Source organism: Poecilia formosa, unplaced genomic scaffold (assembly GCF_000485575.1).
Source record: "Poecilia formosa unplaced genomic scaffold, Poecilia_formosa-5.1.2 Scaffold162, whole genome shotgun sequence".
In the NCBI taxonomy this organism is placed as follows: domain Eukaryota; kingdom Metazoa; phylum Chordata; class Actinopteri; order Cyprinodontiformes; family Poeciliidae; genus Poecilia; species Poecilia formosa.
In genome coordinates, this window is record NW_006800101.1 from 1 (window position 1) to 119,285 (window position 119,285).

The 119,285-nt window shown below is 41.3% G+C and overlaps 8 protein-coding genes, 2 long non-coding RNA genes and 1 pseudogene across 12 annotated transcripts; 6 read left to right on the top strand and 5 right to left on the bottom strand.

The window, feature by feature from the left end:
- The first annotated feature begins 775 nt into the window (after positions 1 to 775).
- On the top strand, positions 776 to 8,835 carry LOC107837641 (uncharacterized). Its single transcript, XR_001663683.1, has 5 exons — positions 776 to 1,100; positions 1,170 to 1,261; positions 1,399 to 1,496; positions 1,590 to 1,709; positions 8,734 to 8,835. It is a non-coding gene; the product is annotated as an uncharacterized LOC107837641 (long non-coding RNA).
- LOC107837643 (uncharacterized) lies at positions 5,178 to 8,833 on the bottom strand. Its single transcript, XR_001663684.1, has 2 exons — positions 8,762 to 8,833; positions 5,178 to 5,433 (listed from the first exon to the last, which is right to left on the bottom strand). It is a non-coding gene; the product is annotated as an uncharacterized LOC107837643 (long non-coding RNA).
- Positions 8,836 to 11,592: 2,757 nt separating the features above from the next.
- Positions 11,593 to 22,233, top strand: epoa (erythropoietin a). Of its 2 annotated transcripts, none has more exons than XM_007564582.2 (5): positions 11,593 to 11,693; positions 17,748 to 17,878; positions 18,017 to 18,103; positions 18,344 to 18,508; positions 20,274 to 22,233. In XM_007564582.2, the coding sequence occupies exons 1-5, from the start codon at positions 11,615 to 11,617 to the stop codon at positions 20,424 to 20,426; spliced, it is 615 nt and encodes a 204-aa protein (XP_007564644.2). In that variant the 5' UTR covers positions 11,593 to 11,614; the 3' UTR covers positions 20,427 to 22,233. The 2 variants fall into 2 exon arrangements, with proteins under 2 accessions (XP_007564644.2, XP_007564643.1); XM_007564581.2 differs by lacking the exon at positions 11,593 to 11,693 and adding an exon at positions 11,833 to 12,111.
- pop7 (POP7 homolog, ribonuclease P/MRP subunit) lies at positions 21,834 to 24,139 on the bottom strand. Its single transcript, XM_016677732.1, has 2 exons — positions 24,046 to 24,139; positions 21,834 to 22,860 (listed from the first exon to the last, which is right to left on the bottom strand). Exon 2 carries the CDS (start codon positions 22,821 to 22,823, stop codon positions 22,368 to 22,370), a length of 456 nt encoding a protein of 151 aa, XP_016533218.1. The 5' UTR covers positions 22,824 to 22,860; positions 24,046 to 24,139; the 3' UTR covers positions 21,834 to 22,367.
- On the top strand, positions 24,125 to 25,077 carry ufsp1 (UFM1-specific peptidase 1). The gene has a single exon (XM_007564584.2). It carries the CDS (start codon positions 24,227 to 24,229, stop codon positions 24,950 to 24,952), a length of 726 nt encoding a protein of 241 aa, XP_007564646.1. The 5' UTR covers positions 24,125 to 24,226; the 3' UTR covers positions 24,953 to 25,077.
- A 49-nt stretch (positions 25,078 to 25,126) lies between these two features.
- Positions 25,127 to 27,751, bottom strand: LOC103146589 (endonuclease domain-containing 1 protein-like). Its single transcript, XM_007564583.2, has 2 exons — positions 26,389 to 27,751; positions 25,127 to 26,129 (listed from the first exon to the last, which is right to left on the bottom strand). Exons 1-2 carry the CDS (start codon positions 26,710 to 26,712, stop codon positions 25,548 to 25,550), a joined length of 906 nt encoding a protein of 301 aa, XP_007564645.1. The 5' UTR covers positions 26,713 to 27,751; the 3' UTR covers positions 25,127 to 25,547.
- A 559-nt stretch (positions 27,752 to 28,310) lies between these two features.
- LOC107837640 (endonuclease domain-containing 1 protein-like) lies at positions 28,311 to 30,497 on the bottom strand. The gene is made up of 2 exons (XM_016677729.1): positions 29,767 to 30,497; positions 28,311 to 29,669 (listed from the first exon to the last, which is right to left on the bottom strand). Exons 1-2 carry the CDS (start codon positions 30,061 to 30,063, stop codon positions 29,079 to 29,081), a joined length of 888 nt encoding a protein of 295 aa, XP_016533215.1. The 5' UTR covers positions 30,064 to 30,497; the 3' UTR covers positions 28,311 to 29,078.
- Positions 30,498 to 30,759: 262 nt separating this feature from the next.
- LOC103146594 (endonuclease domain-containing 1 protein-like) lies at positions 30,760 to 32,568 on the bottom strand. Its single transcript, XM_016677731.1, has 2 exons — positions 32,126 to 32,568; positions 30,760 to 31,651 (listed from the first exon to the last, which is right to left on the bottom strand). The coding sequence occupies exons 1-2, from the start codon at positions 32,456 to 32,458 to the stop codon at positions 31,019 to 31,021; spliced, it is 966 nt and encodes a 321-aa protein (XP_016533217.1). The 5' UTR covers positions 32,459 to 32,568; the 3' UTR covers positions 30,760 to 31,018.
- A 1,806-nt stretch (positions 32,569 to 34,374) lies between these two features.
- On the top strand, positions 34,375 to 38,628 carry LOC103146595 (perforin-1-like; annotated as a pseudogene).
- gigyf1a (GRB10 interacting GYF protein 1a) lies at positions 38,538 to 65,849 on the top strand. Of its 2 annotated transcripts, none has more exons than XM_016677730.1 (25): positions 38,538 to 38,758; positions 45,378 to 46,061; positions 46,147 to 46,210; positions 48,539 to 48,668; positions 48,791 to 48,886; positions 49,064 to 49,181; positions 51,839 to 51,947; positions 52,213 to 52,412; positions 53,345 to 53,574; positions 54,801 to 54,921; positions 55,018 to 55,218; positions 55,558 to 55,730; positions 56,483 to 56,651; positions 56,731 to 56,954; positions 58,358 to 58,458; positions 58,569 to 58,669; positions 58,750 to 58,823; positions 58,956 to 59,096; positions 59,914 to 60,117; positions 60,204 to 60,424; positions 60,512 to 60,669; positions 61,589 to 61,752; positions 62,112 to 62,156; positions 62,448 to 62,592; positions 64,090 to 65,849. In XM_016677730.1, the coding sequence occupies exons 3-25, from the start codon at positions 46,176 to 46,178 to the stop codon at positions 64,155 to 64,157; spliced, it is 3,228 nt and encodes a 1,075-aa protein (XP_016533216.1). In that variant the 5' UTR covers positions 38,538 to 38,758; positions 45,378 to 46,061; positions 46,147 to 46,175; the 3' UTR covers positions 64,158 to 65,849. The 2 variants fall into 2 exon arrangements, with proteins under 2 accessions (XP_016533216.1, XP_007564652.1); XM_007564590.2 differs by having other exon boundaries at positions 38,539 to 38,758; positions 58,959 to 59,096.
- Positions 65,850 to 72,007: 6,158 nt separating this feature from the next.
- On the top strand, positions 72,008 to 86,983 carry wrap53 (WD repeat containing, antisense to TP53). Its single transcript, XM_007564587.2, has 11 exons — positions 72,008 to 72,230; positions 73,625 to 74,020; positions 74,115 to 74,283; positions 75,169 to 75,264; positions 75,525 to 75,633; positions 77,769 to 77,857; positions 80,839 to 81,062; positions 82,667 to 82,878; positions 83,744 to 83,847; positions 83,925 to 84,068; positions 85,516 to 86,983. Exons 2-11 carry the CDS (start codon positions 73,771 to 73,773, stop codon positions 85,778 to 85,780), a joined length of 1,662 nt encoding a protein of 553 aa, XP_007564649.1. The 5' UTR covers positions 72,008 to 72,230; positions 73,625 to 73,770; the 3' UTR covers positions 85,781 to 86,983.
- Positions 86,984 to 119,285: the final 32,302 nt, after the last annotated feature.

The window sequence follows — 119,285 nt, forward strand, 5'->3', positions numbered from 1 at the left end:
TCCAATGACTTCTACTATTAATGCTTTTGGCCTTCTACGTTTCTCCCTTTCCATTACGACAGGTACAGTTATTCTATTGAATTTAAACTCCATATGTTGTATATACACTGTGACACTGGTATCTATGACTGTTGCCTCTTCACAACCTGAACCTGAGGCTGAAATATAATGTCTTTGTTCTGACAGAAAGCTGCACATCTCATCGCAGTTCCTCAGTTTACCAGCAGGGGGAAGCAGGTTTTTGGAGGCAAGTGTAGATGCGCTACTGCATCCTTCCCTCACTCTTCATGTTGACTCCTGTGTTGCTTTCTCTCTTGGCCGAGATACAAGTTTATCTCCAACCATGGGTCAGTTTGCATGGATAGAAGCAGCATTACAATATAATGGCTTAATAACTCAGTGCTAAATTTTAAAATCTAAACTTGCCAGCTATGACCCACTGAGGGACAATGAAGGTTATTTCTACTCTATAAATGTTAAATGATGTTCATTTATGTAACATATTGCATTTGAATTGTGTGGTTTTCATTTCGCAATGAAAACTAGGGACACAGGCTTAATCTTTATGTTCTAACCTTCATAGAGTTAACCAATTAGTTAACTATTAGTTAACTACCATATATTAACCTTATAACCATATATTAATGCGGATGGATAATTCCATATGTATACCCAATTATTTTTTTATGAAATTCTTTTGAGTTTAAACTTATTTTTGGGTTTAATGTTCCATGAAATAGATTAAATCATTAAAAGTCCAAACTTTGACATTCATTCTAAAGAGAGTATTTGTACTTTTTGCTAGAACTATATAAACCAAATACATTTTAACACCTTTGATCTATATGTAGGATAAAGTTACTGGGTAGCTGCTAGTTACACAGTACTACAAAGAAAGTATTTTCCAACAAACAATTTATAAATTTTAGAGAAAGCCTTGATCATTCTTGATGTAAGCTGTTTCTCTAACGTGAGCTGCTCTGTTTCAGATGCATGATGGACAGTTTACTGCTCTTCCTCCAGATTCCCGCCTCGGGATCAAGATAAGACTTTGTTTCAGCTTCAAAATGTTTACTTTCAACCAAACATCTCCAGAGGAGGTAGATAAACATTTGCTGTTGTAATTATAATGTGAACATATATAGTAAATGTATGTCTTTTTTCTCTAGTTGTTCATAAGCTGCCATCTTGGAGCCACTTTGAAACAAAAGTCTCCAAGCTGTCATAATAAAGCCTGTTTCTTCCACAAACCCACATCCAGGTCACTGCACTGTGAAATTTATAATTTCTAGTTTAGTCTAACTTCCTTATTCTTTCTCAGCTCAGCTTAAAATCTACCAGTGAATATTTATTTTGTTGAAATATACTTTTGGAGATTTTTTTTTTCCTGTTATTCAGATGGTGGTCCATAGAGGGAGACAGCGCTCTGTGTGAATGCTGCAACACTGACTGCTCAGGACTGACTGGAGTGAAGAACCACGGCCGTCCAGAGACAGGTTACTGAACACTTCATAAAATAATACACCAGAAACTTTGTGATTAATGGTTAGAGCAGCTCCATTTCAACCAGGTGGTTCTGTTTATTTCAGATGAGACGTTTGAGGCCCACAGGACAGCTGGACCTCTTCACGTTGTGCATCAATCCTACTGGACCAGAGAGCCATCAGTCAGTTAAAAAGACTCTACTCCAGGTCCAGAGTTTGGTTTTGGTAAGACTTCATCGTTTCTGCTGAAGATTTTAAGAGGACAGATTTTGTCTGTAGCTAAAAGACTAAATCACCTACAACATATAAAGTCTCTACCAGTGGGATCGGTTTTCACCTCTCAAAGCCTGTGAAGCTAAAACGTCTCACTAAGAGATGAGCTGATAAACTGAACCTGAAACTAAAAATATCAACTGGTATGAACTATTGAATTACTCAGTAAGAATTTTGAATAATCTTGTAAAATAAAATAATTAGTTCAATGAGGTTGAATAATTTATTCTTTCTGATTTTGTTCAGTTAACCGTTTATGTGGTCATTTCATTTTAACATAGTGGGAGATAATATCGATTAAATGTCCACTGTATAATCAAATTAACTTCTTCAAGCCTTTTCTGAAAGTAGATGTTCACTGGCAAATTCAAAATGGACCGTTTCTATGGCAACAGTGGTCTTCTCTGCTTTCAGATCGTTAACAAGCGCAGGTTGATCACTCACCTTCCACATGGTTTTCTAAGTGAAGCTGTGTGTGGAGCAAGTATCTCCATTTCCAAATCATAACCTACCTAAAATAATGGCCCAAGTCATGTTTTACCAAAAGATGACTTGGGCAAAAAACAAAAACAAAAAAATCACTTTTGGCCATTATTTAGAAAGGTGATGAAATCATGTCATCTTCTCACTGACTTTCTGGATCTGCCTCATCCTCTCCTTGGTGTATTTTAAAAACTCGTTGGTCTTTCTCATGGTTGTGGAAAAGTTGGAAATGGTTCCCATAACAGCAGGAATATATATAATACCTGACAAGATAATCAAATGCATTAATTTAGTAATATGCAAAACGCTTTCAAACTTGAGGTAGTATATTTTTCTGGATTCATGATAAAATTTTTTCCTCTTTCCACATTAAGAAAGTAAATTTATTAAAGACTTACTACTATTGTTGAAAGACCATTGCAGATAAATTATAATTATTTGGTTAAACATTATTTTTACAATGATAAGCTTCACATTTTATACTTTTGTTCACAAATCCAACTTCATTCATACATTTGTGAAGTTTCAACCAACTTGATAATGAATTTAGTGGTGATGAACTGTTACTTGGTGCAAGACATCAATAGACAGAGCAGCTAATTATATTAACTAAAGAAAAGGTCATTAGTAACTCGCCCATGAAGAACTGAAAACAAACATTCAAGATATCCAAAAAGAAGGGAAATAAACTACAATGGATCCTGAAAAATGTGTAGTTTACTAGAAAAAACTGGTTGTGTGGTGAAGTGTGGGCTTTCTGTCATCTTTGTTCAAACACACCAGAGACCAGATGGGAAACTTATTGGCTTTATGTTGCATTACTTATGCTTTTCGTTACTAATATGCTTTAAGCAAGCACTTCTACCAGTGTAGTTGAGAAGTAATTTAAGAAATTGAAAGGCCTTCATGTTTGCTTCTTCCATTTTTTCTACAAATTACAGAGGTGCTATAAATCAATATGGTTCTTGAATTTCTGTATGATGTTATAGTTCTGAGATTTTAGTCTCTTTCATGATTTCAGATTGATTACTAGCAGTTTCTCCTGGCAGTGATCAGGGTTTGGTGAACCACAGAATCTGATTAATCACAGTTTATGTATGATTAAACAAGAGGAACAACTACTTTTTAATTTATTCAAGTTTGTTTGGATAGTTTTTCTTTCTCTCAAACAAAATCTGAAGTTACAAAAAGTTCAAAAAATTACTTTTACAGCACTTCATCCATCTGTCTGCTGAACAACTTTATAAAAACAACAAGAACGATCAGAAAAGAAAACAGAGAGAAAAAAAACATTAACATTTGAAATGACAGCAAGCATTTCAAATGTTTGCACCTTGGCAGACCCAGCAGTGAAACTCTTGGAGTTTTCTGATGACTCTAGTTTTATTGGCCTGATCCACGTCAATAAAGATAAGTCTTCCTCCTTTACTGTTAGCAATGCCAGACACGGGGAGTAAGTTTGAAGAGTTGGTGCAACAAAAAAGAAAGTCAGATTTTCCAAACCATGCAGGGAGTCTGATGAGGGCCTGCAAGTCATGGTTGCAACAGTGCAAAGATTATGAAGTGGAATCTACAAGTGACAAGGGGTTCACGAGATAACGGGTGTAAGGTTGGAGGGAGCAGGCAGGGAGAATACCACAGATAGCTGCATGGCAATGAGGGGAACGTCAGAACTGGAGGAAAGGCTGGGCTGCAGGGTTACTTGTGATTTGCAGATCAAGTCAAATTTGCATTAAGATCAAATCTAAAGTTATGATGTTATAGGTTTATTTGTTATGGAAAATTTGTACATCTATTCTCATACACATTTAAAATACATTCTTGATGCTTGATCAAGAATCTATGTTGCATGTAAATGCAACATGCAGAAATCAAAGGTCAGCCTATCACCTTATGTATGTAGCCATGATCAGCTATCTTCTTGGATGTCAACAAGCGAAGATAAAACGCCAAAAATTTGAAGTTTTTTGAAAATAGTCCCTTTCCACTCCATAATGTCATATCCTTTCTGGCTGGAGCATTGGCAAAGATTATTATACATCAAACTTAGAAAAGTAAAAACCTGCAGATTGAGTCTTTTAGTTGCGACATTACTGCATCACATGTTGGCTCTTGGTTAATTATTTTAACGGGTTGAGTTAAATATACGAGAATCTTGGAAGAAAAGCCTGCAAGAGACTGCCGTCAAAAAATGCTGGGTTGGATGTTCAAGTTTCTGCAGGAAAATGATACTAAACATCCACTCACAGCTGCAATGGAGTAAAAACAATAAAAAAATAAAAGCAATGACTCATTGAAAGTCTAAATCCAATCTAAATCTCTCAAAAGAGCTGTTGAGACACTCCCTTCCCAAACTGGGAAAAAAAAAGGCAACAAATTTGTCCTTCAGCTGTAATTGCAGTGGAAGATGGTTCTAGAAAGTATTGACTCAGGAGGGCTGAAGGTGCTAAAGCACTTTGAAAAGTAAATGACGGCAGACTTTTAGTGCTCCTTAACCCTCAAGCGGTTACAATGAAATCAGTCATTTCTATTGACACACAGACAGAAGCAAAGCTGCCATTTTGCTCCATCAGCCCTTATGACAAAGAACACAGGTCTACAGCTGCAACAAGATTTGTACATGCCTACAAAATGACAAATTATATATTTTTAACTAGGGATGTGCATTCAAATACATGAACAAAGGCCTGATATTAACGCATTGTAGTATTGGATTGGTGTGGTGAAAGAATATTAACTTTAATAAATAAATTCATGTGGCTAGAGTCTTTCATGAAGTGCCTCACAGCAAGTTCTCTTTCTAAAAGCTTATTCTCTCACTGGATGTTTTATGTCACCGTGTTGTTGTAGCCACGATCCGCTATCTTCCAGAAGCCGTTGTTTTGTCTTTTCTGGACTGTAGATGGAGATTATAAGATGCTTTTGCAAACCAGTTTCCAACCACATTGTTTTATTGTTTACTGGCCACAAGAGTCTGTAGTGGAGATCCCCTACCTGCTCTGTGACGTCACAATTAATGATATAATTGTTGCCAGTGGGGACTCTCGCAATCAGAAACAATAACTTCTAACGTCTTCAGTAGCTTCTGTCTTGGCTCCTGCATCGGCTCCTCGTGGGTCCCCCTATTCTTTCATCGGCTTCCTGTCTTGAGTCGCGCCAGAGGAGGAGATCTATCTGGCTGCAAGCCCAAAACCTGGATGAGAGACCAAAACACAAATGTATTTACTTTCACTGCCTCCAGTTTGTGATATATCTTCCCCTTGAATATGATCTTTTCCACAACTTTTGATCTTTAATTCCCAAAGAGCATGAGGACCTATCTCAGATTCCTGCTTCCTATATTGCTTTCAGAGGATCCCAGATTGACCAACCTTCCCTCATTGCCGACCAGGAGTCAGTGTGACTGGACACCCCTGCCCCCGCAGCCCCCACATCCCTCACCTCCCACCCTGAACCTCTGCTCTGGTCGTGAAGCATGGCTGAAAGCACGTACCTTGTCTCCCTCTCTCTCTCTCATGTTGGCTCAGACATAAGCAAACAGTCCTTTGAGCAAACACTGCAACAAAGCTGTCAACACTCTCCTCATTTTCTCACAAGTGACAAAGCTGCCTTGGACTGATCAGACAGCTACAGATACTTTTAATAAATGTACACTTTTTATATGCATTTAATTAATTTCTGTGTCTGTGCTTCAGTGACTCCATCAATATCTGTGTTGCACAGACACGTGCATCCGATCACCTATACGTCCCTATATGGATACATTTGCTTGCTGGTTTTGAGGTTTTCCGAGTATTTCTGTGAGTAAAGTCGAGTCTTGATATGCAAACATTTACTTCTGCTACTATTGCTGCAAAGCTCTTCGGAAGACCCCCTGTCCTGTGGCACACTCTGGAGACTTCCAGGAAATTTCGATATATTTCCGTTTTTCTGGCTCCGCACTGACTGTCGGGTCAAAGTGAGGTCACGTGATCTTTGATGTGCAGAATATACTTAAAGCGTAACTTTATTTTCTACATCAGCACTGATGTAATGGACATCCATAATTTGGTATTTGTTGCTTAATAATGATTAAAGGAAATATTAGAATTAAAAAAAGAAATCTAATAGTTATGCAGAAAAGCAAGTCTTTCTTGGATTTTGTAAAACTGTGCCAATGAGAAAAAAAGTATTTATTTTGTGTCTTCTATTGTAGATACTTTGGTTTAAATTACATGTCATGTTAATGTAGCTTTTAATTAGCCTTGAAGCAAAGGTGTATCTCAATACATGTATAATATTATGCAAGGGTTGATCTATTTCTATTTACGTCACTTAAAAAAAATTATAATTTTAAGACGGGGAAAAAGAGTTTTATTAACATTTATGCTCTGGCTATGTTAAAACCGACTAATTGTGAAGACTCATTGGCTCCCTCCACAATGGCTGTGCACCATAAGAGATCATTGCTAAAGATTTGATCTGAATCTTTGCATGTTTATGGAAAGTTGAGAGGAAGGAAAAAGTGTGGAAGGAAATGGTGCGCAATCAACAAGGATAATAGGAGTTACAGTTTTTAACCGTTAGCAAACATCCTCGCTAAAAAGTGTTGGGGGAATCCAAATCATCTATTCATGTAGTAAGTGAAAAAACGAAATTTTGTAAAAATGCTAATATATTTGTCCAACCTCTGATCTATATGTAACCTAAAAGGCATCATCTTCTTCATACTCAGCAATGGGTGATTACATGTTTGTGATTGTGCTACAGCTGCAAAAAGTTGCACAAACAGACTCCACTCACACTTTGTTGTTTGCCTTTTCTGTTTTCTTGTTGTACTTACCACTTACTTCAGCTGGAGATTTTAAGTGCATGTAACTTCATGGCACTCATAGGTCAGGAGTAAAGACAGTTTTCAGCCATTCTGTGTTTCTGTGTGGATGAAAATATTTGTTGTAAATAGTAAATGTATCTGTACCATGCTTCATCAAGTCCAGAGGACTCCAAAGCATTTCACATTACATTCATTTACCTACCATGACTACTGCCTTCTGACACAACTCTGCTTGATTCTCATCTCCCTCCAGTGATCTGGCTGGGTTTTCTCCCATTAACTTTGATTCTGCTGGTAGATTTTTTTTTTATCAGGCCAGCTGGCAAACAGGAGAAGTTGTGAATGATGACATTGATTTTCTGTGCTGTTTTAGAGTTGTAGTCTGCCTGTAGTTGTAGCAATGGAAGCAGAGGAAGTGACCAAAGGCATTCAGTTTGCAGTGGTCACACTTCCAAATATTGAATTAACATTAACAGCCATCTTGTTGGGATGGAAGTTGTAGGTGAGCTTCATAGAACTGGCACATTATGTAGATCAGGGGTGTCCAAAGTCGGTCCTGGAGGGCCGGCATCCTGCATGTTTTAGTTCTCTTCCTGGTTTAATGCACCTGGATGAAATGATGGCTCATTAGAAGGCCTAAGAGGAACATTGATATGCTGAAAAGGATGTTAATACCACCAGGGAGAGAACTAAAACATGCAGGATGCCGGCCCTCGAGGACTGACTTTGGACACCCCTGATGTAGATCATGGGTAAACAATAGCCATGGGGCAAAATTTAAAAGTTCAGCAGAGTCCACGCACCCAGCAAGCATTTTTTTCTCAATTGCTACATTGTAACTGTAGCTGCCCTGCAATAGTCTGTCACTTGGCAGCTCCAAGAAAGATGGGTAAAGTGCTTTACTCAAGAATACGACAATGGAGAAGGACAAAGCTTGAACTGGCAACCCAGCGATTACAGGACAAACTTCTTCACAAGGAGCTCTGACCTCCATTTGTTGTACAGTTTTACATCCATATTTATCTCAACATTAAATGCGAGATTTTAATTACAAACAATAATGTTTTGTGATCTGGTTACACATTTTCCTAAACTGTTTTCAAATTTCCCTATTTAGCTTGGGAGTTCATCATATTGTTTTGTTATTTTTGCTAATTTACTAACTAGACTGAAGACAATTTAGTTTTCAGTTTAAAACTATAACTGCATTAAAATGTTATCCAAAACTACATGTTTTATGTTTTCTATCTAGTCTTTATGAATAATCGCCTCGGAAGAGCTTCTGATTCATCAGTTGGTTTTTACGTTTTACAGATTTGAAGTTTCCATTAATCAATGTCTGGTGTGGTCTTGAAGTTATCCCACCCACTTAGTTTATTTTACCATAAACAAGATAATAATTCACAAATTTATAATCTTGGTTGGTAATTAGAGGAAAAAAAACCTTTAAATCTGAGGTGGCCTCATTTTCTGACCCCCTGGGTTTGTCTTTCCTTTAATTTTTCTCTGTCACAAGACTTTCTTTAGAAAGTTTTGGAAAGATGTTCGACCACCAGCAGATTCAAAGGATGATGCCGCCTGTTTTGATAATGCTGGTATAAACAGTGAGAACACAAAGAATAACGCTTTTTACTTTGGTTATGATCCGGTTTTCCGCTGCGTCATCAATTTCTTCTACAGAATAAACCACCCAGTATAAAATACTCACCAGTGCGGAGATTGTGGTCCTTGATGAAGATGTTCTGTGTCGGGTTTCTGGACCCAGGCTGCTTGCTGCATGTCTTCCCCTACTCTCTCTGGCCTACTTCCTGTTCAGCTACTGATGAAGAAAGTGCCAAAAGAATAAGAACATAAAGTAAACCTAAAATATGCATTCATAAATTATGGGCTTATTTATTTGCAGGGCTTATTACCTGAGTCTAGCAGTGGAGAAGATTAGGTAATTCGACATTTTTAAATTCATGAAATACTTTTGGTCGACTCAGTTTGGTTTAAGCTTCTTGACATCTCCTCCCCACTTACTGTCAATCCATCAAGTGGAAATTAGAGATACAAGATATATCTACATTAGCAAAGTTAGACATTTTTTAACAAATTGTGTCGGTATGATTATAAAACCAGGCTTATATTAATAATCATTACTTTTTTTGTTGCCACTTGTATTTCAGGAGCGTAGAGGCTTTGTCATGCGAGTGATGCACCGCAGGATTAAGGTGTATTTAACTGAAGCATCAGCATTTTCAGCTCTCATCCCAAGCCAAACCTGTCAGGTTATGTGTCATTATGGGTTGTTTTAAATATCAGAACATTGTAAATAAAATCTAGTGGCCTCAGTGAAAACCAACTCTCATTTTTCTGGCAAAGTTTTTAGCAACTTAATGACCAAAATCAATTCAGAAATTGTTCACCGGACACAAAATCATCCTTCAGTGATCAGACATAAATCTTTGAAGACCAGGGCTGGGGACCACTGACCTAGAGGGAATGAGAGTTTTACCAATGCAAAAAGATGAATTTAATTTAAAATTTATTAAATAGCGCCACCCAGTATCTATGAAGGGTCCTGGATAGAAAGAAAATATGCAAAATGTGAAACTACTGCAATAAATAAACAGTGCTGGTTTCTTTCTGTTTTGGTTTATAGATCACAAATGAGTTATTGATCCACAGGAATATACATTTTAACAAGAATATGATGAAAAAGTTTCCTCAGATGGTCATTTGGCAATGAAGCAATTCTGCTGTAGTTTTTTTCTTATCACCTAATAAAACTTTGTTTGCCGCAATAAACAATAAAATAAACAAATGTTACTAAATAAATTACTGGCATAGAGTCTGAATGCATTGTACTTTGGTAAATAAGATTGTTTTAGCATTCTTGGCAATATGCATACTTTGCATGCTGATGTTGCGATGACCATAAATCTTAAATATATTCTTGCAACACTGTTAGCCTGTGTGGTGTAAATATTATTGTGCTTAAAGCAGCAAATTTCTAGGATCTTTACCATTCATGTGATTATTATTTTGACTCCTCTGTCAGAAATCATGTTATTGGCACCTGTTCACAGCCATTTAATGCTGAAGTTATCGTTTCTTTCTTTTGGTTTATAGTCCCAGTGCGGCTAACTTTAACATTAAGAGGTTTAGAAATACATCTGTAGTGAATTGGTCTAAAAAGAAATTACTTCTAGTTTCACTTTTATGTGTTTTTTTTCTGCTACTGAAAAAACTTTTTACTAGTTCTTTTCTCTAGCCATCATTTAGGACTAAACCAGCTTATATCAATTTGCACTGATTGGTTTGACTTTCTGTCAAAAATCAGTTTTTTTTAATAGCTATTTTGCTTCTTTCTTCCCTGTGTCATCCCACTGTTTTTACACTCAGCTGTATTTATGGCAAATTCTGTTTGTATTTCCTTTCATGTGTGGATTACTTGAGTCCGGTGTGGATTTCATGTCAGCAGTCCTATTAGAAATCAATTTCCTGAGGAAAAACATTAATAGAAGTCATTCGCATTGCTCATCACAGAGGAATATTTTGTGTGGCGACTGTTTTGCTGCAGGACTGGATGAACTTGAACATGTGACTCACATCTCGGATTCTTGGAATCACCAGCTTGTTTTGAGAAAAAATGTAATGACTTAAGTACTTAACTTTAAACTTGATAACCATCTGGCTTTTCAGGAAGATGACAATCCTGAGTAAATGTCAGAGAGTCCAAATGGAAAGGAGCGGAGGACAAGAGCAAACTGGAGAACCTGAATCTGACAATGAAGAACATGAATAAAAAGGACGTGTTTGGAAACAAGAATCATCACAATGGAATCAGAAAGGTAGGCTTTGGTTAAAGCTTTATTTGTGCAGTATTTAATATTTGAAAGGTCAGCATCAAACCTCAGACCAAATGTGACTTTGTACTAGTCAATAAATCACACGAGAAGAGATTTTAAATAATTTCCTCTAATATGTCAAAGTTCTGAATGAAAATCTCCATATTTTATTCATTTCCCCCTTTTTATTGTCTTAAATTGTCTTTTAAACGTCTTTGATCGTGCAACCCTTTTGATGTGTGAAGCAGATATTCTGGCCAGCAAATGCGATTTTGATCTCAATGGGGTTTTAACTCGATTAAATAAAGGAAGTCAAATTAAACTGAATCAAATTAATGTTTATGTAAAACATGTTTATATTCTGAGAAATCAGTTTAGTTACAAACATATAATTTCTGAAATATTAAATATTGTGATTTGCTATTTGTGGAAACATTTCCAACAATAATAGATTGAATGGCAGGTTTTTCTGTTGCTTTCTTTTTGTGGTTTTAATGACCTTAATATTAATTAACAGCGGTCCCCCCACTCTATTTATAAAGCAATAACAGACAGCAGTTTGCCTCAAGGGAGGAGTAGCTCATCTTGTCATCATGGAAACAATGACATCTTATTTTCAAAGTCATTAATATATATAAAAAAAAAAAAAAATCAAACGGCATCAGTTTTTAGAAACACCTACCGGATAAGTGCACATGAGATCCACAAAAGAGCTTGGTTTCCAATTAATGGCCAATAGACGGACCTTTTGGTCAAACCACGCGGAGCCTGTGAGGGGCTATGCGGACACCGCTATGGAGTTTCCCAGTGAGTTATGGGCATGTCTTAATCACTTTTTCCCCTCTGTAGCTACACTGGCTTTGGTTGTTGGTCTTTTTCCTTGCTTTACGCACTGAGGGGGCTGCATTATGGGTTGATGTTTAATCTCTGTGTGTGGTACGTCAAAAAAAAAAAAAAAAAAGGCGCGTGCTCGCGTTATCACCGTCTCGTCTCCTCAGGGGAGGTAAATAAAAAGGTTTTCCCAAAGCTCCCCAGTGATGAAGTCTGCTAGGGGAATGCTCTGTGCAGCAGGACGGAGCTGCGTGACGCTGCTGGTCGCGTCTTGGACCTTTTGGACATTTGACCGGTGCCCCAGTCGCTGCCTGCGGTGCACACGTCCAATGATCTCACAATGTGTTTGAAAGATGCCGCTGCTTGTCGCGAATGTTGCGGAAAACTTGTAGAGGTAAGAGCGAAATGCGTCCAGCCGCGCAGATGGCCATGTGGGCATGACCTGTCTGCACCGCAGCTCTGCAAGTTCAGGTTATTTGATCGCGTTTTATTAGCCTGTGGCGCATGAATGAAATGTGTAGACAGTAGTAACTGCTTCTACTAACACGACGTCGTTTCTAGATTTTCGTGTAATTTTTCATTCATATTTTCTCGACTAGATAACTTTATATAGTTGAATGAAAAACCTGTTTTTCTGAAAAGTTTATTTAAGTATTGTTTGATAAACTTGGTGCTTAATGGGAGCAAATGCCTCGGCAATAAACTTTTTTGCGTTATGCCTTTTTTTTCTAAAACTGTTTTAGTCTGAGGCAATCAGAAAACATTGCACATTGACTAATTAGAGGGACAAATTATTGTTTTAGTTGACGCATAACTCTTACTGTTGTCGTGGTGTCTTCTGTTGTAACAGAGGAAAGTCTTGCATTGTATGAAAAAAGCTTATAACTTGTGGGGAATGTTGGTAAAATGTGAGAATGACAATGCAAAGTGAGCAGAATGAGCTTTCTGTGATGATAAAGATTTTGGTGTTCAATATTGCTGAATAATCCTTTGTCATTTCTGAAGAAGCATTGCTAGTAGTGTTAATGATGTGCAGTGACATGAAGCTAAGTTTTTCTATAGGAATTATGTATATGCATTGTGTAATTTGGCTTAATCTTCTTTATATAAGACGTTTGACTGCTAATTAGAAAACTACATCCTTTTGGGTATTTGACTATTGCAGTAAGGCATTATGCAATCAATCAATGACTCAGACAATGTCTGTGCATCTTGGCACAGACCCTGTTAAAATAATCTCATTCTGTAGTGTAATCTTAGAATTAAATTAAATATTTGACAACAGGATCACATGATCCACAATGTGGTGTTAATCTTTGTCCAGCGTATTTGCGACATCTGCACACGCTGCTCGTTGAATGGTGCACAGATAAACTGCAGAGGTTGGTTTTGGGGCTCTTGGAAAGAACTTCCTAAACAAAGTAAGTTCCTGATCAGTTACACTGAGGTATGGCATCGTCTAGTGATAAAAATAGGATTTTTATCATTTTTTGAGAGATGAACTGTTGCATTTGCAAAATGGAGTCAAGGAATGGATCATTCTGACCACTGCGTTGCTTCAATACTGCTATCAGAAAGAAACTTTGCATACAGTGCATGAAAGTGACTTTGCCTTCATGTGCTTTGTGTGATGAAACCTCACCTTCTTGATCCAAGCAGTAAGGTTGGTTATCTGACTGATGCATTGATAAATGCTCATTAACCTCTTGTTTGTAGCTCAATGAGACATCAGAAAGATATCTCTTTAAGCTACAGGCAGGAGGATGGAAGGAAGATGCAAAAGGATTATAAAGATAATAGATAACATCATCATTATGTTGAGTAAAAGGAATGAGAATGAGAGACAAGAGCTGGGGAACATGAGGAGACATTGACCACCCAGTAGGATCTTCTTCATCTATGACTTGCAAGGATGCTGTGAAAACTTTGGTCATGCTTCCATGCTTTAATCCTCCCAGCACTAATTGCATCAAGATGATTCATCTTAAGAAAAATCTATTTGAAGACACTGATGTAAGCATTGTTGAAGCTCTGGACGAAATCGTTGCGACGTGCAAGTTTTAATTCCGACTTCAGCTGAAGATGTTTTATTTTCAGCTACTTGAAGTTCCCGCAGACAGCCCCGCCTCCTGGAGAGACGTTGAGTATTGATGACCACTGTGTTAATCAGTTTCATTCCCGAGGGAAGTCACCTTAAAAGTCTGCTTCTCAAGCATGACCCAGCAGACAGAGAAAGAGGGCCACTCAATGCTAAAGCTGATTGTGCAGGTTTCAGCACATACTTCTGTCAGCAGTCGGGGCAAGAGGTTATCAGAAGCCGACTGTCGTAAAGGATTCCAGCAGAGCAGGAAATTCTAAACCTACCATGTTAAAGACCTTCTATTCCACAAAAGACATGCATTGTAGTTATTGGCTTATGTGCCCTTTGCCTCTTTTAACTGCTTCTCCACCCGTCCTTTAGGCTGGATCATGCTTAACAGGCATAAGTTAAAATAGCACATATCGGAAATGTAGTTGCACGTGTCCACATCCGTCTTTTCCAACACATGTGCAACATACCTTCAGGGAAGCTTTCCACCATCCAAAGTGCCACTACTTGAAGACTCATTGTGCTTATCTGAAAAAGGAACACTGTTTTCAGGCAGCTGATATTGGCACACTAAGCTGTTGGCTTGTAGTCTGGCCACCGTCCTGCAAATTCCACCACCTTGGCGAGAAAGTCTCGACAAAGTGTATGTGTGAATGCATCGATGCATTTGCACGTAGGCAGTGGTGTTGGTGGAAAGGTCACCGATAACCCTCGAGCTGAGTCACGCAACTTAGCACAGTCAGGACACGTGGGAAAGAGGCCATTCATTAGCCTGCAAAGACAATGCTTTGCACGTAGAAGTGGCAATAATTTCATTCTTGGATATTTAGTTAGCTAGAGAGAGAAAGATTTCTTTATTACAATTTATAGAACACCTTGGGAGCTATTTTTTTGGTTCCATGGTTGTCAAAATTAAAAACAGGACTGGTATGGAAGACTGTGTAATGTAGCTACATAACACAGACATAGGTCACTGAAATCTGCTTCATTCTGGAGCTTTGAAGTGATTTACTATCTCCAGTTGGTGACAGATGTTAAAGGAGACACACCTTCTAAAATGATTCACTTTTATCTCGACAGTCCACAAATTATTTTTTACAAACGTCTTGGGATCAATACAATGTTTTGGGATGTTTTTGGCAAATGTGGTTTTCACCTGGGAAAACTATTTGTTCCTAATCACCTTCTAGTTGTTTAATTTTGGTGCTTTAAATGTTGTAGTGAACTTCTTTGAATCACTGAAGCACTCTTGCAGTCATTTTGGTCGACCAGCCACTACTGCGAAGCTTCACCGCTGATATTGGCGCTCACTGTGACGTGATTGCCCCAGAAACGGTTTTGTAATCTTTTCCAGACTGATAGACGTCAATGATTTTGTTTTCCATCTGTTCAGGAATTTTTTTAGTTTGTTGCTTTATTTGTTCTTTTAGACTAATTCATAATTTCAGACAAGTTCTCTGTTTAGTGATTTCTTCATTCTACAAAGCTGGCAGTAACCAGGATGTGGTGAATCACAGTTAATTCATAATTTGACAAGAAGACGATTACCTTTACACATAAAGTCAGGCTGGTTTAGGCAATGAAAACCTAGTTTGAAAGCTGCGTAGTCAGGTTAAAATATTAAAATGTTCTTGATGGTGTGATTGGAAATGATGATTTGATTATCTGAAACACTTAGGTGCAACAAAAAAAAGCAAAAACAGGAGAAATCTGAGTAGGCAAGCAGTTTTTCATAGCCCAATGTATAACACATATTTAACTTTAAAGTTTAGTTGTTTCCTGTCAGATGCTCAACAGTCTGGGAACTTCTTTTTTTTTTTCACTTGTTACGGCTTGGAAAAATAATCAGTTCTTTTTATCATGCTTTTTGCGTCACACGTCCTTGCTCCTGTGACTAGGTTCATTCAGGATGTTGCACAGGGGACCAAGGCTGTGAGCCCACAGGACAAATTAAAATCTTTATCATAAATTCATCAAAATGTGGTCAGACATGAGTGGATGTTGCAATTTACTTTTATCTTTAGTTAGTTTGAAGGAGCATGTCAGTCTGACTAATGAGTCTGGAGCGAAATGAGACCTAAACAAGGCTCTTCCTCCAGTGTCTTTGTATTTATGTTTCTGTTCATAATCTAAGGCATCACATGTTTTCTTGAAAAGGAATTGCCATATCATGCTGAGTCATTCCTTCATGCTGACTTTACAGGTTGCCGCCTTAGAAATTCCCTTCTGGTATGCAGTATTTTCATTTCTGGGGGAAATTCTGACACCTACAAAAATCCTTTTGCTTCTGTTTGCGAAAGCCTGCTCCTTCAGCAGCTCTACCAGTATTGGTAAAAGTAGATATATCACTTTTATATAAGTCTAAGTGATGTGTGTAGCAGTTATGTGTAGTCATTTCTGACTTTGAGCACTCAGCAGTCACAGTGATCTCTGTTTTGGGGGATTCTCATTGGGGAGTCAAGCTAGCAGCTAATCAAAGCAGGGTAACGGCATAAAATAATTTCTTTGAATTAGATTAGGGCAGGAAATATTATCTAGAGAGGTGGACAACTTGACACAGGGCAATGCAAACACTTAGCTTTGCAGGGTAAGTGATCAGTTATAAAGTAGTGACATCTGCAAGTATCTCTTGCAAAAGTTGCAAGTCATAAACAAAGACTCATGGAAAACTTAATGGGTCAACTTTGTCATAATTTGATACATATAGATTCCAGCTATTGGTTTACAAGTTGCATAATTTGTAAAGTACAGGCACCAGAGGCTAAACATGTTAGCCTCATGAGCTAGCATCTGTGCCAGCTATGTTTTACCAGATAGCTGGCACAGATTTTATGGGATTCTTTAATGGCTATCAGTTACCATAACTAATAACGTAATCAATTTGTCACTTTCCCTTTCTACTTGGTCACTTTCACTTTCAAGCTCAGGCCTTTGGCGCGTGACAGCTTCAGACAATACCTTAGCTGTTCCTTGGACTGTCTTCTGATGGACAGAAGTCTTAAAAACTTTCCTCAAATACTTTATTTCCTTTGAATCCCAGGGAATTTTCAAAGTTTACTGGGATCCGTCTTTTTCATGTTATCTCTTGTGATGACATCTACATCTTCTGGTTTCTTGTCAATTTGTTGACTCTGTCAATTGCAATGATGTTTTGTTGATTTCCCATACCGTATTTTCTCTTACATAATGTCCATAGGTCTTTGTCTCTCAGGCTAGATAGGCCTCCAGCTTATGTTGTAGGACTTTACTGTAACTTGCTTGGCTATAAAGTTTTAAAGTGGACATTTTGTCTGCATTTTGCACTTTGAGTTTACATGCTGGATTGTCACTTGGACATCTTTCCACACCCTACATCCTGGGTCCTTTCTGATGTGAATTGGACTTTTGTTAAGTGTCTGTTCTTGTGCTGCGTTAATTAGTGCCTATATAACAACGATCTCAAACTGCATTCCTGGAGGACTAGAATCCTGCAACTTTTAGATGTATTTGCTTCAACACACCTGGCTCTGGTATGAGCTCATCAGCAGAGCTCTGTAGAGCTTGACTGTATGCTAATGAGGCAGTTTCACTTTGTAATTCAAGAGACACAGACAGGACTCTCGCCGTCAAGGGATGTAGTTTGGGACCACTGCCCTATAGCGCCTATTTGTCCAAACCTTTCTTGCTTTGTGTGATTTCTTGATGTGAGCCATCTTTTCCACTTCCACAATGATTTTCTGCTGTTCCTTTTCTTACATAAGGTTTCTGATGCATGAGGCATTCTCTTTCGCCCATTTGGCCACTGAACTTTAATGTGCAAGACATGGAGCAGAGAGAAAATGTTTTATGAATATGTCTCTTTCACAGCACATGCCGTTCAGAGGGGACCTAAGTCATCTTTGATGTTTGCATGCGATCGTTAGTTTTGAAAGCTTCATGGCTGCTTGCCTGTTTGTATGCAGGACTGTTCGCCTTGCTGCTATTAGTGTTGGAGTGGACCCGTCCAGGCCTACCGTCCCCACTAAGGCCAATCTGTGACCTGAGGGTCCTGAACCATTTCATTCAGGAAGCACGAGACGCAGAAGTCACTATGGTGAGAGAAAAATGTATGAATGCAGTAAGACGCAAACTCAGTGAAAGAGAATTGGTGCACAGCTACTGGCATAAACTCGGTTTGGATACGGTTAAGTAAGATGGCTCTAAAAAAGATGTTTATTTTCTCATTTCTTAGAAATCATGCAGAGAAGGATGTGGTCTAACAGAGGCTGCCTTTGTTCCCCAAACTACAGTCAACTTTGAGGACTGGGAAAAGAAAAATGTAAGTAGCCATTGAGATTCGATAAAGAAAAATCTGTCATAAAAGTAGTGTTTATTATGCATACCGTAATTCTTCCTAGAGGTCATTTTATTGCTTGAGTGTCTTTTTTCCTTTCGGTTGGGAAGACCCGCGACTCCAGTTAATTACTTACGGAAGAGCTGATTACTTCCTACATCCTACGATCTTTATCTCCTGCTATAGACAACTCTAACTCCTTGGCTCCGTTTGTTTTTCGGGAAGGCAATGGAGCAAGCTCAGGAAGTGCAAACCGGATTGTGGCTTTTACAACAGGCCCTCGGCTTACTACGGACTTCGATGACGAACTCAGAACTCAACAGCCACATAGACAGCGTCATCAGAAACCTACAGAGCATCACCGCTGTACTACGAAGCCTCAACTTTCAAGTGAGTCATTATGCGATAGAAACTTAAACAGGAATGTATGCTGCATTTCGTAATTTCATTTCTTTAAACTGACAGAATAAAAATATGGGCTGCAGAGTGGTGCAGTTGGTACCTTCGCTTCACAGCCCAACTGCAGTCTTTCTTTTGAGGAGTTTGCATCTTTAACGGATAACTTCCAAATTGTTAAAACTTTTCCAGTTGGTAAACACATCAATAGATTAATCATTCTTAGAGTTAGCAATGTTCTTTTCATATTACATCCAAAGGGGTATCCTTAAATTTAAAAAATAGTGACTTTTGCCATCTATTCAGAGTGAGTCTGTAGTGGCCCTTGCTGGGCTGACCTAATAATTATCAGTGGAAAGACATTAAAAAGCATCACAGCCTCAATTCCCCTGCAACTGCCTTGTAAAATAACACCTTTTGAAAGAAAAAACAGCTAAAGCTCCTGTTTAAGAACTGAGATAGTCTTGCTTACTTTTTGCTTGAAGGGGGGAAAATAACCCCTTAACATGCATAATGGAGTTGAGATAGAAAGGGAATACTTTTATTAAAGAAAACAGAGCAAGATTCAGTAGTAAAGTTTTTCTCTGGTGGATCTTTGTCACTCGAGATTTGAGGAGTTAGGAAATGCAGAGGTCCCAGCAAAGCACTTCTGTTGATTTGAGAATTTGAACTTTGACTGGACCATTGCAACACCTTGATTCTTTTCATTTTTAGCCATTCTGTTGTAGATTTCCTGCCATGTTTGAGATCATTGTCCTGTTGACACAGTTTGGTCCAAGCTTTGGCTGTCGGACAGATGGGCTCATATTTGATGTTAAAATACTTTAGTACATGATCGAGCTGTTTGTTGACTCACTGCCTGCAAGGTGTGCAAGTCATGTAGCTGGAAAGTGAGTCAAAGTCATCCACCTCCAGTAACATGCACTGTTTGGTTTTCACCAAATCTGATGCCGTACATCATGTCCAAACATTTGTACTTTGACGTAATTTTTCCAAATGAACAGAGTAGAAGTCTGCTACTAACTGACAGAGAGTGGTACAGCTCTTATATAGGCTTCAGTATATCAGCCCTTAAGGTTCTTAACATTTAACATTGATCATGAGAAAGGTCCTAGAGTCAGACTCTGAGAAAAAGTTTGCACCTCACATTTTTGTCCTTGACAGTTATCTGGGATGCCAGTTCCTTTCAGAGACAAACGTAGAGTTTCTGTATTTTATACAGGGGAACAAAAGTTAGTCTAAACCGTTGGGGAAGTTGTTAGTGCTGTTGCCTTTCATCAAAAAGGTCCTGGGTTTGAATCCTGGCCAGGCGTCTCTGCATGGAGATTGCATGTTCTCCCCATGCATGCATGGGTTTTCTCCACTAACATAGTTTCAGAGTGTGTGTTAGGTCAGTTGGTCTTTCTGTGTCGTGGTTAAGGGTGTGTGTGTGTGTGTGTGTGTGTGTGTGTGTGTGTGTGCATGCATGGAGGTTTGTCCTGACTGTCTCTGTGCCACAGGTCCTTTTAAAATCTTTTTCTTGTAGAACCCAGTATGCATGCTTAGTAAATTTGTGTCAAAAGCCAAATAAGGTAACGGATAACTTGAAGGATGTCATGAGACAACATTTTAAACTGTGAGCCTTTTAAGAACATGACGTATTAAGCGCTGGCAGCAAGTTTTTAGATTACTGCAGAAACAATGCAGCCTTTGAAAATGACTCTAATGCCTGAGCTGTCTGTATTTGGGTCGCATCATGTTTCTTTGTATTCGTTTCCAGGAATATACCCCACCTGCCAGTACTGTGGGACTGGAGGGAACATGGCAGGTGTCCACAGCAGCAGAACTGCTTCAGGTTCACCTAAACTTCCTGCGAGGCAAAGTACGCCTTCTTCTTTTGGACGCTCAGGCTTGTCGGCAAGAGGCCAGCTGATCAGGAGGCAGGCTCACTCCAAGACAAAAGTACTTTGTGTTTCCAAAGGCAAGTGGAGGAACTTGACTGTGTTACCCTGCGCGATGGCAGCTGGATGCAGCATGGGACGGGTCCTCGACTGGAGGGGAAGGACTGTCCCAGCAAGGCTTTGGACGGACTGGAGACGACTGCGCCATGGAATGTAAATGTGTCTCGTGGACGTGTTGAAGCAAACCTTTCCCAAAAAGACGCCTTTGGAAAGCACTGCTCCAATCGCTGTTCTACAGGCACGCTCTTGCACTTTTTTAGTGGATGTTAATGTTGTGTGAGTTGAGACGGAACTTTTCGGTTCATCCTGGAAAAATAGAGTGAAACACCCTGGAAATATTGATAGGACTGTTAGGTTGCAAAGAAGCGACACTGGGACTTCACCAACATGCCTTCAACTGTTATTTAACTATGCCTCAGAGATATATTAGTCTTGTCTGTTGGAACTGGTCAGTAAATATTTTTATTGTGTAGAAACTATTTATACAGATTTTCTATTTTTAGGCTACTGTCTTTATGTAACAGGTCCTTACAGGTTTAAACAAGCACGTTATCATGCTCACTTTTTGTACACTGGAAATTTTGCACACGTGCAAAGACTTACTCTTGATTTGCCATATAAAGCTGCTCTTCCTTTTTTTTTTTCTTAAAGTTTGCATCTGAACGTCTGTGTTACACTGCAGGGTTTTCTCTCACAGGCCTGTTGGAGGTATGCAAAGCTGATAGTTGCGGAGTGAGAGCCAGAGGTCACTGCGGTGGGTTACATGGGAACTGTGGACCGTTATCTGTGTTTCAGTTTCTGTCTAACCCCAACACTCATCCTGGCTCCATGCGCTGATAGCCAGACTGCCTGGAAAATTTTACAATTAACATCCTGTAGAGCCGTATTTGCAAACATGTTTCCAGAAACTGACGCTAACACTTGTTTTTTCCCCTTTCTCTGTCGTATGTCCTCAAACATGCAATCTTCTGACCCTGGGAATTGTAGGTTTCTCTCTTAAAGGGACGCTCAGCTGTTTCACAATAATTAAGTATTCTTCCTTGTTTATTTTCCTGTATTTTTATATGTTGCTGCGCAAATGGAAGATGTTTTTAAGGATGCATGTCTATTTTCTTTCCTGTTTTTTTGTATTGTTTTGTCCCATCGCTGCAAAATCCACAGTTTAAATGCAAAATATTGTTCTTGGATAAAGAGAGGGCAGATGAAAATACGACAACAGGAAGTCTGTTCATTTATCTGTTAGTAGGAGGCCTGCTGTTAAAATCTAAACACCTTACACTGAACACACCGACTTCAAGTCGCTTCTGCACTGAATCGGTCATGTTACATATATCCTGTATTTATTTTTTTCTGCCAATGATGTAGAAACAGAATTTGAAGAAGTTTCAAGCAACTTTTATTTTATTAAACCAAACACAGAATCTTAAGTGGATCAGTTTTGATCAAGGAAACAACAGACATCTGTTTTAAAGGAGAAGCAACAAATAAATTCAGTTCAAGTCCCGCTGACCTTTCGCTGAACTCTGTAATGTAAACAATGATCATATTGCCAATTAGATTAAATGAAGTTTAACTGCTGAAAGACTCACTGGAGCTGAACACCGACATCTAGTGGACATTGACAGTAACAGCACTCACTTTAACAATTGGAAAATTGATTTTCTGATTTTTTTTTGAAGATTTTCTGATTTTTTTTTTTCGTGGACAATGAAATACACCAGTAGTTGTACATGTTTACATGCGTTTCCTCCTCATCAAGCAAATATAATACATTAAACACATAAAAAAAGGAGGATTTTAATATGATTCACTTGTAAACACACACATGCCCTCCTGCTCTTCAAACCATGAGTCCAAACGAAAAAATGTCCAACAAAGACCACAAGAGAAGTACAACAGGAAGTACCTTCAGGTCACTGGGGATCAGGGTAGAAAACTTTGATATGAATGGCTGAGTTATTGCGTGTACGTGTCATGGGCTCCCCCGCCTCGTCGGGATCTTCGGGCTCCAGGTCGTCGATGAGCTCCACTGTGGAGGTGTTGGCCGCCAGCTGCAGCGCGCCCTGACTGCTGGCCTGCAGCTGCAGGGCGATGTTGATGGCTCTGTTGATGGCGAGGCCCAACCCGTGGACGCAGATCTCCCTGTGACCACCACCGTCCAGCAGCTTCTGACAGCGCGCCAGCTGGGCCCGGAAGTCGGTCTTCATGTTAACGTAGACGTCGTTCCGCCTCTTGGGAAGTTTCCGGGGCAGACGCTTCCTCAGGGTGTACTCCACTGGATCCATCTCTACGGCTTGGGAGCTGGACTCCGTGTGGGACGGGTTGCTCTGGGGGACGGAGGACATCCCAGGGTTGCGTGGTTCAGTCATGTTTCTGAACGAACAGTGACGATCCAGAAGAAGAAGGCTAATGGAAAGAACATGTGGCAAACATATTAAAACAACCAGTTATAGGTGAACAAGTAAATGTACAATACAAATGTTTCATTTATTTAATCTCAGAAGTTAAAGAAATTAGATTAAAAATACTTCTTTGAAAAGTGGGTATCATTTAAAATACAAAAATAAACCTCCATTAGGGAAACTGGTGACAGTTGCAAAACTGTAGTAGCTGCTACAATTTCACATACATCTGTTATAAAGACACAAAACTGTGGCTAGTATTTAAGATTTTGATCAAATTTGGAGGCAACTATTTTAAGATAAAGTATAAAATTAAAGCAACTGAAAGACCAGCAATCCTTTCATTGTCCTTACACATAAAAATATAACAGAAAAAAACTGAAAAACGCCAGGCCAGGAGAGATTTTCTTTTTAAATGATGATCAAACTCTTTCCTGACAGGAAAATGTATCACTTTTAATCCAACAAGATAGGAGGGAAGTCTAATCTTTCCATAACTATTGATGATAAAAAAAAAGTGAATACTGAATATAAAACACAAAAACGTCATTAATCAGATTTAAATGATCCAATTTTCCTCTAGATCAGGATGTCAAACACTAAAAAATATCTGTTTTTGTTTTCCAACTTTTTATTAAATGTATTAAACTATGAAAGGGGAACAGATGAGAGGAATAAACACAGTTAAATATCAGCTGGGAGATTAATTTGAACAGATTATCTCAAGCAACTGAAATATTTGGTTCCACCCACGTAACTTTGGAAAATAAAACGCAAACGTTGTCCTTGATGAGAGGAATAAATACAGCTAAAGACTTGCTGGTAACTTAATTTGTTCCCGTGTTGTGGAGGTGGAACAGATAATTTCAAATAGCTAGAATAATTTGACCGGATGGAAATAGTGCGTACACACTTTACCGGTGCGAGAAGCGAAGCGTCAAACGCGCTACGTTTTGCTTGTTTTTCACCTGTCTGATAGTTGCATGTTCACTTAATGGAGGTCTTATATGATGTCGTTAACTGTATAATTTCTGTTCAGAAAGAAACCAGCGTCCAACTGAAAATACAAAATGTCTCAATCGAGATGAAGTAACGGCTCAAATTAAATTAAACCACATTGACTCACTACCTAAGCGTTGCAGTTTCTTGTTTCGTACCGATAAACTGTGAATAGGAAGAGCATAATTACCTTCAGAGAACAGAATCAAGATAAAACGTTGCTTTACGTGGCCGCCATCATAGTTTTCCTGTACACAACAGGAAGTGTTCCATCCTAACCCGGAAGTAAAACAGGTTGGACCGGTGAGTGTTTTTTTCCCCCTGGTTTTTCCGTCTATTTTATATATATATTAGACTCAGAGACAATATAAATGGCGTCTGACGAAAATATAGACTGGGGTACCTGTGAAAAAGAGAAGATTTGTCAGAAGGTCGAGACTTTATTAAAGAATGTACACTCTGGGCTCCCTGATCCACTGACGGACGCTGCGAAATGCTGCCTGGTTAAAGGAGACTATCTGTACTTCCATTACGGCTGTGATGGACAGGATGACAGAGGCTGGGGCTGTGGATACCGAACCATTCAAACCATGGCTTCGTGGATTTACCTGAACAGGTCCACAGTTCAAAACCAGACCAGAATTGCTCCAAGCCTCCCACAGATCCAGCAAGCCTTGGTGACAATGGGGGACAAGCCAGGCTCCTTCTCAGGCTCCAGGGAGTGGATAGGGACATTTGAAGCCTCCCTGGTGCTGGACTACTTCTGCGATGTTCCCTGTAAGGTGGTGCATGTTAGAGGTGGAGGAGCAGAGCTGGAGCAGGTTGCAGTGGAGGAGCTCCACCAACATTTTGAAAAGCACGGTTCTCCTATCATGATGGGAGGAGACAGGGACAATTCCTCTAAGGGTATATTAGGAGTTTGTACTGGGGACAAAGGGAGCTATTTGCTTGTTGTTGATCCTCACTACTATGGGAGACAACTGGAGAAGACAGAGCTGCAGAAGAGAGGGTGGGTGGCTTGGAAACGAGTCTCATCTCTGGATCAGTCCTCGTTTTATAACCTCTGTTTGCCTCAGACTGCTGCGAAGGGAATATAAGACCTCAAGTGCAAATAAACTGATATTGTTCCAATGGGCAGAATGTTGTAACATGAGTGCCATCTAGTGGTTGAAGTGTGAAAGTGTCTGATAAGTTTGTACCAATAAATTCCTCACACACCCAATTCAGACAATTATTTAAGAAGACAATTATTTAAGAAGTTAATTTCCTTTTTCAAAATCAAAACTGTCTGTATTACGTGAATTAATTTACATTATACATTGTAATCATAGGCCAAATAATAATCTCCAGCATTTTGGGTAGACATTGGATCTTTATTAGAATTGAAATATATATTGTTGAAGTAAAAGTATGACAATTCATTGTTTTTATGCTGTTCTCAAATACAAATACTTGTCTTTGACCATATTATACTTTTCCATATTTCTATCATTTATTTGATCAAACAATTGGGATAAACAGAATATATACTACTAAGTAAAACAATGGGGCAAAACATCAAATTAAAATGTATCCAAAATGGGACAGAGTTTCTCAAACCATTAAATTCCAAGCATGTCAATCGCTGACTTATTCTTAAAATTAACTCCTAAATTAATAACGCACTTAAAAGCTACTATTACATCAATTTCCCTAGTTGTCTGGCACACAGTCGTTATAGAATATCTGGAAGTTCTTGTCCACATCCATCCTCCCTTTGAGGAACTTCTCCAGGTTCTTCAGGGGAACCTCCACCATCTGGTTGTTGACGCGGTCGTTCAGCCCGTATGCCCCAAACACGGGGAACTTGTAGCGCACAAAGTACGGCGCATTCTGGTCGAACTCCGTGCAGCAGTAAGCCGACCACATGTACTCCGGCACGGCCACCCGGTCCATGTTGTTGCGGCGGATCGTGTGTCCGGACGTGGTGACCCCGGTGATGACGTAGGCCTTTCCTCTGCAGTAGTTGTTGAGTCGTTTGCGGACGATGTCCTGGTGTTCGGACCATGGACCCAGGTTGAACTCCCTTATCTGAGGAACCACGTTTGTCAAGCTGTAGGTGGAGGCTTTGTCCAGAGGGTCCGCTTGGTGCTCGTCGGGGTTTAGTTGACCGCGTTCGTACTGAACAACGTCGGCGTAATCTTCGAGGACGGCCTGGGTGTCCTCGAAGTTCATGTGCATGCTTGTAGACTGGGGGAAAGGCTCCATGTTGCTGCTGCTCTTCTCTGATGCCAACTGTTGATACAAGAAAAATTAAACCACAAACTCAGAAAGATAGATTTGTATATGTGGCATTAGTGACACTATCTCATTGAGACTTATCCTGTACTCAGCAAGGTAGCTTATCTCAAGTTGACCTAAGTAATAGTTCTTCATGTCCATTAAGTGTCTACAAAATGCAAACGATACCCTGCTAAAGGATCTACATGGACATTTAAACTAAAAGCTATCTCAACCAAAACAGCGTTTTGTTGTAGAATGAAGTGAAACTCACCTGAGGCTCAAACATCCAGGGGAAGTCCACCTTCTTCTCCCCGTCTGACTTCTTGAACGTGTACGCAGAGAAGATGGGGATGTGCCTGCGGGGGTCATACACTGTGGCGTAGCGAGGTTTATCCTCGTACCTCTGGCAGATCTTCTTAAAGGCGTTGCTGAGATAACCTCTAGGTGGGGTTCCCATGTACAGGGAGTCCTTGCAGCGCTCTGCATGGTTGAAGTCACTTACTACTCCTGCTTGGACTCCCTGCAGCGCCACGGAGGTCAGCACCATCACAACAGCTGACAGGGAAACGGCACGGTTTGCAGATGTCGCTCTCATCTCTGCAGCTTGTTTTTCTCTGTTCCTGTAGATCTTTGTGAACCTCCTTGTGAATAAGGCTGCGAGTCGTCTACGTCTAAAAGGCACAGCCTCGGTTTCAGCTCTATCAAACTCAACATTTCCCTTCCTGGCTCATCTGTGCTTCCAACTGATCTCCCATTGTAAGGTCTTTCCATATATTCAAATTGCCACAAGTGTAGCTGTATTAGTTTAAAGGCAGTGAATGTTATCTGACACTGAGAGCATTTTATCGTGCCCCTTTTCCACATTGCTGACATGACATAGTAGCATTCATGGAGGTGTAATAATAATGGGTTCAGCCCAGCAATTTGCATTTGAGTTAAATGTCACTATAAACTTAAATAGAATTAAAGTGTGATCGATTTTTACGTGAGCAATGGAAAAACATCATCAGAGAAAATTAATACAAACTGAAAGAAATGCAACCTGTGCACAAAAATATGTATCCTTTTGAATAGTTTTTATAGATGAAGACCTGTTTAAAAGAAGAAACGCTGTAAAATCATTGCTCAAAATTGATCTTTCTTGTTACATCACATGGTTAGCAAGACTTCACCTAAATGGACAGACTTCTTCTCTCATTTTATGCTGGAAATGAACAGCTGGAAATTCTGAGAATACTTTTACAAATTATAGGTTTAATATACTTCTGACTTTCCTGTGCAGCAGCTTGATGACTTTCACTCTCTGATCTCTATTAACTCATTTTAAGACCTTTACTCAAATTCTATATACCACTCAATAAAAAGGTTAAACTAAAACCAACAGTCAGATAAAAACAACAACAAAACTAAGTAACAATGTTGATCTAAGGATTCCCGTGTTTAGAGTAGGTATCTTTTTTAAGGTTAAGCGTATTGAATTTCCAACATTTCAGAGGTTTAATCTCATGTCTATAGTTGTAATCTTTTTGATAAGACCTTATTATGTGATATTTCTAGTCTTACAACATGACCATTGTGATGTGTAGAAGATTCATTCATCTGTATTGATGATGAATTAATGATCTAAATGGAATAACAGGAACTTTATTTGGAACCATATTCATATTTGTAAATAAAATAAAAAATTTTCTAAGTTCTGAAAAAGCCATGTTTACAACTAGGTTTGAGTTGAATTTAATTTTAAAATAATGTTGAAAAACTTTAACATTCATGAGAGATTTAATTAGCACTGAGAAAACAAAATGTTTCTCAGCTTCAAGCTGTTTTTCTATTTTATTTAATTTTTTTGTTTGGTGTCTATATGCCTCATTGTAGAGTTGTATACTGCTCTGAGTTCAATGGGGCGACTTTGAACTATTGTCTGCAGTTGAAAACATTATTTGCTGATCCAATACGTCAGTTTTACCAGCATGAATGAGATGAGATCAATAAATCAGAACTCCTTGAGCTTTCACAGCCAAACTGTTGACTTTTGCTCTTGAAAGGTAGAAAACGTTTACTGGCTTTTATCAAACTGGTTTTCAAAAGTGCTTTTGAAAAGCTGCTGTTGTAATGGAAAAGTGTTATTCCAATACAAGCTACAGACATCTATTCACACAAATGTTAGCACATCAGTTCTCTTAATGGGAACATGGTGTTCAGGGTCCGATCTGAAATTACTTCTTCATCCTGTAGAGAGAGCTGACAGTGTTTTATTAACTTCATGTTTGAAAAGAAAGCCTCCAAAGACAGTTTGATTGAATTGTTTATTACAATATAATGTACCGATGCAGTTACAAAGCGGTCGTTAATCAGATAAAATCACGCTAAAACTCTGTTCAGAGTTCTGAACATGTCAAGAAATAACCTTTGAAAACAGGTAGACGTTCAAACAGGTGAAACAGATGATTTAGCAACGTTTTCTTTGTAGGTCAGAGAAGTTTGCTCTTCTTTTATGACCCATGCTTAAATATCTCCTTTTACTATCCTTCTCTGGCTGGTGTCCTTTTGCTGATTAATGAGCTGTGGAAGTGCAAAAGTAGAAAAGCCAACCTCATACTTCACTTTTATGCTCTGTTTTTATTAAGTGGGAATGTTGGGGAACTTTATTTGTATGAGTGGTGGTTTGATCTAGTCCATGAACGTAACTCCTAATATGTCTTGTCAGTCATTTTCTTTCTTGGTTTTTTCTTGAGGAACTTTAATTAGAAAAAGAAAGTTCTGCAACCACTTTCACATATTATGCCAACAATTAATATGTGTGTTTAGAACAAACACAAATATATATAGTTCATGATTCAATTCTGTTTATTTGCTTATATTTTAGTCTGGTAAGCTGTACACTATGTGTTTTGGAAACAGTGGAGCTTTATTTATTCTTCAAATTTACAATCTATCTACCTCATTTCAAAAATACTTTTCCTAATCACTTCTCATGGATGGTTGGGGTTTGCAGTCTCCTACAAAAATCTGAAAGTTCTGGTTCACAAACGACTTTCTGAGAAACTCCCTGAGCTTCGGGACGGAGGTCTCTACCACCTCGTTGTTCTCGTCCCCGTTGAGGGCGTAGTGAGCAAAAGACGGGAACTTGTATCGCTCCGTGTAAGGCGTGTTGTGGTCATAGTCCACGCAGCAGTAAGCCGACCACAGGTAGTCGGGGACTGCGATGCGGTTCATGTTTTCCCTGCGGATCATCGTCCCTGACTTGGTGATCCCGGTCACTACGTAGGCTGTCCCGCGGCAGTAGTTGTTAAGCCGTTTGCGGACGATATGCTGCTGTTTGGTCCAGATCCTGTCGTTGAAGTCGGGCACCATGGGGACGACGTTGGTGAGGGTGTAAGTGGAGGCCTTGTCATCGGGTTCGTTCTGATGCTCGTCCGGGTTCAGCGTCCCTCGCTCGTATTGTATGGCGTTGGTGTAGTCGTCCAGAATCGCTTGGGTGTCTTCAAAGTTCATGTGCATGTAGTTGCGTGGAAACGGCTGCATCTCACCTGTGTCAAAAGAAGTGGACAACTGTGCAACAAAAGTAAGCAAACGAGACAGTAAGCTTAAAATTAATACATGCCAACTGGCATGGTGCTTCTTGATTCAGGGTTTTAGTTTTCCTTACCTGTGGCTCATACATCCAGGGAACATCCACACACTTCTCCCCGTCCGAGCGCTTGAAGGTGTAGGCGGAGTAGATCGGAATGTGATCCTCAGTGCTGTACAGAGTCACGTAGCGCGGCTTCTTGTTGTAAAACTGACAGATGTACTTGACGGAGGGGAGGTCCAGGGCTTTCGGTGGGGTTCCCATGTAGAGGAACTCCCTGCACTCTGGAGACAGCTCTTTCTCCACTCGCCCTCTCACCGCTGAAGATGTGAGGCTGGCGATCAGGAAACCCATCTGTAGCCAAAACGCCATCATCCAAATGTGATCTGAAGTCTCTAATCCAAGTCCAGAAGCCGCTGAATGTTCAGTGTCTCAGTCAATAACCGAATGTGTCTCAGTGTGTCCGGTGGTGTTCAGTGGAAAAACTAACACAGGGTTTCACACCTGTCTTCTGTGTAATCTGGAGACAGTATGCAAAGCAATGCTGTTCTTGCGGTGCTGCAGTTCCACCCACTAGAGTCAAACATTCAACAGCCAGTGGGAAAAGGTTCACGATCAGGTTTATCTTCTACTGGTGGGAAAAGACGATAGAAAGACCTTCAGTCTATCTAGAGATGCAGTAAAGCTTTCTTTTAAAGAAACAAACTTAATCAGCAGCTTGAAATTTCAAGCAATAGGCTGCAGTTACACGCAATCTGGTAATATATATAAAAAAAGGATTTTTTGGAGAAAACATGGGTAGAAAATAATTGTCTAATTGATAAAGTCCTAGCTCAACATAACTCACCAAAGAATAAAGAAGTAGGATATAATCTTCCATTTTAAGAAGTGCCCTAATGTCAGTTGTATGTTACATCAGCAGGAATTAACAGTAATGTTGCATCTAAAGCATTGGGATCAGGCTGTAACCACATCATAGGACCTGGTGAATTTTATGTGAAAAGTGGAAAAACAATTGTTTCAGTTTTGTTAAACTGCAGGGAATGACAATAAAAGTTGCAGAATCCATCCTTTTAACATTGATTTTATTGTTTATTCTTTTCCCTATTGTTTTTTTTTTTGTAAAGGGTCATTACATACAAAGCTCAAGACATCAACAGACAGTACTTTATGCAGACACAATCTAAATATAGCCTCTAAAGTTGGGAAAGAATTTAATTTTTAAACAGTCTTCTCTTTCTAGCATCGATAAAAACATCACTTTAATCAAAGTTCGTTAGCCTTATATTTTAACACTGTTCTGGTTCAAGTATATTTGAAACATTCCCAGTTATTTGGGTTGCAGGTCAACCCTCTGCAGGTCTCTTCGCTTCTTTTCGATGGTGTTTTCTGACACACAGCCCTTGTAGAAAATACTCATGTCATTTTCAAAGTCTGTTTGGCTCTTCAGGAAAGTCTCCAGTTTCTTTAATGGCACCTCCACCACACTGTTGCCCGTCTGTTCATTCAGGGCGTAGCCGCCATAGCTGGGGAACATGAATCTCACCTCATACGGTGAGTTACGGTCAAACTTTGGGCAGCAGTATCCCATCCACACGTGCTTTGGTATTGAAAGACGGTCCCTGTTGTCGCGCTTGACGGTGGCCGCTGAAAAAGTTACTCCAGTCACGATGTAAGATTTACCATGGCAGAAGTTGTTCAGGCGTCGGCGGACCGTGCCCAGGTAAGAACTCCAGGAGGTTTCCAGGAAGTCAGTGATCAGAGGAACGACGTTGGTGAGGGTGTAGGTGGAGGACTTGTCGTCTGGATCTGCTTGGTGCTGGTCGGGGTTCAGCGTGCCTCGTCTGTACTCTACAGCATCTATGTAGTCCTCCAAAACGGTCTGGCTCTCCTCGATGAGAGGAGAAACGTCTTCCGTCAGAGGGAGCACCTTCATGTTGCTGCTCTCTGATTCAGTCACCAGCTGCAAGTTAGAGAGAGAAAACATAATTAAAACATAACATTTTCCTCAATTTTAACACAGTTTTTTTTTTTTTGGAGTGGATAAATACTATGCTACTGTTTCTTAATGCAACATAAACACCATACTTGTCGATTTTCAGTCACAATCAGGGTCTTTTCCCCAACTTTAGAAAGCTCTAAATTTTATCTAAAATAATTTATTATCTCTTATTTTCAAGAATCAGATTTAATTTTGATCAATTAGTTACTGACATTGGTCAAATAGGTAATCATTGAGGTACAGGAACTGTGTAGGTCAAGATTACATGTGTCATCATAGCTACTATTTTATTCATTTGACCTTATGCAATCAAAACTTTGAATAACCTTTACAACAATTTACACCAATAACAAAATCATGATGGTGGGAGAAGTCATTATTCTATGATTTCATCAAACTTTTCAAATGAATCCCACTTTCTTCTGCCTTCTCTACCTGAGGCTCGTACATCCACGGCGTGTCTGCCCTCCTCTTCCCATCGGACTTCTTAAAAATGTAAGCTGAATACAGAGGGAGTCGCCGGCTGCTGTCGTACAATGTGGCGTAGCGCAGTTTGTCGGCGAACTTCTGGCAGATCTTCTTCGGGCTGGTCCCTCGGATCCCTGCTGGAGGCGTTTGCATGTAGAAAAAATGGCTGCAGTCCCTGAAGCTGTTGGACACGGCAGAGCTCACCATGGACACAGAGCAGGACAGGATGTAGGCACAAAACAAACGCATCCTCACGGCGGGGCACAAACTGAAGCAGACAGGGCTGGGAATGTCTTCCATTAATAAATTCCAGCATGACCGCCGCTCAGTTTAATGCTTTTTCCTGCGTTTAAGTGCTGCTCTCAGTCTAGAGGAATGTAATGGAAGTTAGACGCAGACAGAGTATGCAAATCACCAGAGTTTGAGAGCGGGTTTATTGGCTGGTTGGAACTTATCTGATCCAACAATTACAATGCAGCCAAGCATCACTGAGCTCACTGTAAGGGGATAAAACGGTGCACTAATCCTTTATGCAACTTTATATTTTAAACTTAACATTCATTGTAGACGTATTTTTTGCTGTTTTTTGGTGATTGATTAGCTATTCAGTTCAACCACCTGCCTTCAGAAGTCTCCTCTGAGCAGAAACTGTTAGGAAACATTTGTAATTATTTTATTTTTTAATTATTTTTTTACAGGGTTGTTTTAACTTATTTTTAGGTCTTTCTCATTTTGTTATTTGCATCATGTGACGGCTGTTTTGTTGGCAGCACTTTGGTCTTGTGGAATGAATCTGCTGTGCTTTGCTAAGAAGTTGACCAAAAACCCGAGCCGATCACACCTTCAGCCTGCAACATTTAAAATCTAACCAGACGGTTTCTGTGTGATTCCTGAGCTCCATACTGTTCTCCCCCGTGGCTTTCCTCTGACAGTCAAACTGTGATCAAACGTCTCCTCTGCTGAATGTTTTCTCTCTGTTCACATCAAGTCTCACACTAAAAGACTTCCTCTTCCTCTCTATCAGGCTGAGGAATCGTTTACCGTGATAAGAAGTTCTGCAAAAGCCTGAGCTGATCGCACCTTCAGCATGAAGCGATTAAAACCTAACCAGACAGTTCCTGTGTTGTGATGCCTGAGCTCCGTGATGTTCTCCTCATTTGGCTTCTTCTTACAGAGAAACTGATAGCAGAGTTCCTCTGCTTAAGATGCTGGTTTATGTGTCCAACCAGATACTGAAAAACAGACTCTTTAAGCAAAACGTGTGGTGTGTGTATAGTTGGCACATGAGGGAAAGATAAAAACACAGAAATAATACCATATTAGGAGAATATTATAATTTCTCTGCCCTCTTTGATGCCCATCAGAGGGACTTTATGTGCAGCTATAAACATTTGTCTTCCAGTTGAAGCTCAGAGTAAAGACAGTCATGTCAGGGTAAGCTACTGAATCAAACAAATTCTGCAAAACAAATGTTTTTAATTCAATTTTTACAACTTATGCTGTGAACATTTAGATATTTTTATATCAGTTCTTGGTTGAACTTGCTGTAACTTGATTAATTTAGCTTTTGAAATATTAAATATTTTTTGTTGTTTGTTTGTTTCTCAAAGACTACATGTTTGTATTAAGCCAAAGTTACATGTGGATTTATTCTCACTGCCTGTAATGTAAATCTTGACAAAAAAGACAGAAAAAACAGATTATGTGATAAAATTAACTTCATTAAGCAATTTAAAATTAAGTATGCCTGACTGGTGAAAGGGGAATCATCACATTTTTTCTATGTGAAAGAAAACCAGACAGCTGTATTATTTTTCTTCCACCAACAGTTAATTTTTTTCTTTATTTTTTTTGCATGTAGGATATTTTTTGTAACGGATTGTTCACATATTTCAGCGTCCTTCTGTTTTACCAAAGCACCTTCTTTTATCAAGGCAAATTCTTCTTTGGACATGCAATACGTTTTGATTTTCTGCTTTGCTATGTTAACATATTGCATGTTGAATTTATTGTCAACCAGCTAAAAAAAAAAAAGAAAAGAAAACACTACAACATGATTCAGTATCATCTGGACAAAAAGTGTGACCTTCAGGACTTTTGACCTGATTTGGCCCGTAGCTCAAAACATTTGGACATCATTGGCATACCAGAGAGTTTAATGTCAAAAATGTCTAACATTTGGTAAATTTTCACAAAAACAAAATGTACACATATTTTTGGAGATGAAAAATGACCAAAATAAGCACCAAAACTGCCATAAGATTCAACAAAAAAAATAAATAAAAAAGGATAATAATAAGGCAAGACTGAATCCTATCTTTAATTCGACTTGATAAATCTGCATAATTCTCACATTAGTTCAAATATTTAATCTAATCTTCTGCTTCCTTTATCTCCAGCCTCTCAGTCTCAGCTGCTTGCTGCCTGCCTCCCACTCAGCTGATCACCCCAGTCCAAGCTGACCAGTGCAAAGCTGCACAAACAGCCCCTGTGACCATGCTAGCAGGACATGGCTTCGATGTGGCCACCCTGCAGAGTAAGACGGCGTATGTCATCGACGTGAACACCTGGCAGAGGTCAAACAGCTCCTGCACTCTGTGCAAAATCACCCTCATGAGGGGGGAATCTGCAGAGGCTCCCAGCAGCTGTGGAAATCTGGAGTTGTCACGTTATCTGAAAGCCTCCATGAATCCAGCAGTGCCTTCATCCTGGAAGACCTTGCTGATGTGGCGCCCAGCTGGAAGCAGGGCTCAGACCTGAACGACGTCACGCTGAGAACGGGAGGGACGCAGTCTGAAGCTGCCATCAGAGGTCAGTCCAACCAGGATAAGTTCAGGTTTATTAAGCAAGAACTATGGAGATCCTAATACAGGCGAGAAACGAAAATCCACAAAACCTAAAAAAAAAACCTCAGTAAATATAATACGCTTTAGTACTGAGTAGTAACTGGAATGTCTTATCTGACTTTGACACTATATATATATTGTTACCTTGGTTTGTGAAATTAAAGTCAAACTAGATTAAATCAATTGTGTAACTTACTCAACTGGTGATTTTACCTGATAATACATTTCTTTTGACTTTTAAATCTGTTTTTCATCCAATGAATTGTTTCGGGTCTACATCTGTTCGATATTTTCTATTGAAACGCTTACAGACCTAAAGATACTCCAAACAACAACAGGCTAAAGTTTTTTAAATGACTCATTCAAAACATGGTTGCATGGCTTGCTCAATGTCCAACTGAAGAAAAATAAATAATCACTGATTTAGGGTGTTGAGGTTTGTCAGGGACCCAAGGCGAATTTAAACTAAACTAAACTGCTGTGAAAAACAAGCAGCAGATTTGAAAATTGCTTGAAATATCTTTTAATGTAGGTTTAAAGTATGTATAAATGCCTTTTCAACTTTAAGTTGTACTGCAACAGGGTTAAACTTTAGGGTTACAATAATCCAAAACTAAATGTTCTATGTTCAGCTGTTTTTTGCACAATATATCTTGAGTTTACATGGTTTAAGAAAGATTTAAAATTTATTCACAGTGTAAAACTAGCCAACATCTTAACATAACATACATTATATAGCACATTTAATGATTTATCTAATAAACTGTTTTCCTTGCACTTCAGTTTCAATGTGAGAAAAAACCCTCCACTCAACCCAAAGTCTGTCCGGTCGGTTATGAGCCTAACATCCCTGTGAGATGAGCTACATGAGGTTTCTGGCTTCATTTGGCACACACATGCACAAAGTTGTTCTGGGAGGCAAAGTGGCAAGCATCAGTTCTGTGCAAATCTGCAAAGCAACATTAGAGGGTTTTACTGAAATGGAGGAGAGAAACTGTCTGAACGTCGAGGCGGCTGCCCTGAAATAAAAGCCCAAGCGACTTACTGCCACACGGCTGCCAAAAAGAACCCAAACCTGAAAAGTTTCAGAAGGACGTTCAACCAGAGAGTCACTCAAGAGGTGGGGGGCAGCACAGGTAATAAAACTGACCCTCTCTTCTCTTTCACCGGCTTTGAAAAGTGGAAGAAAGGCTTGAAACTGAAACCAGGTATTATCAACTACAGCCTGGTACTTCTCTACCAACTGGTCACTGATCCGGCAAAGAAAACTGGACTAAAAGAGGCGAGCGAGCACTACATCAGACAAAACACTGTGAAGAAACTCTACTCTAACACCCAGATCCCACTATCTGTGTGCATGTCGCCCCAGCAGTCGCATCACTGCAGCGAAGCCCGGCCCACCTCACCGTCACGGTCAAGTCTGCCAGCGGCCTGCGGGGAGACGTGTTCACAAAAACTGACACCTTTGTGAAAGTTTTCCTGGGAAACCAGATGTCCCAGACCTCGGTCGTCTCCAATGACGACAGCCCACAGTGGAACGAGGAGTTCCACTCGGGAACAGTGGAGCTGATGCAGAAAGTTTGAGGTTTGGGACGATCACTGGTCGGACCGACAGAACGACCTCCTGGGGTCCTGCGGCACCACAATCCAGGCGGGGTCCGTTACGTCCGTGTGCGAGATGAATCATGGTAACTTTTACTTCTCCTTTGCAGCTGGGTGCACCCCAGGGCTGAGAGGAACAGCATGTTCTGAGCACAGTCACCTGTAAGGAATGAATGGAAGTGATTCTTCATGAACCACAGAGGAAGAGAGATCCAGTCAACAAGTCAATTAAAATACGGCATAAAGACGTAAAAGTGTTTTTAACTGGGAATAAAACTCTGTGTCTACAGGGGTAGTTGAACATTTTAGACATGTGTTTATGCTAGAAGGTAATAATCAGTAGGTAAACCTTGGTGACCTTATTTAGCAGTAGTCAAGATTAGTCGGGCAAAGAGAATAAAGATAATTTAATACTTTAAAACAATGTTAAAAACATCATGGCGATTGAGGCAAACTCTACTGAGTGGTCACCAGAAGTCAATAGTAGTTCGCACAGAAAAAGGAGATTAGAAGCTGTGTGCCACCAGTGATCTTAACATATGAAAGATGTACTATAAAGCAAGAACATCAAAGTGTTTCTGATCAGAGTTACAGCCTAGATGAAGAGTAAAACTGTGCAGAAATCAGTAAAATGGAGCTTTTGATTTGATTTTCATGTTGACATTTCCAGCAGATGAGATAAATAACATGCAAGACCAGAATGGCTGAATGACTTTAGACCCAAACTGATTTGTTGAAACATTTATGACATTTTCTCTTTTTCTCTTTGCATTGTCCAGGAAAATGTGCATCGTGTTGTAAGCAATTTAAACACAGGGCTGAAAGAGCTTTAACTAGAAACTTCTTCAAGACTAAAATGTTTCAGTTTTTTAAGGAATGAATGACATGATTAGCATTTTTTTCTTTATAAAGTTGTCCTCTTAAGTTGTTATGCATGTATCAAACTGTTCTGTTCAGCTTCATTTAAATAAATTGCTCTAATAAAACTTTGTCAGAGGAGTTCTGTGAGTTTGTCTCAGTAAACAGTTTCAAGGTTGTCCCTGAATCTCTGATTCATACTGAATCATAGACAAACATGTTCTGTACCATTTTAAACCATTTCCGGATGTTAGTTTTCTTGTATTTAGGTAAATTTAGAATGGAACAGACATAACCTCAAGTTGAAGCATGTAGATTTGCACATTATTAAAAATATAAAAAACTGAAAATAAAACAAATATTCTGTAAAGATGATTTACAATACAAGAAAAATAATGGGGAGTTACTGAAAACGGGATGCTTAAATCCAAAGAAATTACAAAATGTGCATGTGTCGACCTAATTCTTCTGTGTGTGCAAACAACAGGAATCTGCAAATGCAAATTCCTGAAGAAGACTTACATATGGGGTCCCGACCACAACTTTGGGAATTACTCGAGTAATTTATTGGGACGCACCTGCGTGTCGATGGTTTACGATCTATTTATGTTCCTCTTAAACGTTTAATGGCGCCCTCTAGTGTTCACTCTACACACATGGAGTCACTCTAACTTACAATGGTACTAATTGCCAAAATATTCCTACAAGTATCCCTGTAAGTCATTATTATGATATAATAATTTAGCCTTATCTTTAAGGGAACATCTTTGTTTTCCTCTGGTGCTGAAACACGTTTCTACCTCGCGAACCGGACGTTCATCGCCTTGTTTTCATGTGCAACCCGCACAAACTGGACTCTCTGTAAGCTTTACTGGCTAATTAATCGAATCCCGTTAGAAAATAAAAAAAAGAAAGCCGTTTAGAGACGTCCACAGCAGTTAGTGGCCAGGCTGGTAAACAGGGGTGTGTTTGCGCTGCGCCGACATTGGCTCTCCGCTTGTCAATGTGCAGTCACGTGGTGTCACAAGGACGGCCATGTTTTCTGAAACACAAACAACAAGAGAAAAGCAGCAGCAGCAGCAGCGACTCGGAGCCAGCAGACACACACACTGAGCGACCGTTGGAGGAGAGGGAAAGGAAAAAACCCAACAACAGATTAATAAATAAAAACACGGAGCACGATTTTTTTTCTCAGAGTACTATTCTATCGAATGAATACGTTTACAGTGTTTAAAAAGACCAATGCATACGATATATTGGCCGTAGAAGCGCCGTGCAGAGCAGCAGTCTGAAGGTAAGCAGCCGCTTGTTCGTTCCTCTTTGCTGCTAACAGGAGCTAACCCCTCTGCTCTGTGCCTCTGCCATGAGGCCTGCATTTTCACTACGCCGTTTTTAAAGCTTTTAAATTGTAGCATGGCTTATTTTTGGTTCGCAATGCATTACTGCAAAAATTAACAGCGACATGCCAGCGGAAGGTGGTGTTTCGGCAGCTCGGCGGAGCAGGCCCGGGAGTCAGATTCCCAACAGTCCGCCCCCTCCGCCATCATATCTGGTGTCATTTGAACCGACACGCCAAGGCCTTTACGATCCTCCGCATACCTTAGCTAGTTTAGGTAGCCAGTTGAATCTGGTGTGCAGCCGAAATTGGATATTTTCTGACATTTAGTGCTCGAAACCATTAATTTTACTTTCGCTTTGTTTGAATCCACCGTAATTAGCTTATTATAGGTTGAATGTAAACGTTAACTTAGCTCGGTAGCTAATGTCAACATGAGTTATTTCAACGCTAGCCGTCGTTGGGACGCGTTTTACGGCACTGTTTTGTTTTTAAGTCGTTTTCATTGAATAATATTTGTTGCTAAGATTTATACAGTCAGTTATCAGAGTATATAGTAGACATTCAAATCATATTCTACCAGTAACGCCTCTGGCTCAGTGACCTTGCTTTAGCTTTATTATTTAAAAAAACTTTATCGTTGTAGATACGAGCTAACCTCACTGTAGTCACAAATATAATTTTTTATACCTTTTTGCTTAGTTTTATATGGTAATAAAAGAAATGACAATGTTTAAAAATAGTGTTACTAAGGCCTCGTATGATAATGAAGTTATTCAACATTTAAATGAACGGTACCACTTAAAAGAGCAATGGTAGCTGCTTCATTTAAATGGCACAGAAACAAAGTTAAAACAAAGTTTAACACTTTTTTTTATATCAATGCAATCTGTTCAATTTGTGAACAATTTTTGGAACTGTTTTTGATTGGCAGTGGCTTTTTTTGTACATAAAAGTAAGTTTTGTGAGTTTCTAATTGAAAACACAACAAGAATGTCCCTCAGGTTGGAGATCTCCAATGCCTCTTTTCCAAGCGGTTCAGTTCACTGTTATTTTATCATCCAGTGTATTCAGGAGAGACCGCCAGATGGACTGTCAATGGGCAGGTGGGATTAAACCCACCTAATGTTGCATCATGCTAGTGTGATGACAAATGTGATGCTCTTGTGTGTGTCGCAGGCAATGGACTGCAGTGTGGTACCAGTATCTCCAGCCTAACCCTACCGTTGTCCTATTGTCCTATGAAGGAATGGTGGGGTATGGCTCAGATTTATAGCGAAAACTGAAAAAATTGTGTTCTGAATTGCACCGACCCATATTGTTCCGCCTGGTGGTAACTGTTAAACGCTTGAAATGGCCAAAATATATAGCGTAAATACATATTGTGAACAAAATTCAAGTGTTTATTTCATTAAGTTTTCCTGTGTTTTCCTAAATTCTCCTGTTTTGTTTAGTGATGTTTGGCTCTGCTGCTTTTGATTGGCTTCTGCGGTATTTTCAAGGAATACTCTGAATGAAAAAGACCTGTCTGTGATTTACTGTTGGTGTCCTTCATCTACACAAACTCTGTCAAGTTGCAGCGCAGACACAAACGTGTGCCGGAACACGTTTTGAGCTATCGTATGTGAAACGTAAACGCACTCGCCACACACTATTCTTTGTTCACAAAGATAGATACACAAACCTCTGAAAGTGTGTCTGTAACTCGGCTTTGTAGTTGTGCTTTTAGAGGTTTGCGTTGGTCGCGGGTGAGCTGAGCAAAGCAGTGAGACTATGGAAATGCTCTTAACCCGTCTTTGCTGTCACCGTTACTGGTGCATCAAAAAACTATTTAAAGTAAATAAACAATGGTTAACCTTGCAGGGGGGACAGGTGAAGCCTGGCGAGCCGCCATGTTTATAATACTCTTGGGGGAAACCCTGGTAGTTGGCACTGCAACAACAAGCAAATCCCACCGGTTTTTCAACCTGCAACTTGGACCCAGCATAAATCCCACCCGTTACCTCTGAGTTTAGAGTCAACTATTACACACTGTTTCAAATTTCCATGCATTTAGTGAAAGGTGATTTTGTGCTTTTACGTTTTGTTTTGTTTTTTTGTTTAGCGTCCGACTTCCTCGGGTCCAGAACGTTTTGTTCCGCTGTTGACAAGTTACTTTTTTCTGCAGTTTATCTTTATTGTGCTGTTATGGAATTTGGTTATGTCTTAAAGTTGCTCAACAATATTTAAAATTTGAAGAGTGGTGATGATAGGCCATCATATTTTTATTGAGCCAACTAGTACAACTGGGTATTTAAATGCTACGGTCAAAGGTGAGATTTTATCTCTATTTTTATGATCATTTATGTCCTAAATTCATCCAAAATACCTACTAGCAGTGGAGAGCAACAACATTAAGAAAAAACAGCTAATAGTTTCATACATTCTTTTTTAAATACTTAATGGGGACAAATGAAAGCAGAGATTGTTTGAATTGGAAAGGAGCAAACTGATCCAGAGCTAAGAGGTTTTTTAATCAGACACTTGGGAATAAAGTTATGCGATTCTTTCAGCCAGCTAAGATATCCTTATATTGATACAGTTCAGGCTGTTGAATTGCAAAATTAATAATAATTAAAAAAAAAACATTGCCAACCTTGCATCATTTTTTAATCTTTTCTTTCGGATCAGGTCAACGATGCGACTGAAGTCAGGTAGTCTCACATGCAGCAGCACAATGTGGTCAGCAGAATGGACTTATTTGGAATGAGAAGTAAAACATCGAGGGAATTCTCCACAAAATCAATATCTGGTGGTTCTGAGGTTGATATTAACTTCCAGACATGCTGCCAGATTTTAGAAGTCGCTTTCTTCAAGCAGTGGAACAGGAAGAAGTCTGGATTTTTCAATAAAACAATGATTTTTATCCACGACGACATTCCATCACATGCATCAAAGTACAAAGTAGTCTTTGCATTAAAGATGAGAAACTTAAAACATGTCCCTCTTCCACGCCTGATCTGAACTCGATTGAAAACTTGTGGGCAGATTTTTTTTTTTTTTAGATGGGAAAGTGTGTTTTTCATCTAGTTGCGTAATACTTCTTCACATTAATAGTTGCTTAATAATTGTGCGTATTCTCCTTAGACACAAAGCCTCACTTTTACTTTCCAAAACTTTCGTGCCTGAGGTTTATTAATATGTACGATTAACCGAGAGCACTGTAGTTGGGGATTAATAAAAAATAATCCTCAAAAGTAAGACTTGTCTAATAATTATGCACACAGTGAGTGATAGATATGCACAGATTAGAATTATACTAGATAATGGCCTATTTCATGTCTTTGTGGTCTGAGCCGCCGATTTAGGTTTGGACTGATTTCCATCTTCGTTTTAAGGTTTAAGTTTAAAACCCACATGTTTTAAACTTTGAGATCTAGTAAACATTCACTAGAAAATAAAAAAAAAACTACACTGCAGGTTTGAATCACAAGATTCCCTAATTTGTGCCAAATCAAATGTGAGAGTCTGATATTTGTCGCCTGTATTTGACCTGCTAATGATCAGTCAGGGCAGATCAAGGGAGCATTGATCTGTTTTGATCACTGACAGTTTTATTGATGTATTAAAGTACCTGGTTGGTCAGCTTCTCAAGAAAATAAAAGTGCATTTTGCTGCATTGGTTTGATTTTGAAAATTGGTTTTCACCGTCTTTAAGCTCCAGCCTGTTTTTAATGAAGCCATACATCTTGCCCATTGGTGGCATTACTAGTCACAGTAGAAACATACATTTTCTCTGGCACTTATTGATCCAGTCTTTGTTTATAGTTATTGCTTTAGGCAAAACTTTTATTTGCTCTCTGGAAACTTCTACTTGTACTTTTCTTGGGGGTATGTGGCACAAACACACATCCCATAACTTCCCCTTTCAGCCACTTTCCAAGTTAATGTTTTTTTGAGTTCAGACATCTGCTGTAATGTAATCTGTGGCCGTCCGTATCAACATTTTCCATCAAACACAGACTCAGATGTGTTTAGGTTCACCAAATTAGTTCTTTATGACTTACAAGGTTTGCTTAACCCACTTCTGCAATCATATTTTTCTGAACTTCCTGAAATAAGTGTTACCCAACTATTCCTACAAGGCGCCTCACATTGCACAAGACAAAAACAGCAGTAGATGGGGGGGGGGGGGAGAAAAGGCACAGAATACTACCAGCATTAGTCACAGCAGCTTTTTACCTGATTCTTCTGTTTTGGCTTTATTTTACATCTCTTCAGAAGGGAAACTTTAAATGTTTCTGGCTTTATGTAAGTTGACGCCACGTTATTGTTTAGTTGTGAGCAGCGCTAATAGTTGTAAAACTGATTTTTTTTATTTTTATTGATTATTGATGGAATGATGGTGCTGTTTTCTCAGGGTTGCAGAAGGTCAGCTTTCAGTTACTAACCCAGATAACACATGTGGGTTGTTCATAATTTTTTTTTTTAGTGTTACTTAAATATGGGTTGCTGTGCACTACCACCCAAACCCCAAACTGCTGTCACAAGGTGTGTATTTTGTATTTAAAACACTAGATTTTGGATTTAAAGATGGTGATCCACCAATCGGGGGTGAAGAAGCTACTTCTGTTTCCTTCATGAGCTGAAGTGATGAGCAGCAGGTCAAATCTGCAGTGAAAAAAAAAAAAACCCACCATGAAATGAATCAAAACTGATGAAAAGCCTCAGTGTTCTCTCTTTGCGTTTGATGCATAAATCGGGAAAATCTTGCAATTTCTTATCCGTTTGGTACAAAACCACCAGCTCTATCAAGAGACGTGGTGCCCAATTTATTTAATTTTGTTATGGTTTTATGTTGGTTATGTTTAAGTGAATCAAAAATGTTTTTTTTGCACCAACGAATTGAGATGTCGCAGCTTTTAGAAAAAGTCTGAATCACAAAAAACCTTAAAGAAAAACTGTAAATCAGTAAAATCTCAATCAGTACTTTTTTTTTAATAATTTCCTGACTATTTTTCTCCTCATTTACCACCATTTTGTCTCTATTTCATATCATTAAACGCTTGCATTCTAATTTAGAACATTTTAAAAGTGTTTAACTCTGACATACAAGCACGTTTCATATTAGTTTCCTGATCACAGCGTGGCTCTGTCGATACTTAACATATGAATGATTCATAGTTGAAATAACCAAAATTGCAACAGAACGAAATGCAGAAGAGGCAAAATCACAAACTATTCATTCGCTGTTGCAGACCTGGAGAGCTCCTGCTGCATCCTCGGTGCAGAAAGGAGCGTTGGCACAGATCCTTCCTTCACTGCTCCCAACAAACTCTTAAGTGTTCACATCACTGATCGTATTTGCAGTCTTTAAGTTTCTGTTGCTGCTTTCTGTGCACGGATATGTATATCTTACTTGGTTGTTTAATTTGGTCTTCATTGATCGTCAGATTTTATTTTCTGGTATTAAAGACGACAGACACACCAATTCAAGTGAATCCAAAAAAGTTTTTTTTATTTATTTTTTTTTTGTTTTGTCATAAGTTCAATGTTTTCCCTACTTCCATCGTCTCTTTGTACCATAAGAGTTGCTGACCACTCCTTCAGGAAATGGCACACATTTTTCTGAGCTTTGTAAGCAAAGAAAGGTTATCCGGAATCACTGTTATTGAATTGTAGATCAGATAGCACATTTTTAAAGTGGCACCATCAAATAAGGAAGTGTGTTGGTGTGTGTGATGCAGTAAATCCGTCATCCTGACCACAATCACTGGGTTTTAGTGTTTCAATTTAAAAACAAACAAAAAAAGGTGCTAATAAAGTCCTACCTACGTTGGAAAGTTGGGCGCTGAAGCGTTAAAAAGCCGCAAGCGCAGGCATCGCACCCGGCAACGGAAACTACCGAGACGCGTCCGCGCTTCCTTTCTTACAAGCCAGTAAAATTGGTGGACTGAAAAGTCAACCTGGAGTCCAGCTGAAAGTCCAAATATGTGTTTTGTTTGTTTCTCTGCTAAGCTACCGCCGTCATCCCGAGTGTAAACTGGATTCAAGATGAAGGAAAGTAGAAGAACCAAATGGCTTAAACATGAGGATGTGATGCTCGGACCCAGTGGCATGACTTGTTGACAATAAGTTGCCTGGATGTTGTTTTTGTTTCCATGACATTTCTCAGGAATTATCCCCCCCAGCCAGCTGCCTGGCTTAAGCAGCAGCTGGCTCACGGCGCTACCGAAATAGGCCGTCTGCATTTCGGGATGGAAAATCTCCCTTTGAACGTGAGAAAACGCGGCGCTTTGACCGAGCGGTTGACAAATGCGGTTTTTAATTTGTTCTGTGGAGAAATGCCACGGTGCCTTCCTCTCTGCTCAGCTCGCCGTCGCTGATGGATCGCGCTACGTCGGCGCTTCTGAGCGTCCCGGCCGCGCCGGTAATGATAGCATGTCGAGGCCTTTTTGCCTAGGAAGAAACTAAAAATAGCAGTTTTCGTCTCATCTGGTGTAAATACGTCCAAGTGTGCGTTTTATGTCCTGGGATTTCTTTTTAAATTTCTCCGATCCCGTCTCTGAATCTCTTGCTTTTTTTTTTTTCTTTCCAGGCGTGCAAAGGGAGGAGGACAGGAAATTAAGGAGCTACCTCGAAGGTCTCCGTCAGTCCACATTTCAGCTGGAGCGAGAGGAGAGGAGGCGCAGAGGAGGAGAGAAGGCCGACGAGGAGCGCGAGTCGTGCCTGCTTTTGGCAGCTGTTCCAGCAGCCGCTTGTGTTGTTTTTCGGCTGTTTGTTTTTTTCTTTCCTCTTTTTTTTTTTTTTTCTCCACCTTGCATTTCCTTTTCTTTGTTTTTTTGATGAACCGGTTCATATTTTTAACATTAATGTGAGATACAACTGCTGTAAAAACGTAAGAACGGGAACATTATTATATCTTCAAGAGTTTTATTTTTGTTCCATTGTCGATTTCCGAGGTTCTTTTTGTTTTTTTTAATTTGTTTTTTTTTATTATTTTTTTTATGTTTTACAACTGTTTTCAGCTGTGAGTAGCAGGAGCTTCCATTCTCCAAACAATCCTCAAAAGCCCTTCCTTCCTTAGTTAGGACCTGATAACCTGGTATTCCTCAAGCACCTGAAACTGGCAGCTATTATCTTGGTCTTTGTGTGTTTGGGGAGTTGTTCTGTGACCACAGCTTAAGCACCACTCAGCCTTCTAGCCACCTAAGCCTAACTAAATCCAGCCAGCTCTAGCCTGGTCCAGCCCAGTCCAGCCTGCTCCGATTATTTGGACAGGGTAAGGAAACTGAAACGACTCTCATCATTTTACTGTTTTTATTTGTTGTAGATATGTTAAAATGTATATTTTTTTTCCTCCTCAGATACTCAGTTCTGTGTGGACGTGAGGAATATGACTGCTGAGACTCTAAACTTCGGCCCAGAATGGTAACTACTGGTTCTTACACGAACGTGCTCCAGTTCTGTGTACAGCCATCCATGTTCTCACATCGTTATTGTACGTTTGTCCTTTTTTTCTTCTTCTTTTTTTTTAGCTTTTGAAGTGAAATATTTTTGCTTGACACCAACAGAACATCCAGAGAGCGAGTTTACTTCAAGACTTGATTTTTAAAAAATGTTTTTACTCAATTTATCAACATTTCAAAGCACAACAGCTTAAACTTCTTGACTGGAAAGGTTGAGGCAGAAGCATTAGGTTTATATTCATGCACACATGAACGTGCACTAAGCTACCCCTCATAAACATTTAAATATGTAAAAAATAGCATTTTGTTATGAAAATCACTAAGCCAAAACATTGAAAAAGGAAAAACATTTCCTTAAAATAACTTTAGCTATTTATGATATGTAAAGTAATGTAAAAAAAAACTTCCTTCATTTTCTTCTTCTTTTGTCTATCCTGGCTTCATCCATCCATACTGCTCTTTTTTTCCTGCATCCCTCTCTCTTGTCCTTCCTTCCTCATCCTGTGTCCTTTCTTGCATTCTCCTTCCCTTCCTCCCTTGTTTCCTCCTTCCACCCTTTCATCATTTCTTCCTTTCCTCCCCTCTCTTACTCCTCCTATCTTGTTTTTTTTCCTGACTCCATATTTACATGAACATAGTTGTTTTTACCCTCTTTAATGAATGAAAAACCCAGAATGGTCCCTGAATTAACTTGAAACTGACAAAATAAATAGAAATTTATTGAAAATGAATCAATGAAAATCAGACATTGGCTTTGAAACGTAGTTCAACAGAATCATTTTAGACGACAAACTAAAATGTGTAGAAACCTTTTTCTGCAGCAGTAAACGGGTCAGTTTTTAGTTAAAGTGTTGCGTGTTTAAGTTAAAACGGAGGTAGGTCTTTGTGCCGCTGCTCTTCCAGCCCCTCTGGCTGGGTGTGCAGCCGTTCTGAGTGGGCCGGTTGGGGCTTGGGTGGGGGTTATCCCTCCGTCTCCGTCGCTCTGGGACGTCTGTGTGCGTTCCTGACTCTCCGCCAGCCTCGCAGGATATTCCCCTCCTCGCACATCTGCAGCAGCTCTCCTCGTTTTAATCCGGCGTCGGAGCCGGATCAGCGCGCGGCGCTCGCCGCTAACAGCTGCCCGACCCGAATGTTTACAAGGCTTTTTATGCCCGTCGGCTTTCCAGAACTATTCGCATCGTTTGAGGCTGTGCTGCCTGGCAGCGGGCCGGGCGACATGTCGGTCACTGCGGCTGAACTCAAAGTGAAAACGATCCGCCTGCCAGGATTGAAGGTCTGCCGGAGCAACTATTACGCAGAAGATGATGTTTAGATTAAAATGTGTGGAAAGCGTTCCAGTCGTTTCCCTTTCATTAGAGTAAACACAAGTGGAGAGCCTGAAGTCACCTGGACGGGTTTGGAACCGCTCCAGGATTCCCATGCAGCCTGGAAAAGTCTGGAATTTAGTTTACTTCCAAGTAGAAGAGTAGAGTAAGATATCGGTACCTTCTGGCTCTTCTTTTCTTTTCTTTATATTTTCTATTCTTTCTGTTTGTGCATTTCATTTCCTTTCTTCTTTCCTTCCATCTCCTTCTGCCTTCCTTCCATCCTTTCTTTCCTTTCATTTTTGTTTTCTCCCTTCTTTCTTTCCTTCTTTCACTTCTCTTTCTTCCTTCTTTGATCCTTTCTCTACTGTTTTCCCTTTCTAGATTTCCTTCCTTCCATCTGTCTCTTCCCTCCACCTTTTTGTGTCAGTCCTTCATTTTGTCCTTCCTCCTCCTTTCTCCTGCTGCCCTTCGTCCTTCCTTTTCTTCCTCCTCTCGTTGCCTCCTCCCCTCGTTCCTCGTAATAAACCTGAACAGCTGCAGATAAATCTGGATTTTCCCAGTAATGTGTAGGAATGCCGCCTCTCCCCTCATGATGCCGGTCGCCTCCGTCCAGCCTCTCCTGAAGCTCTCTTTACCTTTTCCATTCCTCTCCACCTCTGAGCCGCATCTGGTTCTGATATGAGCCTGCTAATCAATGCCAGCCTCTGTGCCGGCTGTGAATGGAGCCATTGTTGAGCCCTTGGAAAGCGGCCCACTTGTAATGGCTTATTAAAATGAAATCTTCGGCTCGGAAAGCCGCTATGTCATCGGAGCGGAGCCGAGCCTGTCGCTAGAACCCGACAAATTAGCGCAGGATGGATGGATGGGATAATAAAGGCTAAAATAAACGATAGAGGAATACAACTTGTTTTATAGCTTTGTCTCACATTTTCATGAGAAACATGATCGGGTGTGTGTGTGTGTGTGTGTTTGTCTTCCTCCAGGCTTCGTGCACTGTCCAGTGGGGGGAGTGTGACGTCTCCCCCTCCTTCCCCCGCCATGCCAAAGTACAAGCTGGCCGAGTATCGCTACGGCCGAGAGGAGATGTTAGCACTTTATATCAAAGACAACAAGGTCAGGACGTTGCACATCAGCTCTGCGTTTCCTTTGAAAAACTGTACAAGAAACCCAGAGACCTACAAACGGCTCCGCAGCGTAGAAAGGCCGTTTCTATTTCTGTTTTTGTGTCTCTGCAGGTCCCAGAGGACATGCAGGATAAGGAGTTTGCTGCTATTTTGCAAGATGAGCCCATGCAGCCCCTGGCACTGGTGCCTCTCACCGAGGAGGAGCAGGTCTGCCTCCTCACACACACATCTACACACACACACACACACACACACACTCTCTCTCACTGATAATCTAATGTTGGCACGTTCCAAACCTTGTTTTATCCACTAGAGCCACTAATCTAAAGAGAGAGCTCACATTTCTGACATTCTTCTGCCTTCCTCCTTCCGCTCTGTCTGCAGAGGAACTTCTCCATGTCTGTGAACAGCGCGGCGGTGCTGAGGCTCATGGGAAAGGGAGCGGGAGGGCCGGCACCCGCGGGAGTCGTCCGTGGACGAGGGGCCGCTCGAGGTGGGCGAGGTGAGGTCACACCTAAAGCCCGACTCTTCAAGCCGAGACCTTTTAGGCCTCGCAGCTTTCCGTACTTTACCCAAACTGGGTCTGAACTTGCTGACGTCCAGAAGGTTTCCAGGTTTTGTCACATTGAAAGGGGCTGGACTTTGGGTGGGGGTTATCCCCACTGGCAGTTTTCATGATGCACCGACATGAAAAGTAGGAGTAGCAAATGTTTTCCAGTTCGACAAACCAGGTTCAGAAGTGACTTAATTAGTTAAACTGATTCGCTCTGAGTGTAATTTAATCTCTGCATAAACGCAGCTGTTTGGTGAAGGCCGTAGAGGCCCGTTAGGTCAGTAGTGATGAAGGAACTCAGTGAGGACACCAAACTCATGGTGGGAAGCTGGTCAGAACTGATAAGAAAATTGATTCAACTAAATAAATGTGGAAGAAAACCGGCATCCATATTTTATGAAAAAGCTTATTTTTTCTGTATTTTAAAATCTAAAAGCAGATTCTTTAAAAATAACACATTTCCTGAAGTAGAACTTTATATAAAAATACTTAAAAAAATAAAAGTATTTTATTTTAACTTGTATTTTATTTACAAGTTAAGACAAGTTACAAGTCTTAACTTGTAACTTTAAACAAGTCTTATCTATGGCTCTTGTGACTGTAAAGGTTCTGTCACATCTCAATAAAATATGTTGTTTATAGTTGGAAGATAACTGAAAAAATGAAGGGCTGTTTATGCTTTTTATATTTGTCCATTTTTTTTTCCTCTTAAATCTTCCAGCAGTCACTTCTTTTCTCACAATGATCCAGTTTTTGCTGAAAGTGTTTTTTTTTTTTATTTCTACAGTGTTTCATCGTCTACAACTAAATCCAGTGCACATAAAACCTGATCTGTACTATAAAGCTTTCTGCATACAGTATAAAAATACTAATCACATGCAAGAGTTAAGAAATATCCACACAGCAAGTTAGATATATTTATAAAATTGTTAAATTAGCTTATTAAAGGCATCGTTTCGTAGTGCATGTTGGTTTTAAGTATAAATAATTGTCTTAAATTGGTTCTAACGTTACCGCGCTGAAACGCACAGAAGCCCTGCACCAGATTAGGAATAAAAACGGAGCAGCTTAGCTCCAGAGCACTCAGGATAAATCAGCCAAAGCTTCCAACATCAACAGTGTGAAACGCCTGGCTGAAACTACAATGGCTATTATTTGAGAAAAGTAAACCAGTTATTTAAGGCAGCTCCTCAAGTGTTTGTTTCCTCTTTCATCCGCCATCTTGAAGCTGCACGCTTCCTCTCTGCGTGTGTAAATAAACGTCCTTTGGTCCCGCCACACCTGCCTGAAACCCCTGAGCTCCAGGAAATCACCTTCTCCTCCATGCAGCGTAAACACTCGGCCTCCGCTCCAGCGGCGTGTGAGACGAGCTGCCGGTTAAACCGCAAACAGCCTTCTCAAAGCCAAAACTAACGTCAAATGTTTGGTTTGGCTCAGTTTGAGAGTTTATTTCATACCAAAAGGATTAAAATCTGTTGAGGGGGGCAGAGGAAAGAGCAACAATGTGTGGTAACTGCTTTCAGAGCGCCAATTATTTACGCTAACCAGACGAACCGAACTGAGTTTGTTTTAACCGATCCGAGGATTTGAAATAACAACGTCTCACTGTTTATATAAGGAAATATTTGTGGCTTTGCAGCGACAGACAAAGCTAAGTTCATTCTTAAAGGCTAAACGGTTCTGAGGAACTGGGGGGAGAAATTCCATGTCATCTTCATTTTTGGGCAGAAAAATATCAAATAAACTCCCACATGTACTTAAGATGAGTTTTAAGTACAGAGATGAGTCATCTGTATGTTTTTTCTTGATTTTTTTTTTTTTTTCTGTCAGCCTGAGAAATAAAAAAAAAAAAGAAAAGCTATTTAAGATAAAAAAGAAAAATAGATGCTTAGTTTGTCAGATTAAAATGTCTTGGGTTGATTTACAAAATGTAAGTTACATTTAAATACTTTACTCAAATGTCTTACATTTTATTGTGGCAGGACTATTTAATCTCTTATGTATTTTTTTTTTCTCATGGAAATTTTCCGTCAGGCAAACACTTGAGTCACCTGCAAACAAAACCATTGTGTCCTGTGATTTGAGGTGCTGGTAGCTACTGCTAACCAGCTGCTGTTATACTCTCCATAGCTGGCTAGCTTTTCCATTCAGTTTTAAATTTATCGCCGGTTGGCTGACACTACGGCTGTGTAAAATATGCCGTTACCTTTTGTACATTTCTGCTGCTCTACAGGTCATAAAATGTCCTTGTTGATGGTCTTCTGCAGGTTGCAACACCACCAATTTAAGACACTTTAAAGATCTTAAAGTGTCTTAAATTGGCGTTGTTGCAACCTGCAGAAACCCTCTGTGGTATCTCAATGTTGTCACGAGGAGCTGAACCACATTTTCATCCACCTTGTGAGGAAGGCATCGTTCCACAGCGAAATGCCCGGCGCTCTGAATATCGAGCTTGTCAGCTTTTGATCCAAACAGCTTGTTTGCAGCCAGAGCTCTAATCTGAGCCAGAGCCACTTCGTTTCGTTCCAGCGCCGGCTGTTCTTCATGTGTTCTGTTGTTTTTCCGTCCGGCCGTTAACCGTTCCGCTTGTTTGTCATGAAACGCAGGCCGCGGCCGCGGCGAAGGGGGATTCTACCAAAGAAGTATTGAGGACACCGAGGTGGGATTTGGTCGCAACGTCCGAGAGATTCACCGCAGCCAGAGCTGGGACGACCGGTAAGAGGAGAACTAAACGGGAAACGGTTCAAATAAAGCTTTTTTTCTTGTCCTGTGTGGTTATCTCACATTCAGAGGGATAATTTCCCATCTACCTTTACTGAAATTACACATTTTCTCCGTTCACGAGTACAAAAGAATCGGGTTGCTGCTTTGATCCAAATTTTCTCCTCCGGCACGAAAAGCGAACGATGCTGTGGCCTTTATCTCCTGTTTGTTCCGTAACCGGTGCAATTTCCCCCCCCCATTTCCCGCCTTTCCTCAGGGGCGAGCGGCGGTTCGAGAAGCCGCTGCGGCGGGAGGTGGGGCGGCCCAGTTTCGAAGAAAGCAGCGGTCCCGTGGGTCCCGCGAGGAAGGAGTACACAAGGGCTGACAGCGACAACTGGCGCACCCTCCGCGAGGAGCAGGAGGAGGACGAGGGCGAGCCGGGAACCAACTGGAGGCTCTGTGGACCCCGCAGGGACGGTGGGAGACATTCAGTGAAACCTCAACGCTTTATTAGGAGGGGGAAAAAAATGAAACTGCAAATGAAAGAAGCTTTATTGACCAAAAACTTTAGATTATTGTGTTGCCACAGAAACTGATTTCAGCTGCAGTTAATTGATACAAAAGCCTTGAAAGTGTAAGCACTCTTTTATTTAACACATATTTATTAGAGTCGTCACCTAATGCATAAATATTAGTAAATTATTTAAGAAGAACCGATGACAGCAGGCTGATTAAACATACGCTGCGCTGTGAGTGCCTTCACTTATTTACTGATAAGTGAACCTGATGTGCCTGCAGTGAATGTTTTGTTTGCTTTGCTGCGTGGCAGTCCTGCACATTAAGGAGTCTATACTGACACCTAGAGGTCGTAAAGAGATTTTCACAGGACGAGTTGTAAACCGTTACATTTAGGAGTCCTGCAAGTCTGGACGTTAAAATCAGTGTTTTCCAGGTCTGAATGAACATCCAAAACAGTTTGGTACCAGGGCTGAAAAATATGGATATAGACTGTTTTTTTTTTAAAAGTATTTTCCAGATCTAGTTTTGTCAAGTATTGCCAACATGTAAGATTTTGTTCAGTTATTTTTAAAGATGTATAAAAAAAAATTAAATTTTGGAAAAGTTGGGAGTTTTAAGCAGGAAATTGCTCGTCCAGCCACAGACAGTCAGAGACGTTTACTTGCATCATGTAGAGAGTTGCCATGGCGTCAGCTTTTTCTGCAGCTAACGTGTGAAGTGCTAAATTGAGCATTTTCAGGAAGTGGCACTTCTTTAGAACTGACACCTGCAGACGTTTCTAGGTTAAATGCATCCCAGAGACTCGTCTCAGATTTAAATTCTGAACTGAACTACCGTTTCTCATTACCGCATCAGACTGATCGTACGGTTTTCACATTGCGGTTTCGCAGACGGTGGTCCGCGCTCAGCGGGCTGGCGGGACCACAGCGGTCCAGGTGAAGGTCGGCGAAGGAAGTTTGATTTCGACTTCCGGGACTCGGAGGGTCACGGCGCTGGCCGCCGTCGCGCAGGAAGCGAGGGATTGGAGGACGACCGGGACGGCCTGCCGGAGTGGTGCACGGATGAGGAGGACGGAGAGATGGGGACGTTCGACTCCTCCGGGGCGTTCATGCCCTTAAAGGTACGTGTGGGGGGGAAAAAAAGACTTTCCTGATCCAAATATTCTAATTTTTCAAACCTGGAAGTTTTTGTTCAGTGATGTTGAATCAATGCTTTGCTGGCCTTTACAAGGTGATTTGTAAAGGCCAGCAGTGCTGCTTTAATGCCGCCCACTCGGGATGAAATTATGAAACGAGAATGAAAAGCTTCTTGTGACATTTCATGATTCATTCAGAGAGTTTTCTACTGGGACAAACCTTCAGATAGAATCGTCTCTTCATTTAAAACAAACCTACTTCAGATCTGTAATAATACAGATCCTAAAGTACTTATACATCTTTTGGGAGAAGGAGGTTTTGATTGATGTTGCTGTGCAAATGTTCCCCTAGTGAATCATGTGACTGTAGTTTCAGTTTTAAAAAAGATCACAGCCTGTTTTTATTTCCCTTGCAAAGCTACTATATTCTATGCACATTTTTTTTTATTAATCCAATTAATCTGGGTTTTCTCCTACTTTTTACAACGCTGACCTCCTGCCCGTATCACATGACGTGCGCTGTGCCCAGACAGAGAGCAGCCAAAACACGAGTTGTTAAATTTTACAACGTTCAAATTACGGACCACCAATAATTACATTCTGATCTGCCGATTCCGATTTTGGTTGATGCCGTTTTTTTTTTTAAGTTACCGAGTTGGCAACAGAGGAGTGACTATTGTTTACTGTCAGTAAAACTTTCTCGCAGCAGAGCAAAAGAGGACAGTAACTGATTTTGACTTTTGCAGAGGCGGATCAGATCGGCTTCACATTTAGCCATCAGTTGATCACCGATTTCCCAAAATCTGCGTCAATTTATTGTCGCACCCTGAGTTAAATTGAACCTTTTGAATTTTTGAAACAACTTTTTCTATAAGTTCTGTTTTCACAGACTGCAAATATGTTAGTATGAACAAGTTGAGTAAACATGCCAGCCTTAACCAATCATAAAGGCAGCAGAACCAAGACACGAGTTTATTGGAGCTGTCCAGAAAAACTGTAATATTTTAAAAGCCGTTAAGTGAGTTCAGTGATTTTAATGTACTTTAATGCAGTTATACTGTCATTTTTAATGTACTGAAGTGGGAATATTTTGCAAAGCGGTTTTTCTTAAAGACCCTGATTGGGCCTTTAATATTTAGATCTATGAGCCTGAGGTTTGTTGTTAAAGTTTGTGACCTACTTGTTTTTTTTTCTCTCTTTTGTTCCGTTAGAAGGGTGGTAAGGAGACAATCCTGGAGGAAGATTTGGACTTTAAGGGCATCGAGGACGAGGATGAGGACGACGGCTTCCTTGATGCAGAGAGGAACAATGGAGACGGAGATAAAGACAAGGGTGAGCAAAAATAAAACGGAATGCCTCGTAACCCAGAGAGAAATAAAAAGGAAAACCCAGCGATCCTCATTCAAACTCTCTTTTCTGCTCGTTTAGAGAGTAAAGACTCCCTTCCTGCTGCAGGGGAAGAAAAGATGAAGCCAGCACCACCTTCCTCCTCCTCCTCCTCCTCCTCCCCCCCAGCCCACTGTGCCCCGCCATCACTGGAGCTCCAACCAGGAAGTGCTGGTCAGGTGATGGAGAACTCTCAGATGAACAACAGCCACTCTGTCAAGGCCGGCAGCGCCTCTGCTGATGGTGGGTTTCTAAAGACAGAAGCTTCTGGACGTGTTCTTTTTAAATTATCCTTAGTTTGTTTAATCTGAAGTAACGTCTACTTGGATTTAATCTGAAACCAGGTGTTTTTATTTAGTCTCCAAACGAGGGACAGGTTCTGATTTGTGGCTCTGGTCGTCGAGGATTCAGTTTGGTTTTGACTGGGTATATTTTTATCCCCGGTCATCCAACACTCTGTTTACTGTTTGTGCTGGACGGGCCCCGGAGCCGGCAGGCGGCTCTGCTGCTCCTCATCAGACGAGCTAAAAATAGCCGCCATTGTTGAACTGCTTGTTGTTTTTTTGTTTTTCCCTGTGTCAGACCTGGCCTCGGTGGGGGGCTCCAAGGCCCAGCTCAGCCCCAGCGTCGCCGCCGGCAACGCCTCCACCTCCTCCTCCAGCCTACCTCCCCCACCCTCCTCCTCTGCTGCTCCGCTCCTCCCTCCTTCTGGAGGAGACCCCGAGGACGATGAAGGCCTGAAACACTTGCAACAGGTTTGGATACCAAAATAAATAGATTGAGTATTTCCAGCGTTGACGTCGCAGCCAGCCCGACTGGTGTGTGCAGTTTGGCTGCGGGCGCCCAGCGCCGGGCTGCTTGTGTAAACAGGAGGGTCTCCGTGTTGCTGCTTCCAGCGTCAGGAGGAACACGCAGTCCCCGACACATCGGCAGCGACAGGAACGAGATTAAAAAGAGTGAAATGAAAAAACAACACGGCTCCATTCCCAGACTGTTTGGAAGCTGTTTTGGTTTAAGAGGCCGGTTGTCTCAAAGCTTCTAGAAATGTGTAGCTCATCTGTTTAAAGTGAAAAGTAAAGAAATAGAAGATTGTTTCTGTCTGACTTCCTCTGTCATATACTTCCTTCAGTCATTCCTTTTTTTTGTGTCCTTTTATCCTGGCTTTGTGTTTCTTCAATTTTTTGTCCTTTTCTTCCTTTGTCCTTGTGTCCCAACATGTCGTTTTTGTCTACCCTGGATCTGTATCCTTCTTTCTTTTTTCCTCTTCCTGGTCTTATATTCCTTCCTTCCTTTCTCTTTGTCCTTGTGTCCCTTCATTTATTTATTTTTTTGCCTACTCAAGCTTTGTCTTTGCTACCTTGAGTCCTACTTCCTTTCCTGCACCCTCCTTGTGTCTTTCCACCTTTACATCCCACAGTAATGTCATATTCAGGCCTGGCAGGTTGGTTTTCGGGTTGCGCAGTGGAAGCGAATGCTAAGTGCTGACCCTGCTCTGACCTTTGCGCAGGAGGCAGAGAAGATGGTGGCGTCGCTGCAGGACACGTCCATGGAGGAGGAATGCTTCACGCATTCTCTGCAGCAGCAGCAGGAGAGCCGGAACACGGCGGCCGCTCTGCCGCTGTCTCACGAAGCCGCCATGAAGTGGTTCTACAAAGACCCGCAGGGAGAGATCCAGGGTACGGTTTCGTCACTGCGACCTGTGAACGTGGCTAACCTGACCTGCAGCCTAACCTGCGAGTCTCCTCTGCTCTGCAGGGCCGTTCACTACGGTGGAGATGTGCGAGTGGTTCCAGGCCGGCTACTTCACCATGACGCTGCTGGTGAAGCGGGGCTGCGACGAGGGCTTCCAGCCCCTGGGGGACGTCATCAAGATGTGGGGCCGCGTGCCCTTTGCCCCCGGGCCCTCGCCACCGCCGCTGCTGGTGAGGCAGCTCCCACCAACGCAGCGCTCGCAGACCAGCCGGGGGTCCGCTGGGACGGTGGGTTTCACCCCAGACCGAGGGGTTTCTTTCCTCTTCAGCTCAGAAACGGAGCAGGATGTTTTACTCACCAGCATCGTGTTTAACTGCAGTCAGTCATCCTGACGCACGGCTGGGCTGTAAAATGATTTTTACCCATTGAAACTTTGGTTTTTGAAGACAAAACTTTTGGAAAATGTATATTTTTTCCCTAACCAATGCACTGTTTAGGTTTCCAAAGTTCAGAGTGATTACAGCACACTCAGGGCAGCCATCTTGTTTAACAAACGCATTTTACAGCTTCTATTTATTTGGACTTTGAATTTGAATTCAGGTCAGCTCTGCTGCAGAATACAGGCAATAAGTTTTATTTTCTTATTTACTCATCAGGATAATGTTGTAGTTTTACCAGAATTAAGTCTCACTTTTACAAAAACTTCACCACAACAAAAAAGTACAAACCATTAAAATGAGGAATGTTAAGCATCTTGTGAACTTTGGTATGTGTTTTACTGACAATAATTTAAGACTGAAGTGGTAAAGCTAAGTATTTGTATTCAGTTTTATCAGTAGCAGTAATTTGAACTGATTGTGGAAATGAGTGTTGTGGAAAAAATTACTTTAGCAAGAGTCTGGATGAGAAGAACTTATAAATTTATTAAAACCTCGCAAGGTGAGAACAGAAATACAGAGTCAAGGGGTCTGTCAGTCTGGATCTGGCTTCCTTTCATAGGTTCTGGTCAGAGAAGGGAGACTTGATTGGACAATAGGTGTGAATCCCTGATTGTTCTGTGGAGCCCAACACAGATGGTCTGGTCATTTGTCTATTGTTAAGGAAAGGAGGTTGTTCTCTGATGCTGAAGATAAGTTCTACGATGGGGGAGCAACACTTAGATGGTCTCCAGGTTCAAGGAGCTCCTGCTGTTATACGGCACCGTAGAGGTTTATCTGAGAGCAGCTTGACCAATCTCATGATGAGAGGGGTGAGGGGCACGTCATCATAAAATGAGTCTGTTTGGAAGAAAGATCTACACAAACTGAGCTGGAAAAGTCAGATGATTAATAACTGTGTAGAAGTTGTTTTTTTCTCATCGCAATAAATTTTCAAGATGTTTTTTGCAAATTGCATCTTTTTTCTGCTAATATTGTGACTATATTCTGGTAATTAAACAAAAATTCTCATGGTTGGGCCCTAAAACGCTGCCATTCAACTCCCAGAAGGGATGACTTGAATAAAAGCCACATTTTGAAAATATAAAATTTCCTGTTTTAGAGAAGAAAGTGAAGAAAAAAAGAAATCTCCCAGCCCTACTCTAGTGTTAAACTGAAGGATCTTTTATGGTGATATTTATTTCATGTTTTTTGTGTGATGAAGCTGAAGATGCGTCGTCATGACAGCCGAGTTTCCATGTTGGCTCTTTCAGGGGAACCTGGACCAGGAGCGGCTAAAGAAGCAGCAGGAGCTGGCGACGGCAGCTCTCTATCAGCAGCTCCAGCAGCAGCAGCTATTCCAGCTCATTAACAGGTTCCCTCTCAGTTTCCCTTTGGAATAAATCAAGTTTTATTGACTGAATTGAATGTTTAGTGACTTAGCTGCCGTCTCCTGAGCCATGTGGACCTGTATGTGTGTTGCAGGTGCAGTGAGCAGGGTATGATGCCTTCGATGAACCGGTCGATGTCGGTGCCAGATACAGGGCCCTTGTGGGACATGCATACCTCAGCTTCACAGTCGTCAGGTACAGTCGGGACCGTTCGCTTCACAATGCAAACAAAACATCTGATGAAATGGAAACTAATCGTTTTTATTCCCACTCAGGCGGTGAAGCCAGTCTTTGGGACTTAACAATGAATCCTAATACTCAGGGTCCAACTCTTGAACAGCTTCAGAAGGTCAGCTCCACTCAAACCGTGCTGTGACTGTGTCGGTGTTGACGTACAGAGTGTGGCTGCCGTCGTATCGCCCAGCCGCAGTTTGCGTTCACGCGTGTTAAAACGTTTCTCTTTATTTCGACGTCTGCCCGTCAGCTCCAGGAGAGGCGAGACGCCGAACTCAGGGCGAAGCGCGAGGAGGAGGAGCAGCGCAAGAGGAGGGAGGAGAAGAGGAGGCAGCAGCAGGAGGAGCAGAAACGGAGGGAGGAGGAGGAGCTCTACAGACGCAAGCAGGTGAGGAGGAGCAGCTTTAACGATCAGAAATCACAAAGGTGGCGAAATACAGTCTGATCACATGTAACTCAACAACAAACTAAGCAAAGACTATTTTAATGAAACAAAGTAATCGGATTGTTTTTTTTTTGTTTTTTTTATAGGAACGGGATTTTAAATCCAAAACTTGAAATGTTTTTTTTCTTGTTAAATGAAAGGCAACCAGTTTGCTTATTATTTTGGACTCGATTGAAGAAAATTGAAAAATTTTATGTAGTTTATCAGCAATAAAAACACGATTTAGGTCCGTCTTGATTTGTAAACGCTGGTTGTGTTAAGACGGCAATTAAAAATCTGCTTAAAAGCAGATTTGGGTGCACCAGGCTGCTCTTTAGAGTACAAATCAATGACCAGTTACTATGACAACAGAAAGGATGATCACTTTATGTTGCATCTCACATTTTTGTTGGTAGATTTGAATTTAAAACTTGTAGTTTTGTCCTAATTTATTTAATTTTTGTTTTCAGTGGGTCACACAAAATCAATCCTGTGGCTTCAAATGGGACCCAATTCCTACTTTAATTAATTAAATTTAATTCCTTTAACATTGAGGCATTCCTCAGCTGTAACTTTTTATTAAAAATCACAGATTAACTTGCTAGAGCTTATCATTTATTTCGGTTATAAATTTAGTTAATCTTTAAAAGTCTTGAATGTATCTTGCAGTAACACTGAGTAAATTAAACCGTATTTCTCAGTTTAAAAACATTATATAGTAAAATATAATTTCGGCTGTTTTTAAACGGTAAAACATGTTTTGTGTGTTTTCTGCTGGCAGCAGCGTCAGCAGCAGGAACTGCTCATGAAGCTGCTGCAGCAGCAGCAGTCGTCCCAGCAGCAGGGACCTGCAGTGGGGGGCTCAGGGTGGAGCAGTTCGCCCTCTTCTGGCCTCTCTAAGGCGGGGAAGTCTCTGACCATGCTGGAGATGCAGGAGGCCGAGCGCATCTTAAAGCAGCAGCAGCAGCGAGCGCAGCAGCAGAGAGTGAGTTCCTGCTTTTGGCACGAATGTGGGACGTTGTTGGAAACAGAACACACACCGACGCATCTTGTTTAATATTCGCCTCGCAGCATCCTGGGCTGTCCATGGGGAGCTCCTCCATGGGCGGGCAGTGGGCCGACGGCGTGGGCATGTGGGGCGGTCCCGGCGGTCTGGAGGGCAAGGGAGGAAGCGGCGGCTCCTCCAGCAGCATGGGGATGTGGGACGAGGCGGTGAAGAACCAGGCCGGCCTGCGGGGGAACACCAACAACAACCTGGGCCTGAAGAACAGCCGCAGCAGCCCCTCTCTGACGTACGCCACGCTAAACGGTCCACTCGGCACCAGATGAAACCCACTCACCCACTTCTTCATCACAGATCCTTTGGTTTTCTCTCGTAGCGATCAGTACATGATGCGCCGCAAGAGAACGGAGGACGAGGAGAAGCTGCTGAAGCTGCTGCAGGGCATGAAGCCTCAGGACGGCTTCACCACCTGGTGTGAACAGATGCTGCACGCTCTCAACACCTCTGCCAACAACTCCTCTTCCTCTCTGGATGGTAGGAACGCCACCATTTTACCTATTAAGCTTTGCCAAGAGGCGGGGAGAGTTCAACCTAAATTTAGTTCAGCGCATTGAAGACTCGTCACTATCATCTGCACCGTTGCTGCTATTGATTGCAGCCCTGCAATCTCACGTTTCGGGTTATTTTCGTAGCCCGGCTCTGACATTTTGTGGATGTAGAGTCGTCTGCCGAACATGAATGACGTCAACGTTTAACAGTTTGAAAGAAACTGAGCTGAAGACAGAAAAGTGATAACTTTACATATGGATAGGGCTGCAACTAACGTCTATTTTAGTAATCGATTAATTCTTCGATTATTCTGACAATCAGAAATAGATTAAAAGATGCAAATAAACACATAATCCAATTTCTTTCTTTTTTTGAAACCATCACTGTCATTTTTGTCAGTTTGGGCTAAAACAGATAAAGGTTTTTATCTTGGGGGCAAAATTTATATATATTTTTTGTACAGATTTGCTTAATTACTGCGCCGAATATGTTTTTTTTAATCAACAAATGGGCTTTTTATTGAATCTGTACACTCCACTTAACAATTAATCAACTACCAAATTAGTAGACAATCATTTCAGTAATTGATTAACCACAATTAATCAATTCAGCACTACATAACTGAGACATTAGTGGATAGCAGACCACCTGTAGGAAAGTCGTGATGGCAAAGTGTCAAACTCTGATTTCATTAGTAAACAGGAGATTTATCTGGTGGTTTGTTCAGGCAGCAGGAAATCAAGACATCTGTAGCTTGGAGGCGTAACGGTCCGCCACTCCACTCTGATTTATACCGTCAGAGTCGATGGCTATGAATGTCAAAGACGAAAACAACAGTTTGCAGCTGACTTTAGAGTGGTCCTGCTGCCTCTGGTAACCATGGTAACCTTGTGTGTCCGTCCAGTCGCCACCATCGTGGCGTACCTGAAGGAGGTGGAGTCTCCCTATGCAGTGCTGGATTTCATCCGGTCCTACCTTGGGGACACAGTGGAAGCCAAAGAGTTCGCCAAACAGTTTCTGGAGCGACGTGCCAAACAGAAAGCCAACCAACAGAGACAGCAGCAACAGGTACGGCTTTTATAGACCATGCATTTCAGAAATATGACGCAGAATGAAGCTTGTTGAGGTAGAAATATTAGACTTAGTTTCTAGTAGCTGGACAGAGTAGCACATACTTTCCTAATATCATCCAGTCTTGCATACAAAAATATGTTGTTGATATATCTTAAGCATTAATTTTGATAATTGACGATTTTCACAAAGGTGTGAAGTTCTGATATATGAAAGGATAAAATCTAGGTAAAAAAAAATCAATTCTAATGATTCACTTGGATAAAGTCATTTATCATGTTGTATTGAATCTATGAAAGCTTGTAATTAAATGTTCAGAAATGTTTTATGTCCTGTCTGGTTGTTTGTATTTCCAGCTATCAAAAGAAGTGGGTGGGTTGAACATGAACTTCCCTCTGCAGGTAAATTCACTTATTTCTACAAGCTCACAGTAATGGACATTAATGACTCAGTGGTTTGGTGGGATCTTTTATTGCTCAGTTTTCACAAGGCTGCTGCATATTTTAACTCAACAAACACAAAGATCACATCAGATTCTTTAGTTTTTAAAGCAACATTAGTAAATAGAGGCTTTTAGAAAGACAAAAATGTTCTTTTAGAAACATATATACACTATTTGATACAAATGAGTTGTTCTAGCTGATAGAAGTGAGGTCATGTGGGTAACTTCTGTTTGTTTGTTTCACTTTAAGGACTCAATGCGAGGTATGAATCCAAGCACTCTGCAGTCCATGTTTCAGGCCAACCACATGGGCAAAGCTGGTCTCTATGACAACCAGGGAGGAAAGATGAAGAAGAAACCACCCATGATGCTGCACTCTGATCCCAGCATCTTAGGTAAGCGACACCAGCCACTTTGATTTGAATTGAATTGAATTGGGCATGGGCTGTATTTTAACTGGATGAGAAATTTAAACAACATGCTTGTCCGTTTCATTGTGCTGCAGTGACAGTTTGAGATAAATTCAAACTTTCTGTTTGCTTTCCATAAATGTAAAGTTAGAAAAAAAAAAGATCGCTTTAATAAGGAATTACATAATGTAATGTTCATTTCAAAGTTGATTCTTGCTCAAAAGGCTGCACACAAGTGGGTTGACTGGATTGTTTATTTTACACACCCACACACACTTGTGTTTTCTCTCCCTGCAACACCGGGAGCATTAACACAAAGACCAGCAGCCTGTTATAAAACCCAAGCATATTTTTCTAACACATGTAAACAGAGGCTTGAAAATGTTGCACAAAGGGCAGCAATTTTTTCTATTAATACTCACTTCTCCCTTCTCTGTGCAGCAGGGCTGGATGGTACATTTTAACTAATATATGCAATATTTCCATGTGCCTAGAGAGGTTTGTGGTTCTTTATGATGACCACAGGAAATCCAGTTGATTTTTGCTGCCTTGAAAGATTAAAACACGGATAAAAAGCTACAGATAAAAACAGGATTACTCCAAGAAACGGTTCTACATGTTGTTTCTGTTAACACATAAGCATTAACAATGTATTAACTCATAAAGTCAAAAGGATTTTTTATTTTTTATTTCACTTTATGTTCTTTTTGGTGCATGGATGGCATCACTATTACATCACCTTTAAAACCTAATCAATTCAGTCTGTTTTTTTGGATTTCTGACTACAATGGTTCCCCATTAGCCCATTTGTGGTTCAGTATTTGCAGATTTTTTTGTAAAGCAACATGAGAGCTTGAAACATACGCTGCTTCTTGACACGCTGCTTCTTGACACGCTACTATGAAACAGCCAATCCAGGAGCACCATGTGTTTTCCTTGGCTGTGATTGGCTGAACCCCAAAGAGTGGCGATGAGGAAGGCTGTAGATGTTAGCTTCTGCAGTAAAAACACCGTTGATGCATTTTAGTGTACACTTGGTGTTAAACTACTAAAATAGGGAGTTATGAACATTTTTAGAGGACTGAAGTTCTTACAGAATTTAGCTAATAGCAAAATAAATACTGAAATAATTAGGAATTGAACATGCAGTAACTTAAAGTTCTTATTTAATGAAATTTGCACCTAATAAACATCTGTTTAGAATTGTGCATACATAGTCTTGTTTTCATTGTGTACAAATATCATTATTTACTCATTGCATTGTGACATTTTTGTCAGTTAAAGCGAGCAGGGAAGCCTGAACTTTAACTTCCTGGTTATGATGAGTAGAAAATGACTGCAGTGTGTAATAAAATCAGTCCATGCCCAAATTCGATACAAAAAGTGTAAAAATTAAGCGATATGGAACGACATGCGTCAGGCGTGCGTTCATCTTGTAGAAACTGTGTGACCTAAGCGTTGCGTTGTGTGTGTCCCCTGCAGGGTACTCATTCCACAACACGGGCGAATGTCTGAGCATGAATGAGCTGGAGATGGTGGAGGATTACTGATGTGACGCAGCGCAGCAGCAATAGCTACCTGAGGCCTTTTCTGTCTTTTAATCAGACAAACCTGATGACGAATGTGCACTGCTGGGGAACCGAGGGGTGGTGGGGGGGGGGGAATCGGTTTGGGTCGGGTTCTGGAAGGGAAGGGAGCAAAGCATGAGAGACGGTGAAGGGTTAATCCCTTTATCTCCCTCTGGTTATGTAAAAAAAAGAAAAACCAGGGCTCCCTGCTGCACCAGTTGATCACTAGAGCACGGGAGAGGGGGCGGGTGAGCCGGGGGGAGGCGAGGAGGGGGTTTCCTCTGGCACTCAAAAGTTTTAAGCACCTTATTCTGAACTAATGCACTTTATTGAGATGGGATTTGACTAGTTGTTTAATTTCATGTGTACATTTGTGTTTGGAGTCGATGTGCGCCTGACGACGCGTTTTTCGCACACGTCGCCGGCGCGCGTCTGAACTGGAAGCGGGCGGGGGGCTGGGGGGCAGGAGTCGGCGTCGACGGGACGAAGTTAGGTTTAGAAAAGTCAGGGGGACCTTTTTTGTTTCGGTTTGAACCGTATCAGAAAGCAAATCCTTTCTCAAAAGACAAACACTGTTGATATTTCTCTTGTTGAGCATTTTTTTTACATTTATATGAAAAGTAAAGCTATTGAAAAAAAAAAATGGAGTATAAAAAACTTGAAGATTTGCACTTGCCTAAAAAAGAAATGACAAAAAAAAACAACAAAAAAATGGGGTTAGTTTATAGCAGTGAATATTTTTGTGAATGTGTGCGAGCGAGTGTGATCCAGTCTGCACAATGTTCTTTTATTTTCCTGTTGCTTACCGAGATGTATGAAACATAAAAGAGGCCATTTTTTTTTGTCTTATTTTGTTCAGTAATTTCTCCTCATGTTCAGAGTGTGAATGTGTGCACCCCCTTCTTTTTTTTGTTGTTATTTTTTCCAAACGGGGGATTTCATCTGTTTGTTCCGAGAGTGTGACTGAACCAGAGAGAGAGGGCAAACTGCACAAACATCCTTTCTCTCACCAGCTCTTCATCTTCAGATAGATTTAAAAAAAAAAGAAGAAAAAAAAGAAAAAAAGATGCATACATTTTGTAAATGTTAGCTTTGTTCTCATGACATGATGGCTCGCCGCTGGTTTATTTCCCTCTGCTTCTCTGCGGCCCTTAAAGGGCCGGCGGACGCAGCGGATCATGAGGGGGGGAGTTGGCGCGTGTGTGCATCAGAGTGAGATTTTCTAAGTGTGAATGAGAGTGTGTGTGCGCGTGTGTTTTCAGAGGATGTGTTCATTTACTGTTCATAGAAGTGAGTTAAGACTACAGGTACTCATTTTGTATGTGCTTTTTGTTTTCTACGTGTATGAATGCACATTTGTGCCTAAGAACTTTGATATAGGGTGCATGGCCATTGAGACATTAACTCTTTTCGAGAGCGGATGTGACGTGTGTCGGTGCTCAGCACATTGTATGTAAAGTTTGTAAGTTTATATCGTAAATATTTCTAGTTGTCTTTGGGGGGGAGGTGGGGTGTTTGGGTTTTTTTTGGGGGTGGTGATCCATCAGAAAGGTTAGTCCAGTTCGTTTTTTTTGTTCTTTTTTTTTTTTCCTGGGGTGTGATCACGTTGCCTTTTGTCAGCTCTCGATCTTGTGAATGAAAGGTGTCGAGTTTCTGACTCTGGAAAAAAAAAAATACAGCATCTTTTAATGTGCGACTGCACAGAAATGGTGCGAGAAATGTTAGCATATTGTGTTACTTACTCGTTGTTGCAATTTGATAATGACGAGTTGTTTTTTTTAATAAAAATATATATGGAATATATACATTATATACAAAGTTTAAAAAGTATTTGGACTAAGATAATGAGCACTTGGGGCTGCTATTTTTGTTGTGTGTTAATTTTTTTTATTTCGTTTCCCTAATTTTTTTTGTTTCCTCGCCATGTGAAGTGTGTATTATTTTTTTTATTTTTTTTCTTAAAACATTGAATGTATTCCAAAAAAAAAAAAATTTACAAACCCGTGCTGATAACAGATTTTGTTTTTCCTCAGAAGATTTCAAAAAAATGGAAACAAAACAGAAAAAATAGCTTCTAAGAGGTTTTCATTTACACAGCGGAGGAGAAGAAGAAGAAGAAATGGAAAATAAAAACTCTGGATGGACACAGTTGAACACACTGCCTCTAACAATCCTGGTCGTAGTGACTCAGAATTAAAAAGAAAGGACTTATTTTCTATTCCATACTGGAGCTTTGGTTGTTTACAAGCCACATGGATAACTGTGGGTGCAGTTTTGTTTAATTTTTTAAAGTTTTTTGTTGTCTTAGTTTTTGTTCCCACATGAGACGGGTGGGGTTTGCAAGTGCGCTTCTGCCATATGGACAATGAGTGGTGTTGGGGTCTTTTTTTTTTTGTTTTTGTTTTTTTTTTGCTTGAGGACGAGTGGCAGGAATCTGAACAGCATGGACAAACTCCTCTAAGTCGGCCTTGTTTATATATACATACATATATATAAAAAAAAGAAACCTCGAGGATGGACTTTGTTTTCTGGATTGCAGGGCTGAAAGAGCCTTGAGGGAACTGAGAGGCCAAAAAATGAATAAATAAATAAAAAGAGGAGGACACCTGATTTGTGCGCTCGTCTTCACCTCAACCCTCCCACGCACTCGCACCCTGCCCTCACCGACTCACCTATGCACTTTTGTTCATTCAAGCTGTGAGGTACAATTCTGGGGATGGGAGCACAATTTACAACAGGAGGATTGCTACGACTTTTGATTTAAGAAAAAGAAAAGAAAAAGTCGCCGAAAACGATATTCCCAAACTAAAAGCGAGAGACTTTGAGAAGCCCCGTCTTCTCCCACCTCCTGTATATAAGCATATTTTTGTATTACCTTTCAAAGTAGAACGAGAGAAAAAAAAATTGCAAATGGATGAAGGAAAAAAAAAAATTCATGAGACGTTGGACTGAATGTTCCTCATGGAAAAGAAACCAATAGTTTTCAATAGTTTTAAGTGGACTCGCTGTGAGTTTCCCTTTATATGCCACTAACCTTGAAATAATTGGGGGATGGAAGGGAAACGAGCGCGGACTGGAGGCCACATTGGACTGGTGGCCGCTTGTCAAAGCGGAGATTGGCGCGGCCACAAGAGTTTGATCAACTCGCACAGTCGAGAGCCGTACGCCGTTCTGAAGAGCCGTCGCCAAGGACGCTTCCACTTGGTTTTCCCCAACCTGACGACTGCCTTCAGAGCGGTGGAGCTCCTGCAGGAGGAGAGCTGCGTGGTAAGTTCTTTTAAAATATCTCACTTCATCAAGAAGCCAGTGTTGGATCTGTTGTTTTCAATTCATTGTCTACAAGTTTTACCCAAAATCTTTTAACTTTTCTTTGGCGTGTATCCTGTAGAGTTTGATTTCCAAATTGTTTGCTTTGGGCTCCTCTTCTGGTTTTTATTGTTCTCGACCTTTAAAGACGACTTTTATCGTTACGTAGCGGGTGGTATTCAGTTGTACACCTCTGTTCACCCAAAATCTCTGAATTCGACTAGTGGATGGCAGTTCAGTTTACTTCAATAAAGACGAGCTGAAATATTTTTCTTTACACCAAAAAAAAAGCATGTCTAAGATAAAGCAAACACTTTGGCAAAACTTTGAATGCACATGTCAAGTCTCTGGTTTGTTCCTGTATTCATCATCTGAGAAAATGCTGTTTTATGTACTGAACAGGAAATAATTATTCATGCTTTTGTTTCATCGACTGGTTCACTGTATGTAAAACCTCCTTAGAACGGCTGCAAGTTGTCTCGCAACCGTTCAAAACCTGGGATCCAGGGTTTTTTTTAAATATGTGAGTCCAATCTTAGTGGAACTACACTAGGTCTGATTTATTTTAGGGTGCAAATTAAAATGTTCCTAAACATCCAAGCCAGTTTCCTTTCATTAAAGGGTGACAGTTGAGTTGTTCTCCCAAACTTTGCCAATTGGTGATGCGTCTGGTTAACATGAAAAAAATAAAAGACCCTAGAGACATTCCCGTTGTTCTTAGACTTTTACTGAGATTTTTAGGCTTTTCAGCTGTTCTGAGTATTTGTCCAATGAGAAACGTGCCACAGTCTAAAGGCAGTGGAGAAAAATTCAGCCCCCACCCTTCTAACGTAAGAACCGAGAAGTACGGTAAGCCTTGGTCCAATTTGTGACTTTAAGTTGTTTTCTCTTTCTGTGTTTCCTCTTCTCAGGTGATTGGCTTTGCTTTATTTGCTGCCCTCTGTGACGAGGATTTAATCTGCGGCCGACCCATGAATCAGCTCGCCTAAACCTGCTCTTTCGAACTTTTACCCCAAGACACTTGTCTCATCCTCGGACTGGGCAGTCCATCGGCATTATCAGTCGGACAGTTCATCACCCATTGCGTTTGGCTCGGGGTTTGATCAGACGCTCTCAGACGAGGATAAGGGCAAAAAAGAAGAAAAAAAAGGGGGAGGGGACGATGGTCTCAACCCACCTCAACCTGAGACCTTGGAGAAATGGTTCGTTGAACAACCGGCCCCATCCTGTCTAAGAAGTCTCGGACAAGAAAACGCAGAAAGATGGCGGCTGTTTGAAATCCCTGCTGCCGTGGAACTGGATAGACTTGTACAAAAGCAACAACAAAAAAAGACTCTAAAACACGACTAAACACACAAACACGTCGCAGAAAATTCTGAAGTCCAAAGGAGCGGCAAACATATACACTACATGCACATTTCCAGCGGAAGTTACACATAATAGGGATCCATAAATATCAACTCACAGAGACACAAACACATCAGCGCTCATCAATTCAAATGGTGTGCTTTGTAAATAGTGTAAAAGTTGGTTTGGATGACGTTTTGTTTGTTTCTCATAGTGGGGTTTTGCTTTATTTCTTTGTTCAACATGCCTTAAATTGTATAGCCGAGTCTTGGATGACTAACTGAAAATGTTCTCGATGATAAAACTTAGTTGGAAACCATCTTGTTAACTGTATTCAGGTTGAACAAAGTTTTCAACAGCGCTTTTTGTTCTGTTGGCTAACAGAATTGTTGTGTATAGACCTCCTTACATAATACATCCAATCACCTTTAAAAGTTACTAGCTAACTACAGAGTAGAGCGACAAGTCTTTAATGTTTTTTTTTTTTTTCTAAATTTGCTGGTGGTTGGATTTTTGTTGCTCTTTTGTTTTCATGAAAACGCAGAGTGAATTTGTTCGGAGTTGATTCGTTTGGTTATTTTCTGAAGGTCTGTACTCTGGGGAGCTGAGCTGACCGGGTTATAACCGAGCCCTCGCTGTGCTGCGTCAGTATGCAGTTTGGGTAAATTTAGGCATCCTTAAATTTCAGATATGAGTTGGTGCATTTGGACTTTTTACACTCCGGGAGAATTGTACGATTTTTAGAAAAAATATATATATATATACTGTTGTGCAGATGTGAGAGAATCTCAGGCTTATTTATGTGAAAAGGAAGCTTTATAATTGGAGATCCGTTGATTGGGGTTTTCATGACCAATTCTGATACCTGTGTTTTTAAGATCTGGAATCCCGATTCTGCCATCTTCCATTTTCTGTTTAATAACTTTTACAGTAAAGAAAAAAGAAACAATCAGAGCAGATAACTTTATAGATATAATAATTTTGAACGGATGTGGCAGAATTATAAGTTGGTTGCCGTTTATGAGTCAAAGCCAGTGGTAGTTCCCACATTTAACCAAACACAAATACTATTTTGGAAGCAAAACTCGGTAACACTTTTTATAACTCCTCAATAAGATCTAAAGTATTTATCGGTTTACCAATCTTAGGCTTCGCTGTTTGTTTGTTTTTTTCATCCCAATCTCTGCCTGTAAGAATTTTGGATTTTAAAGTAGTGATCAAATGTCTGATTGTTTAAAATATACATATATATATATAGCCCAATAATTTCATATTGAACTTGCAGCTGCAGATCAGAGACCAACTGTAGCATCGGTAATGAGATGCAGTGAGTTACTTTTTCTTCTTTTTTCTTTTTTTACAGTGAAAAACTCCAGGGGGCGCTACTCCTTATTGACTGAACATGCAATTACGCTATAAAAAGTTCCTTTAGATGCAACATTGCAGCTTCTTTTTTTTTTTTTTTTTTTTGCAACATTGCAGCTTCTTTTTTTTTTTTTTAAGCGCTGATGTTACCTCCCAGTGCTCTCTAGCACATATCGCCCTGGGTGGAGAGCCAACATGGGTTTCAAACATTTCTCTGATTTTCATTAAACTATTGAAGTATGTTAGTTGATGTCAAAAATGGTGGGATTTATTATTTTTGCTGCACTTAATGTGCAGAAATGGAAAGTATCCCTAATCTACCAATCAGAGCCGCTGAAAGGAAAAACTGGCCCGATTCTTTAGATGACTGATTTGCGCGTCTTTGTTTCTATTAGAAGGTGAAAGCCTCTTCGATCTGGGGTGGTCAACTCTGGCGCTCGAGATCTACCATCCTGCAACTTTTAGAAGCTTTCCTTCTCCATCACGCCTGAATTTTTTCATAAACACGTCATTTAGCTCGGTAGAGGCCTGGTCAGAAGATATTTGTGTTGAAAAGAGATTCACCTAAAAGTTGCAGGACGGCAGCTTTCAAGGACTGGACTTGGCCACCCTTGATCTAAAAAGATTTGAAGCATCAAGTGTTTTTAATCAGTTCATTTTTGTACCTTTGCTAACTACAGAATGTCATTTTTAATACAAGCAGCTGATGATCATCGCCAACTAGTGTTTAATTATCTTCCTTAGCCATCACTGAGAAGTTGCAGAAGACTCCATTAGGCTAGAATTGTTAAATTGCGACCAAATGTTTTGCATTTGCAAAAAAAAAAAAAAAAATTCAAAATCTACTTTAAGCAACTTCAGCAATTAATTTTTTAGATGACATTCGGTAGTTTTAGTGCACTGAAAAGGCTTTTTAATATTATATAAACTTAAGAAACTTTGTCCAAAAAGAAAAGGAAAAAGGATGATTGGTTGCACACTTATTAAATTGATCATGTGATTCTGTTGCAGCAAATTTAAATCAGATTGTGATTTCACAGTAATTGTACCCCAGTCAGCTCAGCTCCCCCATTTGGTTTGAGTCTTTTGAACGTTGTTAAAATAACAGCAAACTGTACATTTAATGAAACCATTTCGGAAAAAGAACAAGTGAAAAAATGTGTAAATAGTTTGGCTCCTGTTTGAAGAACAAAATAAATACTAAATAAATGGCATTTAGCTGTTCCTAATGTGTTTTTTTTTTTCTTTTACAAACTCATCAGAAAATACAATATAGTTGAGGTTAATTTTGTTCAGTAATTTAATTTAAAACGTATAAATTAATTTCAGTGTTACATTTCAGCATACATTTCTGTGAATTTTGATGACTGGTTACTGCATAATAGAAAAAATAAATTTCATTTATTTGGAAAAAAACGAGTTTGGACCACTGAAGAACAATAAAATCTTTTTTATTATTATTCTTAGTCCAGGTAAGACAGTTTTGGTTAACTTTTAGTTTAGAATGGGCTTTACTTTACACCCTTTGAAAGTGTCAATCCATGATGTTTGTTTTTCCTTCCACTAAGTTTTTCTAAGATGTGATTGGCTGCTGGGCTACAGTCAAATCGCAGTCTTTCTTAGACCCATGTAATCTAATTTTGAGTAACTTAATGTTATGTTTCCATTTAATGACAAGTAACTGAAATCCAACTAAATACATAAAATAACTGATACTTTTTCTTTTCCCGAGATCCATCTGTATATTCTATTCTAAACAAAATCCTTAAACTCAGAGGAAACCTGATGCGGAAGTGGAGGGGACCAAATCTCAAATCCGTTTAAACGAATTCTCGCGATAGTTCCAAACACATGGCTGCCTACTTGTGTTTACAACTTCTCGAGGAGCTGGTAAGCAGCACAGAAGTTCCCTGCAAAGAAGACGTCGACTTGTATTTGGGGGGATCTTGTCTTCTTCGCCTGTGTGAAAACGTTTGAAGCCGCAAAGAGGGAAAAGGACACGAAGCTCAGCGTCAACGGTCTGAAGAGCTACAGCAGGTGCGTAGCTGCATATTGTTAGCACAAGCTAGTGCTAACTGAAGCTAAACAGAGCTTGGTGGCTGTTTCTTTGTTCCAGACACATAAAATGTGCTTTCTCCATCGTCAATATAAATGTGGAGGACAAAAAAGCAGCAGGGCTGGAGGGAGATGTATCTGTGGATATTTTATGCTGTTAATTTGAAATGACGACTGACCGTTTTGAAGTATCTGATCTGTCACGACTCGCCACAGGTGTTTGGAGGAGCATTATTGCAGCTTGCTAAAGCGCACAAATATATACCTTGTTATAACACGAACGCTAAATGTTTCAGATTCAATTGTTGTTGTCGACCGTTTCTTAAACCTACCCAGTATGTTGAAATTGTGCCATTACTGCACAGTATTTTTATTCTGTTTTTTATATTATGCTATTTCTATCTTTGTGTGAATATACTTGCTTTCCTGTCTGTGACTTTCTATTCTGATTACTTGTCCAAAGAAACCTTTCAGTAAAGCGGTTCCACTTTAAACGTAATAAACGACCCTTAGCAGTAACGTTACATTAGATGGACATGCATACAGACAGGGGCTCATTGTTAGCAGTCATGATACAGATGTTTAAAAAACTGAAATTGTATGCAATTCGGTAGCTTAGTTTTTACTCTGGAAAAACTTTGGAAAGTCTACCTTTTTGTTTGGATTAGATTTATTCAGTGGGATTAGTAAGCATCAAAATTTTAGCTCCCTTGTTGTTAGCACCGTCTACCTAGTTTTCTCACCTAGTTTTCTTTTATAACATTTCATAAGGTTGAAGAAGACAGAGGGATATTTGACTATTTCTTTTGGCACATATGACTTGATCAGTGGTGACAAACTATCAGAAGACATAAAATTAATACTCCAGGTCAAGAATCATCGTTATTATAAATGTCTGCTGTGTGTGTGTGTGTGTGTGTTTTTGTTTTTAATTCACGCAGACACATACTGACTAAATCAAATTTGAAAATGCTAAGTAGTATTTTTGTTTCTTAAACTGTCTTCTAAAGAAATGACTGCAGAACAGAGGAACATGCGAACAGGACGGCGTCGATGAAAGCTGTTCAGTCTGCAGAGTAAATGTTGGTTTGATGTTTGTGAATGCATGTAGGGGATATTAAATCATTCTCCATGCAATGCCATTCCATTTGCTCTTAATTTTACGTATTTATGAGCATGTCTTTGTTTTTCCATTTGTACGCAGTGCCAAAAGCAATAAAAATGAATTTTCTATTTGTATGAGTGAAGGAGAGGTTTAGAAAGACATCAGCTTCACAACGAGGGAAAAAAAAACTGTCTTTAATGCTTCTTGAAACGAGCAAAAATGTTCCATGAAAACCGGGCTTTTATCTTTACCTGCTTCCTGTTTTCTGTAGGTGGGTGATGTCCTCAAACCCCGACAGACTCAGCCGTCCACACTGCAGGAGGAAGCACTATCCCAGTAGCACTTACCTCACCCACGTCTGACAGCCACCCGCCGGACTGCAGGCCTCAAAACGCCGGGAGGAGGACCGATAAAGCCATGTCCGATTCAGCTGGAGGTGGAGAGAGCGGAGGCGTGGCGGCCGGTGGGCAGGACTCTGAAGCAGACGGCGAGCCCCCTCAGCAGGTCCCGCCTCTACTCTGTCAGTCTGAGCTGGTGGAGCAGGAGACCCCAGAGGACGAGCTTCCACCATCAGCCAAGCGCTCCAGGATGAGAGAGGAGGAGCAGGGAGATGGAACACCAACGGAGTCTGGATCTGCACAGGGAGACACCTCCACATCCGCACAAAGTAAAACACTCGTCTTGATAATCGAGTGCGTTTAAAAACTGGAAGTGTGGCAGAAATACTGTACTCACAGATTTAAATTTTATTTGTTTTATAGCAACACATGAGTTACAGCAACCTGAGGGGGGAGATCAGAGAGACGAAGATGTAGCAGAATGCCACCAGAACGGAGATGGAGGACCAGATGCTGCAGAAGGAGACGAGACGGGACGAGAGGAGGAGTGCGATGGCGACGGAGCAGCAGACAGCCCCGCAGCAGGACAGCAGTAAGTTAAAGAACTTTTGTTCAAATTTATGTTTTGCATCCTGACTTTAATTTAAAACGTCTCACAGAAAAGACAGCAGACAGAAAATACAAAGCAAGAAGGTTTTACACACGGTGGAGCTTCAAACTATTGTGATTGCTTCCAGGAAAGATTTTAATCTCGGTTTGGTTGATTTTAATTCGGTGTCACGATCTCCATGTGATTGTTGAGGCGCACACTTCTTTATTTTTTTCTTGTTTAATCTTAAATTAAAAGAAAAGACTTTCATGTGTTTTGTATACAGTTGTAGTGCCCCCGTCAGGCCAAACACAAGATCTTCCCTCTTTTTGTTTGTTTTTTTCCAATAAAAGTTTTTTTTTTTCTTTTCTTTTTTTAGAAAAAAAATCACATTTGACTGATGTCACTTAATCTATATGTTCAAATATCAATGGGTATTATAGAAAATCCACTAAGGACTTTGTGGTTATATTTGAGATTCCCTGCTGTGCCTGTTTGACCATTTTCATGAACTCCTCATCACCTTGAGATGCTAAACAGGGAGAGATGGAGAAATGACTACAACGAAAGAATGGATAGAAAATGTGGGACTCCATTAGTTCTAATGACAAAGTTTAGGACAAAAACAGAAGAAATAACCTACTGAGTGGAATTTTATTTCATAAAGTAATTATTTATAGTAAAAATTAAAAAAAAATGTATGAATGTTTGTTGATTTTTAAGCATTGTAATAATTCAGACAGTACAACATTTAAAAATCATTTCATTTGCAAAATGGAATCTCTACAAGTTTTTTTTTTTCTTTTCCACAAGCTTTCTTTATTTTCTGACCAACATCAAACTTCAGCTGTTATGGGTGTGTGTCCCATGTGTGTATTTTTCTTCCAGCCTGGACCTGGATTTTACCCAGAATCCCTCAATGCTGACCGGTTCCTGGACGGAGTACTCCAGCTTTCCAGAGAATTACCTGAAGGGCTGCAAATGGTAATCCTGATTTACGACAAACATGAACAAAACACACTGGAGCAGGTGGTTTTCTGAGCCACTTGTGTATTTTATCTTTGGCCTAATCACTCATAAGTCATTTTGAGTTTAGTAAATGTCTTCCTCCCATTAAAACAAAAGGTGAAGGAGAATTTTCACTCTATCAATTGAGGTATTGTGCAAATCATCTTTTATCAGAGACAATATTACAACATGAAGCAAGTTGAGTTAATATTACGCAAACCGTCTCCTCCATTTAGGGCCCCCGATGGTTCCTGCATCCTGACTAACAGCGCCGACAACGTCCTCCGCGTTTACAACCTCCCTCCAGAGATTTACAGCTACAGCTGGGACTCCATCCCTGAGATGGTGAGTCAGAAATCGGCAAATGTTTTTTTTCCAAATGCTTCGTAAATAACAGTTGGAACCATTATTGACAATTCAGATTTTAAAGGAGCAACGTTTTTGCGTATTTAAATATTTATTAGCAGCATCAGTTTGTGTTTGTGAATTTATTTTTACTTTCATGAAACTATTGGGCCTTCTGAATTAGATGTAGGGATAGAATTTTATCGTGGTACTATTGTGATGGTGATAAAAAAAAGTATGTATTATTCTATTTTTAGGTAACCGTATGGCTGTGACTCCATGGCACAGCATTCACAGCGCCACAAACACAAATATTCTTGAAAAACATTTCTATTTGAAATAAAGATGTGATTTATATCACAAAAACTGCACACAGTAACTACATTCAATAATATTCCCAAATTTATTGATATTTATTGATGCTCTTGTGGAGAAAGTAGTTAAAATAAGATTTTCAATAATACATGCAGGTGTCTATTGACTTTGGGTGTTTTTTTGGGTGTTTTTTTTTTTTTTCCTAATTATTATACCAACTGCTATTTTTTGGATATTTGTGTCTATGCCGCCTTTTGAGGTTGAGAGAGTATAAATGTCTCTCACCAAACACATCCTTCTGCTCACTCAGCCAAACCCTGAGCCATCCATTCACCCAACTTTTTACCCAAACTAATCGTCCAAATATACCTGCCTGCTCACCCGTTCATACGTCCTCTCCACCTGTCCAGCCGACCGGCTCCCTCTTCCTCAGGCGCACCAATCCATCCACCCACACTTTGAGTCGCACCAAATGTATTTCTGAGGATTTAACGGGTAGAGGAAAATGGCCGTCGTGTCTTTTTAAGATTTGAGAAAATATCGAGCGCGGAGCCAGTCTCTCTTTTTCTATTATGGCGCTGGCAGATCAGGATCACTGAACAAAAATAATTGAAATGTAATCCATTTTCCTCCACAAAGATCTCCCAGGCTTTTTTCACGAGACGAGAAAATTGAGCTTGATTTCTTTATTTCTCAAAGGCAGCAGTCGGCCTTTGAATTTTACTGCGAGTTATAGCCTGTTTTATTGCCTCTGATCTCGCAAATTTATGAACGATTGAGAATTATTTATTTTTTTATTTTTTTACTTTTTAACAATTATATTGTCTTGCAAAGAGGCGATGTAAAAGCATCAGATTTTCCAGCCCAGCAAATGAGAAAAAACGTCTCAGCTTGTGATTATATGAGCAAAATCTGCAAGGCTCATTACTTCATAAAACCCACTTTGAAGCTCTGGAATGCTCTTGGTGTTTCCCATAAGCCCATTATTATAAAAACTCAAATTTAGCTGTTTTTAAGCTTTAACTGTATTGGTGGAGCCATGAAGTGGTTAATGCATTTCATATTTGAAATCACTTTGACATGAATTGGTTTTTGGAGCAACTTTTGTCTGTTTGTGGATGATGGAATTTTTTTTTTTTTTCCTCTAAATATTTATGAGTTGTGACTTGTTCAGAAAAACGTCACATAAAACCATCTTCACCGTTATTTTAAAGGGAGGATTCTGGGAGTTGTGTTACTTCGCTCAGCATTTCCTCTTGTAAAGCTGTTCTTAAACTTTCCTTCTCAAAGAGAAAAGGAGAAACGCACATCGCTGTTTACTGCACGTCCACTTCCAGTTACTCCGTGTTCTGGTAAACGTTCATCTGACGCTTTGTCCTCTTGTGTTCCCCGGTTCCTCCGGCTTACAGACAGTCCTCTCTTTGCAGGCCATTAAGCAGCCTTTTAAACTCAGAAGAGAAATTTATTGTAGCTCTTTTACTGAAGTCCTTGGAAATCTCATTTCATGCCTTGATACACTTTACTGGGAAGGACCAGAATCTGATATGTTGCTGTTCGTCTCACACCTGACTGTCATTAATTTAACACTCCTGACTCCACATTTAACTTCAAATTAACCTTCTATTATACAGGAGCATGTGCTTTGTTAATCATGTCTTAGTTTGGATAATTTTCCTTAACTTAAATACTGAAATACTTTAAATACTTTACTGAAATAGACGTCGTATATAAATGTTGAACCCAGATGTGCAGCATGGAGTGGCAGGCGGTATGCTGCACACGGATTCATCCTTATTTGTGTCCTGTTCTTCCTGATCCAGAGTCCCGTGCTCAGGATGGCTGAAGGAGACACCATCTACGACTACTGCTGGTTCCCGAAGATGAACTCGTTGGAGCCAGACACGTGTTTGTGAGCTGAAGCCAATATTTTTCTGCCTAACTTTAACTAGACCCTCCCAGTAGTTGAATATAAAACAAAATGAACACATATTTAACATTTTGACCACCTCCTTGTCACGTCTGTCCCTTGGTGTTCCTCAAGGTTGTGTGTTTGGTCCTCTATATTCTCCCTATCAGCCTCTATACCTTCTACCAGTCGACCAAATCCATAACGCCAAATTTTCTCCAACCTAACCACAATAAAAGTGGCGTATTAATGACTAACATGCCAGATTAAGGATCTAGAATAAGATAAAAAGCTTCAGTGACTTCAGTTAAGGTGGTTCAACGATGGAAAAAAGAGACTGGGCTGAAATGACATCAATAATCGGCTCCATTTTCAAAATCACTGCTAATCTGAAACAACTCAAAGGCCTGTTACATATTTGTCAAATATAATGTATGAGATCTTGATGAGGCCCAAAACTTTTAGTCAAATTGTCAAAGTGGGACTTAAATCTGATTGAGATGCTGTGGCTGGATTGGAACATTTAATGAAATGTTGGATAAAAACGACTCATTCCTGGGTATCACAGTTAGCTGCTGCCACCAGGCCATGTTGATTTGGACTATATAATCTTTTAAAACAGATTTTTGTGTTTACTCAAGTTATCTTCGACATTAAAATAGTTTTGTCGGAAACATTTAATAGTGAAGGAATGAAAAGGAGAAACAGAAGCTGGCGCCTTGCAAATTGGGATTAACGTCGAGTGTGTTTCAGCGGTCTGCAGTTAAGCTAAACGACGGTTCGTTTTCTGAAAGATCCTCTTTGATCTTCAGGATGTTTGCGCTCGTTACGGGAGCCGCTTGTGATGTCGGGGGAAATAAAAGCTGCGAAAGCGTTCTGATGTCGCTCATTACCAGTAAAGTGTCGGCCCTCTTCCTGCCTCCTTTGAGGCCGGCGGCGAGTTTTTTTTAAAACGCGGTCCGGCTGGTGAGAAAGCACTCCAGAACCCGCACGACACCTTATGGCGAGATGAGGATCCCGTTTTCATCTTCCTCTTCTCATAATTGTGACATCACCGCGTGCGGGGTTCAGCACCAGCAGCAACGCCCAGGCTTCCGCCTCGGAAACGGCGGCGGGACCTTCGGGGTCCGAGCTAACAAGCCGGGGTCAAGCTCCTGGCAGCGTTCCCCCTCGTCTCCTCCTCCACCCCGTCCCTCAGCTCAGCATCGCCTCCCAGTAACAAACCTCCACCCTGCGGCAGCTCCCTCTGATCACACCCGAGCTCTGACGCCACTCCATGATGGCCGCCCTCACAGGCAGAGGGGGAGATGCAGAGATGAGAGCCGTGCAAACAGGAGGATGATGAACAAACGTCTCATGCGAGGCGGGGGAACTGCCAGAGAGCTTAGTGTGTTTCTGCCAGGACGGAGCAGGAAGCAGATCACCTCCACCTTTGCTTCAGATGAAATATTATTAAAGGAAAAACAAACGCAGTCGCTCCTTGAACCGAGCGCTGCGTGATTCAGATCCCCCTACCCCCATCCTGCGTAGAGGGACCAAGGGTCGTCGTTACGGCGCTCGCTTCCAGGCTTCGCTCCAAGATAGCAGCGGTCTAGCATTATAATTGGGCATTTCCCAGCTCAAGGGGGCCGTAACAGAGCAACGCAGCAGAGGCTGGGGCTAATTTCCTTTTGTCTGACCGAGCCGCCGCCGGCACGGTGTTTCAGCATTTGTTCAGGGCTCGATAATTAAACTTAAAAAGACCGGGCTCGCACCGACTCCGGCCTGATTTGAATCTCCGCGACTCGTCTCTGTAATGAGGCGCGGCGCGGGTGCTGAGTGTTTGTTTCCAGGCACTGATACGCTCAGGCAGGTGTGCAGCAGCTGATGTTGGGAACGACGGCAGGAATCAGTCAGAAAATCCTGTTTTGCAAACACAAAAAAGATTTCAAAGCACGCAGACAGCCTGTTTGGTTTAATAGTTTTACACACTAAGCATTTTTTCCCCCTAGAATCAAGGCATTCTTTTTTTTTTCTCTCTGCTTGTTGGTATTGTTCCAGAAAAATGCCTCGAGCTGCAGTTAAGATTTATTATTAGGAGTCCTTGGTGTTTTAAATAATCTGTTTCTAATAAACTCTCTTCCTTTTATCTCAGTGCGGACACGGCCAACGGTTTTGGAAGTGACACAAATGTTGTGATTTATAGCTTCATTTTTATATCCCAAAGAAAAACATTTCTGGAGTTTCAAGGGCTTTGTTAAATTAGAAAAATAGATCAGATTAATGCCGAGAGAATATTTCCAGTGTTGACCATTCTTCTTTCTAACTTCTCTACTTCCGTTTATTCGCTGGATGTGAGTTTCTAGGACAAAATCCGGTTTCACTGGTGCTTTGAGTTGATCTGTTGGCTGTTAACTCGTAACTAAAACCAGAATATTTAGTGAAATTTAAGGAGATTTTATGTGGCAGACCAACACAAAGTAGCTCATTATATGGAAGTGGAAGGAAAACGATGCATGGTGTTGGGAATAAAAATGTGGAGTGTTCAAAGCATTAGTCTGCTGCAATAAGTAATTAATTACATTATACATTAAAATGAGCTTGATCATTTCCATTTCGTTGATTATTAATTTTTTTTAAAGAGCAATTTTGTTTCCAGAGGCGTTATATTCAATGTTGTTTGTAGTTTTTTTATTTTATTTTTTAATTCATTTGTTTTTGGTTATCGTTTTAATTGCGGTATTTAAAAATATTTTAAATATCTTCCTGTGCCAATGAAAAGTGTTCTTTACAGAATTAAGTTTATTGAACTCATGTCATTATGCTGTCATCAACATATTACTTCAAAACGTTCTCAACTCACAATCGTTTGTCGCAATAATTACAGGGACGACTTATCAAATAATTTGTCATTGTGACAGGCCTCGCTGAGCATATTACACCTTCCTTTTGTTTTGCACGTTTTTTTTCCTCCTGACCTCGAATGTCACCGCTTTGTTCGTCAGTCTGGCCAGCAGCAGCCGCGACAACCCGGTGCACGTTTGGGACGCGTTTTACGGCAAGGTGCGGGCCAGCTTCCGGCCCTACAACCACCTGGACGAGCTGACGGCGGCGCACTCGCTCTGCTTCTCGCCCGACGGAGAGCAGCTGTACTGCGGCTTTGAGAAGATGGTCCGAGTCTTCTGCACGGAGCGGCCGGGCCGAGACTGCGAGGAGCGCCCCACTGTGGGTCAGTCTTCATCTTTTTCACCTAAAACCAAACTAAATGTTATTTCTCTTTTCACTGAGAATTCAGCTGTTATTTATGCTTAAGCATTTCCACTCCCATAAGTTTATAATTATTATAATCATTGTGGAGATGATGCTGTTTGCCAGAACAGATTGAAAAGTCGACTGAAATCACATGGTGGCATTCATACCATTATTCCTAGACAATAAACTCCTTACAGAATCTATAAGTGTCGGTTGTCTGCTGTTTTCAGTACGTTTGACAGCTCACTGTGTCGCTCCCGTCTGACTGAAGTCTCCTTGAACGAAGCAACAAGCAGCTTTTATTATGTTCTTCAAACAACAAAAGCGAGCGAGATGTTTACTGCGATGAATTCCTCATTTCTGTCGCGCCCTTCAAGCAGCTTCTGTCCGTTCAAGGAGGTTTAGATGTGCTGACATTAACCACAGCCGGTGTCTGTGGACGGAGACGTTTCTTTGTACTTAACTTAATGAAGGATCTGGACCAAAACAGCCACTTTTGAAAATGTCACTAAATGTTGTTTTTATTTTTTCCAAGTCAAAGGTTGCTTTTATTCCTCCCCTCAACTCGTTTCTCATTGTTTCTCACGTGAAGCGCCAGGATATGCAGGAGGACGGGTGACTTTTGACACAATACGTCAACTAGAACCTGAGAAAATGCACCGTCCTTCAGTCAGGACTTAAAGTCTTTACCTGATTCTAAAATGAGTTCAGTTTAATCTCAAGTGAAAAAAGAATACTTTCAGTTAAATAAAGAAGAAACAATTTTAAGTCCACTCTGTGGAGACAACACTTATTTATAAGTGGAGAAGGTTTAAGGCCAATGCGCGATATATCGGCATCGACAGCGATATCGGCCAATATTAGTCATTTTTCATATCGGTATCAGTTCAATAAGTAAAACAGATTTGATATTGATTTCCATCTTTTTGACATTTGTGTTTCTGGAGGGAAAAGAGACGGAGCTGGTCAGTTTCCTCTGCGTTTCTCTACATAAGAAACGCAGAGGAAATGCCTAAATTTCACTGAATTTTGAAGAAATTATGAATCAATTAAGCTCCTTCTCCTGCTGCCCACAAGGTTTCTTAAAGTTCTCCCTGTCATTGCATCTGATTTGACTTGAAATGGTGAAAAGTCTACATTTCACCAGTTAAATAGCAGTCTGGGTCACCAGCAGAACTGTAATCCTAAACGGAGCAGAAGGACTGAAAACATGGAAGAAGGTGTCGGAGTGGCCTAGTCAAAATTCAGACGTAAACCTGAGTGAAACGCTGTGGTGGGAACTGAACTAGCTGTGCACAAACACATGAAAGACTGATAAAGTTGTAGCGTTATTGCTGCTTGGGCTCCACTGTGTTTAACAAATAACAGTGGGGAATATTTCTGCGTATTTTTGTACGGTTCAGGTTGGATTCAAATGGTCTCATAACTGTAAAACCTTACAATTGAAGGTTTAACTCTCTCTCTCTCTCTCCAGCCTGACTCTGACGTGTCCCAGTTGAATGCATGTGAGCAGGACTCCTGTCGTAACGTGCGAGAGGTTAATCGCTCGGCTAAACGTCTCTCCCTCTCTCTCTCTCTCAGTGAAGAAACGAGGCCAGAGCGGCATCATCTCGTGCTTCGCCTTCAGCCCGTGTCAGTCGGTCTACGCCTGCGGCTCGTACTCCCGCTGCGCCGGCCTCTACTCCTGTCAGGACGGCGCCCTGCTGGCGCTGCTGCCCACCCGCCACCACGGAGGCCTCACCCATCTGCTCTTCTCCCCCGACGGCAACTACCTGTACACCGGCGGCCGCAAGGTCGGCGCGCGCGCACACCGACGTGTCGAAAAGAGGCAGTCGTGTTGTTTTTCATAGCATGTGATGATCCCAATTAGCAAGTAGGCCATCGCTTTTGCTTCACAGAGTGTCACGAAACCTTAAAGCTGCATAATGAATCTCTTGTTTCGGTTTCTGTTTTCGTCATCTTTTGGCCGAAAGCGGATAATTATTTCTCCAGATATGATAACTTGTCCCGAGTGTCTTGGATTCTGGCAGCTTTATCCGCGCAGAAACCAAAATAACTGCATTCTCTGACAATGAGGTCACAATTAAAGTCTTTGCACAAACATTTTGTTCATAGCGGGAGGAGAGAAAAAAAAATCTGACTGGTGTGTGTTATGACATATTAGTAAACACCAAGATGGAGTCGGACAGTTAAGTGGGAAATTATGGCGAGTTTCTGCAAACATCTTGCAGTTTGTGGCTTGTAGTCGAGGCCGAGGGGTTTTTAGTTGTTCTTTAATTTAGCGACGGGTTGCCAGGCGTCTTTTGAAAACTAAACGGTAAACGGAAAATAAAAACCAGCTGCTTTGTCACAACACAACCACAGTGAACTTGTAATTTTACATGACAGATGGACACGAAAACGTCCATGTTTCTGAGTGTATTTGACACAATCTGAGCTCTAATTTGAGAAATATAAAGGATGATATGAGGTCAAAGTGTGGTTTAGGCCCTGGTCGTTATAGTAACCTCCAGTAAGTTTAAAAACATTCAGTAACTGGGACCAAATTGAAATATTTTTTGTATAGTTCCTTCATTCGACATTGATTGTGAATCGGCGCTACATAAATGAGCTGAATCGAATTGAAAACATGAAGTAAATGTCCCTCCGTCATTCTAGGACCCAGAGATCTTGTGCTGGGACCTGAGGGACCCGGGGAAAGTCGTGTTTTCTCTGAAGAGGAACGTTGCCACTAACCAGCGCATCTACTTCGACCTGGACCAGTAAGTGGACCGGAACGCCGCAGAGCCGCGTCGTCTTCGCTCACAACCCTGATGGTTTGTCCTTCCTCTGCGTCCAGATCAGGAAGACACCTGCTGAGCGGAGACACTGAGGGCGCCGTGTCCGTCTGGGACACTCAGACGGCGCCCCCCGATGGAAACGAAGAGCTGCTGCAGCCACAGATCCGCTTCCAGGCCCACTGGGACTGCACCAACGGCATCAGGTGAGAAACCTTTCGCAAAACTTCTGATCCAGACCGAGCCGATGCAACAACCCACTTCCTCCCACAACTTTCTCTCGACTGCGATTCATTTAGTTTGTCCTAGTTACCCACCGCAGAGAGAAAGATGAGCTTCACATTAAAAATAAATAATTTAGGAGCTCAGATTTAAGCTTTTTGGTTTTAAAGCATGAAAGATTGAAACACACTTCCACAAATTAACAGAACAAAAGCAATGATGATTAGAGGGAATAAAGGAATCTGTCAAACGTGGATAATTTACGTTCCTTTAGTGACTCCCTTGCTGCTCTAATGGCTGATTGTCCTGCTGTGTTTTACTGTTTGGCGCTCCCAATTATCTTTCACCAAAACAAAAGACATAACAGGATCTAACAGTGAGATCAGCGTCTAATTTCACTGCAGGTTGTTGCTTAAGCATCACAGCCGCCCAGAAATATCGCTGTCGCTAAGCAGAAATTCAGCCTCTAAAAGAGGAAGCTGATGATCATTAGCCTGTGAGAGACACACAGTGATACTCTAGGGCAGAGGTCGCGACCTCTACACGGGTCGAAGAGGAGGTCGACAGATATCTGGTAAATTAAACCTTTTTTCTTTAATTTAAATTTAAACTTATGTCTTAAAATGCACAAGAACATGAATCGAGCTTGTAACGCATTGATAAGAGGCATAAAATAAAGTATTTCATAAATGCACACATTCAGTGAGCAAAAATCTGTTCATTTTGTTCAACTTTCTTCATCTTGTGCAAAATAAAAACTTGCTCATGATGCATTAGCAGGCCATTACTTCCACATTCAAACTTAAGTTTAGATTAAATGGTGTTTTTGTGTCGAATGCACAGTAATAAGAAATGTTTTGTGCAGTTTTAGTTGATTAAAAATGCTACATCTGAACGATTATAAAGATATTTGAAGGTGCATTAAGCTACAGTTTTCCAGTATCAAACAAATATCAGGTTTAGTAAAAGAAAAGCACCAGCTGCAAATATCTGAACAAATTCACAATCCTGTTTTTGGAAAAGCTTTGACTCACCAGTTTTTGTTTTTTTTTTTGTTTTTGTTTATTTCTTGAAATTGTAATTTGACACAATTTTTTTTTTCAAAATGTCTGTCTGCAATAAAAGTAAAAATATTTATATTTCCCTTTGCTGCATCTGTTTCACCTCACCTGGCATTTATTTTTACCTACTCTAAGAGTAACCGTTAGATTTATTAACTGTAATAAATAATATATCACAGTGAATTGAAACTTTCTTCTGTACTTGTATTGTATTTATCTCTAAAACAATACAAGTTTGGTTCTGAAAAAGTTTGAAACTTGCGTTGAAAGTGCTGAACATGCTGGTCAGTCCAATTAGTGTCCCTAATAATGTGGCCGGTGTGGCTCTTGTTTAACCTGTTGTCAGTAACGCCCCGCCCCCTCTCTGCAGCGTTCACCCCTTCATGCCGATTCTGGCCACCTCCAGCGGGCAGCGGCAGTTCCCCTGGCCCACCGACAGCGAGGGCGAGGGTGACTCCGCCTCCGACACCGAGGGAGGAGGAGGAGGAGGAGGAGGAGGAGCAACGCTGCAGCAGGAGGTCCGGCAAGACAACGCACTGACGCTGTGGTGGGCCGGACCGCTGAGCCCACCCGCTGAGGAGAGCCAAGACCAGAACGCTGCAGCTGCGCAGACCTCAAGTGTCCCGTTAGCTTGACCAGATAGAGCACACAGACGGTGCTGCACCTTTGATATCTTTAGTTTCCTTAAACTTCAATATCATTTTATTCAGTGTTTTGGTTTTGCTGTTGAGCACAAATAATCAGAGTCCCGTGTTTTAATTTCGACAGTGTTTGCACACACAAACTCCAAATCAGTGAAGAACCACAGCTCCTACACATTTTTATTAGTGGATGGATAGTTTTCCAGACTTTAAATTACTTACAAATTCCTAACCTTTCCAGATTTGTGTGGAACCCTGAATCCAACATATCAGACCTGATGACTCTGCAGTCTTTGTAGTTCAAGTTTCATCAGGTTGGACCAAAATCCAGTTCAGTTCAGATATAATCCAAGTTTTAATAAAAACCAGTTAGCATTTTTCTTGTCATTTTAATCCAGAAGTCTGCTGCTGGAGCCACTTGAGTCCTCAGTGACGGCTTGTCTGTGTTTCAGTGTGTTTCCCCTGACCGGACGGAGCTGTAACCGTGGGAGTGTTTGTTTGTGTGTGTTTGGCTCCAGCGCTGCCCTTGGAGATTGCCTCTCTGCCACAGTAACAATAAGTGCCATTTGTTTCCCCGACCTTTGCTTTTATAAACCCAGAGTCTCCTGTTTTTTTTCTTACCGTGTCCTTTGTGAGGCGGCCGGCGTACCGAGCCGTGTCGCGCCTCATGCCCACAGATGTATATTTTTGTAACGCCGTGCTGATTCTCTGAATGTCCCGTCTTTGAGCGGCCAGCTTAACTCTCGCTACGCTCTGTGAAAGTCTTTAATAAGTGGGTGCAGCTGCTAAACGAGTGTTATTTTTTCTACTGTTTGAACATGTGTGTGTGTGTGTGTGTGTGTGTGTGTGGGGCGACTGAGAAACACAAAACTGGTTTGAAGGAGTGATTCCTCTCCGTTTCTGTCGCCAGTTTGAGGGTTCGTGTTGCTGCAGGGCTCCTGTGCTATCTATCCAACATATGCCTTTTTATAATCACACACTTAGAAATTAATCAGTTTTTAACGCCTCCGCACTTCTTTAAACTCGTACCTGTTGCCAAGCATTATTATTTCCACTCAGTGATAATACTACACCAATTGATTCCCTACCAAGGATCATTCAGAACCATGCGGGGCTTGAAGATGCCAAACAAGTCTCTGGGTAGATGTCTCTGATGCTTTAATCCAAGCTGGAGTAAATTAAACTCGTATCACCTCACGCTTGATTCACTGACTCGTTTTTTTCCCCCCGTCAGATCTCCTTCAGAGATCTTGTGAATACAAGACGATGGATGCTCTGAGCCTGAAGGGAGCCTGGTTTACGAGCCCCCTCCCTCCTCTCCGACGGACACACACTCGTGCATCTGATCATCTGGAGCAGCGGGGACTCGCCGGGCGTTGTTGTGTTGTGCAGGTTGCTTAGCGATCGTCTCTCCGCCTCGGGAAAGAGAGAGACGGAACGAGATGGAGAAATGTTGGGGAGGGGGCGCAGGAGAAGAAAGAAAAAAACAGTGAAATGATTGAAAGTCGTTCCTCAAAAATGTAATAACTGGCTGCTCAGGAAGTGTGGAAGAAAGTTCTGCAATGAAGGTTTAGGAGCAAGATTTAGGTGTTTAAACCTGCTCTCCCTGTCTGGTTTCTTCACAGCGTTAACAAGCTGCAGTAATCTAAAGAGAGCGACTTGTGTTTGCAGCTGTTAAAGCCAAAATTATTTACTGTATTTCTAGAGAATCTATTTCTATATCTGATTATTATGTCTTTAAATAAGGGCATTCCACAAAAGTACAATGTTGAAAAGGTGTTTCTTAAATGAGTTTGTGTTCAGAAAAACATCTATTTAGATTCTCAGCATAAAAACATAAGCACTTTCGATCAAATGCAAGATCTCTCCATTTTTAGTCTTTTATCCGATGTGCGACACCTGGACGTTGGAGAAAATGGGCAGGAGTTCTGCTGCCCCAAAGCCAGAACTGTGGTCCCAAAGCCAAACGCAATAAAAAAAAAAGTATAGTAAAAGTTTCACGAGTGTCAATGTTTTTAGATTTTGAGTTGGAGATCCAGTGTTTTCTTGATTCTAGGGCTGCTTGATGTTCCCACTTTCTCATCTGTTCTTCCACTCCGTCACCTTTAGCATTTTGTCCAGTGTGGTCATCTGCTGCCAAGAGAATCCGTCCAGCTGGCCAAACATCACATTAAAATGTAAAATGGAACTTAACAACTCATAGAAAATATAATTTCACAATTATTGCACTCCAAACAGTCTTTTGTGATATAAATGTCACACACACGGATATTCTGATGATGTATGAAAATATTTGTGCTGCCGAACTTGGATTCCTAAAAAAAAAACAGAAAAATGCCTCAATTGTGAAGCTGCACAATGAATGGCAGCTAGCTAACCAAAAGCAGCCAATCCAGGAGCGCCTTTCATTTTCCTTGGCACTGATTGGTTGTACCTCAGAGGTAGGCTTCTTCTGTACTGCTAAGATGGCTTCCACTGTGCGATTATATTTGTAGTGTGCACCGCTGACGTTAAATCACTACACCAACACGGTATCTAGCAGAAGCTAAAGCTAAAGTGCTAGCTTCAAGTCAAATTTTATCTAATCGCATTCATCCAGCACAAACTTATTTTGACTCTATAGCTTCTATGTTCTGTAATTCTCTCAGATATTTATGTTCTCTTCTGTCCACGTTTTATTTTCTGTATGTTTTAAATGGTGACGTCGTGGTGGTGGGGGGAGAAAAGAAAGTTCTGCCACTTCAAACTAAGGTCATGACTACAAATATCTAACTACTTGAGAACTTCTTAAGTCAATAACCAAAACTTTGACGCATCTGTTTTGTCAAACTTAAACTGAATAAGGTTCAACATCTAAGTAAATTAGCGCTGGAATTTATTAAGAAAAATGTATTTAGGAGAAGCTAGGTGTGTTAAATGTTTTCATAGTTAGCTAAAGTGCTAAACAAGAAATTTGCTACGCAATTAGCTGATTAGCTAAAACGTGCCCACCATTGAATATTGAGGTATATTTAATGTTTGAACGACTAAAACAAGCAGTTACAGGCGTTTTTAGAAAAAAGTTCTCCAGGATTTTCGGATTGCAGCTGTGATCCTTACCCTCCGTGAACACAAGGGGTCCAATATAAACCGATTAAGAACCACTGGGTTAGATCGAATATTATTCATGTGTTAGAATGGCTCAGTCAAAGTCCAGACCTGCCAACCTCAACAGCACGATGCAGCCACCACCATGTTCTATCATAGCGATAGAACACGTGTTCTTGGTGTGAACAGTTGGATTGGTATATACTCAGCTGACCTCTGAGGACAGAGTGTTACCCTTGATTTTATTTAGGTGGATGGAATATGAACACAATCACACTTTTGCATCTTTTCTTTTTCACCTCAGAAATATGCAGACATCTATGTTGCTCTCTACATGTTCAAACATCCACCAGACTACATCGCGGTTTGTGGCTCCAACATGACACAATGTGAAAATTCTCAATGCGCTTTCACTTTTTTTTGGCAAGGAACTGCTTCCACTTTCCGTTTTGACTCATTTCGTGCCGTTCTCGTCCTGCTCCTGAATTCCTGTCTATGTTAGGAGCCCAGCAGCACAACGCAGCTGGCAATATATTTACCACGTCATGTTTATAAGGTCACGTTCTCGCCGGGTTTACTGCCTGTACACTGATTAAGTGAAACATTTTGACACATGGAGGGGACGGCAGAGGGGGAGGGGGGCTGTGGATAAATAACAGCAGTGAATGCACAAGTAAATAAAATCAATAGGGTGTTCCTTGTAAACGAGCCGTGTTCTCGGATTAAAAATCTGGGGCTTTCACTGAGCCAGGGCTGCACAGCTGTAACGCAGCACTTGCCATATTTATGACCAGCTATAAACCTGATTAATGTTCTTATGTTCTCCCCTCCCCCTTCCCCTCCTCAGCGACAGTTACACATTATGCTCCTCAGTGTCCTCTTAACCTCTCAGCTGATTTCCATCCTCAACCAAACATTCAATAAACGGACTGCTGTTGAATTTTCATCCGTTTTCTTCTCTTCGGGGCCAAATCCACCAGCTGCATGAGTGAAATTCTGATTATAACATTCAACGCAGTTTACAGTAATTAAGCTTTCATTACTAAACCGACTCTCTGAAGCTCGGCCATGTAAAGTGAGAATAAAATGCTCAAGAAAACCCCGAAGTGTTGCTCGTCTTATAATTAAAATCTGAATCCACGTTTGGAAAAATCCATCTCTCCAGCCGAAGTTTGCAGAGTCTGCCATCTTCCTCCCGAGGTGCCTGCGGTCCGTCCTTCCCACTTGTGCGGCTAATGAGCCAATCCGCGTCAAGTGTTTTCTGTGTTCCTGCGCTGCCATTTCCGTGGCCGCGCATGAAGCGTCTTCCATTAGGACGGCTGTGTCCCTCCGCCCGGGGGGACGCCGCAGAATAGAGAGTAATGGGATCTTGATATTAAGGAAGACATTTGAAAACAATTATTTAAATGTCTGGCCGCCTGTTGAATCTCCTGATCCCACAGTGAAGCACTCAAGCAAACACTCGGGAGCATGACCTCCTCCTCCTCCTCCTCCTCTTCTTCCTCCTCCTCCTCGTCTCTCTGCTGCAGCTGAATTAACAGGGAGGACATGAAGGCTGCTCTGAGGCCTGAAAATGTTCACAATGCTCTCCGGTTCGTCGCTGTTCGCGCCTGCCTTTGAGGGTGGGGGTAAAAAAAAAATGCTCTTTAGAACATGAAACGCGGGGAACAGACTTCGTGTAGCTTTTAGAGCTTGTCAAACATGGCATTTCTCAAAATGTCAAAGAGGAGGCGCCTTTAGCTCTGCCAGACTTTGAATGGCTTTGGCAGGCGCTTAGCGCGAGGCTTCACTCCGACCCGGCTCTGACACGCCAGACGAGCCGGGTTGTTACATCCACTTTTCCTCAGAGTTAATAGATAATGTGCAGCACATCCCGGGCTGCCACTTTGTGCGCTGCGCTGCTTCAGTCTGCGGCTCAGGCATCCAAGGAAGAGTGGGGCGTTCAGTGGCGCGTCGGCACTTTGAGCTGTGGAGGAATCAGAGTGAACGCATCGCCGGAGAAATCTGGATGATTCAGGGGGTTAAGACCTGCAAACCCAGAGCTACTCACTGCATGTTTACATCGTTTTGCATTCAATTTGTGGGCTTTATTGGTTTATTGTGGGACAGACAAAACCTGTGCAGTGGAAGCAGGGCCGTATTTACAAGGATTTGGGCCCCGGGGCTGGAAACCTTTTTGGTGTCCTGGCCACAAAAGAAAATTTCTTTCACAAATTTAATAAGTAGTACTGTATATAAACTATGAACTGATGATGTAGGGTTTAATATGTTCATTGGCCAGTAGCTTCACGTTGTTCTCTCCCCCCGCAGATCCATGGAATATATCCATTCCTCTCTAGAAATTAAATTTTTCTTTATTTTTAAAACCTAAAAGTAGATTTAAAATGGTGGTTCTATAAAAACAACAACTTTCCTATTTATCAAGAATTTTAAGTTGTGTTTTGGTGAACATTTGTGAGGTGGATTGTAGACGTAGCCTACCCCTCATTTAGATCAAAGCTTATCCATGTGTTAAAATGGCCTAGTCAAAGCTGGAGTACCCAGAGAGAACCAACACTTGCATGGGAAGAACAGAAAGACCCCAGGCTGGGATCAGAACCCGAGACCTTCTGGCTGCAAGGCAACAGTGAAAGTGCAGCCCTCCTTTGAGTCATTATAAACCTCATTTTAGGGGTGCAATAAGAAGTTAGTCATTATTTCACGTAGCCCAATTTTTGCATTAACGTCCTGGTTTGACAGTGAAGCAGTGTGCACAGCTCCAAAATCTTTCCTGTGGTGGAATGGAGCCCTATTAATCTTCCCTGGATTTCCTGCTTTGACATGTGAAAATATCTGCCGCGAAAAAGATCTATAGGCAATCCGACAGAATCTCCAGGGGCTTACCTCACTTATCTAATTTGTTTCTCCCCTCTCCTCAGTCCCCCTGCCTCTGACCTGAAAAATCTGTCTCAACAAGACGTTTTGAAGGATGTCTCAATTGCTAAACTGCAGCCAGAGGACAGAGCCCGCTCGCCGGGGAGAGCTATGAGCAATTCTTATCGACATCTGCAAAGTCTGAGCGGGGCTGACATGTTAATCCCTCTGTGCAACTGAAGCGAGGCTGAATATATAGAGAAAGAAACTAGCATATCCACTAACAGGCACGGTAAAACACAGAGGGAGAACGCAATAAAGCAGCGGGGTTGTGTCATGATTAAGTAATGTTGGTTATAAACGGCCGTACGCATGAAACAAAGTCTCACTTCCTCTGTCATCTTTATGCCTTCACCTTGCGCCTCTGAACGGATGGGTTTTACACCCAGCAGAAAAATGTGAGACAAACTGGTAAAGTTATAGACGGGGCTCGTCACTAATGTTGAGTTTTGGGGGAGTATAGCCTCTTATTTCAGCAGCAGCAGGAAGGCCTGTCATTATCACTATTATTTTTAATTAGATAAGCTAATTGGGTCATAGCCTGCATTCATCAATTGAGGTTTTTTTTTCAGTCCTATTGTGTTACATTTAGGGCATCTACAGCTAAAAGGCTGAAAATGTAGCCTATTTATAACGAGGGCTACAAAATCTGCTTTGTTACACGTAAACTAATAGAAAATACCTACTAATTAACCTACTAAAATCGATATTAGTAGGTAGTAGTAGGTTACCTACTACTACCTACTAATTAACCGTGCATTATGTTAGTAATGAAGTGGTATAAATTGCTCATATCACTGCATTACTAACTAAGTAATGTATAGTTAGTAACTTATGACATATTTAGTAGGTAAGCTTTATCACAGATGATAATTAACCATAACCAGTGATGAATCCTTTATATTTTTCTCCATGAATATGACTTTAATAAGGTCTTCTGTTGACCGTCTTTACATATGGAGCGAGTGTGCAACAACTTTATGTTTGACTGTTACTTCTGCGGAGGAAGTTGCAGGCGAGACAACAAATAAACGGGCTGAGCAGCCTGAAATGGAAGGAGTGAACATGCCAGACAGAAAATCTAAAGGATGGACAGAACATGTAACAGATGGGGGCATCATCTCAGTCCCTGGACCCAGTTCTCAGAGAAGGAGCATGCAGAGGAATCGATACCCCCCAAAAGAGATTTTCCTGCGAGTCACAAGACACCCAACAGAAGATAAGAAGAGGATGGAAACTGTGGGAGAAAGCTAAAGCCAGAAAAGCAATAAACACTTAGAAAATTCCACTTAATGGAGTATATGCTGGCCATTGACACAACACAGTCTTTTTATTTATTTATTTATTCATTCATTCATTCATTCATTAACTGATTGTCGTTTTGTATTTAGTCTGATGACTGGGATGCCATCAATTAAACAATGGGTGGATGCAGGGCAGTGCTTTAAATATGTCAGCGCATTTGCTCTTTGGGTTGTGGAAGTTGGTAAAGTGTGTCCCTTGAAGAACGCCGTACTTGGCGTGTGTCACTGTGCGCCAGCGCCACAACGGTCAGTCTGACGGTAAGATATACCGCCCGCCAGCTCCTCACTGTTTCCAGATGTTACTTTTGATGTCCAAGTAGTTATTTTTGTATCATTTTGTCTGTTTCTTCTCTTTTTTAAATATATGCTGTATCTGTAACTAAGGAAAATAACTGCGTTAGAGTTTTATGCCGACGGTGTTTGCTGTGGATTCTGAAGGCGAAGCCGCTGCGCTGTCGGTTGGTCCGAATAAACGGCCAGAACCTCCATCTCTACCGCCGTGTGTGTCCGATTCCTGCCTCAAGTGTCCTTCCAACAACCATTAAAGAAAACACAACGCAGTCTAAGGAACAGCAGGTGTTATCTCAAACGGACAGGGTTACACTTCTATTGACTATTAATCACCATATCTGTTAAATACGGATATTTTTGATCATCAAGCTAAACTGTAATTATTTCCCAATTAAGCATTATTTAATGCTGCATTACTCATATTTGTTGCATATAAGCTCATTATTAATTAGTGTACTCTTACATATGATGTCAGTTAACAATTTATTAATTACCCAACACTTACTGATACATTGTTCATGTTTTGTTAACTAACGGTTAGTTAGTGAAGTCAGTAGGCAGCAATTTGCAAAAAAAAAAAAAAAAGGATTATCAAAGACAAAATGTCAGTTAGCATGGACACCAGATGGTTCTTTATGAATATAAAAGCCTAAACTCCTGCTTTTCAAACTTCTTGTAGCAGGATTCTGTGCTACATTAGCCTTTAATCCCTGCCCGAGTAAAAATGACTCTTGTTAGTCACTGTGCTGCGGCTTCCTGACTTTTCTGTGCAAATTAACCCGAGCTTAGGTCTCGTAGCTGCAAATGTTGGCACTTTATGTTAAAGACTGTGAGAACTTTTGTGAAATAAGTCGACATCCTAATGTTTTGTCAATTTGTCTTTGATAAATTGCTCCTGTAATTACGACGACAGCTTTGTGTGTCCTGACTCGTTGCATGGCTCCTTTCTAAAGTTGCCAGCATACGAATGATCAATGACTTCTTCTGTTGGGGACTGTTGAGAGAGAAGCTTAATCTAAAAATAATAAATGCCTTTACGAGCACCAACTCCAAACCTGAAACACCTCATTGTTCGCAGTCTGTAACAGAATATCATTTTCACCTCCCCTCCGCCGCCATTTCTGCTCATTACAGATTGGACCAATCCGAAGTTCAAATGGCTTGAGGTTTTGCTTTTTAGGGGCCCCGAATCTGCGGGGATATTATTTTTATAAGTCCCCACCAACCTATTTCATCGGCCGCCAAAAAAATAAACGCGTTCCTATGAATTCATCCCCATTTCCATTCCAAAAGGCTGCAGCTGTGATTGACGCGTCCTTGTTCTCTGGTTTACATTAGATGTGAAAATAATTGGCACCTGCACTCCCGCACATGCTCTGAAGCCAGGAAAAAGCACAGCAGCTGAGGTTTTCATTTCACCCCGGAGTCTGATCTCCCTCTATTCAATCCAGATGTGAAGGCGCACTCATGGAGATCCGTCTGAAATAGCTCGGGGAGATTAATGCAGACTGGAGATGTGTCACATCATCGAACTCTTCGGCTGCAGACAAGTACAGACGAGTGGCTCCGCATTGATATTTCCCTCACGCATAAACAAGCCCTCATGCATACAGAGTATCAACTTGAGTGTGTGCGCCTCTGTGTCCCCTTGCCTTCACCTCATCCTCTTCTTATCTTCTCATCCTCCCTCAATATCCTCTTCCTGCTCTACACACTTTCCCTCTGGCGATCTCTGCAGCTAGTTATCCTCAGAGAGAGCCTTTTCAAGTACATTAAGAAGCCAGTCTCCCAGCCGGCCTCGGCAGATTGGATGTGATCTTGACGGTTTTAGAGGATGTTCGGCGCCCAGGGAGAGTAATTGCGTGTGTAATTGCACACTGGGGAAAGGTAGAGCGGTATAAGGTCTGAATTCATCCCTTTTCCTGCCCTTGGGCTGCATGGACAAGTCTCATCCCAGCATGGATCCTTTCTAAAAAAACCACTGGCCTCCTCTCGTTTCCGTCTCTGCTGCGGCCAGGTTTTTTTTTTTTAGGAGTGAGCCGTGAAGAGGGCTGAAGAGGGGGACAGGTTGAGCGGTGGGTTAGGCCAGATGAGCTCTACGAAGGTGCTGAGGAGACAGATGGAGTGAGAGATTAGGAAGTGTCCTGCTGACAACCTGAGAAAAGGAGGGAGAGCAAATTTTAAGTGAGGAAATATGTTGCGTTTTTTTTTTTTTTTTCTTTCTTCTTACAACTGAAGTCTCAAAAAGATCTTCAAAAATGGCTTCTGCAGCTGAGTTTTGGGATGGAAATGGGAAATGTTTCCTTTGTTTTGTCAAATTTTGCAGAGTTTTACTTATAAATTTGCTATTAGTAACATACAAGACCGACTTTTCATAAAACTAGAGGACATTTTACCACGGTGGCTATAGATTGCTGACATGAAACCCACTGAGAAGTATGTACTCAGTCACTACAGTAATTATCTGTGAAAATTGTTGCCACATGTTAGGGTCCCTTCAGCTGTAAAGTAATGGTTTAAGATAGTTTTCAGCTGCTATTTTTCTGTATCTTCCTGTGGCAGATATCTGTGCAGCAATACAAAAGGAGGTTCACTGATTTTATTTTATTCTTTTTAATAACAAAAAAGTAATAAAAAAAGTAAACCGTAAAATATCACGTTGCTTTTGAATCAGTAACAGTTGCTTGTTTTAAAACAAAACAAGTGTAGATTTATTTTAAATGCTCTATTGTCCTGTAGCGGCTTGCTGCGCTACGGTACACTGTTAATTTCACTGATTAAAACCATAACAGACATGTAGTTTGAATCAGGAGCAGCAAGTGAAGAATCAGTTTTATCTGTTTTGTGTTCAGTTATTGGCCTAAATTTAAAACAAATATAAACACACACAATTAAATATCAGCTAATACACAGTTAAAGCAAGGGTACAAAACAGATTTTAATTGCTACTTTAATGACTTCCAGAAGCAGTTGGTTATGTTGCAGCTGTTGCTTGCTTATGCTTTTTTTTATAAAGAAAACAAAAAACATAACTACCAACCATCAAAGCAATTCTTTAAACAGTAATATCCTTTAATGATATTACTGTTTAAACAGTTAGGATGCTAGTTGCGTTAGCGTCCTGACACGAGCATGTACATGAACTGGAACGAAAAGTAGAAATTCAGTTACAGCTATGCCGTGTTTCCTTTCTCTCTTCCGCTGACGAAAAAAGAAATTATATAAAGATTGAACCACAAACTAAGCAAAGACGTTTTTAACCACATTTTGTTTTTGAGTTTCATATACAGGCTAGCTGTGCTGCTAATGCCACCTAATGCAGAAAAACCAAGTAGAGATTAGCTACAACTGTTATTTTTCTTACTGTCCTTTATCAGAGCAAAATAAATAATGGATGACAGGTAATGTCCTCCAGTGGCCAGATGGGCCAACATTCAACTGCTGGTTTGTATGTAAATAGATAAAAGTGGAGATTCAGTTTCAGCAGTATGCTTTAAAAAAAAAAAATTAAAAACTGGAGAGGAATCAAAAGCAAACAAAAAGAAAATGTTAATTTTTTTTCTAGCTTCCTGTTAAACCTACCTGGACTGCAGTGCTAATGCTAGCTTGTACGGAAACAGTTAAGATTCAGTTTCAGCTGTTATCTTTAACAGCTAGATCTCCTCTAAGCCAATGCTCTGACCACGCACTTTGGTGGCATCTCTGCTAAATTTTTTAAATATATTTTTTTAATTAGCTCAATAGCAATGTGTGTTTAGTTTTATGTAAGTCTGTCACTGTTATTAGTAGGTTACACCCTGAAAAAACTGGCTGTTTATTCTGCTGTGAAGTAACAGCGCAGAGACATTTTTTATCCAGACAGCACCTTATGACAGGTGAATTAATAATAATGAAGATTTGTCATCTTTTCCAAACTTGATTAAGAGTCTAATGTTGTTAAAACAAATAACAACCAAGTAGACTTTTTTCTTTTGCCTAATCCAAGTAAAGCCATGAGTCATAGCTGTGGAAAAGGGAGTGCGGCTCTGAGCATTCTTCTAACAAGTCAAAACAGGCATCCACCTCCACATAACTCCAGCGCTGGGGAGTGAAAGTGTCTAACTATGTGCAGAACGGATATGACTTAATTTTACCTCACTGAAAGGAAGCCCTAGAGGCAAACTTTCACTTATCTCTGAAGGTGGCCTGCACTTCCCGTCAAGTTTTTATAGAGTGTCGTGAAATGACCAAACCAGACCAAACTTATAATGAATTCAGACAGGAAATAAAAGTCGTTTAAAGTCAGGGAACTCATCTGCAGCTGTATGAAAGCGGTCACATAATTTCCCCAAGCCCTTGCAAATCATCTTAATCAGAAGCGAATTGTGCAAATACATTCATGGTTGATGTTCTTCTGCGTGAAGGACATTAAAACTATGACAAGGAGCGATGTGCCGGGACGAAGGGGCCGGGTGGCTCACCAGTGTTTTTGAAAGAGTAATATAAAATCTCAGGAAACTACTGTGCCACGCTTGAGCAACGTTGCCGCGCGCTAAAACAAACACAGTCGAATCCCAGAAAATACAACCTGAGATGCAATAACCTTAAAACAGCTCATATGTCTCAGATAAAACAGACCGACCTGGGCTCAGATTGTATCACTTACTCTGTATGGATCTTTGTGGCTAAAGGTTTGTTATATGGAGCAAGAAAAGGAGGAAGCTGGTCTTTACATGAGCTGTGGACGGCAATGAATAAGTAAATCTGCCATTAGCATTATTATGCACACGCTGACACTTCTGTGATGAGAATAACAAAATGAAAGAATGCCATTCAATACTTTAAATACCTGTCTAACAAATCTTTTGCATCTCTACAGCCACCGTTAACAGGAAAATATGAGAGACGAGATGGAGTGCCTTTAGATGAGATTCAAACGATTTTGGATATGTCGCTCAAGATGGCCGCCGCACATATTAAAGGGAAATAAAAGGTGCAGGTATAAACTGTCTCGTGGTTTTCCAACTTGTTATTAGAATGTGTTTGTTTCAGGCGTGACAACATTCCCAGATCTGATCTTTAATTTTCAAGACAAATCGAATTTCAGAAGAATATCATACCATATTTATACTTAATGTACAGCGGACCCCTGGTATTTGCCCTCTAAAAATGCCTAAAACTGCCTATTTCAATAGTTAAAACACCAAATGCATGTTAATGTGCATTAATATGCAGAGTAGAGAAGTGTTGATCAAGAGCGTTTCAGCAGATTACAGCGGAGTCCAGCTGTTTGGAAGCAGGATGCAGAGGAATTAATGATGATTCAGAGCAGCGGTGTCCAAACTTTTCACCACATGGGCCAAGACGAAAGTAATTTAGGGCCACAAAATGTAGATCTTTAAAAAAAAAAAATTTAAATGAAAAATGCAGCATTTAAATTTTTATCTGCAAAATGTTTCCCTTTCACCAGCGAGCGAAACACAATATTCTAAAATAAAAAAGCTTGAATTTTGTAGAAAGAGGAGCTGCACATCCTTACACATCGGAAACATAAATCTGCAAAAAGCCCTGAATACAGATTGTTTTTAGCTGTTTTTGTAAGTGTAACGTCAGCAGGAAAAACAGGATATCGGTCACTTGATCTCCTAAAATCATTTTGTTTTACTTAGCCAAATTTATCAAATAGGTGAACCAAAACTGTTTATTAAGTTGAATTCAGGTGAAAAAGATGGTTGTTAAGAGATGAGTGCTTTGTGTTGTGTCTTCCACTTTGAGATTTCAAATTGTCTGTATCTATTCTTTAAAATACATTGAAATAGTATTTGTAAGATTATTTTCTTTTATACATTTTTCAAAGCGCCAACTTTGAGTTGGAAAATCAAGATTGTGCAATTTTTGTTGTTGTTGTTGTCGTTATTGACAAGGACCACACAAAATCACTTCGAGAGCCACAAATGGCCCCCAGACCACACTTTGGACACCCTTGGTCTCGGGCTTTTTCACCGTATTATCAATGCTTTTTTTTCCTTTTTTGATAGAACAAGCCATTCTCAGACGAGAAAAGCAGCTTCTGGATTATGTCCACTTCACAGAGGGCTGCAGGGTGAGCAGCTAAATTGCCCGGAGATGACAGGTTTGTTGTTGCATTGCGGTAGCTTCTATCAACTTTTAGCAAAGTGCACAAATTCCCAAAACAAACCCCATTTTTATGCTGTCAGAGCCTTTCAGCTTTACGTTTTGACTGCAGCCCCTGTGGTTAGGACTGATCAGGCATCAGAGAGATGTGAAATTTGTTATCACCTGGCTGCAGCACAGACTTCAGGCCCTGCGATAACATGCGCGCATGTTCAGGGGCGGTCTCCGGTGTCCAATGAGAACGGGCGCTTTTATTCCCGGCCAGCCATCCAGGAGCTCCAGCCTGTCGCTGAGGGACGTCAGGCTGAGATTTAAGAGCTGTCACTTCCCATCAGCCTTCACTCACACACCCAGAGCAGAGAGGCTTTATCTGGCCGTCGTGTCTGTCCAGCATCCCTGCGATGCCTGGTTTAGTCTTTAATGTTGTGAGTCACAAAACAAGTACTGTACATAGGGAGGAGTTAACCCTCTAAAGCCCGATCCACACAACAACCAGAAATTCTATACTTTTACATTTAAAGCTGTTTGTTACATGTTTTTGACAGAAAATCGATCTGAAGATTAATGTTGTTATATCATAGCATTGGTTAATTGTACATTCGTTACAAACACCAGTGGCACCTGATGTAGGTCCTTCAGAACCGGAAACATCAAAATCACATTTTCCTCCATATATTTGTTACTCTCTGGATATATTCTGTTTTTTTTTTTTTGAACTATTTTTTTTTTTTTTTTTTTTTGAACTATTTTCTATGAACTGCAGTAATATTTCTGCATGAAATTCCAGTAGATCAACAGTTACCAAAGAGCTCAAACCAGCCAGTCAGGCGTTAGCAGCCGTAGCGTCTCTAACTGACCTCCCATTCGTTTCCTTAAGCTCAGTTTTAACTTCAGCTGGTCAATTTCTCCACATCGAGATGCAATAAGAAGCTACCACTTGATTAGCTGTTTCACTTTTTGTGTGAATGAGAAATTAAATATGTGCACCTGAATATACCAAGTATGAATGAACATATATCAATTATATTTTGATTCACGAAATAAATTCTTACGTTTTCGCCACAGCTTTTATTTAAAAGATTTTATGAGATGTAGCATTAGGATATTATTTGCTGTGTGACTCGATTAAAGACTTTTTTTTTTACATTTTACTTTTTATTAACCTTTACAATACAGAACTTTTTCACTCTGAGAAAGATTTGCTTCTTAGACTTTAAACACAGCCTTGATGTGTCTTGTAATAAACCCTATAGGACTTGAGTATTCGTCAGAATCCGTTTGACAGACACAGCTCTACGAATCTGAAAATGATCAGAAAGTTCATTTGTTTCAGTAATTTAAATTAAAAAGTGACATATTCCAAGCATTTGTTTAGTTTGTTTTGATAATCGTGGCTTACAACCGATGAAATCCCATCTTTTGCTATTACGTCTTTTTCTTTCTTAGCCTCATTTTTTCTCAAGTTTGCTTGAATAAAGCCTTCAATTAAGATCCAGGCTCTTTAGCAATGAACTACTGTGTCTTTTCCCGTTATTCACCCCTGTTACAGTGAATGACTGGACAAATATTGTTCCTACGTTATTTTGGGAAACAATTAGAATTTGACGATATTCTCAATTATTGAGATAAATGAACTGAAACAGCAGCTTTTTTTTTTGAAGAAAGCAGCAGCTTTTCAAAAACAGGTAGTGGTCTCAGAAAATATGAATATCAAAAATGACACATTAAGTATGCAAATCAACAAAAATGTGTGAGCAAGGTAAAAAAAGAAAAAAAAGAATGTTTACTGACACAGGATCTGTGATCGACTCAGTGTGTTTCGTCTGTGTGATCTGCACATCACATGTTGCACAGGCCCCCCTCCCCGGCCTTTTTAATCCCTCTGCTGCCCCCGTCACTCTGTGTCACAGGAAAGCACCAGGAGGTGCGTGTGTGTGTGTGTGTTCAGGCAGCAGAAGAGTGTTTTAATGCTGCAGTTACTGTGTGTGTGTGTGTGTGTGTGTGTGTTTGAGAGTGAGGGAAAAGGAGGAAGCTCACAAGGATCGACAGATGCTGAAGGATAAAGACTTGCAGCTGAGATCTATCAGCTGCGAGGGGAGCGGGGGGGCCTGTCATGCCCCGACAACGACCCACATCCGCACGCAGAAACCTGCACCAGCCACCCTCGGTGTGAATTTTATTCCCACCAGGGTGCATGTTTTCCTGTCTCGGGGCTTTGTGTCGGTCTGGATGTGTTTGTGTGCACGCCTTTAACCTTAATTCTTACAATGCCTGCTTCATATCAGCCGTGCACTTACTGTAATTGGTTTTAAGCTACACATGCTGGTTGTGTAAACGGGTTTATGTGTGTGTGTGTGTGTGGTGAAGCCTGGCAGCTGGAGCAGACTGCAGCCAGAGTCACCAGGGACGGGGGGAGAGAGAAAGAGAGCAGGGATGCGGTTATGAAAAAGAGTTGAAGGTCAGTGCAGTGAATGAGGTCAGCCTGAATAAATGAGCACTAATAAACCGGCCGGCGTACCAGCAGTGTGTGTGTGTGTGTGTGTGTGTGAGTGAGTGAGTGAGTGTGTGAGCAACATCTTCCTCTCACACGTCAACCTGTTCAGGTACAACCAGCAAGGCGGCAAGACGCACGGGGTCAGCCGGTTTTCCCACACAGTCAGATTCCCAGACAGAGCGGGAGGTTTGTTTTTCATGCCAGCTCCACCTCTGAACTGCTGCTGTTGTCTCTAAACCGGTCTATCTTCCTCTGCTACATTTAGCTCTGTCAGCAGCCCTGCCAAGGTTTTCCAGAGGGCAGCTGAACACAAACAGCAACACGTCTGCTCTATTTTCTCCCCCCGCGTTTCTCTGCTTTCTGAAACTTCCTCGCCGTGTTTGCTTCTTGTTTCTCTAAGCAAGCAATTACATTCTGTTCTGCTGTCTGCAGTGATCCTCCAGCCTGCAGACTCTGCTTTGTGATCACTCATTTGCAGCTATACCCTTGAGCACGACAGCTCCAGCTGTACCTTTCTTTTATTCACAACTCTCCAGTAATTCTGCACTTTCGTCTCCCGGGCTGTGCAGGAGCAGCAGGAGGTGTTGATGGTGAGACGAGCTCTTCCCTCCTTTTCAGCTAATGCAAAGGGAATCATTTTAAGTGACAAATATGAAGAGGCTTTTCCTCTGCTTGTTTCCCCTCACTCGGTGGGTAGCTGGAGTTGTGTTGTGCTGAGCTGTAGCTCGGGGATCCCGTGGATCGCCCGACAAATGGAGTACCTGCAGGAGTGGGAATCAGGCTTTCCAAGAACTTTCCAAGCACTTTTTATAATGTCATTGCAACTAAATGTTATAAGAAATTATAGGTTGTTAAGATTTAATCATACAGTCAAGATTTCACTGCATAAAATTGGCTTTGTTTTGCTTTCAAGTGGTGGTTGGCAAAGGTCAGCTCCCATTTGCTAAATCTTAGACGAGCCCCCGAATTGTTACATTTCCTGATGTTGTCATGGCAATGAAGTGGTGTGAATCAGTTATCAGTCTAGCTTTTCTGCCACATTGAAGTACACTGAAGAGTGATTGTAGCATCACAAAATGTGAAAAGGTTTGATGACAGGCGATTCTCATTTGTAGGAGCACAAAATCCCGGTTTCTAACTCTATTATATTTCTTGATGTTTTGTCTTGGAGATGAAGTGATATACAATATCTATCAGTTTTGCTTTGATCAATCTGGTAAAGCCTTATGTTTTGCAGTGAGCAGTGTTTGGCAAAGGGAAGGTCAAATTGCGTTAGTTTATGGATATGATTTTTGTTTTAGGGTGTGAGATGTCTGAGTGTCAAATCCCGGACTAACCCCCAAAAATGTTACGCACCTTGACATCCTGGAGATAAAGGGAAATAAAGGCAGGAAATATATGATTTTTTAAAAAGTGTTAAATCTGAAAAACATTGGATTATAATATTAGATGCTTCAAAGCTAGGCGAAGGTCCCAATCCTGGATAAGCCCCCCAAATAGTTTAATTTCTTTCTTCAAAAACTGGTTGGTTTCAAAATCCAGGATGAGTTCCCAAATTGTTACAATCCCAAATTGGAGATGAAGATGTGTGCAGGAAAAATATAGTGTGAAAATAAACAGTTTCAAATTAAAGTCTGAAAATCAATGTACAGTTTGTACAGCAACTTTATGTTGCTTTATTACTTAAAATCCCAATAAATTACACGGAGTTGTGTGGATTTAATGCGACAAACTGGTAAAAAAAATAAAAACAAATGGTGCATGGATAGTTTTATTTTATTTCATAAAATCAAGGGATTTGCTTCAAAGTAGTGGTTGGTAAAGTCTTTGGGTACAAGACGTTCTGGGTTCAAATCCCAGACGAGCCCTCAAATTACTACATTCTCTGATGCTGCATGGAGGATTCAGTGATGTAAGAACTGAGGATAAATATATATAAAATGAGGATTTAACAAGCAGTAATGTACTGTTGCCCAGAGCCACACAATGCTACTACTGCTCTATTTCAAAGAGATGTTTTGTGAAATTATGAAAATAAATAAGAAATGAAAGGCAAATTCTGAAAAGTTACCAACATAAAACTATCAGTACTCATATAAAAATGATTTTATGCCACAAATCTAAAAAAGACCAGAAAGTCAGTGAACTGCAGCTTCCGGTTATTTCACATTTTATTCCACAAATGTAAACAAAAAAATGCTGAAATCAATCCTACAGACGTGTGAAGAAGCATGCATCAAATGGAACACCTCTGTTCATGCACACCGACTACCACATGGGGGCAGTGCAGCCACAGCTTTGAGAGTCCTCCCCTTGTCTCCAGTGTGTTAGTGTGAAATGGTATTAGCGGTGAGACAGGGGGGCTCAGAGTAAACAGAGGTGTGTGCGTGTGTGTGTGTGCGTGTGTGTGGTCCTCGGCAGATCCTGTCACCCAGCTCATCACCTTGCTCCTGCTGCAGGATGGAGAGGCTCCTTTGCATCCTGAAAAAATGCAGATTCTCCCTTGTTTGGACCGGGCTACACCTGGATTTTCCCATCATGGTGCAATTTTTTTTTCTCTCCTGAAATGAACCGAAACCCAATTAAAAGTAGCGCCTTTGCTCTCCAGTAACTGCTCCACTTGGGATGCTGTTCTCTGAAACACATTTAGAGCTCGTACAGAATGTCAGGTTGGCATGGTTCTGAAACTGCATCTGGGTTCATCTGTCCCAGTGAAACCCTCCATGTGATGCGCTGCAAGTGCGCTGAGGGCGCTCTTACTCTTCAGTCAGGTTGCTCAGCAGATTGGTGAGCCTCTAAAAGCGGTGTGTGTGTGTCTGTGTGTGCGTGTGCGTACTACGGGGGGGAGTTCTTTAGTGTCTGAAAGAAGGCAGAATACAGCGCCTGGGAGTCCAGAGGTCCGAGACTGGGGGCCCCCCCTCCTGAAACTAAAAAGGAGGAGGAGAATAGGAGGTCCGCTCTCCTCCCCTCTCCGCGGAGAGCCTGGAAGAATTGCGCTCCGTCCGTGCGCCCTGCCTTGCTTGCCAGTCGGAGGATGGGGATTTTTTTCCATTCATCCACGTCCCCTTTTCCCCTCCTCCTCCTCCTCCGCCTCCTCTCAAACAAGCCAGTCGCTCTGTCAGTGCGCTGCGAGCATTAGGGCGAGTCAAACCGGTGGGATTTTAAGGCGCACAGACGGATGAGATAACTGCACGGAGCGCGCTCCTCGGGTCGTTTCGTTCCTGCGCTCCGTCGGAAAAGGCGGGACTGATGCCCACTGAGTCGCATCTTTATTTTCTTCACCACTTCACAAGTTTCACGCCGGCCTGCGTGTGGCATCGTTAGGACGGACTCGCTTTTCTAGCTCTTTGGCTTGTTCGTGTCAGGTTTTTTTATTTATTTTTTTTGTCCTCTGAATTTGCTCTCGGATTAATTTTCGAGCTGGATCTTGGTTTCCTTTTTGTTCCCCCTCTAGAAACGAACATATTTTGTGGATTTACTGCCTCTGCATTTTCTGGCAAAGAGAGAGAGAGAGAGAGAGAGAGAGAAAGGATTGTACTTGACTCCATGAGAGGATGGAGCTGTGGATACAAGTGGCATCTTTCTCATTTTAAACACATTCCCAGCTGTTTTTTTTTTTTTAATTTTTATTATTCCTCTTTTGTCTTCGTCTCCTACACAAAGTGACCGTATTTAAATTCAGCTGAGCCAGATATGCTCGGACGTGAGAGAACAAGGTAATGGGAGAGAAATCAGACCGAGAGAGCCAAAGAGAACAAGGGAACGTTGTTCAGCGAGGAAAACAGACAATTAGGGCGCACAGAAAAGGCTTCAGAATCTGCTTTCTGGAGGCGATAATCTGTTAAAAATATCCAATTCAGTGGAGATCTGCTTGAGCCCTAGTGTTCTGTTTTTATATATATATATATATACATATATATATATATATATATTTTCTGATGAGAAATTAATGGGGAAGTCATGGGAACGGCTCTGAAATAGTGCGCAGAAGAACCTGTCGATTTGGAGACCAGGACGCACGGATTGAACAAGTTTCTCCTCCAGCATTCAGCGTTTCGGATCCATGTGGTTTTGCGTGGCTGGCTTTTTAATCCCACTTTAACTCTTTATGCCTTTAATCCCGATCGGTTGATCGATTGTTTTAAAGCGGCTAGCTGCAAAAAAAAAAAAGCAGCTCTGCCAGCCCCTCCGGCGATTATTGTTGCTGTCTTTTCGATGGGGCCGCACATGCTGGGTGTCAGGGTTGAGATGGCGTGTCGAAGGAGCGGGAATGGATTGTGGGTCCTGCTGGTGTTCCTACTGGATTTACTGGGAACCACCGCCAGCAACATGGAGCCCATCTACTGGAACTCCATGAACGAAAGGTAAGACCGAACAGCAGGTCTGAGCTCAAAGTTTGAAATCATAAAGAAAAGTTCATTCCTTCAGAAAGCGTGCTTGAATTTACGGGAACTCCAGGCTGCGAGGCGGATTTAACAAACTCCCGAGGAGATTAGCGATGCAACATGACATGCACGACAAAGTTAGAGAGCAGGCCTTCCTCAGAGCGCAGCCTCCGTGTTATTAACGTCTCGTTATCAAATAAAGCTTTAAAAGCGGTTTGTGTTTCAGACGCCAGTCTGCTCTTCACAGCCAATCTGATGCGGGTTCTTTATCCTGGAAAGCAGAGGCGGCTATAGAAAGTTGTTAACTGGGAAAATTGGGGGGGGGGGGGAGGACTGGTAGTCGTTGGGTGGCACAACAAAACAGAAAATGATCACATATTTATAAACTATTTATTTCTTTCAATGCAAAGGGTACAGAAAAAATTTAGATCAAATCCCATTAAATGAAGTAGGTGTTTTTTTTGTTGTTGTTTTGTTTTTGCAGAATATTTAATACTTAACACATTTTTACCATTTTGCTCTTCATGTTGTGTTCTCTGTAATCTAAAGTCAGATTCTCCAAGTTGCCAGATGAAAATATGATAATAACTTTCCTTCGAGTTGTAATTCTGACTGGAAATGTCGATTCCTTCTGAGTTCAATAGTCAGTATGTCTGTCAGGCACATAAAAGGTTGTAGGTGTATGTAGTTTATGAGCACTTTGAATGGTTTATTTTTACCCAGTGTCACACATACGACCATGCAAGCTCCATTACAAAGTGTTTGAGTCTGTCAGACGGAGAGAAATATTATTGTCGGGTTGTGCTGCTACTAGTAAATCACACTGGTGTAATTATTTGCAGCTAAAATCTAATGAAATTGGGTGTAACTTCCAAGACAAGTGCATGATTATAGAGTGAAACGAGCAAAACAAGCTGAGATTAGCTTGTTAATTAGACAAGCTATCCGCTCCGACGGCTAGCCTGCAGTCTGCTGCTTTACAGACACTCTGCTTGTACTTAGTTTGGTAGTTATGCGCAAAGTGTTACCGTAATTTATACTGGTGTAAACTTTTCTGAGCAGCCAAATTTGTCTGTTTTTGAGCAAGGAAAAGTTTTAGGACCCCCTTTTTCAGTCATCTGACCTGTAGCAACAGGTGGGGGAGGGTTGGATTTTATTTATTTATTTATTTGCTCTGTGTCTGAAGGAGACTCTGGTCACTCTGACTCTTTCTGGATTTAAAACCTGAAGAATGCCTCAATGACAAAAATGAAAAAAAAAAAACCGTCTTCGTGACCTTTATGGTAATTAAAGCAAACATAAGCAACAGCATTCTCCACAAAAAGGAGAGAGGAGTGAAAAAACACACCCCAGAACACATATGCACATAAAAGTGTTTGATATTTGGAGGGTTGGGTTCTCTCCCTCTTAGTTGGTGGCACCAGTGTTGGAAAAATCCCTGGGAACTGCAGCTATAAAGACTCTTGTATAACGCTGTAATTGCTGCTGCTGGCTGACCTTGATTAGAGCTCAGGTTGATCGGCGGTGCGGCTCTAAATCACCACACGTTGCCCACTTGGCCACTCGTGTTTGCGTCCCTCATTTGTGTCCCCCCCCCCTCCCTCCATGCCCTCTGGTGGAGGTGTTGGGCATTATAGACTGAGGAAATGCCATTTTAAACACCTCTCCTCTGTCCACCCTTAACGGCCGACACCACTTTACCTCGCAGCTCTGCCAATTTGTCTGAGTGGGCCTGGAAGGAGGTGGAGGAGGAGGAGGAGGAGGCCGTGGTGGTGGTGGTGGTGGCTGCTTGTGTGGAGGTGAAATTGGGAATAAATTAGAGTACAGATATTTTCCAGCTTGATGAAAAACTGCCAGCATGGAACGCTGGTCTTGAATAGCTCGTGTTCCTGGTGAATGTGCCCACATTACACACCTCATTGTGGAAAGACAGCGATGGCAACCCCCCAAAACCATCCTCGGCTCACACCCATGCCAGAGGCGCTCTCTGTTTTCTTTTTTTTTTTTCGTTTTTTGTTTCGGGGTGGGGGGGGACTAACAGGTTTTCACATGCTGTAGGCCACGGCCTGCCCCGAGCAGCTCCACCACCACCACCACCTCCTCTCCTCACGGAGGCGACCGTGCGTGGGCCCCCGCTGTGGAGTGAGGCACGGAGCCCTTAATGAGGGCTTTTTGTCAGCAGTGGGTGGATTCGCCCAACGGGGGAGTGTAAGAGCCGGACACGGGAGGGTAATTTCCAGCGAGGAAGCAAAGAGCTTTGGCTTTTTTGAGGCCTTACAGGTGATTCCACGCCATTGTCTCCTAATGGAGTTTAGCGTTGGGTGGATGTCAGGGCTCAGCGGACGGGGCCCGCCTGGCAATTAGACGCCAGACTCCGCAGTCATTCCTGCAGATTTACTCACTCATATATTCAAAGTACAAAGCCTATTGTATACTACGGGGCTTATTCATGGAGCTTACTATTCATAGTTAATCAGCTTAGTCATTCTGTGAGTTTATTTTCTTGGTGCTTTTACATACTTTCATGTGCTTGTTTCTTCCTTGCTGCCTACTTGACAAGAGCTGTACTTTAGTTTCGGCTAACCCCGGGGCGAAATAGCTTTTTGCCCATGGCTGAAATATGTTGAGAGCCGCTGCTTGTTTAAATAGTGTGCATCTTCCAGCAAGAAGCTCCCGGAGCCCACACACACACACACACACACACACATCTGTGTTTTTCTTCTTTAGCCCTGAAATGAGGCGAAGAGCAAGCAGGAGCAGTAGCCTGTATCAATCAGGTGGCGGAGCGAGTTCGCGTTTGGGTCACATGTTGCCTTGCGAAGCAAATGGACTGTCGCATTGTTAACCTCCGGACCTTTTCTCAATACGCAGCTTTGAAGTGCGGACCGTCCACCTGCAGCCTGCCTCCACATCATCTTCCATCTTTCTTCCCCCCCCACCCCACCTCAAACCGCCTCCTGTGCTCTCTTCACGCTTCCCCATCTCTATGTTCTCCCTCCTTCTGTCGGTTTCCGTCTGTCTCTGTCCTTTCTTCGCTCTGTCATTCCCTCCCTTCGGTGCAATGACCAGACGTAGCAAATTGGAAACATGTGTCACATCCAGCTACTAATTACGGCGCTGCAGCAGTCAATGATGCAAACAAAAAAATGTGTTGGGGACGAGAGAGGTGACGCAGGAAAGAGAGCCATCTGTGGCCGTAATACCGTCACACTGCAGCGTATGATAAATAAATCCTCATGTTAGGAATTAAAACGGCTCCGGGTCACGTTGTCAATTCTTCCCGACCTACTTCTATTCAACGCCTGCACACTTAAACACTGCCTATATGTTTGTTTCTATTCTTACTTACATATTTTGGTTTTAGAGACAAAATATTATGAAAATAGTGAAAAATGAGCCATTAAAAAAAGCTGACGGGAGGAATATTCTGGTGGATTTGTCTCATCTTGAAGGAGAGATGATGTCATGGCGCTGTAATCTTTGGGTAACTCTACTCCTCACCTGTAGGAGGCACTATAGAAAAATAATGATACTTCTACACAGCAGTAATGAGACCATCAGACTTGGGGAGACAAGCAGGTCGTTTCTATACGTGCAAAATTATTTTTTGCCTTATTTAGTTTGGAGTAGCTTTTTGAATTTTTGGTTAATTTTTGCAAAAACAACTTTTTTGATGTTGCAGTTGCTGCTTACAAGACAAAGGGAAATCAAAATCACTATAATTTTATGTGTTTATTTGCATTCTTCATGACATTTTGACAAAAAAAAAAGCACCTTTTGGATTTCACATACTCGTACAAAAGAACCTATTGTCGTTTAATACATTATTACCACATTAATGATAACAAGTTATATAGCGGAAACGTGAAGCTTTAGCAACATTTTCGATAAACGTAGCAGAAATACATTCAAAACCTGCTTGATATGTTCATGTTTCCTACCCAACTTTAGAAAATTGAAAACAAGAAAATATGTTGGAAATGTGCAAAGCCAACGACGTAGAAGCTTCTGTTGATTTCTAAACATGTGCTAAGCAAGTTTGACTTTCATTGTCTTTGTTTAGCTTAAATAAATATCTACTAGAAACGTCTAAACATCATTTTTAAAACAGATGAGACAATGACTGGAAATAGCCATAAAAAAGAAAGATGTCCATGGACATCCATGATAATGGAGGGAACGGCTGGGCAATGCAGCGGACGCCGTGACATCAGCGTTGGCGCACGACATCATCCGCCAGGTCGATAGCGTCAGCTGTAAACTTTAGATTAGGGTCATAGAGTGCTGCACCCACCCTTTTATTGACCCCCCACTGAAATTACTGCAGCCTGACTGAAAGGGAAAGAGACAGAGGTGTTCAGGGAGAACCATAAACAGAGAAAAGGGAAAACAGAAGAGGGAGCAGAGAGGAGGCAGAGATAGTCCTAACCCTAAGTAAATCAATAGCAGTTAAGTCTCAAGTGCCAATACAGTTTCTGCTGGAGGAAGAGGGAACTGAACCGGAACGATCACCTTGGGAAGATCCCTCCCCGCACCCCTCCCCGGCTCTCCAACACCCAGAGCTCGGACATACATTATCCTTATCTCAGCATCTCCCATTATTGGTCTTACACGGCCGCCCTAATGAAAGATCGAATCTTACATTACAGCTCAGGAGTTTGGGCAGGGTGTAGTGGCGGTGTAATGATGGAGCGGTCGCCGGGGTGGAAGGTGACCCCCCCCCCCCACACACACACACACACAAACCCAGAGCTGAGAATGCGAGCAAAGTCCAAGAGGATTTTGGCTTTCTCTGATCACGACATATGGAGTTCTGACGTTTCTTTGGCCTTTTTTGCCAGTTTAATTTCAGCATCTGCTTTCTCTTTCGTTTTTTTTTCTCCTCTCTCTTTCCATACTTTAGTAAACGGCTGTGGATTATTGTAAATGCTTGCTGAGGGTGGGCGTCTCCTCGCTCGGTGCTCGCGGTGGCTTGTAATACAACTGTTCCCCTTAAGATCCACATTAAATTTTAATCCCCCCCCCCATCATCCACTCACATGCTTCTTAATAATTCATTAATCAGCAACTAATTGGCGCCATATAAAAGGCCAGCTATAACTAGGCTAAGTGTTCCAACAAAAAGGAGAAATATAATAAGGAGATAAAAGGAAGCAGGAAATGTCTCGGCGGTGAGGGCATTTCGGCTGCCAGTGGAGGACGTATTAGCGGGTCAAACAGGATGTCATGTCTGTGGCGTGTCTTTCTCACACCCGAAACTCCACGCCCGCTCTCACCCGCACTGAATCCACCCATCTCTGAAATATGTATTCATCCACACTGTAACTAAGAAGAAGTGCCTGCAGCTAATCTCCTTAGGCGATTTAATTAGACAACGTCTAGTTGTCGTGTTTTTTCTTTCTTTTCTTTTTTTTTCTTTTAAGTGTGAGAGTGGGAGAAAGAAAGGGGCTAAAATAATAAGAACCACATTGCACAAGCTGCCTGTTAACCCAGACTCTGTCTCCCCCTACCTTTTTTTTTTTTCTCTTTCCCCCCCCCCTTTTGGTGAAAAAGAGGAGTGTGCGTGAGTTTACGAGCTGAGAGCAACAGGAGCTGTGAAAAGAAGTTTCAGCTGATGTGGCAGGATAGAAAGGCCAGAGGAAGAAGGAGGAAAAGGAGAGCAGCCAAGTCCAGCCAGAGGCTGAAATCCCTTTTTTCCTCTTGTTTCTTCTTTTCTGTGGGTGTTTTGCGGGGCAGGCGGGACGGACAGGTATGCGACTTGTCGGGTGAACGTACATGCGAAAGACGTAGACGTGTTCTAGTTTCGCGTGTCGCCATGAGGGGAACGTTCTGCTGCATTAAAGCTGCAAACTTTAACGCGTTTTATTTGGCTTTTATGTGACAGACTAATAAAAAGTGGTGGGTGTAAAATTGCGCATTCTTCTTTGCAAAACAGTTCGAGCTCAGTCAAACTGAAGGGAAATGATCTGTGAACACCGCTTTTCAGATCTCGCCACCGATTCTTAATTGGATTTAGGTCTGGACTTTGACTGGGCCACCCGACACACAATATGTGTCTATTTTTAAAACTCAATTCGATTCGGTTTGTTTATCTGCAGTGCTAATTCACAACAAATGCGGATCTAAAAAATACATTTCCAACTGATTCTAGTTGTCAAACAGTAAAGAAAGCTCAGATTATTATTTTATTCTCAGAATCCTGACTTTAATCTTCTGAGAAAAGTCAGGAAGTTGACTGCACAAAATTTATTGTGGGTTGTCAGATTAAGGGCTATAAAAACATGCACTCCACACATACTTACTCCACACACTTCCTAATTATGCATCACTCTGTGTCTGTTTTTCACATAAAAGCCCCATAAGACACACTGATCTCTTCGAGAGGCTCAAACTCTGCTCCCGTCTCTGTTGGACACATGTAGAAAGTGTGTGGTCCTTTTAGTTGCATGCACAAGTGTGCACTAAATGCACTTGGGAAAGATGCTAAACAAGGTACAGCAGATGTGAACACACACACACACACACACACCCACACACACACACACAGAGGAGAGGTGAGGTTATTGGCACCCGTCACGGATTGTTGTTCCAGGAGGAATTCATTCATTATTTTATCGCTCGATTATAAGTTTATTTGGCCGGGGCGGCGCACATTCATCAACATCATAACAGCCATAAAGCGCTCTTGTAAATATGCTGGGGTTAGCTCAAGAACTAATTTACTCCCCTGCCTCCTCCCCGACCCTCCGCGAGCTTCAGAAATGACTTTGGGATTTTTGTAATTGTTAAAAGTGCTGATGTTTAGGATGAAGCAGATTAAAAGTGCACGGCTGGCTGAGCTCGTTCAAAATGTTGAACCCCGTACAGGAACAAGCAACTTGTTTTTTTTCCTCCTCCCCCGCCCCATCTCTGGAAATGCGCAGGCTCTTCACAGGGTGGCGGTGGTAACAGTAATCCAGGCCATAGGTCTGACGGGGTCACATGTGTCCAGCATCACCGGGCAGATTGCCCTGAGTCTCTGAACTCAGAGCCCCTCGTACACACAGGCCCCTCATTAGCTTGCTTCACAGCACGCTCTGCCTAAGCAGGATCATCCAATCCTCCTGGCAGCGTTCGGACTGGGCCAGGTCAATCCTCGTCCCCTCCGGGGGGCACAAAGACTCCGACTATATGTACAGGACAGGGGGCCAACCAGCTTCCGTCACATTGTTCGTTTCCTCCTCCTCCTCCTCCTCCTCTCATAATCGCTTTAACCTCCACCTCCATCCATGTACTCCCTCCTTATTTGAACCTCGGCTCAGTTTGTTCCCTTGCACATCTTCCCCCTGTGCTGAATCTGGCTCACGTTGCAGCAGTGACTCTGGCGTCGCTCCAGATAAACAGCATCTCGGCGGAAGGACGTTTATTGTTAATTAGTGCTTCTGGATTCTCATGTGCCGGCAGGTGCGTGTTTGCACGAGAAACACTAACCCGGGTGTTAAGATTTTACAAGCTGCAAGATGTTTCGACTGCGACACACGCAAATCTTCTTATCTGGTAGTTTACACTGTTATTAAGTGCTGGAGTCTTGTTTTGATTGCGTAGGAAGATCAGCTCAACCTGCATTCAGCTCGTTTCCAGAAGTGTCCTAACAACAGACGTGTGCAAAGGTCTTGTGTTGCTCCGTTTTATGCTCAAAGCAGCCAACTTAGCACAGAACTCATTTCAATCTGGATCTTTAGGTGCTGGAACAATTTGTTCTGTCTGCTTGAGTTGGATCTATTAAAAAACAGACACCTCCCTTTGACGCACAGAAAGTGACAATAAAGAGCCATTTATTGAAGGCTTGGGGTCTACTAGATGATCAAGTAAAGGACGATGCCTCCCTTGGGTTTTATGCCAAGCCTGAACATTTTCCTTCTTATTAAAAAGGGGCCTGGTGTGTTATGGGCAGGTGCAAGAAATGAACTACTCAGGGAAAGATAAAGGCATTAGGAGTGGTTTACATAGTCGCACAGTTGCATTACAGCAAGATCTTCTTTGGTATAGTTTTTGCTTTTTTATGCATGGGTTCTGTAAGTCCGGGTCCATGGTTTCCACCTGGAGGCTGAAGCCGAAGAGTCCAAGTACCTCAGAGAACAGATTGGTGCCCCTTCTTCTGTTATGCAAGCACTGCTCTGGTCCGTTGCGGTGAAAAGTCGGGCTCTTGATTTTTGGGTCTGTATCCATTACAACCTTCATATTTGGTCTTAAGATTTTAAACTTGACCAAAAGGAAGGGACTCTTGATACTAAGGACTGAAATGATCTGCCTCCTGAAGAAGCACTGTCAAAAAAGTAGCTGCTCTTCCACATTTAGACACATTTAAACACGTGGAGCCTCATTTTGTATGTATTTCCTGATGAAAATCCCCCGATGCAGACCCAGAAAGCATTAGAGGATCTACATTACCCTTCGGACCTATAGGAACACCCAGGTCGGATACTGCACTCTGATACCGTTAGACAGGTGGAAAACGGTTGATGGTTTCTCTCCATGCTCTCGGGGACACTCCTATGGTTCTGTGGCATACTTTGCATGATTGCCTTTGTCTCCTTGTTGTTTTGTGATGGCCTGGTGACCACCACTCTGGATGAAGTGGATACAGAAGACTGACAGATGGTGCGGTTGAAATGCTTTGCACACTTCTTTATGCAGTAACCTCGGCGCATTCAACACCTACTGGTAAATTATTGAAAAATATGTTGACAACAAGTTGAGGCACTCCTATGGTAATAACATCGTGCACCATTGTAATCCCTGAATTGACTCATTAAAACAATACCTTTAAAAGTGGTTTTGCACCTGTTTTCCCCTCAGGCAACACGGCTCTTGAATCCTGATTTGCATGGACCGGCATCCAGTTACGTGTAAATTGTAAAATGCAAAGCAAGACCCTAATGTTTTGTGCTCTTATCTAGCAGTTGGTTCATTGTTCCTGCCAGAACTCATCCCTATTGTCGGTCTTTACATCCCGTCACTTTCATCAGCAGCAGAACTCCATCAGTCCCTTCTCTCCGTCTGCCAATGGACGTCAACGCAGAGCGGCGATTGGACGCGGGCCCGAAATGGTTCTCCAAGCTGAATGTTAAGGAGGGAGCATGTGTGTGTGTGTGTGTGTGTGTGTCTGTCTACACAAGAGAGACGAATGAGTCGGTTTACTGGTGGACAGCTGTGCCATGTCACAGTTGAAGTTTTGGCAAACATCTTAGACCAAAATGAGCAGAAGGGCAAAAATGGAAGGAGCGGGGGGTTGTCAGGACGGGATGAGGCAACGATAGAAGATAGCAAGACAGCTGACAGGCACAGAAAAGCAGGACTGAAGTGCAAGAGAGGGTTGACTGAGGAGAGAGATTGATGGTTTGGGAGGCCATCCGGGTTTGACAAAGCTACTGGCTGAGGGGACACGGCTCAGACAGGGAGAGTGACTGATGATCGGTAGGTCACCACCATGACTAGCTGCTTCCTGCTCAAATACAGCCGAGCTCACCCCTCATTCCTCATTACTGACAACTTCCATAATATTTAGCCCCGGTAAGGTCCAGCATGAAACCTAGTAAGCTTTTAAGGACTTTATTGACATTTAGGGCAGAAAGAGCTCTTTGATCAACTTATCAAAGAGCAATTGAGTGGTTACCCTTCCCCCCGATCTATATTTTATTGAATTCATATGATATGACGATACACTACAAACACGTACTGGGCTTTTACAGCAGTCAGGAGACAGTTTGTATAACTTAGAGTGGCCGAATTGATGGCAGCTGCCTCCTAGCGGAACAATGTGTTGATAGACTTCATTAGCCTAAAGCCAAATCAATCCCTTTCACAGGGAAGCTGCTCTTCCACTCCATAATCAATTTTCAGAGTTCACTTCGGTTCAGGATGAAGCCTTGTAATTTGCATTCCATCTTGTTTTTCTCCAGCTTACCGACAGATGCATTGTGAGGATTACAGAAAGACCAAAAACGAGAAAGCAGCCCCAATGTTCTCGCCCGCCTCAGTTAGACTGTTGTAGAGTCTGAAAGCGCTTTGGTATTCTCTGTTCCGACGCTGCGAGATTACGAGAATATTTTCCAGTTTTTCATAGCTCAAATGGAACGCAGACTTACAAAGTCATTCCAGGGATGGCAAAAAAAAAAAAACAAAGTCAAACAAACACAAGCAGATAGTTGCATTTGGATGTGATGGAGTGGTTGCAGGTGGGCCCTGCTTTAAATAACCTGATTTGAATTGATATTTTTGGCATGAGAGGCTGTTATCCTGAGATTTGCAGAAACACAAAGAGCCACAAAAAGTAAGCATACATGAATCACCCGCCTGCAAGCAGTGTGTTAACAAAGCAGAACAACTTCTCACTGCTCGGCTACAAAACATTCCTCAGATTGCATGTCTGCGTGTGTGTGTGTGTGTGTGTGTGTGTGTATTCATGGGGTCCTTTGGCTGCATAGTAGCTGTCTGGTCTCTTGTGAGAGACCTATTACTCCCAGGACTCCCAAGCATCTTAGCTTTAACATAATCTTTACCATTGACTCACAATAGGTCAGAGATGATCCTCATGCTAAGAGGCTTTGGTGGGAAACGCTGTCTTGGTCTGGCGTTCCCCACGTTAATAGCAACCAGTCATATTGAAACCTGGCTTTCCAATAAAGGAACACGTTTATTAGCCCCTACATGCAAAAGCTCAGGTCTCCACCTCAGATCTTTTGCAATATTCTCCACGTCGTTCCCTCAGCAGTCTGATTATTTTTCCAGGCTTCACACTTTCTTTTCCTTAGTTGCTTGATTGTGCACACGTATGCATAGTTCTAATTAGGAGTTAAAAGACTGTAGAGCGAGCGTAAAGCATCTGGCTTCGGCATTAGCCCATCATTGTTACAGTCTTTGGAGAGGCTGACCTTGGCATGCGTTAAGGGGGAAAATTCATGCCTCGTTTACTGGTTCCTGTGTAGGGCCTAATTTAAGTGGTTCGGACATAAAAATGCGAGTTTGTGATGAAAGTTTAAGATTGGGTTAACTCTTGTTTTCGATAGCGATTCTGCCCTTTCGTTTTAAGGACTTTCAGCCGCCGCTGAGAGTTGTTTATGTCTCTTAAGCTTGAAGAAATTCTATACTGAGATTTGGGAAAGCTTCACCGTGCCACATGTTTATCCGAACAAAAAACTTATTGCCCTTTTCAAAGTTATTGAGACGAAAATATTTAAAAATGTGGTGAAAGTTAAGAACCATGGCGATCCTCGTTGTGGCTGTGCAAGGTAAACCAGTCATTGTCCTCTTTGAGTCCACAAGATACTTTAGAAATGTGACTCTTCTAGTCAGTATCCCGATTTTAAATTAAGCTTTAACAAAGAAGTGGAAAATTGTAGTAGTTTTCCAACTACATAAAAAAGGTACACATTTCCTGTGTAATGTCAGCGTTTGTCGGTTTTTAATGACGTTTACACATTTTTTTTTTAAATATAATTTTTATAACTAAAAAAATAAATAAATAAAAGCTCAGGCTTTGCTCACAGTTATGGTTTTATGCAATGACATCGATGGCTTTATGTCTGACTGCTGCAAGTGGCTTATAACTTTAGCTTAGCGTCAAATGTAGAAACTTGACCAAATGAAACTTTGGCTCAGATTCCAACCAAAAAAGCCAAAAAATAGCAAGTAGCAAACAGCAAGAACGGTTCAGTTTGCTACTATTTAGGATTTTGCTATGATAACTCCAGACCATAATCATTTCCAAATGTAATAATTTACTGATAAAATCAGTATGAATTTGTAAATGTTGCTGGTTTAAACATATCAATGCACTGGCCTTCAAATATTAGCTTGTTTAACGCTAAATTACTGAATCAATGATAAGAAATTATGAACAAATGCTACGGCTAAAATAGGGTTAGCTGAAAAGCTGGTTTAGTCACAGTTAAGATACAAGATACTGAAATCAGTCCCTTCAACTCGAACATTTTACAACATGTAAGCATCTGGATGAGTTTATTATTATTATTATTATTATTGTTATTATAAAAGTTCTGGCCTGGGTTCCAGAAAGAAGCAAAACAGTGTTTAGCAAATGCTAAAAATAGAGCGCATGAAGTGATGTAAGCCATATCAAGACTGGTTAAATGAAATTTAAGGTATTTTTCTTTTTCTAGTCGTGGTTTGTTGGTCTGGCCAAAAGCTAAGTAGAGCAGCAGAGCAAATTGATCAACTTCTTTTTCTGGTTAAATAAGATAGCAACTGAATCCCCTTGTATACTGGATTGTTTATTCAGCTTTTTGGGTTTGTGCGATGGAACAAAAAAAAAACATTTCTTTGTTTTCCTTAAAGCTAAACAGTCCTGAGAGCCTTGTTGTTTTTCTTTGACTCAGAAAGTTATGCTCAGTCGTGGGTTCCAGACTCGCTATGGATAATCTCAAGAATGCGCAGTTGTCACACTAAAACAACTAAAACAAAATGGTTGTCGAGCTAAAACAACTTCCCACTGCCTGAGCAGCAGACATTTTCCAGCTACATACGAGTGTCTCCAGCTGAAAGAATGATTTAAGAACCCAACTAAAGTAAACGACCCAACTGCCTCCAAACGGCAGCGTTTTCCAGTGTAAGGCCTCCGCTTTTGCGCCGTGTTGTTGTGAACAAGTGACTCTAATATGATCCGTCTTGCACAGAGAGCCGCGGTGGAATGGATTGCTGTTGATGTTTCTGGTATCCCGGCTCTGGGTGGAACGTGCAGCTCTCGAAATGACGGAGCAGCTTTCAGGCGGTTCTGGTCTCCTCCGCTCTGTCTCTCTTTACGTCTTTTTTGTCCTCCGGTCTCCCGGCGAACGGCAACACACACCAGTTCGTATGCAAGCTGGGTTGCACTCACAGGCAGTGCGTGCGCACAGCGGCGGGCCCTGAATATT

What these genes read in the sequence shown, in the direction of transcription:
- epoa (XM_007564582.2), top strand. Translation starts at nt 11,615, where the DNA reads ATGGCCAATAGACGGACCTTTTGGTCAAACCACGCGGAGCCTGTGAGG. An exon ending in GAGACGCAGAAGTCACTATG is followed by an intron (nt 17,879 to 18,016) that starts GTGAGAGAAAAA and finishes CTCATTTCTTAG; the next exon opens with AAATCATGCAGAGAAGGATG. An exon ending in TACGAAGCCTCAACTTTCAA is followed by an intron (nt 18,509 to 20,273) that starts GTGAGTCATTAT and finishes ATTCGTTTCCAG; the next exon opens with GAATATACCCCACCTGCCAG.
- gigyf1a (XM_016677730.1), top strand. Translation starts at nt 46,176, where the DNA reads ATGACTGCTGAGACTCTAAACTTCGGCCCAGAATG. An exon ending in GGGCGTTCATGCCCTTAAAG is followed by an intron (nt 53,575 to 54,800) that starts GTACGTGTGGGG and finishes TTGTTCCGTTAG; the next exon opens with AAGGGTGGTAAGGAGACAAT. An exon ending in CGCAGCAGCCCCTCTCTGAC is followed by an intron (nt 60,425 to 60,511) that starts GTACGCCACGCT and finishes TTTCTCTCGTAG; the next exon opens with CGATCAGTACATGATGCGCC.
- LOC103146594 (XM_016677731.1), bottom strand. Translation starts at nt 32,458, where the DNA reads ATGGAAGACATTCCCAGCCCTGTCTGCTTCAGTTTGTGCCCCGCCGTG. An exon ending in CGTGGATGTACGAGCCTCAG is followed by an intron (nt 31,652 to 32,125) that starts GTAGAGAAGGCA and finishes TCTAACTTGCAG; the next exon opens with CTGGTGACTGAATCAGAGAG.
- pop7 (XM_016677732.1), bottom strand. Translation starts at nt 22,823, where the DNA reads ATGACTGAACCACGCAACCCTGGGATGTCCTCCGTCCCCCAGAGCAAC.
- LOC107837640 (XM_016677729.1), bottom strand. Translation starts at nt 30,063, where the DNA reads ATGATGGCGTTTTGGCTACAGATGGGTTTCCTGATCGCCAGCCTCACA. An exon ending in CCTGGATGTATGAGCCACAG is followed by an intron (nt 29,670 to 29,766) that starts GTAAGGAAAACT and finishes TTTGTTGCACAG; the next exon opens with TTGTCCACTTCTTTTGACAC.
- ufsp1 (XM_007564584.2), top strand. Translation starts at nt 24,227, where the DNA reads ATGGCGTCTGACGAAAATATAGACTGGGGTACCTGTGAAAAAGAGAAG.
- LOC103146589 (XM_007564583.2), bottom strand. Translation starts at nt 26,712, where the DNA reads ATGAGAGCGACATCTGCAAACCGTGCCGTTTCCCTGTCAGCTGTTGTG. An exon ending in CCTGGATGTTTGAGCCTCAG is followed by an intron (nt 26,130 to 26,388) that starts GTGAGTTTCACT and finishes TTGTATCAACAG; the next exon opens with TTGGCATCAGAGAAGAGCAG.
- wrap53 (XM_007564587.2), top strand. Translation starts at nt 73,771, where the DNA reads ATGTCCGATTCAGCTGGAGGTGGAGAGAGCGGAGGCGTGGCGGCCGGT. An exon ending in AGCCCCGCAGCAGGACAGCA is followed by an intron (nt 74,284 to 75,168) that starts GTAAGTTAAAGA and finishes TTTTTCTTCCAG; the next exon opens with CCTGGACCTGGATTTTACCC. An exon ending in ATCTACTTCGACCTGGACCA is followed by an intron (nt 83,848 to 83,924) that starts GTAAGTGGACCG and finishes CTCTGCGTCCAG; the next exon opens with ATCAGGAAGACACCTGCTGA.